Source organism: Akebia trifoliata, chromosome 8, assembly GCF_017979445.1.
Source record: "Akebia trifoliata isolate Shusen 1 chromosome 8, ASM1797944v1, whole genome shotgun sequence".
NCBI lineage: Eukaryota > Viridiplantae > Streptophyta > Magnoliopsida > Ranunculales > Lardizabalaceae > Akebia > Akebia trifoliata.
The window spans coordinates 988104-1131071 of NC_141382.1; the positions used below are offsets into that span (position 1 = coordinate 988104).

A 142968-nucleotide genomic window follows, 5' to 3' on the forward strand; every position below is an offset into this window, starting at 1 on the left:
TTTCTTAATGGTTTATATTATATGTAAGGCATCTGGTATTGCTTTGTCACTTATTTCTAAATTTTGGTTTTTTTAACTTCTCCAGTGGGATACTCTTAAAGAAGCTTGATAAGAAATTAGAGAGGACACTTTTGCATTCCTATCGTAAGGTAAGCCTGCTTCCGTGTTTTAAAGTCTGGAAACTAGAAGATGCAAAAATAATCTTGAGTATAAAATCCCAACATCTATCCCCATACACGCAAATACACACTATTCTATCCATTAAGGAAGCTGAGTATTTTCCTGTTTTCAGGATGATAAATAAATAAATAAATGTGGAGCGATACATTTTATGGTTTGTAATTATTCAATTTGATATCAGGATTTGACAGCTCAAATTTCTGCTGAAACTGATCCAGTTGCACTTCTTCCAAAAGTTGTTTCTCTACTATATTTGCAGGTCAGTTAATGAACATTGCTTTGTTTTCATTTTTATCAACATAAGTTTCCCTATGTAAAAGGAATTTTTATGTTCTTACGGATGTCCCGTTCTCCAGGTGCACAGCAGAGCTCTTCAAGCCCCTGGAAGGGCCATTTCTGTTGCTGTTTCTCGGTTAAAGGTAAGTAATGTATAAAAATAATATCCACTCTATCTAGGTAGGAATGACATGAACGTGTGGGTCATTGCCCAATAGATCAGGTGTTTGACACAGCTCCTTGACAAGACCAAAATGCAAACACGTCTGTGCACCTTTGTCTAGGTATAATATTTTGGTTATTTTTAATCAGGTTCTTTTCCAAATAAAAATAAGGAAATGAATATGTAAAAATTGAAAAAAAAAAAAAAAAAACATTTTCATTCACAATAAGAAAATCACATTAAGGAAAATATCAGACTTTGTATTGTTTAGCAACTTAATGTGTGGAGTATGGTACACCCCAGCTCTCTTTTGGAAATTGTATTTTGAGAAAAAAAAAATAATTGCAATACAGGTTGATACTGCCTTACGTGTCAGAATTTTTTGGGATTTGTTGACAGATGTCAACATGGGAAAGAATGAACAATTATCAGTCTCCTTGTTACATAGCTTTCCGCAAAGCAATTCTTTCTCGACTATTGCTCTCTTGGCATCTTGTTTGCTAACCTCAATAAGATGTTAATATTTTACTTATAAAAAAAATGTTAATATTTAGGTCATACCCCTGATTTCCTTAAGGTACAAATAATGTCAAAGAACTTCTCTTTTCCTGGAGATCAAACCAAAGGCATCACTAGAATCACTATCGGCATGGCCCATGGCATTGTGAAGACTTCAGGCTGGCCTTATTGGTGTTGTATTTTTCAAAAGAACCATAATAAACATGCTTTTCTTCTTCTTCCTCTCCTAAATATATAACTTAAGATGTCATGATACTCAATAATATGTACGTAATTCTTGTTTTCATCTGTTTTTATGGGATTTTTTATCTGAGAAAACCTGTATATCAATTTGTCAGGATAAATTGGAAGATTCAGCACACAAGATCTTAATGGATTACCATGCTGCAACAGTTAGCCTCTTAGCTCTATTATCAGCTGCAACAGATGATGTAAACATCTATATATATATATATATATATATATATATTTATTTATTTATTTTTCTCTTTTTCTCTAGTTAGATTCTACACTTAGTAAATTAAAATTACTCTGTACATGTCTTTTCTCCATGCTCAACTTCATAGTACCATTCTCTTTTTCTCAACTTCGTAGTACATGTCTTTTCACATTATGAATTTAGAAAATGGACAATATTACTGATTCCAACTCCCCAAGTTAGCTGTCTGACTTGTATATTTCACCTGGTATCCCCAATTCAAGTTCATAAAACTGTGATGTAGTATGCTATATTGATCAAACTGTTACTTGGTTATCAAATGAATGAAAATACCATGGATTTGTTTACACTTTTTCTTTTTGGATCATCAGATGAACAAACACCTGAAATGTTTCTTAGTTCCCATTTGTGATTTTAGAAAATGAACAATACCAACGAACCCAACTCTATGAGTTAGCTGTCTAGCTTGTATATTTCACCTGGTAAATCCCCAATTCAAGCTCATAGATTTATGATGATATACTAAATTGATCAACTCGTACTAATCATCAAATGAATGAAGACAACATGGATGTGTTTACTGTTTTATTTTCCTGCTAATGGAGAGATGTCATGTACATTTTCTACAGGAAGGAGACTGTTCATCTGATAGAATTCTAAGCAAAAAGGAGTTTTTGGAGGGCCTTATTCCAAAACTGAAAGGACTGGTGCTGAACCCCACTCAATCTTGACTCAGTGGATCCAAAACTATCCAAAAGCAATCATCATCAATTAAAAGAGCTTTACATCATTCAGAGCTTACCTGGTAACAAACACCCTTTACATAATAATATACTGCCGTGTGTAAATCTCCTTGCTAAAGACCAATTTAGAAAGAGATCTTTTTCTTGGTCTACACCTGTAGCACATCTTTCGAAATATAGAGAGAAATTTCAAAAAAAAAAAAAACTCATGGAACCATGTTTCAAAGTTTTGTTCTGCTTCCGAATGCTTTTGCGGAATATTCCAATTTCATTTCAGCAGAGACCAGAACGAAACATTGAATGTTCAGAAAATATTTCTCAGAATGAATGAAACCCCCCCCCCCCCCAAGACAAAATTTTAAACCTTTCATGGAACCAAGCCTTGTCGATATATATATATTTTGGGGGGGGGGGGGGCTGACATTGACAGTATTTGCATATATCATGGAAACAATGAAACATCTTTGGTGCTGTACGCAATACTGATCCACGTACAAATTGATCCAAACTGTTATAAAGCTGGGAAACGTCTCATGTAAGCTGTACGATTGTGCATTTTCTCTGGAATTCATTTTTCCTGTCCAAAGTATTTTCCACATCAGGAGAGGATGTTTGCTGTATGATTGTGCATTTTCTCTGGAATTCATTTTTCCTGTTCAAAGTATTTTCCACATTGGGAGAGGATGTTTTTCCACCCCTATCACTGGGAAAATGATTTTTCTACCTCTTAATGATACTGAGAGTTTCTCCTACCCAGCTCTTTTGAGCATGATATCAAAGAAAAATTCACAAATCCTAATTCTAATTGGTCTCCGTACTTTCACACACACACACATGCACACTCTCTCTCTCTACCATTTATTTCTCATTGGGTCTAGCTAAAGAGCTAAAGAAAATGGGATGGTGTAATGAAAATTAAATAAACCATCCCCACATTGATTTTAAGATTGGTGTTCTATTATAAAAGGTCAGATGCAAGGTAAGATTTGTATGTTTGTTTTTGAATTGAGGTATCTAGGCCTCTTATATATCCAACTTGTTCATGCCCATGGGCCTAACTAATCCTTGAAAACCGGCTTGCAAGAAGAGGGTTGTCCCGCGGTATACATTGCACTTCCCAATGGTACTCTGGCAATGTTGGACTATTCTAACACAACTAATTCTCGGGACACGTACAATCCCTTCCCCCTCTCTAGGCAATTTATGGGATAAATCCATGAGGGTGACCCGTAAGGAGGGATTCGAGCTCAAAACCTTTGCTTCCCAAGAAGTGTCATTGGCCATCTCACCAACCCTTGGGAGCTGATTTGGACTATTAATTTACCACACCATTGTAATATGGATGAATCATGTAATCATCCATATTGTAATTTAACTTTCTTTTTTTGTAGCTCTTTGTGAGGCCTCCTCGGCCTCTTTGTATTTTCCCCTTCATTAATATATTATACTTATCAAAAAAAAAAAAATATATGGATGAATCATGTAACTAATTTTGAAATAAAACCTCACCATATAAAATTAGATTGTCATTGTATCAATTGTTAAAATTTTTTGGCTTGTCATGGGTATCCTCACCCTTCGGGTGAGACTAACCCCATGGTCACATGCACCACCCCCCCCAGAAATTCCTGCGTGCAACGGTTAAGGGTTTTGAGCACTTGACCTACCTTCTTGAGGAGCTTATCAAGGCTTGATTTACCAATAGGCCAAACCCTTGGGTTTATTGTTGTACCAACCATTCACTTTATGTAAAAGTTAGGATACCAATAATATCTCTCCTTTTTTTGTGTTAAAGATTTTATATGAGCATAATCCTAATTGTAAACAACTACTGAAATTGTTTGAATGAGTCTTCTAATGTTGACCAGTAACTTGAGTCAAATCATTGTAATGTTTGAATAGTGTGTTTTAATATGTAATGGGAATGATAAATAATTTAAGAAATTAGGGTGTAATAAGTAAAAAATGGGATGCCACTAGTAGCTCTCTTTAAAAAAAAAGAACATTTATAGGGGTTTGTTTATTCACATTATAATGGGTGTGGTAATGTCGGGGTCCATTTATTTATATGAGCTCTACTAATAGATAGTTCTCTGTACAGTTAGGTGTAGTGTAATCTGGCTTCCCCTTCCCCATAAAGTGTCTCCAAGCCGGTCACATAACCAGTGACAGTCCCTTCTTGCCTATCAATAGATGGGCGTGGTAATATCACGGTCCATTTATTTATATGAGCACCTGAACTTTTACTTATTACACCCTAATTTTTTAAATCATTTTTGACACCCCAATTAAAAAAAAAAACACACCATTCAAAAATTAGACAGGGTTGTCGCAAAATATTATCACAACATTATAATAATTGTAGTAGTTGTTTACCGTTATGATTAGGCTCATATAAAATCTTAAACCCAAAAACTAGAAATCTAGGTGAAGGAGAGAACATTCACGAAATAGAACGGCAAATACTTCCATTATTACAATGCTATTTTTTGTCGTTACAAATAAATTGCAGCGGATAAGCGATGGAAACAATATTTGTTTGTACTGCCCTGTTGCTAAAATAGGGGGGTGGGGGCAATATCTTATGTCTCACGAAGTATTACATATAGTGATAGATGTAAAATCGGTTGCATTAAGTATATATATATTTAAAAAAAAAAAGGTATAATACCTATAGCGATGGATATTCAGTCTCTATAATGTATTTTTTTATTTTTAACATAATTTTTTGTAACAGTAGATACTTTTATCTGCTGCAACAAGTATTAGGCGAATTGGTCACGCTGAGTAAATTTTTGTAGGAAAAAAATATAATAACTATCGTGGGGTCTGCCGCTACAAATGTATTTTTATTTAATTTTTTTTTGGTACCGGCAAATATTTTATCCGCCGCTACAAGTGCTACCTACAGCGACAAGAGTAAATTTTTTTATTTTTTTTAACAAAGATACAATACCTATTGCAAGCAGATATTACCCCACTATAAATGTATTTCTATTTCAAAATAATTTAAGTAAATTTTTTCTGTAATGGCATATATTTTTATCTGACGCCACAAGTATCACCTATAACAACGGACGTAAAATCGATGATTGTATATTTGTATTACGTTATTTTTGAAAATATACACCTATTGCGGCAGATATTTCCATCACTACTGATGTATCTTTTATTTAAAATTTTAAGTTCTTATTTTTTTTTTGTTTTGTTGCAGCAGATGTTTGAATCCGCCTTTGTAATACTTTCAAAAATATAATACCTATTGCGGCGGATAATTCCACCACTATAGATGTATTTTTTATTTAAAATATTTAGACATAATTTTATTTTATTTTATTATTTATTTATTTATTTATTTTTGTAGTGGGAGATCGTTTTTTTTCTTAGCAAAAATATATAAGGCCTATTGCGGCAGATGGTTCCGCCGCTACAAATGCATTATTGTGGTGGAATTATCCGGAGCTATAGATGTATTTTATTTTTATAACAAAAAATATGCAAATATAAAAAACAAAATTACTTGTTGTGGCATATATTTTTACCGCCACTAATGTAAATATAAGTACACATAGATACTATACAATTGAGAAACATCTACTACAATGAGAAAAATTACAACCATCAGATCTAATAATTGAGCAGGGATATTTAACCTGTTAAAAGATTTGTGAAACCAATCTTTTACTTATTCTCAATCATTTTCTTTTTTGAGATTTTTCCCAAAACGTGCATAACTTTAGAAAAAATTTCAATTCCGGCACAATGTCCATTTTAATTCCCAAAACATGTTTTCAAACGAGTTCCCTATTAGGTATTCTAATTTAAAGTGATGATGTCATTGTTAAATTTAGAAAACAAGTATCATTGATTTTAAAAGTGATGTCATGGCTAATAAAAAGTGCGTTTATAAATTTAAAGATAAATATCTTTATTTTTTAAACGAGATTGTTGGTAATTATCAGGAAGTTCGTCACTTTTTATTTTTAAAATGAAGTTACTAGTCAACATTAGAAGACTAATCTTTGAACAAAGTTATTGGACTCATAATTTCATCATATTTAGCAGAAGAAATGGTAATTTGCCCTACTTATTTTCTTTATTTTTAATTGGAATGTAAAAAAGTAAAAAAATTGAGGTGCTAATAGCAATTCTCTTTATTTATTTATATTATAATCAAAGGCAATAGAGTCTCGTTAATGCCCATTAGCGATTAGCTGAGATAGTAAAGGCGACTAGGTATGCTTCACAAGTTACACCTTTGAAACTCTACATGCCCCTCCACTTAAAAGTAGGGCTGCAACTTGGTTTGGTTCAAGCCGAGAATCAAATTAAATTGATAGTTTTGGGATGGTTTGATTCGGTTCGGAATAAGTTGCGGTTCGGTTTCGGATTATGAAAATGGAGAACCGATCAATTTGGTTTGATTCTCGAATTAAACTTGTATAGAATCGAATCAAATCGAGAATCGAACCCCTATGCAATAAATAAATATAAATATATATATTATTCTGAATTATTTTAGAAAGTAAGAGATAGTTTAGTGATCTGTTATGAATAAACTAATGACTTTTTATGGATATATTTGATTTATTGTATGAAATTTTATGTTTATATTTTTTCATTAAAAAATATTATTTACAATTTATAAAATATTGACAATCCATATAATCGAACCGAACCAAATTGATTTTAATTCGGTTTGGGTTGATTTGATTCCAATGGAATTTGGTTCGATTTTGGTTCTTATTTAGTGGTGATAAAACAACAGAAACAAGAACTGATTCTCTGAAAATAAAGTTTGTATTTCTTCCCTCAATGATATTTGATACATGAGCACTATTTATAGACTTTTGAGATAGAATATTCTTTTGGTTACAGACTTTATTACTACAAATGAAAATAGGACACGTATATAACAAACTAACAAACTATTCTGTATTTCCAGATGAGGTGTCCTTGGAGGAATGATCTGATGTAATGTCCTTGGAGGAATGAGCTGATGTGATGATGCTGATATGGTTGATACGCCCCTGCGAGCCAAGCTTGTCTGGAAGCACAGTGAGGCTCGATCGAAGTGTTGCAAATCTTGAAATGGATAAGGGCTTAGTAAAGATGTCAGCAATCTGGTCCTTGCTAGATAGAAAAGAGACTTGAAGGGCCTTGGCTTGAATTCTGTCTCTGACAAAATGATAATCAATATCTACGTGTTTTGTCCGAGAATGCATGATTGGGTTCATGGACAGGTATGTTGCTCCCAAATTGTCACAGAAAAGAGTGGGAGGTGTGGATAAGAATATACCCAATTCAGTCATAAGTGACTGTAGCCAGAGCAACTCACAAGTGGCATGAGCAAGGGCCTTATACTCAGCCTCAGTACTTGATCTAGCTATTGTATTTTGCTTCTTGGAGCTCCAGGACACCAGATTCTTTCCATAAAATATACAATAGCCGCCGGTGGACTTCCGATCATCTGGGCACCCTGCCCAATCAGCATCAGTGTATGCAGCCAGAGAAGGAGTGGTAGAAGGTTGAAGAAAAAGACCAAAATCCATTGTTTGTTTCAAATAACGTAAGATGCGTTTGACACTCTGCCAATGAGACACACATGGAGCATGCATATATTGACACACCCGATTTACTGAGAATGCAAGATCCGGTCTAGTGAATAGCAAGTATTGTAGGCTGCCTACAACACTTCTATATAAAGTAGGGTCTTCAAATGAGGTGGAATCAAAGGCAGACAGTTTGGTGGAAGGAGACATGGGGCTGCCAACAGGCTTACACTGCAACATATTGGTCTTCTTAAGTAAGTCAATGATATATTTTCTTTGAGATATCTTGAGACCAGAAGAATCACGTCGACATTCAAGGCCCAAAAAATAATGCAAATCCCCTAATTGTTTGAGAGGAAAATCATTACTTAGAATGGAAACTAATTCAGCCATAATCTTCGAATCGGAACCAGTGAACACAATGTCGTCCACATAAACCAAAAAATATAAGACCACAGATTGATGCCGATAAATGAATAAAGAAGTGTCCGATTTGGAAACCACAAAACCCAATTCTAATAGCCGAGAACTGAGGCGCGCATACCATGCACGTGGAGCTTGTTTGAGACCATACAACGCTCGATTGAGTTTGCAGACATAGTTAGGAAAGTCAGGGTGAACAAATCCAGGTGGCTGTGTCATAAATACATGTTCATCGAGATGTCCATGTAAAAAAGCATTCTGGACATCCAATTGTTGAATTGACCAACCCAACGAAATTGCAATAGATAGGACTAACCTGATAGTGGTTGGTTTAATTACAGGACTAAATGTCTCCTTGTAATCAAGTCCTTCAAGCTGACTGTAGCCTTTGGCTACTAATCGTGCCTTCCGTCGTTCAATAGAGCCATCGGACAAATGCTTGGTTTTAAAAATCCAGCGACACCCAACAATGTTCTGATGTGATGCTGGTGGAACCAAGGACCATGTATTTGTAGACATGAGGGCATCAAACTCACGTTGCATTGCAAGCCGCCATTCCGAAAACTTCGAAGCTTGAGAAAAAGAGGTGGGTTCCTCTGGGACATTAGAAGTGGTAATATAGGCACGAGGTGGTGGCCAAGAAACAGTGCCATCAGTTCGAAGTTTGGGGCAAGTTGTGTGAGTTTTGGATCTGGTTTGCATAGGATGGCCATGGGTGGATGTGGGAGTAGATAGTGAAGAAGAAGAGGGAGAGGAAGATTCGAGAAGGTGTTCGGGAAGAGGTGCCAAAGGTAAGGAATGGGATGGGCTTGCAGGGGAAGTGGGCTCAGGAATATTGGATGATGGTGAACTTGTCGGTGTGTTGGTGGGAATGGATATATGAGTGGGCCGAGATGGGGATTGGTTATTATTAGAAGGAAGCCTGGAGTGTGGGGTGAGATGGAATGGTAAACTAGCAAATGGATTGGGTTGTGAGTTAGAATTAGAAGAAGGGAAAGTAGAATCAGAAAATGGGAAGCAATGTTCATCAAATAAAACGTCCCGGGAGATGTACATCCGTGCCGTAGGTACATGAAAACACATATAGCCATGATGAGAAGGACTATATCCAAGGAACACACAAGGAAGAGACCGAAAATGCATTTTATTTTTATTATAGGGCCTGAGATTAGGCCAGCATTGGCAACCGAAAGTTTTTAAAAATAAGTAATCGGGTTTGTGATGAAACAACAATTCAAATGGTGATTTATAATGCAATGTAGGTGATGGTAAACGATTGATTAGGAATACAGCAGTAAGAAAAGCGTCGGACCAGTAGGAATATGGTAGGGAGGAATGTGCGAGAAGAGCAAGACCCGTTTCTACTACATGTCTATGTTTACGTTCAACAGATCCATTTTGTGAATGTGCGTATGGACAAGATAAGCGATGGGAAATACCAAATGATTGAAGAATAGTATTAAGAGACCTGAATTCTCCACCCCAATCAGATTGTATGGCACGAATTTTTGTATTAAAAAGAGTTTCTACATGGCGTTTGAAGGATAAAAAGACTTTAACTACATCAGACTTACATTTCAATGGAAAAATCCATGTAAACCGACTATAGTCATCAACTAAAGAAAAATAAAACTAAAACCTCCTCTAGAAAGCAGTGGGGCAGGACCCCATACATCGATGAAGAGGAGTTGGAGAGGTGCTGGTGACCTATGAGTGGAACGGCCATATGGTAGTTGATGTAGTTTAGCCTTGCAGCATGATGAACACAAACCCGAAGAGTTGGACTGCGTGATAGGAAGAGACATTTGGGAGATTATTTTGTGCACTAGTTGCATGGATGGATGTCCGAGTCGAAGATGCCATTGGGATGGAGTGACTCTTTCATGAACATGAGCTTGAGGAGAAGAGGATGGAAACACATACATGCCATCCTTAGTAGGGCCTTGGAGTAGAATTTTCTGCGTTTGGGAATCCTTCACACAAAAGAATGAAGAGTGAAATTCAAAGTAAGCACAATTATCTTCACAAAATTGTCGAACCGAAACTAAATTCTTTGAAATAGATGGAACATGATAAAGTTTTGAGAGTAGAAAATTGCCATGGGAGGATGCAATAGAGGAGCTGCCGACATGATGTATTGGGAGAGCATTACCATCACCTATACGCACTTGTTCATCACCTTTGTATTCAGATGGATTGAGTGTAAGATTAGAAAAATCATGAGTAAAATGATGTGTTGCAGCGGAATCCGGGTACCAATTAGAATCGGCAAGGGTAGGAGATGGTGGTGGATATTGAGGTCCGGAGGTGAAGTTAGCCGAGAGAGAAGGAGGAGGTGGTGGTTGGTAATTAAAATCAAACCGATAATAGCAGGTGGTAGCCGTGTGTCCTTGTTTGTGACACACTTGGCAAGTGGGTCGAGTAGGTGCAAAGAAGGGAGTATGGGGGTTAAAACTACGGCCACCATTCTTGCCACGACCACCACGCCCTCTGAAACCTCCCCTGCCCCTAGAAAAACCACGGCCTCGAGCGTTATTGTTGGATTGTTTGTAAGTGGTATTTGCAGAGAACTCAGGAGCAGCTGTTAGACTAGTATTCTGATGGGTCAATCGAGACTCATGTGTAAGAAGATAACTGTAGACTTGAGAGGGAGTAAGCGGATCAACTCGAGTAGTAATGGAAGTGACTACTGAGTCGTAATCTGTGCCTAGGCCAGCCAAAAGGAAAGGGATAAACTCGGAAGATGGTAGAATTTTACCAGCCAAGGCCAATGTATCTACGAGCAGCTTAGCACGTCTATAATATTCAGCAATGGAATCGGACCCTTTTTTAAGGGTAGTGAGTTGAAGGAAGACTTGCATTATTCGAGCTTGAGATGTTGCAGCAAATAGTTCTTCGAGAACAATCCAAATTTCACGAGAAGTGGATGCCTCTAGAACATGTGCAATAAGGGTCTCAGATAAGGACGAAATTAACAAGCTCATGACAGCTTGATCTTGTTGCTGCCAAGCAAGAAAAGCAGGGGTTACTTGAGACATTTCGTCGAACATTTGGGGAGGAACCATAGTCCCATCAACATAACCATATAGGTTGTGTCCTCTAAGGTAAGGCATGATCTGTGCCTTCCACAGAAGATAGTTCTCATTTGTTAATTTGACTGTAATCAAATTAGAAGGAGATGATAGGGGAACATTCAGTGATGGAAAAGAAAGGGGAGGAGGAGTTGATTTCTCAGTAATTTCAGCCATGGAAGCTTACAAGATGTCGACTGAAAACTGAGAGAATGGACGTGAGTCCTAGAAGGCTCTGGATACCATGATAAAACAACAGAAACAAGAACTGATTCTCTGAAAATAAAGTTTGTATTTCTTCCCTCAATGATATTTGATACATGAGCACTATTTATAGACTTTTGAGATAGAATATTCTTTTGGTTACAGACTTTATTACTACAAATGAAAATAGGACACGTATATAACAAACTAACAAACTATTCTGTATTTCCAGATGAGGTGTCCTTGGAGGAATGATCTGATGTAATGTCCTTGGAGGAATGAGCTGATGTGATGATGCTGATATGGTTGATAAGTGGAATCGACCTATTTCGATTTGGTTCCAATTTGACCTCAAATTGAAATAAATCAAATCGAGTTGCACTCTTACTTAAAAGTGACTATATTTAACTGCTAACACTTGTTAGGGTGGTTGGTATGTGGCCGGCCAAAACAAAAAACATAAGAGTCTCGTTACCATTACGCCCGTATGCTCCAACATCTTTGAATTGAAACTTAAAAATGGCGCGAAGGCATTTATAGTAATTTGGTAATTCTTCACATTGCAAAAACAATTTGCATCAAAACTTAGATTCTCGAAAACAGGAATTTTTGAGATTCTCTAATTTGGATGATAGATCTATCTTTGGTGGATAGGGCTTCAATCCACCTTGATCTAGGGTTTCACCTTATAATTTCTCAGAAAATTTTGTTTCCATGCAAATTGTCCAATTGAATTGAGGTGAGATGTACTATCTGAATTCTGACTAGTAGGGCAAAGACCTCGGTCAAAGTCAGTAGTAAAAAAAGCAAGGAGAATCGAATTCTGATTTCGGAAGCAGAAGTTGCGGAAATTAATGGTGCAGATTCAAGTATAAAGAAAAGGTGGGGACGAAAAGCAAATTCTGTACGAATGCGAGTGCACCAGCTTTATTTTTGGTTAATTTAGATTCACTCCAGGTTTTCGTGAATATTTGAGATACACCTGTGTTTTCAAACTGATGCAATACCCCTTGACCTCGGACTTCAATAAGAGTGCAATGTGTAATGACCTAAATGGCCTAGTCTTCAACTTTTCCCAAAAAATTTCTGACTCTCTATGTTCTAGGGTAAATTTTCTTAACTTATTCAAATTCGTCTTTGACCTCTTGCTGAAAACCCTTGATTTTAATGAAAAATTGATGGTGTTGAAGTTTAACTCCCCCAAAAAATTGATATTTTTCAAGCTTTGAAGGGACATAATCTTTTTTTTTTTAGAGGACGAGAATGAAAAGTTTTATCCTAGAGATTGAAGACAATGAGTTTTGAGGAAGAGAATCAACGGTTTTCTATTCTTCATAAGGTTGTAGATGATGGCATTTAAGCCATTTCATTTAGCCTCTTAGAGAAGACTGCAGTCTAGGGGTACGCCATTAGTTTCAAAACATAGGGAGTATCTATCTCAAATGTTCTCTAAATCATCCTTTGTATGGGCAATATTTGAAACATCTCCTACATTGTTTGTGTAACCTACACTTACCTACGATGGGCACTGGCTTGCTTATCCATATATTCTAAATGGTTACGGGTCGACCACAACCTGCTCCAGTTAGTTTCCCTTTTTTTTATAAAATCTTTTGTCACTCCAACAGGATGGTTACGGACTTATGGGTCGACCGTAACCCATTAGTTAAACCAGCCAAAGAACATGGCCCCTCACTTGGTTCCAACAAATTGAATTGGCTTGAAGAATTACTCACTTACACATGTAGGTTGATTAGTTGATGCATATCGTCGTGCATTTCTTTCTGTATGACCGAATGACATTATGTAATTTGCATTGGGATATGTTTATGAATTTATCCTTTTCGATAAGTGTATCTCAATGTAACATAGGAAACGGCATGTGTGACAAGCGATGGGGCACCGATAAAAAAACGTGACTCGCATTGACGCATCCGTACAATTTAATGATTTAATCTGTATGTCGACTTAAGGCTTAATCCTCGCTTTCTGAAACATTAGATCAATCTTCTAACATCACAAATTCAAGTTGATTGATCCTACTTATTTGTGTTAAATAATATGTATTTCTAAGGGGGGCTTATGCAATGGCAGCAAGTATTTAAGGGGCTTTAGCTCTCACTCTTACAAATGTTGTATTTTTTATGGTTTCATGTTGTTTTATCCCATCAAATAATATTTATTGCCACAATTTATTAATAAGATAATTTCTTATACTTCACTGAATGAAAAGCCCATATTGAACTAAAACAAGAAAAGTTATCTCCTGTTTTCCTTAAGTGAAAATTGTTATTCGTCAAATATATATATGGAATGATCCATATCAATAATTAACTCCCACGTCACGTCTTCTTTTGCAGATTTTACTAAAATTGCAGTCACCTGGCTCGAACTCAAAGATAATTTTCTTTGTTTCATTGGAAACTTTCAAATTTTCCATTGAGTGTTCTATGTTTTGTACATTATTGGCAGCATATGAGTGCTCCTTTATGCCTAGTTTCTTATAGATTCAAATATCTGACTGATTTAAATTGCTTTTTCCCCCATTTGGTCTTCCAATCCAAGTCATCAAGAGAGAAATTCCACCAACCGAAGGCAGACATGAACATGTATGAAACAAAAGAGAAAAGAGTGGTGATAATATGACTCCCCCACGAGGCATACTCAATCGACTCCCTGATGTGGGGTGTGCCAGAACCATAGACTTTATGCATCGGGATACACAACCTCACGTTAGCCATATACACAACTGCACAGGTTTATGGGCTCCATCCACTATCACATGTCTTTGTAACATATGTATGTTTGTTTCATTCCATACGTCTTTTATCTTCTTTTCTTTGTCTTTTCTTCCATCAGTTGTACAACACCTACAAGGGTGAGAAGACGCAATATAAAACAGATGATGAGTGACACCAAGGTTCCTAGATTGTGTTATACTACCATATAGATTGCGTAGTTATGTTTATGATGGATTTGGGCTTGTTTGATTCAAGATTTGTAAAATTTAAAAAGAAAACTCCAAATCTCTTGGCTGTTATTTGAGGAAACTTGTTATAGGTCTATGTGGGTGCCCCTTAATTTTAATTATTACAGTTCTGACTTCTGAGGATATATGTAAGTGTAATGATTTTCTAACGCCCCCCTATGCCCCCCCCCCCACACACAGAACCGTAGATCATTTGCCTCATGATACACATAACCATAAATCTTTTTCTTGTGTATCCCGAGGCAAATGATCTACAGTTCTGTGATGGGGGTGTGTGTCAGAGAGTTGTGTCATATTATCACGACTCTATATATATAAATACAACTTATACTTGTGGAGTGAATTAGAACAGTTGGGAAGGTGAATATGGGGAAATAGATATGTTTGCTGACTTGTCTCTCATTTCACATGCCTAAAATGTGTCCATTCTACTAAAGTGTGAGACGATAAGAAAATCCTTATAGGAAAAAGTTTGGTAGTCAAAAAATATCTCCAAGAATATAATAAGGACACTCCTGACATCACCCCCATGTTCCCCCCATTGTTTGGTTCAAGCAGTTTCACAAATATCTATTTTGGTTTATTATGGGAAGAAACATTCTCTTCCGAAAGCTCAGCTTCTTCATTTTCAGGTATTTATATCTATTTATGTATCATAATTTAACTTTTAAGTAATTATAAAGAAATAATGCTTCAAATATATATATTTGGGTCTCTCATACCATCTATTATGTATGTTTCTGAGAATGATAATCCTAGTAAGAGCTAATTTCATACATTCTATGTATATGGAGCCACGTTACTAGAAAGAATATGCAAGTTGAAGTTCTATAAGAATGAGAGGAAGAACCAAAATAACGTGGATTGAGGTAGTGAAAGCAGATACGAACACACTTCTAATAACAGAAGATGTTTCTGTAGAAGAATTTAATGGAACCCCAAACCTTTGGGATAAGGCTTTAACGACGATGGTGTTGAACCACTTAATCCCCAAACACTTCAAAATGGATGGCATACCCACGTCTGACACGTCATTTTAAGCGAGAATGACCTGGCCACGACTACGTACTGTTGGGTCAGGGTGGTATTCTAGGTGGACCAATGCATTATGACTTGCTGTTAAACAGAGGTAACTTTTTTGAAATTATTATGTCAGAACTCTATCAAACTCTGTATCCATGCAAACCCCATGAGCTCTTTGTACTATTTACTGGCTAAGCTTCATAAAACATATGGTAGACACCCAAGTACATGAACTATATCCCATGCAATCAAGTGTGAAAGTTAATAAGTGAAGGTAGTTTGTAAATGATCAGGTGTCCTTCCCTAACTTTTTACACAATTTTTTTTTTCAGGGCCAGCTTGGAAATCTGAATAACAAAGGACAAGTTCTTAACAAAAGTAATAAAAAATGAAAAAAGAAAAAGAAAGGAAAAGCTGATATTAGAAAAGAGATTATAAAGTTTTGAACTTTTGATTAGATAGATGATGCCAGCATTTCTGTCTTTCTCCTTCTTCTAAACTCATATAAGTTAGGTAAGGAAAAAGGATGTTTGTTGTATGCTTACCAACACTTTCAAGTGCTCAACTTCAAATGTGTCTGTTTGCTACTGTCTTTGGCTCTAATCTTGTCAAATTTATGGCTAACATGTTCACTTAATTTAAGGTTTGATACCCCCACTTTTCAAAATCAAAAGAGAGAAAATAAGGAACCTGAAAGGCTGTTTGTCCTTACATGAGGGTTTCTTATATTCTTTATTATATTAATAATCAATCTTTTTAAGTAGGTTCTATCAACATGATTAATGTGACCAGGTGTCTTCAGTTGCTCTTAAGAAGCAGACAAACATCTTTTTCTAATCACTGTCTTTATCAATGTTTATTATTCATTAATATAACCACTTCAATAAAAGACTTATCTTTGCAGAAGTAAATTTTGTTTCTCAAATGTTATGGAGGTTCCTTAACCATGCTTGTTTGTAGCATCAAATTTATGGTTGAGACTTGTTATAACCATAGTCACAAATTGGAGTACAGGTTTAAATCGACAAGGGAAAACTTCAGAAAAAATGATAAAAATAAAACATAAAAAAATGTATTAAAATTATGAAATATATATATATATATATATATATATATATATATATATATATATATATAATGAAAATTCATAAAATCAAGTTATTATCATCAAATCCCATATTTTTTACATTTATGAATCACCAAATTCTATTATGTATCAAATCCCACATTGAAAAAATAAGAAAGTGTTTAATTTTATTTTTTTCTTGGGAAAAAAACAGGAATAAAATGGCATTTTTTTTTTTCACAAATGAAAAAATCTCATTTTTTTAATCGTTTTAATCGTCAAAGATGCAAGATGCAATTTTCCTTTTCCTTAAAAAAATCGCCGTTTTTTGTTACGATGGATATAACTGTTCATGGTTGTTTATATGAATAAGATTAGTAGTAAATCTATCCCTCTCCCCTTTGGTTTAACTCCTAGTTGCATAAATCACAACCAAGTGTACGCGGGTTCTAGAATGTGGGATCAGGGAAGTTGTTGCAAATTATTTTTAATTGAATTATTTCAGGAAGCAAGAATGGGAAAGATTTTGCTTCTTTTTTTGTCAAAAAAGAAAAAAAGGTAAAAAAGGATTATATTCCTCATTTTTTTTTACATGAGAATACATCCCTACAGAACTTCGTTAAAAATGGGTAAAGCTTGAGTTACCCTCATAGGAAAAAAATAAAACTACTAGTTTTCACAGTATCCATCAAACTAGGAAATATGATGGTAAGTCCCTGGAAAAGGTTGGAATCATTCAAGAGTGAGTGACAGTTCTAACTTCTTTTCTCCAAGTTACTGTCTTTTTTCTTTAAACTTTGGTGTGTCAGTAAACAACAACCAATTTCTTAAAAGCTTTCCATTATGAAAGTTTTAACTTTGTTCTCTGGTTTGAAGCACTGTGAAAGAGGTTGGTGTGTGTGGAAAAGATCTGATAGAAAAAGATTAAACCTGTTAAAAAAAAAAAAAAAAAACAGAAATTCAAAATTTTGTAGAAACTCAAAGACAATATGTAAAACAATAGAAACGACATTGATTGGAAAGCCCAGTGTTTTCTTTAACATATAGAAACTTAAGTGGGTAATTTTCACAGAGAGAGAACTCAAGAGCACAAGACATCCATGTAAAAATCTCAACTTTGCACTAAATCAAAACATACTCAAATATAAAAAATAAATACAAGTATTTGTACTCTTAAGTCTTCTTTCTTCGTTCTTCTAATGGGATCTTTGTTTTTTCTCCTTTATAGTCATCCCCTACAAAGTCCTGGCCTTTCTTCATCCTCACAAGCTGCAATCCTTGAAGCAGATAATGAACAAAACCCAACTTCATTTACATTCTTTCTCGATCGAAATAACTGCTGAGACTCTTTACAATGAGCAATGGCTCCCTCAATTGAACTCTCAATCTCTGAATTTGCACTCCCACTCCTCTTCAACAAGTGCAAGTCATAAAAACCATTAGAATTAGCACTCGAGAACGAAGAAAACGAAGAGACGGACGAAGACGAAGACGACGAAGACTTTGTTGCCGAATGTCGTTTAATGGCCCCTGAGAACGACTTTCTATGGCCACCACTATTGTCCTCAATCATCTTCTCTTTCTCTGTACCCTTCACTGTAGTAGTAGTAGTAGTTGCAACTTGGTATCTCTCTCTCTGAATTTGCCCAAATGGGTTTTTCTTTGCAACCTTAATGTACTTATTTAAGCACTCTTTGGCTTTTGAAACAGACCCTTCAGTTCCATGCCTTGTTGCCTCTGCACAAGACTCATCAGAACACCCAGACTTACTAAACAAGGACTTAAGATAAGCCCTTGAAGCCTTCAACTTCATACCCAATGAGGATTGCTTGATCAATTTAAGCTTCTTGGACCATGACTTCTTTCGATGATCACCGTCGATAATGAACCCACTAAAGTCATTTGGGCACTCGAAGAAATACTCATCAGGGTTCAATTCTCTACTGACTCTGCAAGATTCAGAAGGTGAGATGTTACAGGATTCAAATGGAGTATTGGAAGTAGTGGTGGTGGTGAAAGTGAAGGGTAGAGTGTAGTTTTCTTCAAAGGGATCTTCTTTGTTCTCATAAGTAGTGTTGGAGTTTTGTAGGAGTTTTTGAACCATTTGTAGTCTTGGAGGGAGATGAAGTGGGAGGAGTTTGCCTTTATAGAAGAGTTCATCAGCTGGAGAAGTAGTGGGTTCTTTCTCAAGAGTGGTTGAAGACATTTGGAACTCAAATTCTCTTGAATGTGGAGGAGAAGAGATTGAGTAACAGAAAAAAGTGGAGGAACTAACTTCCATATCTATGTAGTCTTCATCAGCATTGTCACATGAAGTGATGTTTCTTGCCATCAAATATGACTAACTCTGCTGTTAAAGAGATGTGTCTCTCTTTCTCACTCACTTCTACTCCTCTTGAGATGCTTATGGGGAGGTGAGCTTTGTGAAGGGAGAGGAAGGGCAGAGCATCCTTTAAAGTAGGGATGGTGCCAAATTAGAAAAAAAGAAAAAAAAAATTGCTCTTTGGAATTGTCAGATTTTTGGAAATTTGAATGCTTCCAAATATTAAAATTCAGAAAATTATGGAGTGTGGGGTATGTCTGACCCCCTTTTTTTTTTTTTCAAAAATAAATAAATAAATAAAACTGTTTTTTTGAATCAAATTGTGGTCTCTCTCTCTCTCTCACTCTCATGAAGAATACAATAAGTTCTTTTAAAATGTGGCTCATACAGTAAGTCTTAGTTGCCAAGTTGGTATATGGTGGTGACATGAGCATAACCTACACAAATGGTCCATCATCTAACAATCAATGAGGACCATTCATTTAGTGGAATATGTTAAAAAAAAATGATTGATCGATCAATCTTTTTCTTATAATATAGGCATGAAATCAAATTAAATTTGAATATTTTGGGGGAAAACATATAACAAAATTTTGAACTATTGTTAAAAAAAAAACTTGATTGAGAATTATAATAGAAATGGAGAGAAATTTTGATATGGATGACAGTGTATCTACATGAGAATCCTCACAGGGATAGAGCTCCCCACCTCTTTTCTGTCTGTATGTATAGTTATATACTTTGTCCCTATTTTAATGAGATAAATAAAGTTATATATCACAAAATTAAATGAAACAGTTCTGATTTTTTTTTTTTTATCTGCACAACCCACCACTCCTCTGCAAGTAAATTTCAAATTTGAACCCAACCCATATCTCAAAACCTGGTTTTCTGCACTCCCACACTTATAATAATCCATAAAATGCAGAGAGAGAGATTAATAACCCGTTTTTTTTTTTTAAAATTTTTTATACTCTTTTTCCAATGACTATTTTGACTTACTTCTCTAGTTAGAATGACTCAATTGACTTCTATCTTTGACTAGCCTAATTAAAAGACAAAACTGGCCATCTTTTTTTATGTTTTTTATCTTGTACCCATGCAGCATGAGAAACAGTGGTGGGTTTGAAATGATGAAAATAGGTAAATCTCTCTAGTTAGGTCTTAGGGGAGGTCAAAGATCAAGGGACCAAATCTAATATGCTTATTTAATGAAGGTGGTATGTCCAATAAAAGCCCTTTATCACTTGATATTATGTTATATATACTATATAGTATAATAAAGTGTAGAGGAGCAAAAAGCCTTTATATGCTTTATTACTTTTACTGGATTCCTGGGCTTAAATTTTATTTATTTTTCCTACTTTTCTAGTTTTAAAGATGTTTGAGATAAAGCATCAAACTAATAGATTGGTAGTATTGCATTGAGAATATTTAGAAATGTTTTTTTATCTCAGCCCTACGTTAGATGAGGTTATTATTTTCCTCTTTTTCTTTAAAACAGCTTAATGAATGATCTTGCCTTCTCTAAATATTCCAAAAATCTTTTTTAATGTTTAAAAATAAATAGAAATATTTACCTTTTGTTCTCTACGAAAGTATTATATATACTGTCAATTAGCTCAATCTAGTTCGTAACCCAACTCAGTAATTTCTGAGCTAACTTGACCAACTTCACAAGTTAATTTGGTGAGTTGGTTCCATCCAATTTTGGAGTTCACCTCAAAACCTTGAGAGGTGGGTTCAATGGCAATTTCAGATCCAATAAGCGGTGAGAGTCCGTAGGTTGTGAGTTCGATATCCAATATGAGCAGTATTTCCTCGGAGTCACCTGCGAGGGAGTTACTTACCCGGTGTGTGTGATGTCAGGTGTTGCACATACCCAGGACCCATAGCATTGGCTCCGGCCTTGGCTCTTTGGTCCCCTTAGTCGGACACCCTTCGACATAAATAAAAAAAGTCAAGTCAGTTCAAAATTTAATTGAGTTGAGTCAATTGATTTTTGAGTCAACTCAACAAATTATAAAACTATTGGATGGATAGATGGATATTTTCATTGGTATCTTTTGTTTTGCTTTTTAATAAATGAAAACTTTCACTGTAGATTGTTGACCTTTCACTAAGGAGAAGAGATTATTCATCCGACATTAGGTGGTGTGGGGTTTACTTCACATTGATAATTGATTGAAGGCATGAGAAGCTCGAGGATTTGTTTTGTCTTTCCTTTTTAACACTCCCAAGGTCCCTCTTACCTTTTTCAAATAGTTCGTTATAGTTATAGTTGTTACTTGTTACACCTACATCAACACGCGCACAACCACTCGTGCTTCTCACTTAGTCTTTTCATGCATCATTATCATCATCATGGAACCTAATACACTCTACTAACCAGACTATGATGTTTATATACCTTTATTGATTATAAATTGAAACAATCTTAGACCATTCGATCATCAATCATTGAGTCACTCCTCTGATTTTCTTTATTTAGATCTTTATAGGGCAGAATTCGGATTTAATCCCGACCATACACTTATAGAAGGGCTTGTTAATTGAATAGGGCATTTTTCTTGTAACCTAATCTTGTGGTATCTCATATTTTAGGAAGCTTGCTCGGCTTAGTAGCTAAGTAGAGGTAAGCGGCCTCTCTGCTTAGCTTAAAAATAGTATACCAAGGCAGAATCCGAGGACAAACTCTCCCCTCCCCTAAGTAGGGAAAGGGAGAGCATCCTGGGAATCCAATCACTCCCTTTCCCGAATGGATAACTTTCAAATTAGGGTTTCTTTCCATTAATCCCACCTACCTGAGATTTTGGGGAGGATGATTCCCAATCCCTCTAAATAAGGAATGGGGTTATGTGACAAATAAGAAGAATTTAATGAAAGAAAAATTACCTATAAAAAGTGGAGTCAATTAAGAAAAAGACCATTGGATGGTTAGAGAATTTAAGGACTCTTGTAAACTGTATCTTTTCTTGAGAGATTATCATTTGGGCGTCGAAGAGTGTTTGGCAGGTACCACATCAACGCCCTAATTCGATGAAGGACTCACTATTGGAGCAACAATTCAAGATGTAAAGGGGAAGCTCGGATTTTACCCCTAGAAATCTAGATCCCAATAATTTAGTTATGTGCAACACAAATAGTGAAAGGAACATACATGTTAGAGTTCCTAAAAGAGCGAGAAGAGGACTAATAAGAGAGTGTTGATTGAGATAGTAAGAGCTTACATGAACACACTTAACATAATAGAAGACATGGCTTTAGAAATAATTGAGCGGAAGCACGGGATTTAGTATTGTTGAGAGTAAGATTTCAATGATTATGATGTACTATGATTGATACAACCTACTGTTCAGTTCTCAAGAGATGAGTTTCTCCACTGAGGCATGCATGATTTTTCCATCCCTTTATAGAATCATCCAACATTTACCCCCAACACCTAAAACTAAATATCCAACACTTTTTGACATTTTTCAAGGTGCAATCGAACACTAGAATCATTGTTCCTTGAAAATGTTCTCTGCAATCGTACAATACCCTATCAGGCGCACTGGGAAATGGTTCTATGTTGCAGGAGAGAGCGACGTTGAAGACTAAAATTAAAACATTTTATGATTAGAAGCAAAAGACAAGTTGGATAAAAGATTCCTACAACAAAGATTTTTTTATACTAAAGATGGAAACATAAAGAAGTAAGATCTCCATCCCAACTGACCCACCAAACAGAGAAAAACAAGAGCGTAGGGACTCGCGCGGGTTGTTTGAATGGATGACAAGCAAAACCTCTTACAACTCTCCAACAGGTGGGGATCTAATGCCGGATATCCCAGCATTCATTCAATTCAAGTGGGCAAAGCCATTACAGTGAAACCAACACATCTAAGGTCTATCATTATGGGAACTACCTTTCGAGGAGATTTGGGTTGGAGGGCTTAACCCACTAACACTTGTACCCTTGTTTTGAAAGCATGGTGAGCCCTGCACAATGATGGTGCTTGCCCTTAGATATGGGGAAAAAATCCCAGCTTCCATGACATAAACCTTTTCAAGCTTTCTTCTTGGTTCATCAATACCTTTGTAAGGGAAGCATAAGGGGTCCCCTTCAACAGTAAATGGTCCTCCCCACTATCAACCAAAAAAATCCACTACTCTCAAAACTAAGTAAAAGCATAACAAGGGTATATACAAACAATCCACATCAAGCTTTCAAGATTTACAGCTCAAAAGATTGATTTGAGTTCATCTAGTTTCATATAGTAAAATAAAAAAATCTTATTATAAGGTTAAGAATTACATACTGATACAGCTTACATCTTGTGTGTACAAAAGTGTCAGAGAAGCAAACCAGTTTGGTCTATTTGGTTGCTCTTGAGTCGCCAGATCCAAACTCCTTTTCGAGTTCATCGAACTCCCAACCACCAATCTCTTCTGTAGAGTAATCTCTGCTAACCTTCCCAAATTCTGATTCCAGCTTTGCCAGTTCTGCTTCGGCGTCCAAGGATTGTTCTACCTTGACTGAGGTTGACTCTGGAGGTTCATCTTTCTTGGGTGGCAATGTATCAATGGTCAATGCAACAGGTTGAGATGGGCTCTTTTCTAATCTCTCGCCAGATGGCGTCTCCCCCCTTTTGGGTGGAATCTCCATTTCTAGAGTTGGTCTCTCAATGGATTCAAACTCCTCTCTTATCTTTTCGATAGAATCAAATAGTTCTTTGACCCTTGGATCATCTTTCCTGCACCATCAAGGGATGTGTTTGTATTTTTCAGGAAATTGGATGCGTGCTTGAGAGTATCTTTACGAATTAATGTATAAGAGAATAAGTAGAAAACTAATGGGATGATCATACCCGGAAACTTTTCCCTGTAGGGCGTAAAACTGCTCTTTCATGTTGTCCACAACACTGAAGGTGGTTATAATCTGTGAATAAACAACAAAAACATAGCATGAAGAGGCAAGTCGATATATGTATCAATGAATGGCACTGGACCTTTTGATGACTCGTGTCAATCATGAAAAAAAAATCCCCTCTAGGTTTTCCCTAATAATATGAACCATGGGATCTTTTCTGTCTGAAATGGGATCTTTTCAATCTGATGGAAGAGGAGAATCTATGATGAAAAACTTTCCATAACTTAATCCTAACATTAGAACTGAAGAGAATTCCAAAGCAGTTTACATGCACACCTTTGCTTCATATGCAAGATATTCCTCTTCAAGATTTTTCCGTGGGTTTAATACTTCTGAATTCTCACTATCTACACCAGATTCCATCTCTGATCTGCTATATTACATGAAAAAAGACATTAGATGTAGTGTTAAACCTATCACACCGGTATAATAACCTTTCTGATACAACAAAACCATATTACCCTCCATTTAAATTATTCAAGTTCTCCACATATTTCCTGATGCTGATGATAGAAGGCCCCAACTCTTCCTATGAGAGAGAGAAAGAGAAATAGTGTACGTAAATACGAATAGATAGCATCCATCGTATTGCATGATGATGGGGAGGGCAATATGGCAAAGAAAAATATATAGCTCCCAACATTTGAATTGATGATACCTTGTAAGCAGAGAGGTGATGCATGACCAAGCTCACAAAATAGTCCCCATATTTCCCTAATTCATCACTTGAATGTGCAAAGAAGCAAATAGCAACCACAAAATGGTCAGAATAAACTAATGCCGGGATGAACGATTCATTTGAATGCAAGGATAAGATACAAAGGAAAAGAATCATGGGTAAGTGGCCCTAAAACACTACATGCATACTATTTAGTTGTCCATAAGAAAACATAACACAGAAGTAAGTACTTGGCTTGCTTATCCTTCATCTCTGTGTATGAGGACTGGAGAACCCAGGTATCTTCCAGGAAATTGATCCATGTACCGACAACATCAGCTTCTACTCTACATGAAGCGATGGACCTTGACAGCTCATCTTCCTACATGAATGATGAGAAGTATACAATGAAATATAACTTCCAAGCAGTTTTATTGATTGGTAGTTAAAAAGAAAAAAAGAAAATATCAGACCTTTGTTTTCAAGTGTGCCACAATTTTATTGTTTGCTTCATCAAATTGCTCTCTCTCTTCCCTGGTATTGTGAAGTCGAGCCTGAGCAGCCGCCAAGGAAATATTGACCTATAATGACGCCCATTGTAAAATACCATCCAATCTCTAAAGCAGTAACACTGCGGTCAATTTGCCTTCCAAAAGAGGAAACTTACCATGTGCAATGACAAGATACTTTCATTTTATCTTTGAAGTGCACACTTTACCATTCACATGGCTTCCCAGAAAAAGAATATGATGTGTAGAAAATACAACTTCAACCAAATGTACCCTTTATGCCAAACTACTAAATCAGAGAGCACCACTATTATGGTAATACATGAGCAGTTTCCTTCATAAAGATGATCATGAAAACCATTATTTTGAGCACAATAAGGCATAAACCAAGTGTCTATAAACTAGCCACAGAAACCCATAAAATAGAAGGCTTTAAAGAAGATAGCTGAGTTACTGATCTCTGTGAAATGCATCAGACACCCTTTCTTCAGGAATCCATGTGGAAGTTCTCAAGAAAGTTCTCTGTTTTATGGTGTAATACTGAATAGCAGGTTAACCATGCAGAAGTTCAGTGATGAATCACAGGATTGAAGAGAACACTCTTGGCATTGTTAGACACCTTGGGTGTTCCTCATAATCTGGAACTGTGGTTAGGGTAATAATCGTGTCATAAGTTAAATATGTTCCAACATCAGATTACTGGGTAACTTTGAGGATAAGAGGTACTAGAGTCATCATCATGGAATCCTTATCCCAAAGATTTGGGGTTGCCTAAACAAATCATGTTCCTCCACTGTTTAGGCCCTTATATTATGTCATTGAGTGTCTGTTCACACCCACTTTCATTACCTCAACCCCCATTCTTTTGGTGTCCCTCTTTGAGAACCCAAAACTTGCACATCCTTCTAAAAAAGGGTCAGCCCAGACCATCAATTTTTACTGGGCATTCCTCTACATGGGCATCGATACTAAATTTACACATCGTATACTAATTTTTTTTCCTACTTATTCTAAAGCCCTTGGACTCAACATCAATTTTCATAACTCTAGTTTTGTATTGATTTCCTCTTTAGTCTCATCAACTAATACCATTTCTGCAAATAACAAATACCAAGGTACATTCTCCTAAGTAGATAACACATATACTAGGCAAAAAAATAAAAATAAAAACATAAATAACACATATTAGGGTCAAATTTAAAATAAGATGTGGCACCAATTACAGCTGCTGATGCAAATGGGCAAGAGAAATTTGGTATATAGAGAGAGAGAGTATCCAAGAAATGTGTATCAAGAAATTGTAGTTCTCAAAAAAGAATAACAACAGTAAACTAGTACCTTTTTCAATTCAGCTTCAAGTTCATCCCTTTGCTTCTCAAGTACTGAAATCTCACTGGCCAATTCCTGTAAAAGGGTGATGAAAATAAAGACTTACCTACATTTTCCTTGAGGCCACAAAAACACACAAATGAAGCATACCCAGAAGTCAGAACTAAATAGTTGTTTTTTTTTTTATAAGTATAAATCAGAACTAAATAGTTGTTCTGTCATAGATGTAAAGCTAAGAGACATCTTGAACTGGAGTGTGTACGAATGAATAAATACACATAATTAGATAGTAAACTTTCCCGATTTATATATCCAAACAAATAGAAGCACAAAAAGGACCAAAGTTCTCTTTGCATGGCACACGTTTCTGCCTGTGAGCCACCAACACTATGAAGAAATTATTCAACTTCCCAATTGGACGTAGAAATTATTCAGAAGATCTTTTTATCCAGTGTGCTTAGTTTTTTTTCTCTTTAAACGTAAAAAGAGGCAAGAGGAAGGCCGATATGACATGAATGATGATAGTACGATATGAAGAAACATGACTTGACAGAGTAAAATGGCAAAAACAGGATTCATAGTTGGGACAAGGTGTAGATGATGATCATGAAAGATACAAATGGAACCAAATGAAACTTTCTGCACAAATCAACGAACTAGAGTCATGCTGGAGCTTTTCAGGATCTAGATATGCAGATATAATGCACATGATGAGCAGTGTGTTTGATGCTTTGCCAAACTGTGCTAATCCTCAAATATAGCAGACACCGCGATCGAGATGAGAAGTTCAAATCCAACATTAAAAAAAATAATAATAAACAGAAGACAGAATAGAATGAAAAGTGTTACAGTACAAGTTTTAGTGGAAAGAAAGTTGGGAGGTACTTGGTATAAACAAATGTGACAATATATTTCAAGTGTTGTACCAAGAATGAGACTCTACTACCCTGAAGCCATCAAAAGGAAGTCAGAGTGCCACATAAACTTCCACACAATATGAGTGTTTGTCATGAAAATGATAAATCCAAGCTTTCTTAGAAGATAACTTATGGTACACAAAATCAAGCATTCCAATCTGAGCTTGTAAATATTTTAATTATTTGTTTTCAAACAGTCATTCTGTAATACCCACCCACCCACACCACCACCACAAATAATGATAATACCAATTAAAAAAAGAGATGGCGTAATTTTCTTTAGAAGCAATGTACCTTCTCAATTTCACTAACTTCACCAGCTTTTGCCACACGAAACTTAAGTGCCTCTTCTTTCTGATGTCTGCTTAGAAAATGAGAAAAAAAGTATTGAAAATACCTTAGATATAAGGTCAGTCCAGGAGATAGAAGATAGATCCCCATTTCAAAAGAGCAATAATATATTGGATGGAAACTCCAAACAATTTATTATATTCAGAAGGGAAAGCCTTGCATTTATCTTTAACATTTCCCATTTTAATTAATCAAACACATAAACCAACCAATCAATCCCGTAATGCCAGAAAACATAATACAACTTAATCGAAAAGTAGCAGGACGTGGAGTCGCAACTAGAACAAGGAACAGAAATTAGTGACCTCTTGTCAGATAGAGGATCAAATAATTGGCCCAAAATTTGAATGGAATCTTCTTTGAAAAGGCAAGCTCCCAAATTTATCTTCAAAAGATAAGGCTCCGCAGCTGATGCATGCCATGTCATGCAGATAATTTATTAATGAGAAGTCGTTTACAAAATAATTAGATGAAATAAATCTAGATTTGAAATGATTTTTCTAATGTGTAAAACGCATTATAAGGAAAAAGAGAGGACTGTAGTCACAAATTCGGAGTACATGTTTAAAACGGCAAGGGAAACCTTTGGAAAAACTGATAAAAACATAAAAGAAAAATTATGAATATATATAATACACTAGACATCTATTCTAAGTTTTCAATATATTTTAGAGCAAGAAAACTCATTATTGAATACCTACGCACGAGTACATGTTCACATGCCAATTAAAAAAAACATGTTTTTACAATAATTATGCATGTTATGATGCTAAAAAAGTTTAATAATCAATATATCTTTTGAGTAAAATAACACTACCGAAAAAATAAAAAGATACAACATCAAGCTATTATCATCAAATCCCATGTTAAACCATCTTTATGGATCACCAAATTGTATATTATGTATCAAATCCTACATTAAACAACATTTATGAACTAGATCACAAACAACCAGAAGGCCACAAAAATTTACCATAAGCCCCCAAAAAAGTATATATATTTTTATCATTGAAAAACATGAAAAAAGTTTTTTTTTTTAAAGCGTTTTAAATGCTACTTTGGAAAAAATGTTGTTCTTTGTGACTATGTTAATGATGCTAGAACACATTATCCATCTTTTTTTGATAGGCAAACAGACAATTTATTAAAAAGAGAAAGAACGTACAGAAGGGAGGACGAGATATCCAACCTGAAAGAAGACAAGAAAACAGCCCAAAACAACAACCAAAAACAAAAGAAAACTCCTCCTCCAGCTTTGTTTATGAGCACACCATAAGCTCACCTATGAAATCAGTTTTGCTGCAATTGTAATGCATTTCATAATTTATATGCAGAGATTTCCAATGAGATCCTTTTCTTCAATTTAGATTCCAGATCTATTCCCTCACTGCTACCAATTTTTAAAAGAAAGAAATATGTGCATTTTCTATGATCAACCAATAATTAAAGGAATTCAAGGTATTAAATTTTGACATATTTCCTCAAAATATAGTGCAATAATTCCGTTCCACGAAGACAAAAAAAGAGAACATTATAGGAATATTACCAATAATATATTTTTATTTTTCGTGTTTAAAGAAGGCATCAAATACGTCGAATTCTTTACATAAAAAGCCCAAAAAAAAAGGGTTTTTAGTGACAAAAGTTAAGGGCAAGGGCTTTAACGATATTGTGAAATGGCATTTTTGCAAATAACTTTATGAGATTGATAATTGTGAAAAAGCCATTGCACAATGACAATAAAACCAATGCTTGCATTGGACATTAGCATTCCCCACAACATATTAGTAGCTAGGACACATAATAGGGAACCATTATATAGAATTTTAATAGCTAGTGTAGGGGCAGCTCATAGTTGGTTCATTTGGTTCTTTGAGTTGTATCTGATTCTGATCCTTTATAGGCAGGTTTCCCCAACTTCCTAGTTTGGCTTCTTCGCTTTAAAATAATTTACAACTAAAATATATATATATATATTACATGCGACTCTGGACAGAACAAAATGAAGGATATTATTTTTGACCTGTGATCTGAAATGCGCTTTTCCGCTTTTGAGGTGGAGCTTGAAAGAGACGCTGATAAGATTTTCAACTTGTCAATCTGCATTGTATTTAAACAGATGAAATTAAAATTTTAACCAACTCAAATGAAACAATTGAACGTAAGTTATATAGTAATGATTATTAAAAATCGAGAACTAATTTTAAGAAGTTACTTTGTATACCAAAACAAATTGTGCTTAGTTGTAGAAACTAACAACTATTGTTTAGGAGGATATGTAGACGGACAAGAACTCTTTAACTAAATTTGAAGTAATGTTGGAAGGGGAAAAAAAGAACACAAACTCATGTTTTCCCCTACAAGACAAGAAGCAACAAACAGAGAGTTTTAGTGAAGAAAAAAGTTTGCAGCTTATTTTGGACTCCTCATCTCTTTTTCAAATATTGCAACATAGTATTCAGAATATAAGTAGATTATTTTGATAATTGATGTGTGGTTGTTATTCACTTTTCACTTTCTTCTAATAAACTAGTCATTACTTCTTAAAAAATGGCCAATCACCACACGTCACTTACTGCTGTATTACTTTGGTAATTGATGTGCGGTGGTTTTTCACTTTTCACTATCCTAATAAATTAATCATTACTTCTTAAAAAATGGACAAGGATCAGGATTAAAAGACTAATGAGCCAACTACCATACTTCCACTTACTGCAGTATACTTTTTTTCTTTCCTGTACACATTTCAAGTTAGTAGACCTCCCTTTCACATGAGAGGGACGCACTTATACGTGTATGATTGTCTTATGTAATAGCTGATGTTTGAATAAGGATCAGACAATGGGGATTGACCTTGGGGTAGATTAGGATTAGACCTCCTTCCACATACACTCACGCACACACAAAGAATTTGAAGATAAGAAGAGAGCATGCCTTTTGAGAATGGATCTCAAGTGAGTCCCCATTGTTGATAGATTTCTTCTTTAGTAAAAGCATTTCCAATCTGGAACAAAGTCTAACTTCGGCCAGTGCTTCTTTTAGAACCTACAAATGCAAGCACAGAGAGTTACTGTATTAGTCATGCATGGTAGGAAGCATAGTCAATGTATATAATAAATTGAGCTCAGCAAGAACCACAATAATGTACTATATGGACTAAATACAATAGAAAGAAGGTGTAGAGGATTTGAATCCTGGCATTTCTGGATGTGTAGGAAGATTCTTGGAAACTTAAACTAAAACCTCAGTAAATAGTCTAGTTCATGAATGAGAAAGTTTACAAACATGACACTGAAATTGCATAACATCTACTTTTAACTTCTTTAATTCAGTTTTCCATGGTTTCAAGTTTCAACAGATTGATGCAGACATCTCAAGCTCAGAAATAGGTGTAGACATGGCTCTAAATATCAAATATAGATGCAGTATCAGCCACAGCGTGGCATGGATATCGATATAATTGAATTTAGAAGGAAAATCTCAAGAGCCTTTTGAGAACTAATAATAGCCATAAGACAATCAAGTAGGGAGGAGAAGAATATTAATTTTAAGAAAACTGGGTTTCCAATTTTTTTGGACAGTTACAGAGAATTGCATGGTTCATGTCCACGGGAAAGTTTAGGCAATCCAAAGGGTGCGTGTCTTTGTAGTTGTACACCCACACTACCATGCAACGAATTAAATAAATGGAACTGAATTCATGATGTAAGATATCTTGAATATAACAGAACTATCCTCCTTTAATATCAATTGAGATTAATATGATGTAAGATATCTTGAATATAACAGAACTATCCTCCTTTCATATCAATTGAGATTAGTGTACTGGTTGATCTAATGGCTAGAGAAGATTTAGCAAGACATTCATTAACAATAGGTAACTTCATCACACTTCCTAAGTCTAAACCCAAACCCTCAGCTTTTGAACCATTTCATTAAAAGCTGATCTTTCTTCATGCTCAATAATAAAAAGTGAAAGTTACATAATGTGAAAGATTGATTCCATTTTTGTATACACATATCAACATTCTAAAGTCTAAGCGCTTCAATTGGAAACAGAACCTTACAAGTCCCGGACAAGTCTTAGAAGAAGAAATTCAATTCAATTGATCTAAGAGAATACAAATGGTGCAGTATGTTCCAGCCAAATCACGAACAGCATACAAATACCCATTTTTCTTGTATGACAAGTAATTAGACAAACAGAAAAAGCAAGTACAGTAGACTATATTTAATATTCAGATAAGTATTACATCTCACATAATTATTGACTTTTATGATCCATAATATTTATATGAATAATGAAAAACTGACATCCCCCCTCTGACATACACCCCAAACATGGCATGTGTTAGAACCATAGATTTTTTTCCTCAAGACACACAACTGCACATATTTATGGGGATGTGTAGCTGTGTATCTCGAGGAAAAAATCTATGGTTCTGACATGTGCAACATCAGGGGTGTATGTCAGAGGGGGGGAGTCAGAAAATCACAACTCTATGTATAACAATGACCAAGAAACCGTATAACCATGCAAGAACATTTCCTCACACCCGTGTTGGAAAGTGTAATGGAATCTAACCAGTTATCAAATATCATAAAACGATGTCATATTGACCGCAAAAATTTATGCGAATGTTAGAATCAAGCTCACCTCTATTGACAAAGTAGTTTTTTTCTCTGATGTTTCTTCTTTACCTTCACTTGATGGAGCCCAGGATGCTTTCATCTCATGAAGCTTTTGCTGTAGAGTTGAAGCTTCAGCATCTATTCTGTGACCAGAAAACACATCACAGGTGCAAAGAGAAGAAGAAACAATCAACATTGATAATCCCAGTTCTTCCATTACACAGAAAATAACCTAAACAACTATTGTATATCTATTTTTTTATCTTCTACATTTTTTTCCTTTTTTGGGTGTGTAGGTATTTTTATTTCTATATTTTCTTTTTAAGGGAAGAGTAGCATGTGGCTGGAAAGCACAAAAATCTGGGTTTAAAATAGGATGGACACTTTCTGTAAAGAAAAACCAAGACCCATAAATAAAAGCTAAATCATACAAAACCTCTAAAAAAAAACTAAGCCTTCTTAACCACCTTGCAAGATCAGCATTATTTTTCAACCCTGAAATTGCACCTTGTGCGAATTGGAGCAATTCTTCCCGCTTTACCTGAAAAGGAACCCAAGTGTGAATAAACTCAAAAGACTTCATTTTCCATGTGATTCTTTATAGAATTATTAGTCTTGAGAAAGAAATATTGCATACACACATATAAGACTAAAGAGAGTTTAAAAAGCTTTTTAAGTGTTTGTAGCTGTTGTTTAATCCTGGTCGTTAACCACATTTTAAACCTTCCTTGTAAAAACAAAACTTAAAAAGAAGGAAACCTTTTTTATAAATCAAACAAAGTAGGAAATCTGTGATTGACCATTCAATTACTACTTCGGAGGAGCTTCCCCTAGTTAAACTTTTTCAAAGACCTTCAAAAATAATAATTCACAACTTTTTAAAAAGCCCCAGCCAATAACCATCAAAACAACAAAGCACAATATACATGCATAAAAATCATTTTTTATCTGTTAAATAAACAAAAAATACTAAAAAATCCCTAAAAATAAAATGAACATAAAAATAAAAATTCTAAGTAGCGAATATCAATCCAAAAGGATAGAGGACCTGGCTTTGATTTGTGTAACCCCCTTTTTCACATTCTATTTATTTCCCCACAAACCATATGTCGGTATGTTGCATTAATATCCAGTTCTCTCTATCTCAAGGAGAAAGGAATGATTTGCAAATAAACCGAGGAAAAGAAAGCATTAGGGCTAACCCAAAAGAAGAACTCAGATTTTGAGTAACCCTTAGGGAACATACCTGTATGCATGTACCCAAAAGACAAATTGCACAAATAACCCAAAAAATGAAAAAGAAAAAGAAAGAAAGGAACAAAGCCCTAGAGAAAAACCGGGATATCTAGAAGCATAGCCAACCAAATGTTAGAAAAAGAACTGAGGCATTTCATAAGAAAGAGTGGCACAAGTAAGATCAGTAAAATCTAAAGCAGGAATTTGAATTTAATAATGTTGGAAATTGGAAGAGGAAATGGGCCAAAAACTAGTGAGAATAATGGTTGTTATTTAAAATAAGGTGTTTTGAGACTTTTGTCTCTTCTAAATGAAGCAGGAAAAGTGTCCACGTTGCACACATGAGAGAGCAAGAGAGCTAATTTTCTTGTTTAATTTAGCAAAGATGTACAGTCACACAAATAACCTTGAGCTAATACATGCAGGGTGGTAGCATATTACCGTTCCAGTTCCAATAAAATGATAATTAATCATCAGTAAGAACCACAGGTTTGAAGAATTACTGATGAAATCCTATGATGAGTCATGTGTTCTTTACCAATACTTCATCTTGGTAGCTTGAGAATGATTTAGCTAAATCTTGAATGCTGCTCACAATAGCATTATGAACTTCCCTCCCTCCTCTAAGACATAGTCTGCAAAAAGTAGTTCAAACAGAGAAGAGGTTCAAATTGATCTTCATTGACGTATCGAATGTTCTCCAGTCCAACAAACTGAAAGACACTTAAAGCTATTAAGGACTGAGGACTTTCCTATAACATGATTAGGTATCCAAACTCCATAAATACTTAGATAATTCAAGCAAAAGAATATGTTCACTGAGCACAAAAAAAAAGTAAAAGAATATGTTTGCAATTCTGATGATATTCTTCTCGAGCCACAAACTAATAATGGATTTTGGTGTTCAAAGCAGAAGGTGGTTTCTTAAGTGTGTTTCTTCAGCTTCATTTTCTATCTTGGTTTGAGGGGCTCTTTCTCATTTTCATTCATTGTGGCTGTAAAGGCATAGTGAAGAATGGTTTCTAAATTTGTGGATGGTGAGCTTTGGAGCAGGTACAATTTGCCCATTGATATCCACTTGCAGTTTCTGGATAATAACCCCCCCCCCCCCCCCTATTTCTTTTGGGGAAGGGGGAGGGGGAATCCTACTCTCAACTTAGACTCATGAGGCTCTCCTTCGTTGTTTTAAGGTTAATATGGGATAAGCATAAATCTCATATACTATTTGGCAAAATAGTAAAAAAGAATCATCATCTGTCCTTTATTCCAAATATTGGGGTTGGCAACATGAATCTTATTTCTTCATTCAACCCTATTCTAATAAACCATATACAAGTGGATAGGTAAAGGCTGGAACAAAATATTCAAATAAAAATATACGCTTATACAAACTCACCCAAATATCTCCAAAAGTAAAGAAACTTCTTCCTCATTCGGTGCTTCAAGAATCTGAGTCATAGAAAAGAGTTAATCTATGATTAACCTCCATGATTAGACATAATAACACTAGGAATCATGCATAAAATCAACAATATCATTCATTCTTGAAAATGAAATGTTTTTTACATCATTAATCGTGGACTCTCAAAATAATTATGTAGCAGAGGATGTAGCATAATGCCATCTTTCTTGTTCAAACCTAATTCAAGCATCCAGATACTGGAGAAAGTGGTGCCATATAAAATATGAATTCTTAAGGGTTGAAGGATTGTCAATAGTTTCTTGGAGGCTTACTCATGCTCGGTAAAGACTCTTCAAAAAATATTGATTGCGCTTCAAGTGTTGCTTTGGGCCTTGAATGAAGCTAGCTAATATTATTGATAAGAGTTGCGATCAATGGATCTCCTTGCTAAAGCAAGTGCTCATAGACAACCCTAGTATATTGAAAATGTTTTTCCTGAATTATTTCCCCTCTTTTTGTCTTTTTCCTTAAAATGTCCTTCATATTGATTAAAAAGAAAACATATTAGATAGGTTACTCAAAATTATTGAAGAGTGCAGAGGTACTTGTCACTTTGGGATTCCATGAATGGATGCATATGGGAAAAATAATGTTTAACTTAATCAATTGGTTTTTCAAGAGGTTCCGTGGCAAGGTCATTATAGCACAACAGAAACAAAGGGAGAAAGGAATTTAATGTGGCACACCATCATTTAGTGTTGTTTTTTATTAATGTTGTAAGGCCTTGAACACTTAAAATGGCCATGATTTGGACACATTGAATTGATTGATATATTTTAATGTTTCAATATATTAGACAGCACTTTTGCTTCTAATTACATGTTGAGTGATTCCACCTCAGGCATTAAGCGACTCCACCTTGTTGATTTTGGTGATTGAGTGATTCATCACCTTGCAAAAAGTAATGTATCAAAGGGTCATTTAAGCGACTGTGCTTGTGACTTGGTAAGGGTTGCCCAACTTGCCTATATCAGCAACATATAGCCAAAATGTATCAATATGTAAGTTGATCATCAGTTAATATGAATCTTTTATTGTTGTTGAAAGCTCTAAGCAACACATATGAACATATAAACAAGGCCCATGGTCATTTTGTGCTTTATATAAGCCAATAAACAAAAAAATGAAGAAATAATAAAAGCTAGAGAGAGAGAGGGTGGAAGAAAAAAAATATAGAGGGAAAGATATAATAGAAAGATAGGGTCATTTCTGGATATCATTGGTGAAACCCCTAAATAGAAATCTGACAGAGAGAGGATTGTTTCTTTGTTGCACAAACATGGTCTCTCACCTCTCCAGAAAAATAAAAAAGTGAAGCAAAATAATCTTATAAAAAAAAGGAATTTTCAGTGTTACAGGAGGGGGGGTGGGGGTGGTGTTGGTGGAGGGAGAAGGATTATTTCTAAGTTTCACTTACAACCCTCTCCTAAAAACAAAGAAGAGAGTGATGTAAAGGGTTGTTTCTGTGTTGCACAGTATCCTCTTAAAAAAAGAAGAAGAAAATTAACTTAGCTAGGGCTCCAAGACATGGATGAAGGGAAATAGGTTGAAAATAATTATCAAAAAAGGTTGCAAATAATATATCGGAACCATTTATATTTCACGTTAAAAGAGATTTTCTTTTGTGTAGAAGAACACTATATTCAGTAGCACGCAATGCCCAGGCCAACTCTTTAATGCTAGGCAACCATCTGGTGATTAGTGCCTGCTTAGGTGCTAGAGGTCCCAGCTAGGCCAGGTAGTCACCTAGGAAAAGTTTTTAACTACAATGGCACAAACTATAGTATATTGTCATAGGCTGATGGCTAGTCATCTCATAGGCCAAAAGAGGGTGGCAATAACATAAATCTATTTTTGACATTTACAGAATTGTATACAAAAGAATGTCCATTTGGATAATTTGCATTCATCTACTCACCATAGACAGTGTTAAGCCTTCAAGAGCTTGACTGTGAAGAAACACATCACGAAAGTTCATTGGATCACCCCCCAAATCAGAATCATAATAAAGAACCTGTTAATTGAAAGAAGAAAAAAAAAAAACAGATCAGAAATTTAAACAACATAGTAAGAAATGTGTTTAATTACAGAGACCAGACAACCAACAAGCAAAAAGAATTGAACATATCAAACACGTGTTACAGATGTATTAATCAGAACTACAATACCAGTTCTCTAACCTGAGATCTCCATGACAGGGAAGGCATAATGCATCATTATCCAAAAAATGGCATGTTATTAAATCAAAGGATGAAACTTCAACTTAATGAAAAAATTTAACATAAAAATTAAAAAAATAAAATAGTGCAAATATTTGTAGCATATGGTGTGAAATCATAATGATGCTGCACTCACTCTGCATTGCCCAGGTCTATCTGCTCTCAAATTTTCTTTAAAAACAAGTGAGAGTTGCAACACAATCCCATTAACAAAAAAAATGAACTTAGGATCCAAAGAGAAGTCATTCAACATCCAGAAAACAATGTCATAAAAAATTTAATAGCTCACAAAAGGCGATAAGCTTCTAAGGAGACAAAAACAGAATGTCTCATTCCTAGAGTTTATGAATACCCTAAACATCAAATGAAATGTGATACCTAACCACACACAGACATGAGTACACCAAACTAAACCATAACTATAACGTTTATAAACCTGTTAGCTCTCCATTGTTCACTGGAGTCCTTGGGAAAACTATGAAACAGTTAGCTAGACCTGTGTGAGATGCATGTTGAACGTGATAACTATGAGCTCAATGACTCACTTATTTTGATCATTCTGCAGAATCAAGTAACATCTCCATATTTCAACATCTTAGGAAGACATGGCTTAGTTTCAGACTGTAAGAAGGCATTATCAGCACAAACAATGGAATCGCGAGCGGAAAAAATAACAATTGTGTTTACTCACAAGAGATCTTTTTGGAGAATCCTTGGAGTCGTTAGAAGCCTGAGGATGTTCAGGTAACTTCTCCTTATCTCCAGGAGAACTTGCAGATAATCTTTCAATTTCCTTCAATGCAACCAACCATCTTCTCAACAATTGAATTCTTTCTAGTCCCCGACAAGAAACAGCAACTTCTTCCAATCTCTTCACAGTATGCTTAAAGCTTTTAAAATTACGAGCTCCCTGCAATATCATGTAAATCATATACGAAAACCAAAATGTTGAATAAAATACTTAAGAGATAAACTGAAAAGGCTTGTAATACACAATAGAACAAACATCTAAAACGTAAAACCATGTTCAGTATAAAAAATATATATATTCATGTCCAAAGATACATTCGTCCATTTTTGTCTAACCCATATCTTTGGTTAATTCAAGATTTTAATATATATATATGCTCTCACTACCTCAATCCACGTCCCTAGTAATCCATTTGTCACACTTTGTAGAACCTTCAACTTACATGTTCCTTCAAACTTAGGTTGTTAAGTCTTCTGGGTACATGACCAAATCATCTCCATGACTTTCCCTTAGTGTATAACCTATTGGTGTTATTCCTACATTTTCATGAATGTGTTCATTGTTTAATTTTAATCTTAGTTTTCATCAAATCCATCTCAACATCCTCATATGCCACAGTCTATCAATGAGCATGTTGTTTGTTAATTGCCTAGCATTCAGCTTTGTAAAGTATATTCGATTGTATTATAACTCTATAATATAAATATAAATTAAAAAATAAAACAAAGGGGAGATTCAAAATGGTGATGGTTTTTGTGCTAGATGATGAAAATATGATTCCTTTCACAGAGAAAAGTGGTAAGAAATACATCCTAATAACAACTTATGGTGTAGACCCTTATATAAAGCAGGGGATCTTTTCATACAATAAACAACTAAATTTGGACTATTTATCTCAATAATAGTGCAGCCCTCCATATACATTTGCAAATTATACGCACAAATAACTCAACAATTACAAGTATTTAATCAAAATAGCCCTATTATTTGAGCCCTTTTTAGATTGTGGGTTCAAATCCAGCTAAAAAGAAAGAAGGGAATTTAATAGCGCCAGTAGTTTAAAAAAAATTATAGATGAGAAAATCATTAACTAAAAATCACGAAAAAATAAACCCTAAAAGAAAAAAAATTGAAGAATTCCAGCTGAAATGCACATGCACTAGAATCAAACAATCATAAACAATGTAAATTACAAATAAATCTCACAAATGCAGGATTTCAAGATCTAATTCAACAATATCAAGTGGTTTAAATCATTGATTCCTCAATCTTCATAAAATCAAAGAAATTTAAAATAAAAAGGTAAATTTAAATTACAATGCGATCTTGTAAAAGCTTGGCGCCCTCAGAGACAGCTTGGCCTGCATGATGGACGACTGAATCTGCATAGTTTCGGACTGTGCGAGTGAGATTGTTCTTGCCGCCTACCTCTACAGCTTTGTTTACTGCGGATCTCAACCACGACATCTCCAACCTCTTATTAGAGCAAATCGAAATAATAATAAAAAAACCTCAGAGAGAGAGAGAGAGAGAGAGTTTTGTGTTGTTGTTGATGTTCAAAATACAAGTGATGAGGATTGTGGGGTAGATGACAGAGAATGGGAGAGAGGACACATTTTTTGCTAGTGAAATGGTGAAGAAGAACAAGTCACCGCGTTTCGTGAACAATTTTTTTGGGTAATTTAGGCATGTAACCCTCCAAGTTTTCAGTAAATATTGAGATACCCCATATTTTCAAACTGATGATATAATCCTTGACCGTTTGTCTTCAATGAGTGACTTATAAAATGACCAAAATGGCGTCGTCTTCAATCTCTTGCCTAAAATCATTGAGACCCTTCAAAATCCTCATATGATTGCAAGGAATTTGTTTTCAAGGGATATGAATTTCGTTAGTTTTTAGTCTTGTGGGTTGGGGTGGTTTTGACCCTGAGCATGGTTTTAAATCTCTTCCAAGATGAGTAGATTAGTCATCTCAAAGACAAGATTTGTTTTAATTCTAAGGCATTTTTTTTTAAATTTCGTATGAGACGACTCAGTCTTGTGCATGGATAGTACAAGACGTCAAAACGAATTTTAAAGCCATGGTTGTGAGTGAAAAAAAGTTGGAGATGGGAAAACATTTTCCCATCCAATGTGAAAATTAGTTTTGAGAGGAAAATTTGACTCCAATGAAAATATGCAAACATATATTCGAAATTGTATTTTTTTGGTGAAATCATTTTCCCACCCAATAACCATAGAGATTTGTGATCTTTTTTGGCAAATCTTTAGTTTGTGCCACAAACCCGTTATCTTCAATTCTTTTTATTTGCAAAAGTTGTCTAAAATAAGGATATTATTTATTTTATTCTCCTTGATTTAGAAGATAAAAGAATAGATGATAAAATTAATAATTAGTCAAATCATGAAAAATATAAAATAAAATAATAAGGGGCAATCTTGCCAATATATCTAAAAGGTTTATTAGGAAGAAATTTTGAAATAAATAAATGTAAATATCATTTGGTGAGAGGATGAGGATGAGGGTATTTTAGTCATTTTCTCCAGTCTCTCATAGAATTCCATAATCAAGGGTATCTCACCGGTTTGAACTTCAGGTGTCTTTGCCAAGTGTTTCGGACTTACAACATTATCTCTCCTTGTTCTAACACCGGACATGTGTACTATTTGTCCACCGCATCCATCCATCCATATCCGATTTGATTTTCCTCGAGATTGTTAGAACATTCTACATGCATGATCCTTTAAACTGATATTGCCATTGATCACCATCACATGTTACTAAATTGCATAAATCAAATTTCATTAATTTTGAGGTTGCTCTTATATTTTTCATGAAATATGATCACTTAATTGTAATTTTCCAAATTTGATCTTAATCTTTCGGCTAATCCATCCGAACATATGACCTTGCTCTACACACTTAATTGTTTGTGTCACTTAATTACTTCGATGATTTTATTCACTACTGATCTCGACCACGACATCATCATGCATAGGTCGATTGATAAACTTGAGCTCATCATCTCACTTGACATCAATTTTTTAAATCAAACATCTTCACATATATTTGTGCTCACTACTTCAATTGACGCCGGTTTTGATTTTTCTTATGTTTTCAAATTGATCACGTGCCCCCTCTCATGGTTTCAAAACTCGATTGAGGCGTATCGTCGTAGCCGTCTCAGTATCAAGTATGAGACGGATAAACAAGTCAATTTTTCAAATGAGATTTAATACCTCACATTTATTTTTCAAAATTTTTGGACGAGACGTCTCAAACATATTAGAAATCTCGTCCGACATGACTCTGTATATGACATGAACAAGACGACACGTGAAACCGAGTTTTAACACCATGGCCGCTCTCAATCTTCTATTGAAGACTAATATAAAAAAAAAATGACCTCACCATCACCCTTATTTTTGTCATCATTGTACACAAGAAGATGACAGGTTTCACAAGGAAAAATCAAAGGTTTTTACGCCATTTTTTTTTCTTTTTTGATTTGTTGATAAGAGAAAATCGAGGTCAAGCGACATGTATCTCAAATATTCAAAATGTGAGAAGGGGCTACATGTCATGTATATAGGAGGGTTTCTCCAAAATTTTGAATCAAGATTACCGATTCAATGTTTTCCCCCCTTCGATGGACCAAAGCAATAAAATAAATAATTAATTAAGATATTTTTATTAATGATTTCTAATCATTGAGTCGGTTTATTTAAGAATCACTACTCAAAACACGTACATAAATAAAAATTTAGTAAATTACACTTGGTTGACAAATTGTAATCTTGAGTTACATGAAGATGGATGGACAAACAAGGTTCGAAGAAAATAAGATGAGAGAGGTACAACATAGAGAGATCAAGGATCCTCGCCATTGTTGCTTTGGTCCTGCTGGTTCGATGAATTGAAAACATTGGATGCGACATTTTGTGCGATATCCACCATTATTTCATTAACCTTGGTTGGTCGTCCACCGCCACCTCCTTGTCCTAGAGATGTAAACAAATATAACTTGTTAGATGCAAGGCTTATATGTTAGAGTTGTGTTGGAGTGACCTTAAGATTGGACCTCATATCACACCTCTTGACATGAAAGTGGATAGGAATCATAGATGCTTTTTCACTCATGTTTCGTGGAAAAGCATTTATGGTTCAATATTTAGTCAAGGTGCGTTATGTGAGATCCAATCTTGAGGTCACTTCAGCATTATTCCATTTGTTATTACCAAGGTCTAACTGATTACTACAATCTTGTCTCTCTATTTAATTTTGTCTCATGTTATTGAAAGTGAGTTCATATCGGGGTTGGTTTTTTTTTTTCAATCTATATTTTTCACTATTTTATGATCTTCAACTTGTCTATTCCTTTTAATTAAAATTGTAATCTGCCTTTGTTGAAATGTTTCTAAATCATTTCAATTGACTTTATGTTAATTTATCATTTATTGGAGTTATTCCTAAATTTTCTCAAATGTACTTTTTTTTTTCTTACTTTCTTTTCTTCTAGTTTTTCCACTCACCTATCTCAACATGATGCCTCTCAATTAATTGCGTGTGTAGCGTTTCCTTTTATACATTGTCAATCCCAAGCCCAAGTTGGAAACATGATTTTAATATAAATAATGATTTTTTGACGTCCTCCTAACATAGCATGTGTTAGAATCATATATTCTTTTTCTCGGGATACACAACTACACATATTTATGGGGATGTACAGTTGTGTATCCCGAGGGAAAAATCAATTGTTTTAACCCATGCCACGTTAGGGGGCATGTGTCAAAGGGGGTGTTAGAAAATCACGACTCTTTTAATCTACACTAATCCTAAATAAAAAAAATTATTATAGGTCTTGCATGATGTCCATTGCAATGACATGATACGGTGTACCTCATGCACTGTCATACAATGCATTTTATTCTCTATAGAAAAAAAAATACTTACGGTCCATAAATTCCTCTATACTTTCTCCATATTTCCAATTTTTGGAGCTTACATGTATATCATGTTTGATTATCCAATAAAATATGGATTTGTTTATATTGGAAATCAATTTATCTCGACATTCCTAATCTTACAAAAATTTAAAGTTCGGCTTAAAATTAAAAATACAAATTAAACTATTAATTAATATCAACTTTTCATAAGATTAATGGCCTTGAAATGGATTTTTGAGAGAAATCTATTATAAAATTTGTGTGTGCGTGTGTGGTGGATCATAAAACATGATATTCATGTGTCCCCGATATAAATAAAAGTAACCATAAACTAGAACATTTTACCCGACTTTGTGAGCGAGAAACCAAAATTATTGTGTCATACCAAGTGACATCTTTATTTGGTAATGGAAGTTTTTGATCAAATCAGTAAGTAAAGTTAAAAGTAATAACTAACCTGCACCAACGTTAGCTATGGCTGCTGTTTTTCTTTTGTGATGAAATATAGCTGCAACTCCAAACACAATCCAAAACACAACAAAAGCTGGAATTGTGGTTCCAAGTATTACAGGTAGCTTTGAGCTTTTCTTTCCACCCTCTGAAGTAGAGGTTGTTGATGTCCCAGATGATGAAGTTCCAGTCGAAGAAGTACCCGAAGTATCGCAAGACTTGCCCGAAACACATAAATCCGGATTACCCGAAACCCTATATGCATGCATAAGATATAAAATGAAATGGTTGATAGTGTTAATGATGAGGGTAATTTGGGCTTAATTACCCTCCAAATTTTTGGAGAATATGTTCAAATTGATAACATACCCTCTTGACTATAGTCACACATCAGAGATGAGCACAAAATGAACGAAATATCGGTCCCCGTCCTCTTGCCAAAAATTTCTTGAATTTTTTTTTCAGAATCCGGATCGTATGCACCCAAGGCGGAGGATTGAAACCCTCCTCCTACACCTCAACACATACCACGTAAGCCACAATCCAAGGATTTAATGCCTAAAATCTCTCGATTTCTACATGTCCTTGGATTGTAGCTTATGTGGCATGTGTTGAGATGTGAGAGGAGGGTTTCAATCCTCTACCTTGGGTGCATACGATCAGGACTCCTTATTTATTATAAAAAACCCTTCCCTTCGTCTTCAACTTTGAATTTTGGTGACAAGATTGTTACTTGTTTTCCACAAATCAAGGGTTGAAGACCATGGGTTTTTGGTGAAAAATCAATAATGTTTAAGGAAATGAACTCGAGGATTATTTCAATCATTTTAATCATTCTACCACGGATAAAGTGTATGTCATTATTTTTGAAAACACATGGGGATATCTCAAATATTCACCAAAACTTGGAGGGATATGTCCAAGTGTACCCTAGTGACAATTTGTAGTTCCAATAGTAGTTGAAAGTGGGATCTGAACGTACTTACAATAGTTTTAGCTTGTTGTTCTTGGATAGTGAGGAGGGTATAGATCCACTGAACTTATTATCAGCCAAGTTTCTACAATAACGAAAGAAATATGAGTTAGTTTCAAAGAATATTAATTAATTTCAATTTTTAAAATCAAATTGAACCCGTAGTCCAAACTTTGGTTCAAATAGAACACTAAGACGTTTAGAAGTATGGTCGGTTTTACATGAACCGAGGTTCAACCATCGATCTGACTTGAAGAACCAGTTTTTTGTGAACCATTCCAATATAGAAAATATGGACTGAAGGATCATGAATTCAATCCATGAACTTGAATCAAAGTCTTCAATTAAGCCATGTGAATTGTCATGCCAGCAAATAACACTTCAGCCACTAACATTAGGTTTAAGGGGAAAAAAAGGATAGAATTTTTTTTTTTCTTGATCAAAGACTTCAAAAATGATAGTTACTAAACTCCCAAATCTACAATGTGTTGATCAACACTATAAAATAATAAAAAACTTCATTTTTTATATTTTTGTTTAGAGTTCTTAGAATTTTGTGATCTACATCAATGTGGCACTCTGATGATGTTTTCAGGTGCCACGTGAACGTACTTTTTATATAGATAGGTGATTCTTCAACCTAATATATATATATATATATATATATATATATATAATGTTATAAGCAGAGTGACCAAATATCTCACAGTTGTTTCAAGTTGGTGAAGGTGCCTAAGAAATCAGGAATTTCTCCAATTAGGCCGTTCTTCTGCAAATCTCTACAATTCATGAAAAAAAAAATAGATCAACAAAATTTAATTTAGGATTTTTAATTACATCCCTTGTCACTCAACTAATTTGAAATGCCACTATGAATATTTAGATCTAGCTCCCCTTACAACTGACTTTGACCAAAATTAGTATAAAATTGAAAACTAACCTTCAGTAGTAATATGGGCAGTTAAAGTTATCTTGGTCAAAGTCAAAGGTAGAAAGGTGGCAAGTCTAATATTTTTAAATATAGGGATGCAAGTCAAATTTGTCTTAATAGTGAGGGAGAAAAATTGAAACCTCTTAACTTAATTGAAAATGTTAATCTCACATGGTTTGAAGAGCATCCATCGCACTGAAATCCGGAATTAACATAGAAAGGCCACTGAGAAGGCCACTAAGATACCTGAAAATTTAAAAAAGAAAAAATAATAAAGAGTAATCCTTTTAAAAGGTAATTTGGACATACCCATCAAATTTTGGTGAATATTTGGGGCACCGTGGTCTTCTTTTTTAAACTAACCAAAATGATCAAAATACCCTCATCTTTGCCAAACACCCTTGATTTTTCCCAAAAAAATCATTCATCTTCAACCTTAGGTTTTTGTGACAATATCTCTAGTATTTTGATAAGAAAATCAATAATAATTAAAAAAAGATTGCCCCGGCCCTTTATGTTTTTGCCAAATAAATCAAAGGCTTCAAGATGTTTTTGAGGGAGAAAATTAAATAAATTGAACTTTTTTTTTATCATAAAGACTAAAGAAGTTGAAGATGTTTTTTTTTTTTTTTTTTCTCTAAGGGGGGGGGGGGGGGGGACTTCAGGATTTTCATTATTATCTCGTCGATGGCCATGGTCAAGGGGTATGTCAGCAGTTTGAAAATGCAGGGGGTATCTCAGATAATCCCAAAGCCTAGATAAGTTACTTAAACAGACATCATGCTCAAAAAATTTAGGAGAAAAATTACAATGCTGTTATTCGAGGCGTCGCTTCTGAACTACAAGCCACCCATTCCCATGTAAATGAGGCAGGAAGGCAAGGATCACCCTTCCATTCGGCCAGCTTAGGGAAACTGCTTTGTAACAAAGCTAATGCTTCCACTGATTTTAATCACAATAAGAGAATGTAGAAACAAATTAGTCTAAAAAAAATAATTAAGAAAGTAGATGCAAGTTAGTTCACATCCCTATATTTAGTGATATAAGCTATGAAAAAACAAATTAAGAAATTATAAGGTTTACGATGATTTGACTAAGCTTAAGTCCATGGATGAGAGAGGAGAATTTCACTAATTGGTGAATGATTATAATAATCCTAATTTGTAAACGTAGGTTTTTCAATTTGAAATAAACTCTCTCCAAATCTAGAGTACTATATTTGACCTTATAAGATTGGGTATTTGATGAACAGTGCCCATGGGACCTTAATTCAAGACATCTAACCCAACATTAAGGATATCGAGAAAGAACAAAGAAAAATACTTAATTAAATTCGAAATACTGTAGAGAAATACTTACTAAGATTTATGACTGAAAGATTGAAGCGGGCCTAAAGGTAATTCTCTTCAGAGATTGATGAATTTAGAATAGAATTATCATGATTTCATAAGCTTACTACATAAGTGAATTTATTTTTAAATAATGAAAAACATACATACGTTTACAAGATCAAAAGGGAATTACCTTCAATAAAATTAAATATGGTGTTTGGTGTGCTTAAAACCATTCCATTCCTTTTACCATTGCACCTCTTTCCATTTTTTCTTCTTTGAATATAGTTTTCGAAATGGATTTCTCTTTTTTACTTAGCTGGGAAAAGCTCTTGGAATTTATGAGATAGCTCCATTCCTTCTTATTCTTCTTTCCTCCATTTTTTTGTTTGTTTGTTGCAAAATAAATCCTATATTCTATTTGATGAGTTATATATAACTTCATAAATTAGTGTGTTATAAGCAAAATTTGGTGTGGAACTATAAATCCTAAACAAATTTGTACAAACAACTATATTAAAAATAAAAAGAGTGCCGATAATACGAAGAACTTTTGGTGTACGGACTTGATGCATGCTAATGTGGAAGCATATAATTTAATTAAAAAAAAAAAAAAAGACAAAGAGTTTCTCTCTCCCACCCATAATGAAAAAAAAAAAAAAAAACTTTCAAATCTAATCACCTTGTGACATTCAAAATCATGATCCAATGAAATAGGGCTGTAAAGGATAAAATTATATGAACTTTAGAATAATAATAAAAAAAATCAATTATTTTTCACCGTTGAATTTTATTTTTAAATGTGGGTACTCGGTAGCCATCCATTTTATATACCATGGATCAAGTTCGAAAAATAATTTTTTTTTAATATGAATATTTTCATGAAATCTAGATGTCTATGTTGTTGGATTGCCAATGTGGGCCAATCAATACTTTCTAAGATTTAAAAATTAAAAAAGTAAATATGTGGGTAGAGAATGGGCATGGGAGAGAAATTTTTTCTTTTTCTCTTTTAATAAGTTATATACTTCCATGTCAGCGTGCGCCAAGTCTGTTCACCAAAAGTCTATCATATTATCAGCACTCTGAAAAAAAATCAACATAAAGTATTCTAAATGAAAACCCACCATCGTCGTTGTTCGATCCGACAGATTCCGGTTTCGGGTTGGCGCTCCTTGCCGAAAATGGCAAACAACGGGACGCTCCGTATCGAAACGACCGTTCCCGTCGGAAGCTCGGAATTTCTGACCTTCTTTCAGACGCCCGCTGTTGGTTCCATCAGTTAATACACCACTAACTTGAAAGACCTCCATGGCATTGATCAATGGAGGAAGTGTCGAGTCCGAGGTGGGTTGAAGCGAGATCGAAGTGCTACCCGACGCTGTTATATTTGTAGTATACATCTCCAAAGCAGTATTGTAAGACGGAATTATGGCCTCGGAATCTTCCTTATTGTCGATAAAAACCTTAAACGAGCGCAAATCAGTCGAGCCCAACTCAACCAATTCTGCAAAATAATATGTTATATAGATGGGAACTAATTTGGATGATGGAAGACCAGTGCTCAAGACTATGGAGTGAGACAAATCTTTTGGTGTAACTGCATTTTGTAATGCAGCAGCAGGAGGTTCATCTGCAACACTTGTATCGATTAATGATCCGTCGCTTGTAAGCTGAGTTAATCCATCCGATACTACTCCTGGGACCCAAATTCGATCGTAAACATCGTTGGCGTACCTGTATCACCATCACCAATCAACAGTTTGATCAGTTTTGGTTTCTTAGTAATTAGTCTCTCTTTTTAAGAGGTGGCACATAATTATTAAATAACAGAGCTTCTATTAACACACCAATCGAATCTAAACAAAATTCCAAAAGGATTGGGGTGTTATAAGGAAAAAATGTATATCATAATTTATATAAGTGATTAATTTCTCATATTTTATAGGATTAGGATTTGGGACACGGTTAATCTAAAATCGATCTGGTAGATTAGCAAACCGGATCTTTATCTGAGCCCAAATTCTCGATCCAAATCCAAAGTTATTAGATTAGAATGGTTCGGACTTAGAGTATCTAATCCGATCCATTGACAGCTCTACTTTAGAATCTGATTATAAAAAAGTAATTAAATCAAAGGCTTAGAATTCAAAATCAATTTGACTTTTGATTTATAGGTTGCCATGTGAAATGTACGGAAATGGAAACTATCTAATTCAAAGTCAAATGTTAATCAATCTAAGGCTGTCAATGGATCGGGTCAGATCCATATGGTAAGGATCGGATTTGACCCATTACCAATTCAATGAATCAGATCAGATCCTTGTGGGATAGAACCATTTTATGAAAAAAAAATCTCAATATTAGGATCCAAATCTAATCAATAACAATCAAATCAGGTTTGGATTGGATTGGATAAAATGCAAATTGATATATAAAATATAGATTAGCTTTATATATTTAAACAAAGTATCATGTAATTAACATATCAACTAACATTTTATCCAACCGGGACATGCATGTTTTATCAAAAACCGAACCAACAGGTTATGATCAAATCGGATACTTATTATTGAAACCCAAATCTTTGATCCAGATCCGAATTTATCAGAACTGATTGGATTTTGATTCTAATCCAGCCATCTATTGACAGCCCTATATATCAAATTAATTAGAAACAAAAAAAATAATAGAAGAGATAATCTGATATATGTACCTCACAGTGTCTTTTGCACCAAAAGCAACTCTACTGCTCAAGAACAAAGCATTACTAGCATCAAAATGACCATACATATTATATTTCAGTACTCGAACTTCAAGTGCCGATATGAATGGTAGCAGATTTGGATTAGTTTGAGCCACACAAACACTTAGTGCATCCATCTTTGTGACATGTATTGCTTCGTAATAAACTACTTTGTCGTTTGATGTCACCACATTAGCCCAAAGGTTTCCATCAAAATGAAGATCAAAAGTTGGAGGAGACGATTTCTTGTCGTAGTTTCCATAGTAAAAACTCGCACGAATTAGTACTTGTTCCCCCTTATTGACATCCATCGAATAACAATTCTTCTTTCGAGTGGAGAAGACTCTAAGAGTGCTCATAACATGAGGGACTGAATTTGATGAAGATTGAACAACTTGGCTTTTGCCATTTTGAATGTAGAGATCGTCACCAACCCATGGAATGTTGTTCTCGTCGACGTAAATTTGTGATGATCCACAATCTATGCTTATCATGTCTATAAGATTGATAACATGGAAACATAAACCACTAATAAATAAATAAAAATACAATAAGAATAGAGTAATTTTGATATACCCCACTGGGTTTTGAAGGAAATTAGAGATCCCCTTGGGTTTTCAAACTAATGACATATCCCTTGATCTCGGTCTTTCCTGATATTCTAACAAAAAATAACCAATATGACCTTCTCTCCAACCTATTGGCAAAAACATTAATTTGATTTTTTATTTTTTTCCTTCTCTCAAAGCCCATTATCAAACTCTTGAACCTTTTGAAAATTATATTATCTTGTCTTGATTAAACCTTCCTCTTGCCAAAAATATATTATCTTAAACTTTCTAAAAAAACCTATGAGATAGACTTTTTGTGGTTGAAGACAAGGGGAAGAACATTCTCCTAGAGCCTGAAGATCATGGGATTTTAGTAAGAGGATAAAAGGAGGCCATTATGGTCATTTTTGTTGGTCTCTTACAAAAAACCAAAGTCAAGGAATATATGCCTAATAAGTTTGAAAACATGTTGGAAATCTCTAGTTTTCAAAAAAAAAAAACCTAATGGATACCTCAAAATTATTCTAAAATATTTAAAATAATAAATCAAAAAAGATTAAATGGGGATGGTTAGAAAAATAAGATAGGAACACTAACCAGGTCCAGACTTTGATACATCAAGGGAGGCAAGAACAATTAATGATAGAAGAAGGGGAAGAAGCTTAGCCATGGAGGGTTGAGAGATTGAGAGATGAAGACAGGACGAGAGCTTAGAATTCCATTTATGGGAGATTGAGTTTGACTATTTTACGAGTTAGTAGTGATGACAGGTGTGTGTCACGCATATGGGTCAGTGGGTGGTGTATACTTCGTTTTTTTTTTTTTTTGGTGGACTTTGACTTTTTGTGAGCAAGTCGTATGTGCAGTAGAGACTTGACTTTGATAATATATATTTTAAAAAACCTTGGTGCTGCGTTGATTTGTCACCAATGATGATGGGATTTGTTTATGTGAAAATTCATAAAATAGTTTTTCGAATTACCACCCTCATTATTGTAGTTTATTATAATTGCCTCCAAAGATTCAAATTATTCAGATTCCATTCTCCATTTTTGTTTTTTAAATCAACCTTTATTTATATATATCCAATTTAGGGACTATTGCTTCTTCACATGATTTTAAAAATCGTTCAAGATCGTGACTCAGGTGGATCCTCTCAATATCAAAAGCAACCAAATGAGATCGTCAATGTAAATCATCCGTTACATTCAGGGGTGGAGCCAGGATTTTGTCCTCGTATGGGGCAATAAGGACAAAAAAAAAGAAGAAAAAGTATAAAGACAATCAAGAGCAAAATAAATTTTGTGGGGATGATAACTCACAAATTCTAATAGAATTTGAAATTTCCCTGGGGGGGGGGGGGGGGGGGCGATCACTGTAAATCCACCCATGTTTATGTTGATTTGTCTAAAAATCGACACAATTCATTTGATATTTTGAAAACATCGATTAGGTTAATAAAAGCTCAACCCAGTCAATCAGATTTTGTGTGTTTTACATAGAAAATAATTAATGTTTTATTTACTCTATGAGAAATAAGATTTTGCGATTGAATAATTACTTATCTTATACTAAGAAAATTACAATTATTTAAATAATAATAATTTTAAATCCATTTAAATTATTTGATTCATCTTAAATTTGATGACACCACGAATCAACTTAGGTGGTTGAGTGGCGAGACAAGGTACCTGATTTTAAAACAATTCTTCTTTATGACCAAAATTATATGGAGTCAAAAGTTAAGGGAGGCAACTCTAAATTTTATGAAGTCTGTGAGGCATATCCAAATTAATAAATTATTAAGGGAGGTAAATATAAAAATCCAAAGGGCAAAACATATATTAGTTGTTTATAAGTGATCGTGCCAAGTGTCTTTTGTTAATTCAATTTCTATCTTGAAACAAACTGCTGGATTATGACTAAATCTTAATTAGTTTGCTGTCGAATCAAGAAAAGCTTATGATGTATTTATGTCAAAATTTCGAAAACGTTGCAATTTTGATTTTCGATAATCATAGTAGGGTCCAGCTATTGATGGGCCTAATTGATGGTGTGAAGGGATGTCAATGGCCATCCTAGGCCCATTGTAAGTTAAGCCTCAAAACTTTAGTCCAAGAATGGCCCATCTAATGGCCATGCCGAGCTACAGTCAAGACTGGCCCGGCCAGCAAGTATTCGGGTCGATTATGGGTTAGACTAGGAGACCCACATAATTTTCTTATATATTATAAATAAAATTATGATATAAGTTATTGGATTGGACCGCCGATTGGCCTAGCTCCCAACCCCGAGCATGACCTAAACATGAATTGGGTCTTAAACCAATCTGATTACGAAACGAACCTAATAACACTATTCAAACCTAGTCCAGGATAGGCCAGGCCCAAGCTGGCCCATTGACAACCCTAAAAGTATGATTTAGAAATTAGGCAAAAAGGGGTGATTTAGACAATCTCTTTTTGTTTTGGTTTGTATTTGAGATAATCGTGTGTTTTGTACTAATTACATGTCCCTTGGCCCCAGTCTTCTCTTATAATCTCTTCTCTCTATAACTTGAAGTTATGTTCTTCTCTATGTTTCTTCTTAAAAATAAAAAATAAAAATTTTCAGTCTTCTTGGTATCATGTTCTGTTCCTTCTCTTGCTATCCTCCTTCGGTAATTTTGAGTTTGAAGGAGAAGAAATGCATGTATACTACTAAATTAATACTTTAATCTTGTAATTGGTGTGTCATAATGAAATATTAGAATAAAAATAGAAGTCTCATCATCCCACGAGTAACAATGACAATCATCAAATAACAAACAGGAATGAGAGATCAAACCCACGCGTGATGATGGTAAGGTTGACCTGATGATGGTGATTTATTAGTTGATAATTACATAAATATGGGCTTCTAGGTCCATTTCCATGTTAAAAACATTCGCAAAAAATGTCCCTTTCCTTTCAAGTTTAAACTGAAACTTTAGAAGATTTATAGATTTTCCCACAAATGCCCTCTCTTGTTTAACTAAGAAAGAAGCAACAACAAAAGGACCCAGAAGGGGCAACTTGGACATACCACTCCAGGTTTCCGTGATATTTGAGATACTCCCGTGGTCTTCGATGATAGATAATTGACAACAAACAATGACGATGTTAGCAGGCCCACATCTCTTAGGTACTCTTGGGATGTGCAATGTATAAAGTGGGGGCAACTCTCTCCTTCCAAGCTAGTTTTTAAGGATGTGTTAGGCTTATGGACTTTAACTTGGTATCATAGCAGGTGTACCTAAGGATGGGTTAGGTTAGTATCTCCAACCCTGCATGGAGAGGGAGAGTCGGGTGTCTTCAGCCCTAGTGCTAGGGGGGAGTGTTAGCTTAGTCCCACATCTCCTACATACTTTTGGGATGTGCAATGTAAAAAGCGGGGGTAACTCTCTCTTTGCAAGCCGGTTTTCAAGGATGAGTTAGGCTCATGGGCTTTAACAGACGAAAATGCCCCCATTTTCAATCCCTCCCAAAAACAAGTCAATTTTTCGCAAAAATCCTTCATCATTTCGGTGACAAGATAACCATTTGTTATCCACATGATTTATTTAATTACTCAATTTTTTAATATTTAATTCATCTTTCATATTTATAAAAGAAAAATAAATATTTTTTTTTTACCGTGTATGATTTTGCCAAATAGAAAGTAACTTTTTAACTAATCATAAAGATTGAAGAGTTTGAGACAATGGATTTCAGCAAGATGTTGAAGGTGAGGGTATTTCGATCATTTTGTTTGAATATCTCAAATATTCACCAAAGCTCAGAGGGATCTTTCTAAATCATCCAAATAAAACAAGAAAATTTATCAAAAACACTTTTTTTTTCTTTGATGGAGGAGTTGGGGATTAAGACTAATGGGTAAAAAAAAGTTTTTTTTTTTTTTTTTTGTTGGCGGGGGGATGTGAAAACTGTTGCAATTGAGGGTATTTTGATAATTTTATTTCATTCTCTCATCAAAGACCACTGTCAAGGTGTATTCACAAATATTATTCACCAAAACTCGTAGGGATATTTCTAAATTACAGAAATAAAACAAGAAAAAAAATTACTAGCAACACTCACAAAATCTTTCTTAATGATCCACCACGTCTACACTGGCAGTGCAGGATAAAAGCCTGTGGAAGATCGAGTACAACGCCACCATCACTCTACCCTTCTTTCTACCATCACCATCAACATCACCACTACCAGTTCTCTTCCTTCTATGAACCACCTTATCTTTCACTCTACCAAAACACTTGGTAGTCTTCTCAGGCACACTTTCCTTCTTTGAAAACGTGTAACTCCTCAAGTATATTTGTCTACATGAAATACTATCCACCACTCTAGGGTGGTTGTTCCCCCTCTGCGCACCATTGCGCAAGTTAGCACTACTCATGGATTTTACGAACTCCGCGTCAGATTCTGGCCACTTGTACAGGTTCCTGTAAGTCGCTCTCACGGGGACGCGGGTGTCATTGACACAGCTGGATATGCAAACTGAACTCATTTTTCCGGTGAGTGGGTCAGATCTTTGAAATGGGCTTGTCACTTCTTATAGTAGAAGCAAAGCTTAGATTGCAAGAAAAGATAATCTCTGAGAGAGAGAGAGACTTGATAGTTTTTTCTGAGTGGGTTTGTGTGCTTTGGTTTGGAATCATTTAGCATCATTAGTAATGATCAGTACGTAAATAATCTCATTTCAAAATTAACGAATCCCTAGGAAATTAGTACTATCCATATGTCATGATGATTTGGTGTATTGTAGTGCACTTTATTACAATGCATCCATATATATGAGCCTCATTAATCTTCCCTTCTACTCATGACGATCAATGATCGAATATGAGTTTGAAGAAATTAAAAAAAAAAAAAAAACAAACCTTTATCAATTTCTTTTGCCTTGTAAGATCAATTGCCCTTGAAGAATATGATTGATGATCAAGACTCATTGATTACAAGATGCTTGTTGCCGAAGAAAGAAAATATCTTGATGATAATAATAATAGAGAGCTGTTATTGCCACACCAACTTTTACTAATGCAACACCAATTCTTATGTAAATCACCAAGAAATTATATGCAGTTGGTGTGGTGTTAGTAAAAATTGGTGTGCCAATAGCAACTCACTAATAATATGGCCTGGAACAAATCAACTAGAATATAATGGGTATGTAATCCTTTAAAGGAATTGGCATTGGATGGCCTCTTTTAGATCTTAAAATAAGCTAAATGTAGGCTTCATCATGGATTTGATCATCATTGATACCAATATTGTGGCTTTTGTGTTGTGGATTATCTTAATGCTACCATGCGTGGTGGAGTATATTATACATTGCATTGTGATACCACAAATCATCTTCTATGAAGGTTTTTATGAAAATTGGATCAGTTCTCTTGATTACATTACATTACTTTTTTAACAATCTTAAATAGAAAAGAACCTTATGTAAATAATTATAATATAATATAATCTAGTTATATTCTATCATGATCTTTAGAGAAGATAATTTGATATATCAATGATTTTAAATCTCGTCTGACACTGAGATGACTCGTCCAAGTTATCTCGATCTCGTTAAGCAACGATACAGATTTGCACGGTGTCTCAACATTCATATGATCTTGCGAGATAAACAAGATATCTCATATGATATCTTGAAAACCTCGATTGAGTCAATAAAACTTGGCTGAGTCAACCAGGATTTTTTATTAAAATAATTAAAAAAAATACATTTTTATATATTTATTACTTAAATAAACACATGATTTTAGGACTAAACATTTTTCTAATCTATGTTATTTTATTACAAAATTATAATTATTTTAATTTAAATATATGTAAATCAATCAATGTAAACCAAGTTTAAAAAATTGTCTTGTACGAGACAACTCGGTCTCATCCATGGACGAGACGAGATGTCAAACCGAGTTTTGAAACCATAAATATATCACAATACCTCTTATTCTAGTGCATTTTATAGTATTCTTCTTTTTATTTATCATTATGATCCATCGTTAACTAAATTACACAATATGTAAAAAAAAGAAAAATTGTTATGTAGACATACACTTTCACAGTTTGGTAAATATTTGTCACTCCCCTTGTGTTTCAAACTACAATAATGATAAATTGACCCACCCTTTACTCTCTTGACAAGGCATGTGCATAGAACCATGGAATTTTTTTTGGTTATGCATTGTGCATCCCAGGGAAAAAAATATATGGTTTTATGCACATGCCACATCAGAAGAGTAGAGGGGGAGTCAGAACTCTTCAAACTAATGATATCTCCCTTTACTCTTAGAGACTAAGAAAAGAGGACTCACAGATGCAGATGCCAACTAGCTTAGGTTGTAAAGTCTTTTGGTGATGATATCAAAGACCTGGGTTCAAATCCACTCAGCATTGAACTATCAAACTCATTAAAAAAAAATGCTTACTGATACACAAGTTTTCATTTTCAACCTCTAGCCAAAAACCCTTATTTTTCTTCAAGAAACCCGTCATCTTCAACGACTTGAGATACCCTCATAAAATTTCATCTTCCCAAGATAAGATCATTGGGAAAGTAAAAGACAGTGGAATTTCAATAGGAAAAAAATCTAGAGATTTCTCTCCAGACAAGTGGAATTAATATGCTAAAAATAATTTACCTAAAAATTTAGAGGTTGAAGGTATCTTATTTTTTAGAGAAATGTGGGGCATTTGATTCGAGCATTTCTTCCATCACATGAGAAATGCTCAAATTGAAAGATTAAAAATGACCAACCCTTGTGATTTTTGGTTTATAGATGGATCGAATATGATGGGTTTAAATGGCCCAATAAGCCCTAAACAGGGCAACCCATTGCACAAAATGGAGGCCTGTTGTAAGATATCCACCCAACTCTTTCGCGCAAGGTTACCAAATTTGTTATAAAGGTACCAAACCACCAACTGATTCGAACTGAACAGGTAGAATAATATCTGTTTATAACCTCATTCATCTGACCCGAGTTATTCGGGTGTGGATACATTTTTAATCCAATTAAGAATTCGGGTAAAATTACCCATAATTATTTTATCTGAAATGTTTTAAATTCACATACGGATATGCATCATATCCGATCGTAATATCCATTTATCTGAGTTTAAAACAGTAACATATGCATATAATCCAAAATTGGGATTTCTCCATCCTCCTCACAATGAGGTTTATATATCTTATTTGGATATCCACTTGAGATTTGGGTACGAGTCGGTTGCCTTCATACCGAGCTTTGTCAACTAAATGTTGTATTTTTTTTATATATATAAATAAATTAATAAACAGTAATTTGAATATTTATTATCTATGTAAGATTTTGTACTAAACATCCACCCTTACACCTTATAGTAATAAAAATTATAATTATTTAATTATATTAATAAATAATGCACTATCAATTGGGAGAAGAGTAGGGTTGTCAAATTGACTTACTAACTTGCTCAAATCCATCTGAAAGAATTATGTTTAGAGCCTGCAAAGGTAGGGTTGGGCTCAAATTCTCAACTCCTTGTTTTTTGACTAGGTTAGGGCTTAACAGTGCATAATTTGATTTAATATACTACTATATTGTATATATTTATATTATATATGGTTAGATTTATGATTCTGAACACTTTATGAAATAATAAATTCACACATATCTCCAAACTTTGTAAATTACAAGGGAGATTCATGACTTCGAAAGATGCGTGAAATAGATTAATTATTTTTTAAAATTTTTAAAATTCAATTTGAACATGTGAAAGCCTGTCAAAGTTGGGTTTGGGCTTTGTCGATGTAGGCCCAATGGGATTTAGGGCCTCTAGTTATCGCTTGTCTCTTGAAAGTTAGGTTAGGGTTCATCGTAGCCCGACTTGAACAAAACCATTTATGGCCCCAGGTTAGACAAAACACAAGGTTTTACAATCATTTTCAAAAGAAATAAATTTTACTAATTTTTAAAACCATTTTCGAAAGAAATCAACTTTTCTTAAAAATGTAAGTTGAATAGAGTATGACAATGACAAAGACAGGGAACAAACTTACTCTTCTCTGATACGTTCAACAACTATGACCAAAATAGACTTGGAACATGAGTCGTGGCCTAATTGGTGTCTGTACATGTTCATCTTTCGTCTCAACTTTAGTTTGACCAAAAAGGAACTGTTGAGAGATGTGGGTGTTAGCTTGTAAGTCGGTAAGTGTTGGCAGAGCTAAAATAACTACTTACCTACCCCTAAGTCCAATAAACTAGACCTCTTTTTCTATTGGTTAACTTTTCATTAATGATTACGTACGAAAGAAAGAATTGTAAGCAGGCACCGTTTACGTGATTACTTATACGTAGGCCAAGGATTTTAATAGCTACCCAATTTCCAAATGTGTCCCGAATATATTAGGCTTTTAGGCAAATATCATCGGCCCATCATTTTAGTTCTGAGGGCACTTAATTCCATCGAATACACCTCATACCATAAAATCAGTCGTCAAAAACATAAATACTATTGGAAAACAATTTCATTTTTTTTTTTTTTGGAAAAAGATGAAAATTCTTAAAATTAACTTTTTTTTTTTTTTTTTTGTGGGTTGAGGTTGTTCATCTCATCTCAAATGTGTTTACATGTTCCAAACAAATGGTATGACACCATGGACTATAAAAAAAAAATTTCATGTCAATTTGACCTTGTCAACATGCTTAGAACCATGTCGACAGTGTGTGGTTGACATGGCTTTAAGCATGTCAACACGTTCCATCCCACGTATAATTGAGTCAATGGAGTTGTCGGAATCAACTGAGTTGCCAAACTTTATATTAGAGTACTCGAAGTCGATAGAATTGTAGGAAAGGATGAGAAGTCTCGAACGCTATAAGTATTAGAACTTAAAAAACAACGTGAGCTTTCAGGAGTACCCTTTAACATGGAGTGCCCAAAATATTTTCCCAAAAATTTAAAGGTGCCCTCAATAATGAGAGCCCTAAGTAATTTTTAGGCATGCCAATAGAATTTGTCCTATGATACCAGAGGTTGCAAACACCCAATGCAAAAGCCTTCACACATATGCGCTTGTAATATTTTTCATGTTACGTGAGAATTCAAACAATATTGAAGCGCAAACATCATGAATAAAAGTTTCAATGATGCCCATAATTAATCTTCTATATCCTTTTCACAACGTTGTTAGAGTGTTATCAAGACCCTTATATAATCAATTTAAATGTGACACATGTGCTTTGGATTACCTCACGATAATAGACACGGTCAGTAATGTGTTTGTATCTATATGATACAAAATAATTAAATTAGTAATGACAATGAAACCAAGAAATAATTCAAGTGTGAAATTATAAAAGAAGTCCTTCAATGATCAAGCAATTCGACCAAGAATCAGTAGACTCTTTTCAACCCAAAATGGAAATACATTGCGGTTAACCCCAAGGGGTTGGCCCAATGGCAAGCCAAGCCTTGATAAGCTCGTTAGGAAGGGTAGGTCAAGTGTTTGAAATCACACAAAGCTATGAATTTCTTGGGGCCAGGACACCCTCCAGGCCCCGATTGATCCACAACTCAACCAATTGCACGTAGGACTTTTTGAGAGGGTGGTGCGTGTGACCGTGGGATTAGTTGAACCCTAAGGATGGGGATACTCTCAATAAGCAATAAAAGAAAAGTACAGCGGTTATCAACGCATTATTTGAAGATTGAGTCAATTCCATGAATACATTTATGTGTTTTTATTAATACACTATTAATGAAAATACATCTTTTTTTTTTTTACTCTTATATATAAAATATAAATGGTTTTAAAAAATATTTATAAAAACTCTTAATTTTGGAGATTGGACATTAGATTTTCCATATGATTAGGTAGGGATAAATGTAAAATATAGAACTTATTTCATTTATATTTTTATTTCTACATGTTAATTTATGTTAGAAGTTGATCTTCCCTTTCCTAGGCACATACATATAAGTGTTAAGATAACAATGGAGGTGAATTCCAAGCTTCGGGAGGTTGGCTCAACAAAAAAAACTTGTGAGATTTATGCATTTGATATCTTTGATCGTGTGTTTGGCATTGGGTGGCCTCATGAATCATTATTTTGATGTTAAGAAGTTTTTGTGGGTTCGAAGAGTGCGACAGTATAGGGCAAGTAGTCCCATCCCGAAAAGGGCGTGGAGAAACCTTGCACTATCTTTATTATTATAATGAGAGAAGGTGGAGTAGAAGTGGAACCAAAATTTCGATTTCAAAAATGACTCCACCTTAACAATTAAACTTAATATAATCAAGGTCATTTTGATAATAAAGAAAAAAAAAAAAACCAAGAATATTATAATCCCATGCCCCTAAAATCAAGTTGGTTACTTTTCAAAATTATGAAAATATCATTTTTACTATGTAATCTTCAAACCACCCTTTAATAAAGTGTGAATTAGCATTTGGTGATCAACTTTTGATGAATTTACAATTCGACTCACTGTTCATTTTAATTACCAAAATATGAATGATAACGAATTCAGAGGTTTTAAAGTGACTATTTTAGAGGCTTGAAGTGACTGTCCTGCTAAAAATGGTAAAACCTATGAGATAGTCACTTTACACCAGCGAAATTGCCACTTTAAGCCTGCGAAATAATTATTTTAAAACCTCCGGATTTATTACCATTCACGTTCTAGTAATTAAAATGAGCAGTGAGCCAAAATCGTAATTCATCAAAAGTTTATCACGTTTTAGTAAATATTCCTTTAATAAATATTTTAAATTATAAATAAGTTTTTAAATACATGTGTGTTTGCACATGCCACCTTCAAATCAAAAATAAAAATGGTGTCGAATCCTCATTGACAACCAAACAATGAAGCTTTATGAACTCTTACTCCCAAGTCTCGAGAGTTACAATTCTCTTTCAATTAGCAACTCTTGTGATCTAAGCAAACCTAACATATTAGATATTAATGTTCAAATTAAAAACATGTTCATCCAATTATTTCTTTTTTTAGAAAAAAAAAAAAAAAACACAATCATTAACCTACAAAACACATTTTATTGGGAAAATCATTTAGCCTCCAATTTTCCATTATACAAACCAAGGAGAACATTCATTCCTGAAGTAGTAATTGTCAGATCAATTATTATTTATTTTATTGCAAAATGATTTAAAACATTTTTTTTATTATATAAAAATTAGTTAGTTTGTCATATATAACTGCTGGACTGCCAATGGATCGGTCGGATTGGATTGGTATCAACCCGATAAGAGATTCATTGGACCCAATACAATCCAGACCCGATTGGAGTCCCATCCCAATCTGGTCCAAAATATCAATATTTTTTTTACGACATAATTCAATTGATTCAATTCTAAATGGAGTTGTGATCCAGAAAGATGTCCCCAATATCAACAAATGGTGCCTATGTGACACATTTTAATTAGTTGGAACTTTAAACACTTAAGATTGGGTGGGGTATAAAATGGCTTTTTTAAGAGTTCGGTGTGTTTAAAAATAATCAAAACTTGTCACATAAACACCATTTTCTATTCTATAGGAAAGAGACACGGTTCTGGATCCTTAACTCTTTTAAATATAGTGTATCTCTCAACCGTTATAATGAGAGAAGGCAATAAATACCTCCACTTTTATATTTAAATTTGATATAATCACGTTCATAAAAAAAAATAATAATAATAATAATAAAATTAAGAACATTGCAATCCATGCTTCATGTTGCTTAATTTTCAAAATTATAAAAGTTTCATTTTGTTATTATATAATCTTCAAAAATCCTTTAATTAATATTTTAAATTACAAATAAATTCTTTTGTTGCACATACCATCTTTTGGTAAAAATAATATAATAGATAATTTTACATTATTTATATATTAAACAAATTATCGGACTGGATTGATTAGGCCTATAATTATTGAATCAGAATAGATCGAATTTTGGGTTTGATCCGATTCAGTTGTCGGCCTAATTGACATACTTAATAATTTAAATTAGGTATATTTAGTAGTGCCAAACTTACTTAATTTGAGTGTTTTTTACTGTAACACTTGTCTACAATAGATAAACACCCACACCTAATTCATTCTATAAACCCTAAATGACGAAATCCTATTGGTCCTCTTGTCATGATCCAACGAATTATAATCCGCCACGTAAAAATAAGGATTTAGTGAAGGAAAACAAAGGCGTGTTGGGAAGAAATTAGGAGGCGTTGGTCACCATTCTTAAGAAAAAATTAAAAAAATAAAAAAAACACGAAACACGACACGCATAGAGATAGTAGTTCTTATTTGGCTATAAATAGATATATCGGTGGAAATGAAATTAAAGAGGTTTCTACTCTCTCTCACGATATAGTAGTCGGTCCACAACCTCTCACCTAGAACCAGAACTGTATGAGTCACATATAGATGACACTAACGGCGTTACATTTACCGTTAATCAAACTATACTAATGCTGGAAGTTGCAAACGGTGAAGTCCTTCCGCTATCGTAAACCATTTCTGTATATTTTGTTGTTCTATAAAGCTTGGTCCTAGAGAGAATATTTTCTTAAATGTCTCGTATTGGAACGAAGGACGATTTTCCTTCGAGATTAGGGTTTTCAGATCGGAAAAGATCAATGGAGGTTCAACATCACCGCAGGAGTTCAACTTCTGGAGTTTCTCCAACGTTAGGTGAGCTCTTGAAGCGCGTCGAAGACACGCGCAACGATTCCAGAGATGAGACTCCTGAGCATCAAGTCCTCGAGATGAGAGACATGAGTCCTGATCCTAGATCTCTTCCGTTTGTTCTCTCGTTCAATAATCTGACGTATAGCGTCAAGATTCGCCGTAAAATGACATTTCCGACGTGTTTTGGTCGGAGCAAAAAGCTCGGAACTGAGGCGGCGGCGGATCAGGTAGGAAACCAGAGTAAGTTTTCGAATACGAAGACTTTGTTGAACGATATCTCTGGTGAAGCAAGAGATGGAGAGATCCTAGCCGTTCTCGGTGCAAGTGGATCGGGAAAATCCACTCTGATTGACGCGCTTGCGAATAGGATGGCGAAAGGAAGCTTGAAAGGATCTGTAACTCTCAATGGCGAAGCTTTAGAATCTCGACTTCTGAAGGTGATTTCGGCTTACGTGATGCAAGACGATCTTCTCTTTCCGATGCTTACAGTGGAAGAAACACTCATGTTCTCAGCCGAGTTCAGATTGCCTCGCTCGCTTTCGAAATCGAAGAAGAAAGCGAGAGTTCAAGCTCTGATCGATCAACTAGGATTAAGAGCCGCAGCCAAGACTGTGATCGGAGACGAAGGCCACAGAGGAGTTTCAGGTGGTGAGCGCCGCCGTGTTTCCATTGGAATCGACATAATTCACGATCCGATCGTATTGTTTCTCGACGAGCCGACGTCGGGACTCGACTCGACGAGTGCGTTCATGGTGGTTAAAGTCTTGCAACGGATCGCTCAGAGTGGAAGCATAGTGATCATGTCGATCCATCAACCTAGTTACAGAATTCTAGGAATTCTCGACCGTTTGATCTTCCTCTCACGTGGAAGAACAGTGTACAGTGGCTCACCAGTGAGTCTCCCTCGTTTCTTTTCTGAGTTCGGCCATCCGATTCCAGAAAACGAGAATCGGACTGAGTTCGCACTGGATTTGATTCGTGAACTTGAAGGTTCTCCAGGTGGAACCAAAAGTCTAGCCGAATTCAACAAATCATGGCAGACAATGAAGCATCCACGAAATTCAGATCCAGATCGATTAGGTTTATCTCTCAAAGACGCAATCAGCGCAAGTATTTCGAGAGGGAAATTAGTTTCCGGAGCATCTAACGATGCAAATCCAACTTCGACAGTCTCAACTTTCGCGAATCCGTTCTGGATAGAAATCGCTGTTTTATCGAAAAGATCGATCCTAAACTCAAAACGAATGCCTGAACTATTCGGAATCCGATTGGGAGCAGTTCTTGTCACTGGATTCATCTTAGCCACAATGTTCTATAAGCTAGATAATTCACCGAGAGGCGTGCAAGAAAGATTAGGGTTCTTCGCCTTCGCAATGTCCACTACTTTCTACACATGTGCCGACGCTCTCCCAGTTTTCCTCCAAGAACGATACATCTTTATGCGCGAAACAGCTTACAACGCTTATCGTAGATCCTCATACGTTCTATCTCACTCTCTCATCGTCATTCCTTCTCTAATTATTCTCGCAATCGCATTCGCATCGACAACATTCTGGGCTGTCGGTCTCGGGGGAGGCCTCCATGGATTCTTGTTCTTCTTCTTTACGATTCTCGCTTCGTTCTGGGCTGGAAGTTCTTTCGTTACTTTTCTCTCTGGAGTTGTCACTCATGTAATGTTGGGTTACACTGTCGTAGTAGCAATTCTAGCTTACTTTCTTCTCTTCAGTGGATTCTTCATCAATAGGGATCGAATTCCCCCTTATTGGATTTGGTTCCATTACATCTCACTAGTGAAGTATCCATTCGAAGGAGTTTTGCAGAACGAATTCGATGATCCAACAAAATGCTTCGTTAGAGGTGCTCAGATGTTCGATAATACGCCACTAAAGATCGTTCCCACAGCAATGAAACTAAATCTGTTGAAGACTTTGAGTCGTTCTTTGGGGATGAACATTACAAGCACTACATGCGTGACTACAGGAACAGATATATTGAAAGAGCAAGGTATCACTGATTTAAACAAATGGAGTTGTTTATGGATTACTATTGCTTGGGGTTTTTTCTTTAGGATTCTATTTTATTTCTCTTTGTTGTTGGGGAGCAAGAACAAGAGAAGGTAAATATAATCATAGATTATAAATGGGGGTTACAATTATTACTGAATCTTAACTGTTTGGGTATTTGGCGGGAAAGAAGGGTTTTGTCGTTTTTTTTTTTTTTTTTTTTTCTTTTTTGAATTTTGAATTGGGATTCGACCGTTGGGTGGTGGGTGAAACGTGGGTTGAGTTGGGTGTAATTCTCTTTCTGTCTTCTTGTTACACTATAATTAAAAAATTCTCAAGTGTTATTGTTACATTATCCTTTAATTAATTATTAATTGTAGAATGACTCGATTGACTTTTACTATTGATTTAGGTTAATTAAATCTTTTTTAAATTAATTTTTGTTGTTTCTTAAGTCAGCACTCATTTGTTGTCCTCTTTAAACATATATAGAGAGCAATCATCTTTTAACGTCTAGTTTCTAAATTTTATCTTAATTTCCCAACTATAAGTAAAAGAAGCTTTCAAGTTTCAATAAAAAATGAATAGTTTTCTCTTTACCTCCATACAGTATATCACATTATTTACGCCTCCCTGAATATTCAATATATGGAATCCCCCCCACCCCCTCAACAGAATCTGATCGAATATTTCCAAATTTAAGGACTTGATCTAGAACCTAAATTTAGTCCAAATTTCATTTTGCTTTACCTACTTTACAAGACTACGAATATAGCCCTAAAAGGTAAAATAACAAAATTCTATCCCGAAGATTTGGAGTCGACCAAATAAATCTAATTCCTCCATTCCATTTTTGAAAAACTCGATAGCAAAAATGACACAATCACAATAATACACACAATGATTTACGTAGTTCACTAGTGTGCCTACATCTACGGAATAAAATAGAAACAATCACTATTTTCTCATTAGTTTTATAATCCTAGAGATCTCTATTATAATACTGAGAGTTATCAAAATATGTAAAACTCTCCAAAACAAAAAAACTCCAAAAATAGAAAATCCTTAAAAAAAATGTTACACAATTACACCCCCCTCAACTCTGCGTGGCGCTACAGAATACAAGACATTTACACAACACTTTGTCCATAAAAAATATAATAAGCATGTTTTAATTGAGATTAATAACCCAGCGTTGGTGGGATTTGAATCTGGGTTTACAACATTATCAGTTCATACTGTTTTCATCATCTTCTTTTTTGCACTTTATTTGGATCTCTAACCTCAATATTTCTTGTAGTTGGAATAATAATCAATCGTTGGTGAATATGTCAAGGACATTTCAATCCACTTTTTTGTAATTTATCATCTATTGGAGTTTTTCTTACATTATCTCCAATGTATTTGTTTATGGTAATATTTTATATTCCAGTATTTCAACTCATCAATCTTGAGATCTTCATCCCTACCACGTATATTTTCAATTTATTAACATGATGATTCTTAACACTTCTAACATATGCTAATAAAACCTCATCTCATAGATTTAAAATCAACTAAACAAATCATGTTCTTTCATTCCACGCTATCCAAAGCCAACACTACTTATATATGTTCTCTTTACATTGTATTGCCAACTTCGAACTTAGATAAAAGAGGAGGATTGCCTAACTTCGACAATTGGAATTAAGAAATCTTGTTACCCATTAATCTCGGAAATGCATGTATTCTGATGAGACAATTTAATTTAAAAATTGGTCAAATTAATCAAGTTAATACTTTCATTTCAGACTCCCTTTTGTGTACGCTCCCTTCATAGAATCATAGAACCATAGATATTTTTCTTCGGGATACACAAGTAAAAAAGATTTATGATTCTGTGAACTGTCAGGTTAGGGAGCGTACAAAAAAGGGTGTTAGAGATTATCATTAGTCTTTATCGAAATAGACCAATGATTTTTGAACTCAACCTGATAGTCGGACTCAAAAATTCATTGACGTGTCATGCACAAAGAATCGAAAATTCTTACGCTCGGGATACACAACTGTAAATGGCAGGTCGGTTGTGTATCCCAAGAGATAGAACCTACGATTTTTTCCCATGCCACGTAGATGAGTTTTTGAGTCCCCTGGTCAGGTTGAGTTAAAAAATCAGCACTCATCAAAATATTATGAATCAAGGAAGGCATTTACAATATTCTAGGTTAACAAGGGAGTTAAATGAAAAACCAAAGGAGCCCCCACGGATGACGGATACATGAAGCGTGAGACCCACATGTCTGATTTAGAAGATTAGTCAAAATGATGTGGACAGTCGATCTATGAGTAGCCTTTTTTGATGTTACGTTTCTCGTCACAATCACAATCACAATCACAATCGACAATGGACAGTTTCTTTTCGTTTTCTAGTGTTTCTCTCTTTATTTCACAAAAATATCGTGGAGTGAGGAAACGTGAAAGTCTCTATTGCAGAAGTTTTGGAGCACGAAATCGTCGCTTCGTCTGTATTGCGTAAACAGGAAACGCCCTCCACATCAAACGCATGTTTCTATATGAGTCCGACTAGCGTTACTAAGATAGTGAGGAAAAGAGACCTTACTAAGGCTCATCCACAATAAAAAAAATGACTGGAAGTCTTGTTTTACGTATCTTGAGGCCCTTTTGACAGTGGATGAGATTTAGTAAGACCTTTTTTTTCTCGCTATCTTAGTAAGGCAAGGGTTTCTCTTTCTATATTCATCACATGAATGCAATTACACAATGATACTGTCAAATGGATCGGGTCCATCTTGATTTTCCATTTCGACTCTCCATGTTTGTTTTATTGAGTTTAATAAGTGGTCGAATCACCAATAAATCCATATGAGTCAAATTGATCGACTTGTATTTATTAATGTAATAACTTAAAATTTTAATAGATATAATAACCAGCCCGTCTAGCTCAGTTGGTAGAGCGCAAGGCTCTTAACCTTGTGGTCGTGGGTTCGAGCCCCACGGTGGGCGCTTATCTTTTTTCAAACTTTATTGATATCATGCTTAATTTATATAGCTCTAAAGTTTTACCTATGGTATCCAACCATATGACCTTTTTTTTTATGATGCTAAGTTTTAGTTTGGATCCATTGGCTAAGATTCTTTCTAACCATCCGATCCTTCTATATCAAAATTAATGTGATGGGCCCCAATTGGGGATCAGAGTCAAACAAGGTAAATCACAACCGTCAAATTTAGTAAATTTTTTGAATGGATACTTTATCCAAATCAAATAGCTATAAAAAAATACATATTTTTTTTTTGCGATCTTTGCTATTTCATCTCTTACACTAACTTGTGTATAATTTTCTCAACTTCGTTAGTGTCAACATATGGTATTAATCATTACATACTCGATACTTGGCTTCACTTATGACTCTTTGCTTATTAAAATTTTAACTTACATTTATATTTTTCCAAGTTCTCTTCAAAAATAAATTTTGGCAACAACTTTTAATAGATCATTTTTCTCAGATCTCTTGAACATAAACACTCCCACCACCATCAAATTTTCTTATGTATATATATATATTTTTTTCATGAACTCCCTACAAGACTCCTTCGCTTCACTCTTTAACGCCTTGAACTACTTCATCTTACATCACCATCGTATCCCTACTTTCAAGATTCACATTTCTTAGATTAATAAAAAAGAAAATTTGCAAAAGCCAGCATCCTTTCTACTATTAAAATGATGGGATCTTACTTAATGGTTACTTACACATTAGAATACTGGGCAATGGGAATGGAATGAATTAGTCAGTGAAGATATAACAAGAGCTAACTTGTTTTTTTATGTTTTTTTTATAACAATTAAGATCAAAGAACAAGACAGCAACAATTACTGAGACCTGCTTCACCCTGAACAAGGGGACTGGGACTAATGTTTTATTAGGCTTTTTTCTTTTCCCCCATTTCAAACATTCATCAAAACTTACCAAGTAATATTGGGAGCAAAATAATTCCCCCTTCCCATCCATCCACAAATCATCGAAGATATCATAAGTTCCTACTCCATTTTTCAATACACTAAAGTTACAAATCAAATGTGACCTTTCAGGACGTCCGAGTCAGAAAATCGTTAACTGCGAGATTTGTATCCCCATGGGCCACAGCATCCTCTGGTTCTGGCATGTAAAGACTCGAAGAAGAAGCCTGCGCATCGGATTTTCCCCATTAAGTTGAGAAAAGAAGGAAAAAAATAAAATAGAATGGATTTTAGACCTAAAAAAACTCCCTGAAAACATTTTTTTTGGAATTCCCCAACACTCCTGAGGCGTGTAAAATACGAGTATGTTTTATATTTGAAAATCCCAAAAGGAGAATTAATCAACTGAGAGAAGTTTGGCATGCCCAAAGAAATTAAGCTTGCAAAATTCTATATACCTTTGTGTCAAGCTGCATCTCTCCACTATTGTCTATAATGAGAGATGCACCATGTGCTCTCAACCATTCTTCGCACTCGTCCAAGCCATATGTGTCTTTCTCATCACTTCCCTCAATTGTTGGTGAGGAGCTTGTAAAGCCTAGAACCTGAGCGATGAATACCAGCGGGACTGTTGGCCGATATGAACGAGACATGCATTTCACAGCCTCGAAACGCATCTTCTCAACATAAAGATCTACACATACAGTAATTACTCTGGAGTGATTTAACTGCATAAAATATTCCAATAGTTGAGCTAGAAGAGTAAACATCTATATTCTGCATACCCATAAGACAGGTGCTCAATTTAGGAGCTGTCTTGTAAAGTCTGAAGAACGAGACATAGTTTCCGGACGTAACAGCTGCACGAACTGCAAGAGCGTGCTTTACAGCCTCATCCTTTTTTGCTTCATCCGATAATCTGGCAACATAAATTCAGTGCAAGGAAAGAAGACAATATGATTATACATTTGAGCATTCCCCCAGTAGGATGAAATTTGATTATGCAAGAGCACACCATCACATATCTGACCCACTAAGGCTACTACGCTGTGGTGTGCTTCCCAGCTGCTTGGTTAATTGCTACTTGTAACATGTCCAAGGGAAATATATTTTTCAGGAAAAAAAACAAAAATGGTGTACCATATGGTTTTCTCCTGTTGAGTGAATTTGTTTTCAACCAAAAGGAAGGTTTTAAGATTACATTGTTCTAAGCATTACAAGCACAATATTCAAGAATATGAAGTTGGGGACTTGAGCCAGGTTCATGAACCAAGACAGTGTTTAACGGCCCAATCATTCGAGTTTTCAAGAACTAAACATGCCACGGATGGATCAAGTTTATCCGAACAGCAAGTTGGTTTGTCTTTCAGTAAAAACTAAGTCAAAGCCAAAACCATTTTCTCATCATATGAATTTTGCAAGTTTTTTAAGGATTTGGTTAGGTTAGATTCAAGCCTTGCTTAAATTAAAAAGGATCAGAAGAAGCCATCAGAATGGGAGCTCAAAATCATTAATTGGAAGCTATTCAAGAGGTTTGATGATGCAGGATGATGAGGGAAGAAGATGAAAAATTTAGAAGGTTAGGGAATTTGGTTACAATAGGGTAAACCTAAAAGGATTTGGGCATCAATAAGAAAAGGGTTTGGTAATAGAGTATAAGGTAGATTTGGAAAAGAGATCAATGAAATAAGGGTTGAAGACAATAGGGTGAAATAAAATAAGTTTCAAGAATTGAGAATAGAGAATCAAGAACCAAGAAATCAAGAAATCAAGATTTCAAGAAAAAAAAAAAATCAAGAATTCTTTTTAAAAAAAAATTCAAGAAAACAAATTTTATGGGTGGTTTCTTGAAAGGAGTAATAAAGGGTTCTTGATGGTTTCTTGATCTCTCAAAAAATAAACAAAAAAATAATGTAGAAAGTTGGATAGGAGAAGAAGATAGAAGATAAGAAAAAGACAAAAGAAAGAAAAAAAAAATGATATTTACCACATTGAATGCACCAAAAGAAAACAGAGACTTCTATAATTTTGTTTATTCCATTCATTCTCTATTAATAAACCCTAATACAATCTATAAGAAAAGAAAATCAAAGAAGAGTCCTAATAAAACTAAAATACTAAATAAAATAACTTAATTTTCGTAAATTTCTCTCTCCTAATTTTTCAACCCTAATAAAGTTAAATAAACGATAAACTAAAGTTACTAAACTGCCCCTAAATATTATATTAAGACTATGAGCCAATAAAACATTAAAATTAGCCCAAAAAACATAAAAATAAAGTCGTAAAACAACTCAAAACTAAAAAAAAAAAATTAATCTAAAATAATCTCGAACGATAAAATGATAAATCTAAACCTAAATAAGTACAAAAAATTTGTCGGAACCCTTGATTGTTGACCTGATTTGTGTTCCACATTATTTGACATCTATGGGCGCTCCAAACAGACTATGTTGCCAAAAAACAGACTCTCTTTAGAGCATAGCTTGGTAAGATAGTATGGTGCATTGCTATGGGACATAGTTTTTTGTCTCCTTTTCCTTCAATTTTTCAAAAGGAAATAATAAGTAATACCATGAATGTAAATGCATTCATCTTCCATTCAACAAACAAGGATAAAGCTAAATGTATGTCCTACCAAGTTCCAATCCAGTAAATTAGTAGTCTTAACAGAAATCTCCATATCCAAATATTTATATTAGGTGAGAAAATTTATAGCAAACACCCTTGCAGGTGAAAATTTGCAAGTAGGCACAGTATTTTATAGATGTTTCACAACAATGTAGGTGCATAGCACAAAATCATTGTATCCTAAAAAACATCTATGTAGGTGTATCTTTCTCCCTTTACGTTGTAATTTTCTTCTAATATTACCCAAAATAGAAAAATTCTACAGAAACATATCATTCACCTTGCCATCGATGATAAGAGATCTCTATTGTTGTTGGAGTGCAAGATAACACAAAGTAAGTTGTAAGCATAAAATTCCATATGGCATCCCTCAATTCCTTCCGCATAAAGGCTTTTTAGTTGTGACTGGCACTGAAGGCAAAACACATTTGAATCAATCTATATTCAAATAAATCCAAAATGTAAATAACTGAAAACAATTTGTTATCTATTTGTCAAAACTAGCAATAATTTTGGTCTTTGACAGACACAACTAAACAATAAGTTGGTCTTGGACAGCAAATTTTCCATAACATCCGACCATCAAAGCAACTGTAATTCCAAAGAAAAATGCATTCTAGAGAAAAATCCCAATACAATATTTTTATCATGCATTATTATTAGGCTGACAAAAAGCATCCCAAGATATTTAAACATATTCAAGAACCTAGACAGTACATTCCTACCATCCACATTATTTGTACAAATACTTCACACCATCCCAATGAAACAGATATCAATATTACAAGACAGATACATTAAGGAGGGAGGTGGGGGGCAGCTGCTTTGCCAGTACAATAGGAAATTTACACCTCCAGTGGTCCCCACAGTAGACAGAAGGAAGTCAGTCACTTAGGCTGAAGTTGAATAAACAAACACCAACCCTAATCCTCTTTTGCAGCAATACATAAAAATGGGTCTTCAATCCAGATGCAATTAAGGTGTGACGAGCTAACATTCCATAAATCGAGCCAACAGGTTCACACTAGGTGAAGTAATGCATCAGAAAGAGAGAGAGGAAAGGAAAGTAGAGCAAAGTGTCGATCATTTATCTAAAAATCATGGAATTTCAGGCAATTCCTGGGATTGTCTTATGTCAGCCATGAGGGGGAGATAAGATCGTTATCAGCAATCAATAGGAATCAACTGATACACCACCAAGAGATAGGGGATTGAATCAGAAGTCAGGGAAAGGAAAGGGAGAAAGATGGATTCCGTATGGCTCTTAGAGTGCATATAGCAGGACGGTTCAACCATTCAATCTTAAGATGCCTTAGAACTTAGAAGGGAAGCTAAGAAAATCCAGAAATAATAAAAAAACGGAACTGTCAAATCAACTTGAAGATAATTACCGGGAGAAGAGGGGGAGAACTAAAACTGCTCCCAATGAATTTATAAATAGTGTATTGGATTGTGATGCAGTCAAAAATCGAGATCTCACGTGAAGATCAAAGATCAATAGTTGTCTGCAGTCCCAACGAACACAATGCTGGGAAAAGTGGTCTAGATTGTCAAATTCCGCCAGGCTTGGATATCATTAATTTCTAATGAATATAACTTTCTACTCAAATATCTATTGGGACATTGGAAAGCCATCAGATGTGTTGGAAAGCTCATTAATTGATCTACCTTTACAGCTTCAAAACAGATTCTTTGGAGCCTTCTTCCGTTTGCCATTTGCTAGGGCATTTGGAAAGAGAGGAACACGTACACTTTTGAGGGAAAGGAGCTTCCTATGCATGATCTCATTCTGTCCATTCTGGGGTTATTGTTTTTTGGGGGGAAAGGCTTCAAAGAGTTCAAAGGAATTTTGTTTCAGGATTTTTTTGTTAGGTAGGATTTGGCTTGTAACTTAGAGGCGGACTAATGGGCTCCTTCTGCTTCTTTTTGATAAGTTTGTATTTTGGGTTTATCTCATCCCCCATTATTTTTTCTCAAAAAAAATTTAACTTACTAAAAAAAAATGATCAACAACAATTATTTCACAACTTTTGGGCAGATTATGATGGTCTGGATGCCAAAATTACATTAAAAATTTTGGTACACTAAAACTGACGAAAATTAAGGGTATTTTAGATATTAATTTATGTTATTTTAGATGAATGGTTAGGATTGGTTTCTTAGGTCTTAATTTAGGTTTTAACGTTGTCTTTTCCAGTAAATAGATCGTTATGAGAAAAAGGACACTTTGATTGATTAATAATATTTTGAAGCTTTGCTAACATTGGTTAACCTTGGTGTTCCTTAGAGTTCACTTGCAAAGAGATGTTAGAGGGCTATCTCTTGATTCAACCACCTTATACGCCAATTTTCAATCTTGTTATAAGTTTTTCTGGTTTTATATCAAAATCAGCCTATTCTCTTAGTGGAAATCATTTTCTCCTGCATCAGATTGTGAGGGGGGATTGGGAAATAAGGAAAGGAAGTCAGTAACAGGATGCCGAATAAAAAAATCTGAAGGCATTTATATTGGGTCCACAAGAAACTAATTTGGATACATGGAGCTCTCAATAGTAGAGAAGATTTGAGAAATAAAGATTTTGAGTGGCTCTCTCCACTCTACTACTTAAAATTATGGCATTACTATTCCATTGGAGTTCTGCCCTAAAGGGCTTCAAGAGGCTCTGATTATAATTAGAGAATTGATCACACCTTGAGAGTGGACGTAGTTGTATCGGTGTTCACTACTCACTGCACCGTTGTTTTCCCTTTGTACTTGTAAATATCTTTCTTTAATAAAATACTTATCATATTATAAGAATGAGACAATATTCTCTATTTTTAAATTTTTCACACGATAATATACTTATTTGTTCATGACATTCCACAAACGATAAGAACACAATTATGCAACCAAGATAAGTCTAGAGATAAAACAAATTAAAAGTTCTCTCTAGCTTAAGTAGCATGGATTTTTGTTTTTTAAAATTTATTATTTTCTATTGCTTGAATTCCTAATTACAACTGATTTACATCACAGATCGGCTTTAAGTTCATTTTTGTTTGCTCTAGTCAAAGATGAAGTAATTGTTCATTCAAGAGTTAGTCCTTGGGCTTACACTATTTGCAGATGATGTAGTGTCAGTGAGGAAACTTCTTTTTTTGGGAAGTGTAGTATCCTCTAGCTGACATACTGAAACACAAGCATTCTTGAAAATGAAAGAGTAGCCCCAATATATGATAAACTAAAGGAAATTAGATTGAGATAGTTTGCTGATGTGTGACTAAGACCGATAACAGCCCCAAATATAAGGAAGTGCAAGTTCAAGGTTCTAAAAAGAGAACGAGGAAAGATAAATTACACACAAAAAAATGGATTTAGGAAGTGAGAGCAGATATGAACGCACTTGAATAAGCATAAGACATGCCTTTAAATAGAATAGAATAGAAAAAAAAAATTCATGCAGCAGACTACAAATTTTTGGGATAAGGATTTGATGATTATGCTGGCAGAAAACAGAATTATGCTCAATTGCTCGTTTTACATTTCAAGGTTTCTGTATATTTGAAAGGCTCAATCCTACCGAGTCCGTGGCGAATATGAATTTTTCCATATCCACCCCCCCCCCCCCTTTTTCTTTTTTGTTTTGAGACTAGGATCTAATTGGGATGCTATCCCCTTCTCTCATTTAGGCTGGAACCATTGCAATCCATTTTCTTAGCCTTCATCACTTTTTGATTTGTGTGATGAATACTTATGTCCTGTACAGTTTAGCCCCATGTAGGTAGGTGTTTGGATTTCTAAGTATGATACTTAAGAAATTTAATACAGCTTGAATCCCACAAAGGGGAGAGTGAGGTTGGCCTCTTCAATTTCAGTCCAGCTTTTTGACCAGGTGGAGGAAGCAACAGTTAGCTCAATCCCAACCAACAGACTATTCTATTGTTCTATTTGGCTAAGGAAATTGTAGAATCTGTCGTACAATGATGTTTCTATGTCAAGTCATATAATTAGGGAGACTTCTCCCTAGAGAGGGACTCATGTGACAAACCTCTATTTGCTTTTCTTCCTTATTTAGTGATTTCATTAGTGTCTCAAGCAATATCTAGAGATCTTCAAGCTCAATCGATTTTTATTTTAATTTGGTACACAAGTGCAGTTAGTGGTCGAGACAGGTTTCAAACTCATGCCTGCGTTATCAGCAGAATTTACCAACTTTACAAGCTAGCATACTAAATCTCATTTGATATAAACCTAAACATCCCCAATAAATATAAACACTAAGCTAGCATAATACGTATAATAAAATGTTAACAGACATGACTGAGAAGCATATAACCTGTAAAAACCACGAGACAAAATCATGGGAAATAGTACTTAGCGCTATCTTTATTAGAACCGAGAAACAGGCTCATCAAAATGGAATAACTAAAAGATCAAACAACAGTTCCTAAGCAATCAACCTGATTATATTCTGGCAAGTCCCCAGCTTCTAGAGCTAATCGAGCATGAGTTTCATACACCTGAAAAAGAAAATTATAAAAGGGGTTATGACTGATCCCAAGGGAAATATTTCTCAAGGCAATGGAAACTGGAAAGGATGTTCGATAAAACAGGTGATGTGGTCTACACTGACAGATAACAAAAATGCTGTCATAATATGATAGTAAAAGCAAAAGAAAGTACTTGGAAATTTAAAGTTTCATAAGGAATATTCATATTAAACTGCAGAGTAGGTAACAAAAAATACCTTAACTGTTAACTCATTGCGGATCCTTTGTACAGTCAGATCTTGACGAATGGATTTCAACTGATCGCACTTGTAAAGATAGTTCTTTTGTGAATTTTGAACCATTACTAGAGCCTTTTCTAACACTTCCTCCGGTCTCACCTGTTAGCAATTCAATCTTGTCAATTCAATAGGCAGGTTAGGAATAATCAGCATGGAAACAACAAGAGGATTGGAAGCATTTATTATCCTCACTAAAAATAATTTAAACCCAGAAGGTCTGATGGTACAAGATCTAGAGAGAGAGGTTCAGGATATTGTATTGTGTTGGAGATCTTAGCTTTGCTGGTTTTCTGGTGTAAACATTTTAAGGAACTTAAGAGGTTTTTTTAAGGATTTCCTTGTTAGGTGGGATGGGGTTTGTAATTTAGTTATGGATTAGTTGGTTCAACATGGGGTTTTCTTTCTGCTTTTTCGATGGGCTGTTTCTATCTTTCATTCCTTTTCGGTTGGTCATTTCGACCTCCGTTTTTCTAATGAAATTATCTTTAACTATTAAAAATAAAAATAAAAAGGATCTGGAGAAGTTAAAGTGAGGTAGGAGGTCATTACAGTGGCAGGGTCAGGTGCAGACGTAAGGCGCAAGTATCGTTTCTCTGTTTCCTGGCAAGTTCCCTTAACAGTAAGGGAATCCCAATCAATATCTTCGACAGCTCTGCTGCCACTATCTTCATAATTTTTGCTAAGCACCAGAGCACTGGCTCTTCTAGTGTATATATTGACACCTCCAACAGATTTCGGTCTAAAGTGCTTAATTTCTGATCGTTGTCCATGGCCTTTCTCAAAACGCTTAAAACGGCTTTCACGCCTTTTCCTTTCCTCAGGTGAATTTGCAAGTGCTATTGCACCAGAGTAATATGCTGTTAAACCCTGTTCCTTGTCACTATCACTAGAAGCATCACCATTTTCAGCTGCACTAAAACTATCACCAAGCCGTGGCTTCTTTACAGGCCTCTGGGAACTTTTACTTAGAGTCTGCTGTTGGGATTGAGGGAATTTGGCATTATTCCAACTCTCCTCCTTGTTCTCATATTTTCCAATTGAAACCTGCAAGCAATTTGAGAGGGACACATTCAATACTTTTCCCTAATCCAATTAAAATCACATTCAAATAAATAAAAAAAGAAAGAGTAAATAAGTATTGCTGAGGGAATGACTTGGCACAATTGACTGAATAAATGATTGTTGTGAAATAAACATTAGGCTGTTCCTTAAATATGGAGAACTCCAGATTTCTAACACATGATCACCGAAAGAAACTGAAAGATTACCGTGCCGTCCCTCTCTTTAGCGTTGTGCCAAGTAGATTCTTTTATTGAAATATGATTGACAGGTGCCAGCTTCTCAACCAACTTCTCCTCCGGTAAAGGTTCCCACCTACTTTTGGCACGCCTACTTGGACTTCGTTTGTACTTTGACAATGAAGAAACAATACTAGAGCTTTGCAAACTTCTGCAAACCAGCATGCCACTTAAGGATCAAACACTGTATTGGCAAATAAATTTTTTTGACAAGACAATGGATCATGGCTATCAAGCTCAGGGAGCATTCTCAATGATTAACAACAAATAAGATACATAGGTCAAAAAGGACAACAATTTTATCCCAGCACTCCAAGTTCAATACTTCTAATAATTAGATAAGGTTTATATGTAATGCTACCTAACTCAAATTAAAGGCACTTTTAAACTTTGAAGGACCTGTTTGAGCAAATCCTTTCCCTTCCAACTATGGCAGATGTAATCAAAATTACTCACAACTATCTACACATCTTTAGGATATATTTAAAGAGGACAAGAGGTAACCAGCTTGTTGATCTTGATTTATCAATCGGTGGAACCTGGGGTTTCCTTGCAGGTCACCAACGCAGATGACTGCTTCAACCAATCTCAAGTAACAAAGTCTACCATTTGAAAAACCACTTCACGTCATGCCCTGCGAACCTACCCCCAAGATGCCATGTGTCTCCCTTTAGTGTGAGTGTGACATTTGAACCTGACATGGACTGCGAACTGTCATGCTCTTTGAGCCTACTCAGAGCGCATGTATCCCCACGTGCCATGGCATTAAAACATGGTGTGGACCACTAGTTAAACACACGGTAACAACTGGTGCAACAGTTAAGCACCATCCACAATATTTAGATGGGGAAACTCTGTAAATGAGGGTTAGTGAATATTTTGTATTTTCGTGGCCCTAGTCCTTCGTAGGTCACCTTGGCCTCCTAGGACTTCTAGTATTTTATCTTAGGATTTGAAACTTGATTATAATCTTTTTACCTGAACTAGTATAAATTTTCATGTGCAAGGGCATATGGAGACTCAACTTTCAGGTTTGCTTTATCCCGCTACACCTAAACATTCTTCTTAAAGGTAATTAAAGAGTCTAATGAAATACCAAATTAAAGCAAAAGCAAGACTCTAGCTTTCTCAAAGACCGTCGTTTGGTGGTAAACACCTATTAGATAGAAAAAGTGAATGAAATGAATATACCCAAAATTTCAACAATCAGAATATCCAATAAGAGAGTAGACATACTCCTTATTGACAGCAACCGTGGCTGGTAATGGGAAAAGTGGCTCGATATCCCAGTCTCGAGTGAATAGTGTACCATCAGCAGATGCCCTAGTAATCATCTGAAATTAAGATAAAGACAATTGAGATGAGCACAACAAAATCACACCTAGAATTTTTATGAAGTAAAATATTAGAAACCCCATCAATACCACATCATTGCAATTCTTTTCCTGACTGCTGGTCACATGTATAGGACCAACTGCGGCATTGGTCATAGCCTGAAAGATATTTTAGAGGCTCATAAAGGTCCATTCATAAAAACTAGAAACCTCATCAATACCACATTAATGACATTTGACAAAGAAATTGTGCAACAACCGAATTTTCTGTAACTTGTGACAACCAATCAAATGAAGATCACTAGAGAGAGACGGACCACTATCACTGTGGGGAATCAAAAGACAATGCCCATGTTTTGAGCTTAATTAACATGTTGGAAAGACATGCCTCCTGTGACAGCTTCTTCAATCAATATACCAGACCATCAGCTTTAGATTCCAAGGCACTAATGAAAAAGCTCCAGGTCCCAATGTTTCTAACAAAGGGGGAAATCCAACTAGTTGGCAAAATGTACTCAACCAATGATCAAGTTACTACAACTAATCTGATTGGTAAACACAACGTCGTCAACCAACGAAGCAAGTTACTGCTACAAATGCGATTTAGTTGGAAAACTGTAATCAACCAACAACTTAAGTTACTAAAAAGGTGATCCCCTGATACAGTAGTCAAAGCTAGCTTGAAGATGCAGGTGATAGTGAGTGCAGAGGTCTGTTTTTTTATTGTAAGTGTAATAAAAGCATTTTTCTAACACACATAAAAAGAGTTTCTTCTAAATGAGGCAGAGAGATCACACTCTCACATTACAAATTAGCCATCCCAATGGAATGCACATATTATCAAAACATATGCAGACAACTATATTCCCCAAAAGAAAAACCTGTTTTTACTGTAGATGTTGGGCAATCAGGGATGTCGCATTGAAATTTGAGCTTCCCAAACATTCATCAACTTATTCCAGTGGTTCTTGCAAACTCAGTTTCCTTGACTCAACACCAACATCAAAATCAAATTCCCTCTTGGACAATTGGACAGCAACTTTTCCCAACAGAGAACTCAATATAGAACCATTGTCCAGCTTAATCAATTGATATACATATGATACATTATTACATTTAAGTGTGAAACAGAGTTCTAATCCCAGCCTTGGTAGTTGGTAGTACCGCACACAAACTTTACCACCTTATCAAGCTGGCACCTTCTAATCAACTCAAAACAACATTCCAAGCATGCACAAATATCCATGGTGAAAGGTAGATGACGGATACTAAGAACCATAAGAATCAGATGTACAAGGGCCTAAAGGTCTTCCTTGGTTCAACATTTCCTTTTCTATTTGTTTCTTTTGATTTTGTGGCTTATTTTATTCTGTTTTTTTCTAAATTCCACTCTTCCCTCTTCAGAACTTTGTCAACAAATACTTTCATCCAAGGCTTTGATCTGTTTTTTCACTTCTAAGTTCTAAAACTATAATGGCAATAGATGCAATCCCATTGCAAATGATATTCTTAAAGAGAGAACCTCCGCATATATGCTAGAAAACTTGATCCAGATACTTTAATCAAATGCCATTAAATGTAAATGTGAAAACTTAAGCTTTACCTCCTTCATTATATTCTGACAAGCTGCCTTTTCTGAATCATTTTTACAACGGGCCAAAGCCCTTTCCACATAAGCACGTAGTGATGGAGGAAACATTCCAGGCTGTAACCAACATAAAAAGCCAATAGAAATTCAATTTCCATAAGGAAACTTAAAGGTGAGACACTATGTATATGTACATGTATACGTAGATATATGAGATGGGGTTACATGGACCAAAGGATCTATATGGACATGTGGCACCCAAAAACACAATCGGGTGCCACATGACTAAAGAGCATAAAATTCTAAGAATTAAAAAAAAAAAAAAAAGACTTGTTTTCACCATTGGATTTTGAAATTTAAATTTGGGAGTTTAGTAGCTGTCCATTTTCAAAGTATTAGATCTGACAAAAAAATATTTTTTATGGAACTTTTTTTCAAACCGATCAAAAAAAATGAGGGCCTCTGTCCATGCAACCTTTTTTCTATATATATATATATATATATATATATATATATATATATATATATATATATATATATGTGCATATAAAGAGCAAAATCATACCTACCAGAATCTTCATCAGTGAGTAGTTCACTAAATGCAAATATCCAGTAGGAGAAAAAGATTAAGCAATAAATGGCACGTAAAATCTCTGAAAACACTTGGAAGTAGGACCTAAACAAGATCCATAACCACCATATACAAGTAAACTTATCCACCTAATTTTATCAGGGTGACTAGTATTGCAATCAGAGATGATATAAGGAGTCGGCTCTCTGACTTGAAAATCAAAATATTCAAAAATGATAACTGTAATGTTCTAGATAAGAGGAAACCAAAGGTTGATGATATGGAGCAAGAGAAGTTTGGGAAGCAAAAGCATGATGCCAGATTATAAAGGATGAAACCAAAACTCTGGTAAAAGGTCTAGACAAATACTTACAAAAATTAAAAATATCTGGACAATTCATAATCATATGGTGTCAGATCAACAAATCTAGTTCCTCCATTATATTCATCTAAAGCTATATGCCTATATCTAATGTCAATTGAAGTGTCCGCAAACCTGCTCTCACAATCTCAATCCACATCTTTATAGCTCTTCTTATCTCCCTTTTAGAACCTTCAACTTAATTGTTCCTGCTATAAAAGGACTTTTATTGGTTTTTGTAGCACGACATTTGTTTCATAAGTCGGTTAGGATCCCATTGTCAATAGGCGTAGTAGCATTTGTTGTACGTTTCTTTGTTTTATTCCTTTGTAAATCTTCTTGACGTTATAAGATGTTTTACACCTCACTTTCTTCTCCCTAATCAAATCTTTGCTTATCAAAATATTTTTTTTAAAGAGGTCTGCCACATATAATGTAACACACATGGAACTTGTGTTCATCAATTACAGAACCTGTCAGACATTAATAATAGTCCAATTGATGGACTTCTCTAGAACTGTTCACCTACTTTATATTACATTATTACCAGTCCAGGTTGTAGCCATGAGAATAAATTATTGTCTAATCAGTGCTATTTTTATGATATGGCCTATTGAAAGACTTGCCCAACGTTTGGATGTTCCAGATTGATAGTCGTGTATGTTACAAAACATGACATTTCGAGGGTACACAAGGTTTCTTCGAAACATAATAATTACAATATCTTGTGTAAAAATAATGAAAACATAAAATATAGAAAACTGGAGCAAAGACTATGAACGGGTATTTTTTGAGGATTTTTTCTTCAAGTGGGAGTCACTTTGTTGTGTTTAGCTAGGTTGGGGTTGGGTGTTTTTAGTGGTCAGTATCTTCCCTTTTTGTATATTCTTGTCTTGCTTTCCTTGTAAAGGGGCTATCTCGTCCCCATGCTTTTCTTGATTGATAAATTTTTATACTTATCAAATATATATAGAAAACTGTATCTTATTTCTTAGAATAGGCGAACTAAATAAAGCATATAATCAATAATAATAATAAAAGAAGTTGGGAAAAAAGGAAGAAAAAGAACTCCAGTATTTGTATTGAAGTGTTCCTCCCATGCATAACAAATACAGCAATTTCAAAAGAACTGAGTGCATTGTCATGTGGATGTTTGTCTGTTTACCACTCTGATTCCTGTAAGTTGTTCTCAACCACTAATTGATCACATATGGAACAATGCTAAAAAATGTGGACGTAAGTCCAAAAAAGGACTTCTTTACATAACTATATTGGACAACCCAAGAGAGTGCAGTTGATCAGGTGGTTAAGATCATCTAATCAATTTATTTTTTTAGATACTTTTGATTCTCCAAATAACTAAAAAAATTGATCGGTACATGCACCTGGAGGTGAGTTGAGAGTATTTACAACAAGAAAATACTGTGACAAGTAGATGCATCTTACCTTGTATATCAGTATATGAAAGGAATGCCTAAAATGGTTATTCAAAATATGAAGATGCCAAGATGAATACATCAATAAGGAAACAGAAAAGAGAAGGGCAGATAGGGGTTGCTAGTTTATAAAATCCAAGACACATACGCTGGTAGTGGTACACCCACCTAACAGGCCAGTACCAGTACAACACTATCAGTTTTATGTTTATAGGCACAGTGTCATTCTCCAGTCCTTTAGTATGCAGAATTTTGTAACTTCTAAACTTGCTAAGTCTTACAAAATGCTAGGACATGCCACTTTAATGTATAGAGGACGAAACAAATATATAGAAATGATTAGAAATCCAGAGACTAATCAATACTATGATAACATGTGGTTGAACAGTATTCTACAAGTATACATGTGGTACCCAATACCAGTATCAGTATAGTGAAACCAACTACTCCAAAAGACCGATCTTTTGGAGAGAGGGAGAACTATGACTACAAGAGGATCACGGGACTTACCTGGGGTACGACACTCCTGAGATTGGAGGAAAATATACACTCCCCCCCCACCCCCCACCCAAAAGGGTGGAAAGAATCAAACCCATGACCTATACGAACCTAGTGCTCTGATACTATGTGAAACAGCCAACTACTCCTAAAGACCGATCTTGTGGAGAGAGGGAGAACTATGAATATAAGAGGGTCACAAGACTTAACTGGGGTATGACACCCGAGATTGAAGGAAAATATACACTCAACAACTATCAAACCAGTAAGCTGAGCACAAAAAAGTAAATGGGATCATCCTATAAACAGTAACTTATAGAAATAACCCAATTAAATGAACACAAAACTCTAATATAGTAGAAATTCACATGCAGAAACTTCAGGAACGATCAACAAGATGGTTTCCCTGCATTTTGAAAAGCAATGACCGAAGTGGAAGTTCTACCTTAAGCATGGAATCAGCAGCTTCATGCGAGGGCACTTTGTTATTAGAATTTGGCATTGAAACACTGATATAAGCTGGCTTTGTTGCCATCTCAGTTGTAGAACCATCCTTATCAGTTTTTGGCAAGCCCAGAGCCAAATTTGAAGCGATTCTAGGGTTTGTTGGAATCTGAAGTTTGCTTACCCGGCATGTATCAAATGATGGAACAGTTTGCAAGGGTGACTGGTAATTCTGAGGAACCTGGTGGGTAGCAGGAAACTGTAAATTGTGTCCTTGAGGGCATGCACTCATTCGTGGATCCTGAGAATTGTCGTATGAAACTGGATTTGAATCTAAAGGTTTTTGGAAGTATGATGGTGTCTGATTGACATGGTGAGTTTGGAGTCCAGGAGCCCCATGTCTCCAATAATCATCATGAGTAGCACCTGTTACAACACCTGCCTGCCATAAAGACCCAGAAAGAAGCAAAAAAGTTTAGTTCAGCACATATGGATGATGTACAAGGATATGGACAATGTCCAGGACACTTATGATATTGATCATACAATCGATCAACTCATAAGATATGTTTTGTTGTGTAAACAGTTCCTCTCATGAACTTAACTAGCAAATGAGAACAAGTCAGCGTAGTTTGTGGTGAAAATTATGTGCTACACAATCGTTATATATTTGGCCTTCCACCAAATATTTATCATCCACTGGAAACCCATGAAATATAGAAGATAATTATGTGTATGAATTAACTAAAGCAATAAGACATCTGTCATAGGGAACATATGGAACTAAAATTACAAATAACTTGACCCCCTCAAGCCATCCTAGTCATTATGCATAACCTGGATAATACTACAGACATATACGCATATACAAGCAAAAGTAGCAAAGCATGAGGTGTTGGTTCCATACTACAGCACATTGTCTAAATCTATACGTGAAGCGATGGAATTATTGATCAAGAATGTCCACATGTTGGATCATAGGTATAGCCCAAAAACTAATATCATTTGATAAGATCATAGCCATCCAATATTATTATTCATTTTGGACGATCAAAGAGTAGTTGTCAAAGCATCATCATAGTCACCAAAGTCGCCTTCTTCTTCAAAAAATCATGTTTAAATCGTGATTTTAAAGACTGACGATTAAATCATGACTTCTTGAAAAAGTCATGATTTAAACACAAATAATGAGTTTTTTTTTTTTTTCTGAGCAAGCTATTTTAAAAGAGTTTTTTCAAAGACCATTTATTCTTAAGTTTAAAATATGATTTGATGATATAAATGATAACACCACTTAGTAGAAAATATATATATCGTCTTCACTCATTCGATTTTTTCCTGATTTTTTCTTCTTTTTTTTTAATTTTTCCCTTGTCGACTTATTCCCGAACCCCGACTTGGTGACTATGGTCATCATTACATATCATTAGAGCATTAGGCCATTATTCTGATTGAACATGACTCTAAAGTAGTGTGTCCCCACAATTCAGTCCAATCAAGAGCCTTCTTTTGGATTCTCAAAAAGTATAAGGCAATGGAAAAAAAATGTGGCAAATCATTATTTGCACGGTTAGGACTTAGAATCATTCAAGCCACAATTTCAGGCCATGTAGAACCATCCACGAGACATCTGCATCACTACCAATGGAACAAGGACTAACAAGAGAGAGTTCAAAAGCAATGAAAGAAAACAAGTTTCTCGATGTGTTGCACGAGAAGTGTAACTTCTCACCAAAAAGCAACATAAAAGAAACCTCAAACCTGCAAAGAAGGCAATTCAGATGAACTGGATTCTGGTCTCCAAGATGTGGTACCAGGTGGTGGTGGTTGGCTGTCTGAAATAGGATATCCGCCACTAACACCAGGAATATGAGAATCCAGAGTGGGTGCACTGGTAACAGATACATTTTCTGTCCCAGGTGCACAGCTAACATCAGGTGCAGTTTGACTGTAATAATCTGCCCATTGCTTATATTGTTGCTCATAAGAAAGTGGGGTTGAAGCTACAGTACTAGAACTGTGACCACCATTGGAATCTGAGGACATATAGTTTGAATACGTATGAGAGGGATAACTTGTATAGTTCCCATCATTCCAAGAGTTGTTCTGATTACTATAGCCGCTGCTCGAGTAACCTCCAGTTGTCTGATAATCACCAGTATTGTAGTAAGTGCTTGAATAACTTGTAGACCCCGCATAAGAGCCTGAATTCTGAAATGAGGTAAGAGGCTGATAAGGAGCACCTGAGTTTTGATACGCTCCTACTTGTTGAGGGTACGAATTGTTAGTTTGCTGCTGATATCCATAATTGTAACCCTGATATCCAGTATTGCCATAACTGTAAGGATCAGTAGAACTTGAGTATGATGCATAGCTCGTATATTCTTGCGGTCCATTTGATGCTCCCAAGCTAGATGAGACAACGGCATGTGATGCAGCGTTAGGGACATCTTGAAGATCCCTTGAAAGTGGCTCTATCCGTTGATCATGATAATAGCTGTTATCTGTCCTTTGCATGCTCCATGATACAGCCTTAGACCCGGTTGTTGATGGCAGAGTGGGATGTGAAAGAGTTAGAGACGAATATACAGATGAACGGCCTTGGCCTGCATCCGCGAGCTGATGGTTCTGGTCAAGAAACAAATAGAACAAGTCTTACGTTAAATTTTTATTAGCGAAGAAACATGAATTTTAAATTGACTAACACTACGACTGAATAATACATAAATCCGCAGGTGGTCATAGTAATAGCCCAACCCCGGATATAACAGATCACAAGAATAAAACAAAAAAAGAGGGAAAGGGAAGGAAACATTCTACAGTGTATCCTATGATGGCAAATTGTTAATGTTGATGATAAAAAACGGAGAAAAGAAAGTTCCTTGGTATTTATGGGTCCTTGATTCTAATGATTTTGGATGTTGAGGTGTAAGGTGATGCGCTTGGCTCAGCTGGCCAACGCCCCAAGGCGTAAGCCTTAAAAAATGGAAGTTTAATTGAATAATATAACATATATAAATAATTGACATTAATTATTATTTTTAAATAGGGTAACCATTACATATTTTCAAGTTTCAAATCCACAACCAAATTCCAAGTTTTAACCCGTACAAAACAATAAGGAAACATTCCATATATAAATAATTATTCTAATTTATTTTAAAAATATTATTAGATGTTGTTGTTCAATAACTTTCCAGAAGTGCCAACTTAGACAAGTTGGTATGATGTGTGGAGTGTTGTTCCCACGGCCGAGGCTCAAAACCCCATGAACCCAACTTCACTCACTTTACCTATCCAAGAAATAAATAAATGGCTTTCCAAGCATAATACTTAATACGACAAAAAAATTATCTATGAATAAAATCAAAACAATAATTTTCTTCGCCTATGTTAAAGAATAGAAAATTAAAAAAAAAAAAAAAGGAAGAGACGAAGAAGAAATAGGGAGACAATAAAATCTACAATTAATGTGATTTTAAGATAACAAAAAATAGAAAAAATTAATGTGCGAGGCATACGCCTCACACTAAGGTGTACACCTTTTGGACATCTCTTGGTCTGATTAATCATTTGGGATCCAAATTAAGACACACTTAAGAGAATATAGAGGTTCACATTTGGTAAGACTACACTCATCCACTTAGCTTGCATATGTACTAATTAACATCTTATAAATTAATTAGCACCGTGGACTAGTTAATACTAGGGAAGGGTCGAAACAAAACGTGGCTAGTTGTTTAGTGATGCATCCCTCTTCTGTAGAGCAGTTATGAGGTGGACACTGTGTAAGGGTAGCATGTCGTCCATTAGCAAGGAGACTACTTATAGCACAGACATGGTTGCTCAAGGGGTTTGCTTCGCAGGTGGGAGGGTTCACAAAATAAGAGCAAGTATACACCTCGACATCAGAAAAAGTAAAACAGTCATAGATTCAAACCCTTTTTGCAACAAAAGACAGTATGAGTTTCCCTATTAGCCAAAATCCAGACATGATGCATTAATTAAAATTGTAGTTACAACAACAAGACTATTCCACTGTAACAACTCTATTTTGTATTTGATTCCTCTTGAACAATAAAGTGATCAAACCACCAACTTGTCATAGTTTAGATACCAAAGTGGAGCTAATAAATCCACCAAACGATAATCTTTTGTACTTAACCCACCATCGTCTATGCATGGGATAAAAACCATATCGAATACAAAGCACCAATAATGCATTTATCGATGCTTGTTCGTATAGTTAACGCATATCTTGAGGCATTGATTGGCATAATTTGAATTAGATCTTAGCTTGATATGAATGGAATCTTATCCTAAAATAGAAAGTCTACTAATTGATTGGGGAGTTTTTCTACATGAATAATAATTGACTCGGTATTGAGAATTCCTTAATTTGGGGGAAGAGATTGATTTCTTCCTTTTCATGTTTGTTTTTTTAAATCTTTATGTATTTAAAGGGAGGGCTACCATATGACATGTGAAGGAAAAAGGTGGTAATAATTGTATAATATAACAATGGAATGATGATGAATTGACTTTGGAGTCCGGGGATGTAGTCAGGATGAAAAAAAAATTTGCTCACAAAAAAGTCAATCCAGAATTTCACATAATCCCAAGTCAACCAATCACATGAACCTGCATGTATTAAGGGCATCCCAATTTACACAACTACCCTCATTAATCACACGGGATTCTGTGAAATCCCGAATTGACTTTCCTATGAGCAAAAAAGTCTCTCTTAGTCTGGATTCACAATAAACCCCATCGATAAATTGCATGTATTTGTCTCTCTTTTCTTCCATTTTTTTTTTTTTTTTTTATAAGTGTAATATATTAATGAGAAAAGGAAAATCAAAGTACAAAGAGGCCGAGGAAGCCTCTCAAAGAGCCACAAGGCAAAGAAAAACTAAAAACATCAATGATTACAAAAATGATTCCATCTAAAAATAAAGTCTTCAAAAGTAATCCTCGCAAACTCCAAGTTTTGTTTTGACCACAGGTACAAAAAGCCCAAGATCTCCAAGAACCCGTCGTGAGAACTTCTTATCTTACTATTGAACACCCTATTCCCCTTTGCATGAAGGATGGTGAATCCTTAGATCATTTACTAATTCATTGTTCTTTTTCTCATATTATGTGGTCAAAATTCCTTTGTCTATTCCGTGTTCAATGGTCTTTCCTAGTAAGTTCTCCTCTTTATGATCTCTATATAGATGTGATCTTGTGTGTGCATTGAGGAAAGTGAAGTTACTTGTTGGGGGGAAATCACGAGGAATCGACAACGTCTTGGATATCACCCCCACTGTCTATAACAAATTACAATCTACTGTACTAAAACCACTATACTCCAAATGTCAATTCATCATAATCCAATTTTAAATTGAATAACAGAAAAAGTAGACAAAATCTCAATGAAAGTAAGTATCAAGTAGAGAATTAATTACCTCAAGCGAATTGTGGTTCAATTGAGCTATGTTATGGGTATTGCTTCCTCCTTGATTCATCATTTCTTTAACATTCTAATTCATCACATAAAAAAAACATTCAATAAATAAAGAAGACTTTAAAATTTTATTTTTCATCTAATCTAATCAAATCCGACAAAATTAGAAAGGAATGAACCCTAGAACTCACGGTTTACCTTCCAAAAAGGTATATTTTTGCCGCCAATTTAACAGATCGGAGGGACGGACAGATTGAACAAAACTAACTTGCGATCAAGAACGAAACAAGAGAAGAAAAAAATTCAAAAAATAAAAATAAAATAATTTCAGAGAACTTAAGGGAGATTAAGGGAAGAAAAAACAAGATCAATGATACGAACAAAGATCCACAAATAAATCGCAAACATAAACGAGAGAGATTTAATCGATATTTTGAATTTAGTTAGAGAAAAGAGAGTATTTGATTGAAATCGCGTCTTTGATAAGTCGTCTTTCGGTTTGGGGTTTTGCCCTTGGAAAGCTTGTGACGATGGCGGTAGAGAGACGAAGATAATTGGGATTTCAGACACAATGACGAGAATATCCTTTACAAACTATGAAATTACCGAATTGTACAGTCCCTTCTCTCTTTCACTTCTGTTTCTATGCCTGTATTGAAACCCACTAGGGCTGTCAATGGGCCGGATTGTCGGCCTGGCTTGCGAGAAGGACTAGTCTGGTCCATTTATCTAACCCAACCCAAGAAATGTCGTGAGGCTCAATCCCTAAAGTGGTAGGTACTAGGTAGGGTATTAATGGGCCAGACTAGATTAGGGCCTCAAATAAGCTTTGGACTTAACAAAAAAACAGAAAAGCCCAGTTGATGGTTTGGATTCGGACATATTTGTAGGTTTGGTGGCTCAGTTTGACACGCTCATACGCACACACAGATATCTAGATTGACGTATAATGCTTCATTGGTAAGTTAAAAAGGAAAAGATATTTGATAATAAATATTTGTATTTATTTCATAAATATTTATTATTTAACTTTCTGAAATAAATTCCTTACCTATTTAATAAAATAAAAGTATTTAGGTTCAAAATAATATTTTTCTTTTTTACTAGAAGGCAAAATAATTAAAAGAGAATTGAAGTGTGAGAATTGAGATTAGTTTGATACTTTGATTGATCTAAACGCTAAATTCAATGATGGCCCTCTAGTTTAATGGGCCTAACCTAACCGAATCCAAAATAAATCGAGCTTATTTACCTAATCTAAGCTCAATTCATTGTCTATATCGCATTGCCTACGTATCCATGTGGTACCATATTTTGAGATAGTAAAGTTTCATTAATGAATTACACAATTTTGTGATCATTCAAAGTTGCATCTTAGGGTCTAGTGAATGAATCTTGTTCTTCCATTTAATTAGATCTAGAATCATCTATTTTTCTCATTTTGTGATTATCGATACCTCGACTAGAGTTCAAAACCTACCTTCACCTACTAATTATTGACCATTGATGTCGATTGCATAGAAAAAAAAAAAAAAAAAAAAAAAGTTAGGGTTGCCACATACATATTTCTCCATATAGCCCATATTCTCGGCATCTAACTCTTTCAATTTCAGTAAATATTCTCCTTATAAGTGGTTCTCACCTTGTCATTGATATTTAAAAGGTGAATAATGATTATTCTTATGCCCCATCACAAAACCGTAGATCATTTGCATCAAGATATGCATAACCATAACTTTTTCTTGTGTATCCCAAGGCAAATGATCTATGGTTCTGTAATGGGGGTGTATGTCAGAGGGAGGTGTCAGATTATCACGACTCTAAAAAGATACAAATATTTCGTATCTACAACTGATTGAGTCACTCCTTTTGACCTTTTATCGGATAGGAAGGCGTATCGGATAGAAGATGACCCAAACCTCTCATCTTCCATCTATAGAGGAAAAAAAACCCTTGATTTTCCTCTAAAAAACCAACCATCTTCAAGTTCTTTGGCTTTGGGGTTAAAGTAAGAGTTGTGTTGGAGTGACCTCAAGATTGAACCTCATATCATACATCTTGACGTGAAAGTGGATAGGAACCATATATGCATTTTGACTTGTATCTCGAGGAAAGCATCTATGGTTCCCCTACACTTTCACGGCAGGATGTGTGATGTGAGGTCCAATCTTGAGGTCACTTCAGCATTATTCTTAAAGTAAGCGTATTCAACCACACCTTCAATCCATCATTTTCAATCTCCAGTAGAAAATTCTAGATTTTCCAATGACATTATGTTAAATCTACGATTATCATCAAAGGTTATGAAATTAGATGAGAATATCAAATTTTAAAAAGAAAAAAAAAATAGAATTTATTAATCCAATTTATCAAAAACCTAGGTAAAAAATCGTCATTTGTAACGCTTATAGCTCAAGTTAACTCATCTAAATTGTCGAGTTGACAAATTAGTTCCTTTTGAGTTTAGGGGCTGAGTCATCTTGAAATCCAATCGAGTCAATTCGAACACCACAATTCTTAAAACTATGATTAGAACTACACAAATATGAATTAATCATTGGAACCAAAGAAACTAAAAGCGATATAAAATGGAGAAACCTTAAACCGAAAAAAACAATGAATCGGATTCAAATGCTAAAAATCCTTCTCTATATTTGTTTTTTCATTGATAAAATAAGAAATCATGGGCACTATTATCTATGCAAATCACTAAACATCCTTATGTAATCAAGTATTTAGTAAATATTTAAATCTATCAAATTGGATTTTTAATAGAGAATAATCCAAGTGAAGAGAAAAATGGATAAGATCAACTCTTTGTAGGTCGGAATAACACCCATGCCATACAATATCCAAATTGATTAAAAAAAAAAGGAAAAAGAGGGTACTTAGCGTGCAAATAAAGCGTATTTGTATGTTTTGAAGATAACTGACATTGTGGCTTAGATCAATAGCTTTCACCATGGTATTAAAACTCTCCTTGAGCGACTTTTTCAATACATTTGAGTCATCTCGTTCAACAATGAGGACAACGAACACTGATTTTAAATCTCATCCAATATGTTTGACTTATCTATCGTCTTGTTGGTGGATGAGTCGGACCATTCATCATTCATCTCAATCTCGAACAAGATATAAAACAACTTTTGAGGTCGTGGGATCAAGTCCAATTAAATGCCATGGTAAAAGCCTCTGAAAATAAAGTTTCTCCTTTTTACCCTTTTGTTTTTCTTGATAATGAAATTATTACTCTCATTTGATTGTCAACTAATCACATAGATGCCTAGACAATGTAGGTCATCCCGTAATTTTCTCAATAAAGATGGATGTCTTCAGTGGAATAAAGGTAACGTCGCAGCCACTCAATCTTTGAAATTGATTTTCGAATTTGAATTCTTTAAATTTGGACGTTTGACTAGAACGACTTGGCAAAAATTAACTAATAAATTCAATCAACGCGGATGATACACCAGTCGCCCAAGGAGTTTATATATTACGGTGATACCTCCCATGGAGACTTAGAATTGAAATGGTCAATATAGATTTCATTGGCTACATACTGGCCCACCACTGGATCATGCTATGCAATGCTACGCAGCCATTGAATTTTCAGCTTTGGAAGAATAAAAAAACATAAAATAATATGCGTCGTTTTGCACATGCACGTCGCTGTTTCATGCTTACTACCCAAATGGTTTTAAGACGTATAATTTTATTTTATTTAATTAAAAAATAAAAAACTGGAAGAAATATCTCGCTTAACATATCTGCAAGTCAAGCTAATCACCAGAAAACAGAATACCATTTGTACTCCTCCTTTGCAAAGTAGCCATATTTATCCATCATCATATAATTCTTCATTTTTTTTGTGGTGGTTGTTGGTAAAGGTCAACCAATTCGAATGAACTCCAGCAGTTACAGAGCAAGATCACTGGGCAACTTCCCAGTAGACTGACTACCTGTTCATTCAGTTTTAGGTTCCCATGACAGGACACACCAAATCAAAGGATCGCTCTGGTCCATCCTTTGTCAACCATTTCCTTCTCAACCCCTCGAGACAGAAATCCCAGAAATCGAACCTCCCCAAGTGCAACATATTCCCATGGGACCCTGCCTGCCACTCACCTTTCATTTAGTCATCCGACCAACCATCATAAACACGGCTCGAAACAAAGTGCAACCCAATCAAAACCTATACCTCAAGCAGATCCTTCAGAGGTAATAATCATAAACACAGAACATGCAAAAGTTCAACCAGTTACTTAAGCCATATTGTGCATGAAAAATTAAAAAAAAGATGATTTTTTTCCATTACCCTGCCCCCCTGTCATTTCATTTCATTTCATTTAGTCCCACAGTCGTAAAGCACGGCTTGCAAATAGAACCATACAACAAGTGCAGCAACCAAATTGAAACCTGTATGTAGCGGATCCTTCAGAGGTAATCGTCATATAGATACAAATCAGTTAATATAGCATATTGTGCATAGAAAAAAGGACCTTTTTTTCATTGTTCCTGCATCCCAGCAGAACCATAGAACCAGCCAACCTTTACAACACCATCCAAGAACTTGTACAACTCCCTTGGGCAGAACAAGTCCTTAAATATAAGGAAGTAGAAGAAACTTATATATTATAAGAAAGTAAAGAACTTGTTAACAGAAGTCCTCTGATATGCCGCAGCTTGAAGACCACATGATTGGGTAGTAGTAGTAGTAGTAGTAAAGAAAAGGAACTCACGATATATGTTTCTCAAAAGAAATAACAACCATGGTATCAGAGAGAACTACACTATACTGTGCAGACCAGCCATAGCACCATCTAAGGATTAATAATGGAAAGGCAGGGCAAACAGGTTTTCACCACAAAGGACACCTTCCTCAGTACGTCACTTTGTGCATTATTAGATCCGCCCTGTGCTCACGAGTTGACCCTAAAAAGTATGTATTTGCAATCATTCTTTTGTTGTGCCAGATCTACACCTCCATTTGAATTCTTATTCTTAAAAACACTAGAAACAAAAACAACTCCACTTGAACACCAGTCCACATACCAAATAGATGATACAACTCCACTTGAACGTCAGTCCACATAGCATTTCGATACTAGAAAAATCTTTCATCCACCATGCCTATAATTTTCCCCGTGCTCTTCTTCGCTCCTTGCCCTCTCTTGACATAATTTTCCTGGAAGATCAATGGGTATCCATTATTGTGTCATCCCCACTCCAACTCTATAATCCTGGGGGGCTTATAACATTTTAGGATAATTGTTAAAATCTTCTCCTCTTCACTCGGGATACATCCTCCAAACCACCATCATGCCATCCTTGCTCACCACCAAGTCTGTAATTTTCTTCTTGCTCTTCAATGCTTCTTGTCCTTCTCAGTGGGGGATTCCCCGGTCGATTTTTAATCCGTCTCTCAAATTCTCTTTCCCTCAAATTGCCTCTCTCATGAAAATCTGCATCAGCTTCTGGGCATAATCTGTAAGTTCTGGGACCATCTTCTACATGAAAACGGAAACTCTCAACATCAGCATCGTTATAAGGAGGTCTAAATGAACGGATAGGCCCACGTCTCTCACCACCTATCCTTGCACCTCCATCGCCTCCAACCTCGTGAAATCGGCCAGAGTGCATAGGCCCACCAAAGAACTCATCACTTTCCGTCCTTTCTCGACGGTCTATCACATTGAACCTGCGGGTGCCTCTTTGTAAAATCCTGCCAGATGGGCTCCTATTGGGGGGCATAAATGGCCTAGGACGATCATGCTCTCTAGTGGAAACCATCTCACCCATGTCATTGGATAGTCGAGGAATAAAAGGAGGAGAACCATGCCTTCTGCCCACCAAGTCATCTGCAAAACAAGGACGTTGATGAGGAGATCTCATCCTCTCCATTCTGTAAAACGGCGGAGATCTGCGATGAGTCAGCTCCGAATGTCCAAACCCATCGGGAGATCTTCTAGGTGATGACCATGGGCCAGGAGAGCGTGCTCTGGTTCCAGGAGATTTTGACCGAATTCGAGGTATATTTATTGGAACCCTCCTTGGAATTGGTGAAAAGCTCCTGTCTCTCCGAGTAAAAGAATCATCCACTCGATGATATTGAGGTTGGGGGCGTGAAAACACAGGAGGATCCATCATGTCCTCTGGCAAACTCCTTATGAACTTCTCTTCGTGCCTCAATCCAATCAAATCAGGGCCACCTCCCCCAATGCATCTACCCGGGCTAATATCTCTTCGTGGTCTACGGACCACTTGCACACCATGTGACACAGGGCCCTCTCTCCCTCCTCCGGGTGGTGATCGCACCCTAGACGGTCGATGACCGAAATTTGGTAACTCATCATTCAAGGGCTTCCTCCCTCCTCTACCAGCACCTACAATCGTACCAACCCGAGCAACAATAAAGCCACTACATTCCGCCTTGGCAGCGGAAACTAAACCAGTATTTTTGGATCCAGCGAACCGAAAACCAGTTGGACCATTACAACTTTCTGGAGCAAATTCACGATCAGATTCCCAATCAACACGTGGAGAATCTAGCCGCTTGTCAACCCTTCCTCTGCCATGGATAAAATCTGATCCAGTACTTCCAACAGGCAGATCTTGATTTCTTTGTCTTTCAAATTTGTGTCCCCCATCTATGGAACTGTCATTATTACTAAACAAAGAAGAACAAAAAAAATCAAATACCTGTACATCTTTAAAATAAAATATAAGTTAAAGAAAAGGTTGGAAAGTCAATAAGAAATGTTACCGATTCCCTCGAGGATGTAATTTATCTCCACTGAGTACATCATTATATCTCTCTCTCTCAATTCGTGAAGGTAGTGGCCTGCTTGGAATAGATCTCACTCTATTCGATGGTGATCCATTAAAAGGTCGAGCCAAATTAATAATCCGGCTTCGATTACCTCTACTATTGGTGTCTTTAATTGCTTCAGTAACATTTACAGGTGCTTCCGTTTTGGATGAAATTGGACTTTTTGTTTCCACTGTAGTAGTTCCTTTGACATTGTCCTGTTGGCTTCCCGTGTCACCCTGATCACCCCCTCCTGTTGAGGTTCCTTGGCTTGCACTAGGAGCTCCATCGCTCACCAATTCCATCTCCTGACCCTTCAGGCCATCTTCCCTTGCAATGTGGTCTAGCAGTTTTCTTTGAGCTGCCTCAATGGGTTTCTTTTTTTCAGTTCCGGTGGCTGTCACTTCAACCGTCACAGATTCCTGCATACATGTCACTGGACTAATACACTGATCATGCTTTTCATTAGGCATAATGTTATCAAATTCTCCACTTACACGAGTATCCTTAGTTTCATCAGGACCTTCTGTTTTAGTGTTTCCATCCTCGGTATGTGTAGTGCCACGTTCATCACTAGGAAAACCCAAAACATTGATTTCCCTATCATTAAATTCACTGTGATCAGCACATTCTGCTTCCCCTTTTGCGTGTACATAATTGGTATCATTATGCATCAATGGTTCTCGGACCTCACCATCTTCGTAATCGTCATCCTCACCGCCATGATGGCCATCCTTTGAATCCATAACATCTCCTACGACATGATTACCATCTGACTCATTGTCAGTATCACAATAATCCTCATCCTCCTGCATATCAGCTGATAAGTTGATCCTTTCTTCATCACTTCCAGCTAGATCATTGTTCACATGTGATTCTACGTTAACTTCAACCGTCAATTTTAATCTGGCTGATTCAGGATTAGCGTCATCAACCTTCAATTCTTCACCAACTGTTTCACTTGCTTCTTGGGTTTGAACCCCACTAGAAGGCATCCCCTTGGTACAAGCAAAAAACTCAGACAGGCTTGCTACTTCCACACTATTTGAAATTTCCACAGTAGAAGGAAAAGTCGAAGGGCTAGATAGCCCTAAAGTACTAGGACCTGCCGCTGTACAAGTAGTAACATCTGAAAGATGCAAGGCCTCCCCATCTATAGGCCTTTCTGCAATAAATGTGTAACATTCTGAAGGCCTTGATGTTCCTTCTACTGTCTTGAGAGTTTCATGACTATCTCCAAAACCTAATTCAGATTTTACAGCTCCATGATCCAAGGACCTCAAAATGCTCACATTCGAAGATTTATGAGATTCTTGAGGCAACCTCTCAAATGGTTCAGACTTTACTGCTCTAAAATCTACTGATGTTAAACGCCTGTCTATATCAAAGTCTTGTTTATTACTCTCATCAGATGGTTCAGATTTTACTGTCCTAGAACCAACTGGTTTCAAATTACTGGATTGTGGTACCCGTTTTCCAGAAAAACTTGGACTAGATAGCACACTTCGTGAATCAAACTTTGTTGATGAAGGGGAAGGTCCTAGACTGCAGACTGGACCAGAAGATGTACTAAGACTTAGATGTAGGAGATCCCCAACTTTAAGTTGTTGGTCAGGAGAAGACAAGCCAGACAACTTGGGGCTATGCTCACTCTTCTCAAGGATCTGTTTTTCTGAAGTAACAGAGGTGCCTTCGGATTCATTAAGAACCTTCTTGGTTGAGTATATCAAAGGCTTCATATCACATTTTCCAGCTACATCCAACCCATCTAAACCATTTGCAACATGAACCACAGTAGAATCATTTGTAGAGCCATCCCATGTGTCCATCATAGTGTTCAAATCCCAGTTCGATCTCTGGGTACGTGGAGGAGTGCGATTGATCTTTGTTTCACCATCATTACTATTGTTCCCCTCATTCAACCCTAAATTCCACGAACAGGGATCCACTTTTTCGTCATCCCTGCGGATCCTTTGACTATTATGAGCTGCCAAAGCCATTTCCTTAGGTGCTAACAGCAATTCAGTATTTACAGGCATTTTTGAAATATTATATTTATCATCCTTCACAAATTTCCCTTCATTTTTCATCTCTTTTTGCAGCACAAGAGTTTCTTTTGGCTCTAATTGCAGCTCGGTATTTCCCGCAATATTCTGGAATGCAAATTCATCACCCATTTTGTTGCCTACGTCAGATACAGAACCAAATGCTATGGTAAGGGTCGGTTCCTGAAGATTGTCTCCAGGGGGATTAATGCCTTGGATCAAGTTAGAATGTTCACTTTTTTCCTCCTCGGAAGAATTCTTGCTTGTAGCAGCAAACTCAGAAACCGCTATAGGACCAACGGCATTTGACGAAGATGACTCTAGCTTTGAGTTTGATTGTTCTTTCTGTTGTAGATCTGACTCTACTGGCAATGACGGTGTTTGAGATGGAGGTGAAGGAGGCCGAACCAAAGGGAACCTCCTTTTCTTGATGGGAATACCTGCTATAGAATCACTAGACTGCCGAGAAAGTGAATTACCTGCATTAACTCCAGGCTGCCAATAAATAAAAAATTGACAAATCAATATTCAAGGAAGCAGAAATTATTTATAGTTCATTAATGCAAATTATCAATGTTTTAGAAAGGAAACAAACACCTGTTCATTTCCCGCCATGTCTTCAAACTTGTCTAGGGTCGGACCAGAGAAAATAAAATCCTATTATCTTATTTCAAAATAGTTTGATGTCAAAACCTAGTGGAATATTATAAAATTGACTCTCTTTCAAGTTGAAGTTTTGAAGTTGCTTTATCCCTTTCAAAAATCAAGTCAAGATCCTTTGCTGCCAAATAAACTGTTGATAATATATAAAATATATTTTCTTGAAAAGTCTCCCTTTTGACGATCCCCAAACCCTGTATGAAATGGAAGATGGTCCCTGAACGTCCTGCAAAACAAAGAGAGCAATCTGTATATCAATATTTGGTTTGATGAGAACAATTGTCGCCCTTGAAAACATATTCTTTCCTTTTCAAGATCATTGCCAAAGAGTTTGGTTGACATCCCTGATAGGCTGAAACCATAGTAGTGGGTAGTGAGCAAGAAACATAACATGACAGAAAATTTTCTGATTGTCGAATTGCAACTGATGTTATGTGCATGCAGATTAACTTCTATAATTCATTTTTTTTTATATTCCATATAAAATTTCCAGGTTTTCTAACAGCTCAATTAGAGAACAATTTATGGGGGAAATCAGGCGTTCAAGTAAGGGGGAGAATAATTAAGCTCCCAATTCCTGTCTATCTAATCTGATCGGCTAATACAGAATTCAATAATAAAATATAAATTGGGCTTTGATTGGAGTCTTACTCCTTTCGCAGTTTGTTAGAGGTCCAGAAGGATAGATATGGCTCTCTCTTTGAAGGAAAAAAAAACATCTGCAAGAGAATGTTATCTCTATTTTGGGTTTTTCGTTCTATTGGTGTAAGATCTTTAAGGAATTTAAAGGATTCTTCTTTGAGGACTTCATAGGTAGATGGGATTGTATCTACTTATTTCTTGTAAGTAGTCCCGGTGTGTAGTCAGCTTGTTGTTTAATCAGTCATCTCGACTGGTCTTGTGATCTCTAATAGACTCTGAACCACCCTTCACATAAAGGGGGCATATTTACAATATAACTTCCTAACAAGCTTATCGAATCACTTCTCAACGTTAAAGTTCAACTCCCTACTTTAATTTGCAACTAAATTTACATCCATAAAATTACTTTGTCCAAAACCATTAAAGATGTTCAACGAGAAAATATCATAGAAAAATAGATAATGAAAACAGCAGATCAGGCAAATAAAATTGACAAACTTGCTGAACCACAACTAAATCTTTAAGAGTGAGATCCATATTAATAGATCCATTCTATATGAAATTTTTAGAACTTTATAGATAAGTTTATGGGGAAGTCAGGCACTCAAATTAGGGGCAGAAATTAAATTCCGGATTAGATGATAAATTTTAGAAAGAAGATCTTTTGTCTCATGGTTATGACTTGGACCTTTTCGGATAATCTGATCAGAGTAGATCTATGATAAAAGCATCTTCACATAGATCTAATCTGATCAGATTATCAGAAAATTATTGAATCACTTGTTGACTTTTTAAAGTTCAACCTCCTCACTTTTATTTGTAATTAAATTTATAGATCCAAATATTAGTTCACCCAGAACATTAAAGATGTTCAAGGAGAAAATAAAAAATAACAAAAAAGCAGATCGGGCAAATAAAATCTACAAATCTGCAGAAACACATCTAAACCCTTAATGAGTAGAATCAATCTTTATTGATCCATTCTCTACCGAAATTTTTAAGAGCTTAAGCGGAAAGCTTATGGGGAAATCAGGGACTAAAGTTAGGTCTCACATAGACCTAATCTGATCATCTTATGCCGAAATCTTAGATAAAGTATACAATGGACTTCAAACTACTTTCTTTACTGCGCATGCGAAACTAAAACCAGAGATTGGATCACTTGTTGACTTTAAATTTCAAACTCTTCACTTTATAATTAAATTTACAAATCTAAATATTACTCCATCCAGAACCATTAAATATGTTCTAGGAGAAAATATCCTTAACAAAAGATAACAAAAACAGCAGATCAGGCAAATAAAATCAAAGTAACTTCCGAAACACAAAAAATCCTGAAAGAGTTTCAGAACTTCAATCAACAAAAAAAAAAAGGGAAAAATCAAAGCTGAAGATGAAACCGATCGTTTTAAAGAACCGCTAGATTGACAAAATTTTATGGATAAAATCAAAGAATTAATGAAATCCAGAGGCAAATTAAAGCTCCAATTCGCAGAAACCACAAAGAAAATACATCTTGAAAGAGGAAACAACACAGAAACAACCGAGTAGCTGAATCAAAAATTTAAAAAAATATGAAAAAAAATATAAAAGCGGCGGAAGGATAAAAGTTACCTGATCAGATAAACCCTAGAATGGAAAAAAAGAAATCTTCTTCGAAGAAACCTATTAGAAAACAGAGGATGAAGACGAGAAGAAACAGAGAGGAACCCAACGAAAAGATCTTTCGTTCCTTAGGGTTTCCGCAACTCTCATCGCGTTTCACGCGGTTTTAAAGCCCACGTGTCACGGATATCATCTCACTCGATTGCTCGAACAGATTAACACGTGTCCATCAAATGTTGAAAAAGAATATGGCGGTGGGCCCACTACCATCATATAGCTTTACTTTTTCCGCAATCAACGACAAGGTATCACCGTCACCAAAGATGCCACTATCTTCAACTTGCTTCTTTTCACAAAAAGATAAAAAAAGGGAAATGTTAGTGTTCAACGTCGTTGGATATTCGATATCCAACGAAAATTGAACTGGACAATATCCTCTCGTGATTCCCACGAAAAGTTGATCTTAATAAACCTTTTTTAATCCTAGAGATCAGTGATCCCATCCAATTGGGACCAATAGCCCGCTAACCTTACTTGGTCCACCCAAAAAAAAAAAAAAAGAGTAGGTGCTTTATATTTTGCCCACAAAAATGTAGGTTGGACCCAAAATTTTCAAGCCCATGAATTTTGCCCTAGCCCATGTTAGGATAATTTTTTATTGATCCAGATCCCATCCAATAAGACATTGGATCGAAACCTTATCAGAATGCAAAACATCGATCCAAACCTGAAGTTATCGAAATGGATAAGATTTTGGGTCTGATCTGATCCATTTGACAAAGCTACCTAGGAGTCCAAAGAAGAAATACAACTATTAAGGATTCCTACTTATTTCTTGCAGATCCAAAATTCTTTTTACTTATTATTTATATTTCTTCCTACACAATGAAAGATTTTTCTATGATCCAACGACGATGGACACTAGAAATCCAACCAAAATCTCCATCTCAACCGTCAAGGGCACAATGCCTATAATATGTTGGATAATAAAATTTCTCTCAAAAGAAAGGTTATGGCAAGTCTATTAACTCGCTATATTAAAACTAAGTAGGGATTGACTAGTTGCACTCCATATATGTATGCATTCTAAGAGGGGGGGGGATTGCACTCCTTTTCCTCTTCTTCTTCGTTAACCATGGCCACAAAAAAAGTTATTGTTCATTCTGATAGGTTTCTATTAACGAAAATCATTTTCTGAGGACTTACTAGAATAATACTTTCATTTTAGATGCAAAGACGACGTGTGAAAAACTTTAATAATCATGGATTCATGTTATGTTCATTTTCATTACAAGTGAGAAGGGGAATAATGGGTAGAGTGCAACCCACATGACCTTATGGGCCAACTATATTTAAAGTTGGGATCCAAACATAGACTCTTATCAATTTCTAAATAAAATGTTTGGAAAATCAATATCTAGTAATTGTTGCCAAAGAGAAGTGAGCAAAATTGAGAAGATGAACAAACAGATTATCAGAAGAGCAACTCCACCTGATCTCTATATCTCTAAATTTAGAGGTAAAGATCTACAAACCTAGCTCCAACCGATCTCTAAATCTTTAACAGTACCTCTATTTCACTATTCATGTCTCTAAATCCATAGACGTTGAGAATTTTTAAAGATAATCTCTATTTTATTATTTAACACTGGTAAATACCTGTTTTATCCCCATTTTTTTTTACATAAATATTATTTTGACTTCCATTTTTTTTTATAAAACATGTTTTAAATATAGTTTTTATCTCATATTTATTTTCAATGACTAGACGGTAATATTGGTAGGTTGGGAGTTGTCTAGTAGATATTGGATATTCAGACTGACCGCTTCTGCGTTTTGCTTTCGGCGCCTTTGCTTACCGGCTTGAGCCGGAGGCTTGGGCTCAGAACAGGGGCCTTTGGGCATGGAGAAACTTTGGGGTGACCTGTTGGAGTTCCAATTGGTTCGTAGGAGAGCATTTTCTCCAAATTCAAAGAAGAGGTCAATTTGAAGCTAAATTTTAAAGACGTGGATCGTGAGTTAGAATTGCTCTAATGAAGCGCAACGTGTCTATTAAGAGAGATTAAAATAATAGGAGCACATACAAATCTCGAGGAACTTTCTAGTGTGAAATGAGTCAATGGTAATATATGGTTTCATTGACAGATTACCTCCTGAAAAAAAATTCCTTATTTTATTTTTTGGGTTTTGTTAACATGTCTTTAAATATTAGTAGGAAATTTAATTTCCTACCAAAAATGGCCTAAAATTTTTTCTTACCAAAAATACCCTCAAATACTTATTTTCAATGTCTATTTAATGCACTTAAATACTCTCTAATGTGTACCATATGTTAACAAATTTCTTTGTTTTTTTTTTAAATTATTTTCTTCAATGAAAATTTGGGAGGACAGCTCACCATCAATTATTTCAAGAGTCGTGAACCCAATAATGCAAGATTCGAAATCCAAAAGATATGATATGGCATAGTTAATTAATAATCAATATAAACCGGTCCACCAATCAACAAATAAATAAAATATGGTTAGTAGGGCCATGGTTCACTCACCCAAAAAACTACTATTGCCACACCAACATTTTTCTGTAACATTTTAATTATTATGAGATCCCAATTAAGGATAAAGACACCCATATGTTCTTCTAGGGTTTCTTATATCATCATCAAACAGCCCAAAATCACAAGTGTTCTTGTCTCAAACAACCCCTAGATCAGTTGTCTTCTTTGAGTAAAAATCCTTAAAGCCCCTTGATGACCTCTTTTCTTTGAATCTCCTCTCATTCTTGGCAGTGTGTTTCTTTTGTTCTTCTCGGTTCATGACTACAATAAATTCTTTATTGGTTTCATTTAAATTGCTCGAAGGTATGACGTCTAGTATCCCAACAAACTATTACTCGAAACCCATATCAATCATCTAATCAGTCTCATCGAGAGAAACATGTTGGCATTGTTTCAATATCAACATACCATTTCTCCAAGCAATCACTAAGATGCCTAGGCATCACAATCGCCGCTTTGCAATGATGTTTTATCTTATTTATAACATTGCTCTTTAATTGAATCTCCACCAACAATTGAGATCACATTGAAACAAACTCAACTATAATGTGTCGATTCCTTTTATTGTGTGTTGCGGAACGAATGCCTATTCAGATCACTTGGACACATTCAGATAATATCACCATCTCTAACCTCAAATGACATCAAACATCTGACTTAGATAGGAGGAAAAACATAGATTTCGTAGGAATCGATGCAAAATTAGTAGGGAATCATTTTGACATCAATCGATTCTATATCTCAAACATTACTCGAGGTGATCATTTTTCCAACTTTTCTAGCCTCAACCAAGGTTTGAGAGTGAGACAGCATAAAACGTGGACTGGTATGTGTTAACAAAATTGGTTTCCTCGGGATTAATACATTTTCGGGAATTATTTTTTATTTGAAGCTTCAATTTGAGATGTTCTATTTCCACACCAATTTTACTAAGAGCACCCCAATTCATGTGATCTCAAAGAAAAATGGGTGAATCTCCATTCATGTGTTGAATATAACAAAATTTTGAGTTTGATACATTGTTCATTTTTATTTCCAAGACATGTTTTCTAGCGAATTCGTCATTTTTATAATTGTCAATTCCCAATTTGTTGTTATATACACGGAGGATAAGGTCTTTGAGCACGTCACGTATCAAGTAGCACTTATGGTAGTCCCACCACTGTCTACAACCATGTTTCAAGCCTGTTTAATGTTGGTATTACGCCATTTTTTTATTGTCTCCGTAGTATTGGCCTATGACACCTTGGTTAAAACTTGAATGTAGCGTAGTAAATACTAAAAAGGGGAAGAGAGAGAGTACAATATGAAGATTTGTTCATAGGATTCGTCCAAAATCCAGATTACGTCTCTAGGTTTCGAAGAGTTGCTCACTATCCTTGAAACTATTACAAGATTGTTGATGATTAAAAAAGAAAAATCTACAAGACAGATAAGATCTTTGATAAATCAAATGTGTCATATATAGTAGCCCCCTACTATTGCCTAAATCATTCTAGTAATCGTTCAACAATGGTTTTATGCTCCAAAATTCTAGGTACATTATCATCAAGTAGAGTCCGTATCAAGAGCTTATGATCATGAAGTCCAGGAATCGAAGTTGTCATCCCTTTTGAGGAGAATGTTGTGCAAAAAAAAAAATAAAGACCTTCATTATTTCCTTCCCCTATTTATAGGATCTTCTCTAGCCCTTAAAAGGAAACCCAACCATTGCCACTTGTCCCTCCTTTATTGGTCATTGTTTTTTACATGGGTGTCAACTCATTGCCTAGTCATTAGGTTCAAAACCCATCATCCACTATAATCAGTGAACTCATTAATAAATTACCAACGACATGGTAGGTAATTTTAAAGTGAATTAACATTACCTACGATCTTGCTGATAATTTTTCCTTGATTATAAAAGTCACTTTAAAATTACCTATGATCTCGTTGGCAATTTATCAACAAGTTCGTTGACCATAAAAGTGACGAACTTGTTGGAAAACATTTTTGTGAATAAAAATGAACAGTGTATTGGATCTGCAATTCAAACATAAGTTACGCACATATTGAGAAATATCTCAAGAAAAAATTCGTACATCTTGAAGAACTCTGAGTAAAAATTGGTGTGGCAATAGAAACTTGCTTTAATTTTCTTTGCCACAATACACCATTCTATTTGGAGAACTTTCTTAGGTCCATGCAAGTTGAACGAGTGTCTGAGATGAACGACTGAGATGGGAAGAGATCTTCTATACATTCAAAGTGAAATACATCTTCCATAGAGATCAGTTTAGAGAAATATTTTTCTTACTAACTTAATAATGATTTAAATCTTATCACGAGTCGTTCTACTCAAATTGATTACCACATCAACAATCCAACACCACATCCCTCTAAGTTTCTTCAAAAAACACAGATCCAAAAAAACAATTTTTTTAGCTTGATCAAAGGTTTTGAAAATGGATGGCTACCAAATTTTCATAACTCCAAATTTAAAATTTAAATTCAATGGTGAAAAATAACTTTTTATCGAGATATATATATATGGGTAGCGTTCAAGGGCAAACTTTTTGGCAAAACATTTTTCAAAACATGGGTTAGAGGTTTTGGAATGGGCTGATTTTTGGTGAGGATGATCTCTACGGTGAGGAGATCATTCTCACCAAAAATCAGCCCATTCCAAAACTTCTAACCCCATCAAAAACAGTTTACAAAAAATGGACGGTCTACGATGTTTCAGCTTGTAAACATGGGTTAGAAGTTTTGGAATGGGCTGATTTTTGGTGATGATGATCTCCTCACCATAGAGATCATCCTCACCAAAAATCAGCCCAATCCAAAACCTCTAACTCATGTTTTGAAAAATGTTTTGCCAAAAAGTTGGCCATTGAACGCCCCCTATATATATATATATATATATATATATATATATATATATAGATATATATATATATAGATATATATATATATATATTATATATATATATATATATATATATATAGATATATTTTTGTCAGCCAAAGTTCATAGAATTTTGTCCTCTACAACCCTCAAGCATCGGATCATGTTTATATATATATATATATATATATATAGATATATTTTTGTCAGCCAAAGTTCATAGAATTTTGTCCTCTACAACCCTCAAGCATCGGATCATGTTTATATATATATATATATATATATATATAGATATATTTTTGTCAGCCAAAGTTCATAGAATTTTGTCCTCTACAACCCTCAAGCATCGGATCATGTTTTTGGATGCCACAAGGTGAGTCCAAGTAGGGGTGGATTTACACAGGGGCTATGGGGGTACTTACCCCTACAAAAAATTTCAAAGTCTATGAATTAGTGAGCTATTGCAACAGACTTTAGTGGTGGATAAAAAAAATCTGCTACTATTACTCTCACAAAAAAAAAAAATTTAATAATAATAAATGCCACGCTTAGTTGTCCCCCACAAATTTTTTTTTTTTCACTCTTGTGTCCCCCACAAAAATATTTCTACTCTTGGTTGTCCCCACATCGGCAAAATCGTGGCTTCGCCACTGAGTCCAAGGACCCTTAGTGAGGGTGAAATCCTTACTTAGTAAGCCTAGTCAGAAGTTTTAACTAAGTAAACCTAGTCAGAAGTTTATATAGAGAATATTTTCTTATCTCATCGTTTGTGTCAATAGAATTTTCCTTGAAGGATTGAATGGAACTCACGTGCTCAACGTAGCGTCCTCACCCCTCCCACGGAGATCTCGTGGTCCACATAATAATAAGAAATACAAATAGGAGTTTTGGGAGCTAAAACCTAACATCTAACCCAACAAAAAAGACAGTTTAGAGTGAGAGTGTGAGAGAGAAGATGAGTTTCACAGAGAAACAAGAAACTTTGGTGAAGGAATCATGGGAGATCATGAAGCAAAACATACCAGAACTAAGCCTTCGTTTCTTTACAACGTATGTAACCCTTCTTATCTTACTACCTACTTATATATATACATCAACATTTATATTATAAAAAAGATCAAAAGCTTTTATGTGAGACGGTTTTGTTTATTAATCTATGTATCATTAATTTGTGATGAAATTAGGATATTTGACATAGCTCCTGCTGCAAAGGGAATGTTCTCTTTTATGAAGGACTCAGATGAGATCCCTCAAAATAATCCTAGACTCAAGGCTCATGCTGTCAAGGTCTTCAAGATGGTGAGTGATTTGCCTTGGAAATTAAATTTATTAAGAGAGAGAGAGATCAAATGACCTAAAGAAGTGTTTAAAAACCGGATCGAACCCCAAAACCCATGACCTGACTGGTTCGACCAGATTTTATCATAAAATTGGCTCGATCAATGAACCATCAGTTTTGAATTTAAGAAAAAATATGAGTCATGATTTTTTGACACCCCCTCTAAGACTCGCCCCTGATGTGGCATGACCTAAAACCATAAAATTTCCCTTGGGATACACAATTGTACATCTTCATAAATATATGCAGTTGTGTATCCCGATGAAAATCATATATGATTCTAGCACATGCCATGTCAAGGGGCGTGTGTCAGAGGGGCTTCAGAAAATCATTATTCAAAATATATATATACTTTAAACATAGACAACTGATATAAATTGATCAAATCAAATTGAACCATGATTCAACCACCACGGTAAGAAATCTTCAGATTGGTTTTTAAACATTGCCTAAAGCTTATCCCATTGTTTATCCATCCATCCATACTTTTGTCTGTTACTTTATCCACTCAACCATTTCCATCCATCCACTCTTTTGTCATTTTGCCTACCCATTTATCCTCTCTTTGTCCAAGAAGATTGAGATTGATTACAAAAATACATTCTAATAAAATTTACTTAGAAATTAAAAGGATATACCGATCTAAATCCATGGTCACTTAGGTCACGAACCATAAGCAAGATTATTTCGAAGTAAACAGTTGCCTGTCCATTACGAGAGTAGATAGATTAAATAAAAGAGAAGAACATTTTTCAAGTTAAGCTTTGATTGAGGCACGTGTAAGCACGTTGTCCTTTTTGTGATTTCCACCTCTACTAAGGCGTTGTCTTTTTGTACTTAATTAAATTTTATCTTAGTCTTGATTGAATCTAATCCTATATAAATTTTCATAAATATAATATTATGTAATATAATACACCTTATTACATTACTTCACATCTAATCCTTTAACATTTCAATCTATGACTTGACACATATAAGAGAAGTTGGAGTTTGCTTTGACGAAAAAAGTTTTCTACGATCACATTATGACTTTTGAATCTCAATCTATCTCTTGAGACTAATATTAAATATGTCTGCTAATGAGTGCCCACTATATTTTGAAAAGGAGATACATTCAATCTATTTCTTGGGACTATGTTTTTCAATGTGATTTTCACTGCATTGAAGTGATAGCGATAGATTGTTTTCTCTAGATACAAGTAAAACACATCTACGGTTAGGTGCGCACTTCCATATTAGAAATGTGAAAATCTCAGTAAATCCTAATGTCACCAGCAGCATTAATCAATAATTTAGAAGATCGTTTAATATATAAAATAATGTTGGTGGGTTGGTCGGCTGTCATGATCTCCCTTAGTCACTATAAGCGGGACCCGTGATTTAATTTTACAAAAAAAAATCTAATTTTTATAGAGAGATTCTATTGCCACACCAATTTTTACTAAGCATCTCAATTATATGTATATCACCAAAGAATTAACACAATCTTGGAGAGATAGAAGCCCTCTTTTAAAATCAAAAATCACATTAAAATATTATATTAACACACCATCTTTTTATAACACACCAATCAATAAAATCAAATACAATGCTCAGTGTAAATGATCATTCTACATTTTTGGTGACTGCACTTCCTTTTTTCTTCTTCCTAGAAGTTCTTCAATGCTTCTACTCAGGTGTGAAAAAGATGCTTCCATATAGATAGTAGATATTTTATTTAATTTGGCATTTGGTTTGTATGATTTTGAGTTAAGTTATTTCTTGTGTTCTATATTTCGCTCTCCATCAATTATGTTCTTTGAGACTTATTTATTAATATGGTCTTGTTTGGAGAAAAAGTAGAAAGTGAACAAAATAATGATAAAAGAAAGTAATTTTTATAAAGTAGAAAGTAGAAAGTAATTTTTTTTTTAATTTAAAAAAATATATATATATTTTAAGTGTATCCGATTGGACTCTATATATTTTATTTACTAAAAAGTCCAAATTTTCCTAATTTGTGTGTATACATCTTTATATGTTTTGTACTTGAATATAATTTTATAAATTTGTGCTTTAAAATAAGAAAAATTTGTAGAAGGGTTATCTTTTCTTTCTATTATGTAAAACTGATTAATTAATAATAATATTCATGAATGTGATTGATAAAGACTTGTGAGGCCGCGGTGGAGCTCAGAGAGAAAGGTGAGGTGGTGGTGGCTGAAAACACACTAAAGAACCTGGGGTCTGTTCATGTTAAGAAGGGCGTTATCGATCCCCATTTTGAGGTATGAGTAGTGTGAATCCCGAGGATCATCTATTAGTTTCCTATGGATATTTAAGTCAATTTATTCTATTCTACCCTTTCAGGTTGTGAAGGAAGCTTTGCTGAGGACAATTAAAGAAGGATTAGGAGAAAAGTGGAGTGAAGAAATGGGTGGGGCCTGGGGTGAAGCCTATGATCAGTTGGCTGCAGCCATTAAGGCTCAGATGAAAGTAGAAGCAGCAGAGACTTCCAAGGCTTGATGGAGATGATCCCTTGAATTTTCAATCATCATAGATTTGATGATTAAACTTGTTGGGTTTCTAATAAGGTTATTGAGATAGAGAGAATCTAATGTTTGTGATCTTCAATCTCTTGAAAGACTTGCATTTGTGATGTTTGTTATCATGCTTTATGGGCAGACTTAATAGTATATCCTCACCGTTATAATGTGAGAAGGATGATATTTGATGTATATTCACAAAAATTAATATTTTTAAATTACAAAAAATATCTTTAATTAATTTCATTAATGCATTAAAAATTATTTATTTATAATAAATTAAATAAAAAATTGAGATCCATTGATTGATGAAAAATGATTCCGAAAAAAAAGAAAATAGAATCCCCCTATCGTTACAAAATGAAAGTAGTGGTTAAGATTTATCTTAAGGATATGTGATGTATCATTGAGACACATGCTTTACCCTATTTATTAGATACCATGTTTTCGGATCCCACAATTTTGAGGAGTCTTTAACCTAAAAACAATTGCATAAAATGCGTCTCGTCTCGTCTCTAGTTTTGTAAAATGCACTGTAACATGTTATTTACAACAATTTCAAGAAGGGCGAGATTTTAAGTTCAAGCCCCCACGTTGGCCATCCACAAGGATTATCTTGGCATACCTGGTATATAGGTGTGGTTCGTGGAGTATTGCATGTACTTGAGGGATCTGGGTGAGAAATGATGCTCTAAGAGATTAGTTGCCTCACCCTTGTTAATCAAGCATATGGGTCTGGACATCCCCATCATCAGAAAAGAGAAAGAAAATATTTACGACAAATCAAATGCTCACAAATATTAGAATACAGATATGATTAGTTAGGGTTTACCTCCAACTAGTAGTGTTACTTTATATCATTCTCTATATAATTTTAATTCTTTTACTTTAAATATTTTTCTTCTTCTAACGTTTACTTTCATGAAGTGCCAAATTGCTAACAATGGCAGCAATTATTTCTTAGAATGTTCTATTTTTAGCTATTATTACAAGTAATTAAGGTTCTAGGTTGATTAGAAATTTATAAATTTGGAGTCATGTATTTATTTAGATAAATCCACTTAGGATTTCTTGATTTTTTTGTACGATCGAGAAGCAATTTCACTTGATCATTGTCAGATAAACTGTAATATATATTTTAATGTTGAGTTTCTTCAATAGGGTCTCTTAATTCTTAATTGATTAGCGATTTCAGATCTGGATACGAGATTTCACATCTTATTTCAAAATGTAACATTGATGAATCTGAAATATTAAACAATTAATCACTTTGTCACAAAATATTTTGATCGAGATAATTTTAATTTTTCTCCTAATTTAAGCATCGCATCAACTGATCCTCGATATTTGTTTAGAGGGAATCCAAATGACCATCAGGACCTTGAGCTTGACCCACCAACACAAAAGTATATTTATTTCACAAAATAATTTAAGACAAGTAAAAAAAAAAAAAAGGCTGAAAGCTTTATATTACAAGCTCAACCCTTGATCAAACAACCACACCACCAAAAAAAGAATAATTAAAAAAATTCCCCAAATTGAAAGTTTCACACATTAATCATATCAACCCAAAGCATAGAAGCGAAAAGAACAAACAATCGTCACTAAGTTCTAAACAACCAAATAAATCAAGCATAGTGATGTTTCTTAAATATCAACTTTGCACTGGGTCCTTTTGAAGGCCCTAGCGGATTCCAAATGCACCTCGACCGAGGAACATAAGACCCTTAATTTGTAATGCCACGACTTCCATGACCCGACCTTGAAACGTATCCTTGCCTTCAATCGAATTGTCAATTCGATGTCTCCTGATGATTTCTCAAGCTTAAGATCGTTAAAATTTGGTCCAGATAGTGACGTATAATTTGCTGTGGGCTTCATCTCGATCCTAGTCACATTACGACGTGGTTGAAAGAAGGGTTCAACATGACCAAACGCAAGTGTCTCATGATCATAAGATACAGACACCTCAATTGAGTCGTAATACAACGCCGCCTTATGGTTGGGGTTACGTGCATTCAAGACGAAGTAGAAGCTGGCATTCAGGTGGTTGTCGTGTAGGTCGAACCCATGGATTTTTCCATCCTCGACGGTGTAGATTAGTTTTTTTGGTCTGATTACTAACCAAGTGATGAACACGACTATACCAAAAAGGACCATTAGGGCTAGTATGGTAATGATGATGCTTCGAAGTAGGTTTCCACGTTGGGCTGTTTGCCTTGACCCGGGCAGCGGAGGAGCCATGGTACCGATGAATGCTACTATTTTGAGTCTGTGATGGGCAAATTTGCTGATGTTTTTATAGGGAAAAAGTTGGGAGAATGTTTGATATGTGAAGGTTCTTTTACTCCTATTAGAAGAATTCTTTATAGTCACTTTTGTGCATCTAATAAGGTTATTAGAATTAGAGAAATGTGCTGGGTTTGTTCCTTTATTTCTCTTTTCTTGAACTCTTACAACACTTTTCACTTTTTGATTTCTTCTCTGAAACTCAAACTATATGAGGGGTGTCTGCTGGTTGGGTCAAAAACTGATTACTAAATTGGATCATAAAATCGACCCAGACCCAATCAAATCATGTTGGGTCTTTTTGGAGGGAGAAAATTTGTAGACAATAGTGTCTTGCACTGACCCAATTACTGATATGGTCTGAACCACAGTCCCATATGTTGATTAATTGGACACCCATTGATATTAGAGCTATCAATGCATAGGATTCATATCAGGCCATCTTATCAAATTTGATGAACACCTAGCATAAGTTCTATTGTGTAAATGTCTTGTATTCTCTTGGGGGTACATTTAGCTATGGGATGCAGGGGAACAGAGCTCTCAAATCAAATTTTTAGGGTTTTGCAAGGGTACTTATGTAATATCTTCTTAAAGATTTTTTATTTTATTTTAGGGTGTTTCTATATTTTTGAGGAGATATAGACATGTCTTCTTGTGTTGGGGGTACACTAAGCTACGTGGGATGCAGGGGGGGCAACGGATCCCCAAATCAAATTTTTACAATTTTGCAAAAGGCAATTATGTAATATTTTCTTAAAGGTTTTCTATTTCTACTAGAGATCTTTATCACTGTAAAACTCGAAAGAAAATAGTGATTTGATTTTTTTATCATATTTGTGTACATAGGCACATTGCTGAACCATGTAAATCCTTGTGTTTTATGAGCGATTTTCAATTCTCTTTGTTGTTTCATTTTTTCACATATCCAAGACTTCAACTGGACATTAGTTATCTCTAAAATCATGTGTTTCTTTTATATATCCTTCAAAAATCCTTCAACGGGAAGGATTTTACTGTTACTGGGAAATTGTATTGTTGTAAATAATTTTCTTAGATTAGTATTTTTTATAATAAACCTAATCTAAACCATGAATCCTAGATGTTTGATATGTTATTAGAACAAACATTAGAGTCCATATAACTAAAATGAGAACCTCGGTCCAAGCTTTTCCAACAGATTATTATGATTGCACGGTTATTGGAGCGGGTATTTTATTATTGGATACCAAAACCTTGATCCAAAACTCTCTTTTGCATGTTTGTAAACAATTTCAGGAATCATGACTTTACTCTTCCTCCAATTAATTAAGGTTCAAGCAATCCATTCTTGTGGACTTTTTGATATATTTTTTTTCTCTCAAATATTTCTTGCCTTGTTCCCAAGTTATTCTATTTGTAGGTTGTGGGCACAAATATGTTTATAGCTTTTCAAAGAGGGACAAACCATGAAGACCTACCTATGTGAGTGATGTTCTGATGGTTCTCAGATCCATCATTCAATTCCATGATCCTCGTCGTTGATGGTAACTTTTGATCTCAACCGTCCAATATGTAGCCTCCTTTTGGATGTAGCTATTGCGAATCGAACCAAAAATTATTAGATTCATTAAATTCTTTCTATTATTGTTTTAGAGTTATTCTAAAATGACTGCGCAGGACACTGCGTTACACACTGAGCTGATGTAGAGGTGTTCACATTAACAATAGATGCTTTTCACTTGTATCTCATGAAAAAGCATCTATGACTCTGTGCACACCTCCATGTCTGCGTCTCTTGCACAATCACTTTAGCATTTTTTCAAACATGTCTAAACTTTATTAGGATTCTTATAATTAGAATCTAATTAACAATCAAAGAATAATTTCTTTATCATGGCAACAAAGCTATTGTTGGCTCCAATCTTTCAATCATGCCACTGTCATGCCCTCGATCCTATTCCAATAGCTTTTGCTACTCATATTCCACAATCTTATTTATCACTTTCTCTCAATCTTTTTTTTCTTGGCAAACGAGCTATGGTCAACTTCGATCCAACGATCAGGCCAATCATGCTCCTACTCCCTATTCCCACAATTTTGTTACCCATTTTCCACGATCTTATTTATTACTCTCTTCTCAATTTGTTTTTTCTCAACCGACATCAATCGTTCAATTAATGAGATCAAGATTAATAATAAATGTAATCAATAATACATTTTTAATTTAAAGGAATTGCACTTCTAGGAGTTAATAAAATATATGATGTATTGTAATTAGGTGTATAAAGACCACGATAAGGATTAGAGAAGATTCTTTAGAATTTACTTCTACTTAGAATATTTTCCATTATTCTCTATATTAATCCTATTAGGTTTCTTGTGATTTGGGATTTACTAATCAAAATTTTAATTCTTTTTCACCTTACACCCAAATTACCCCCATGTCATAAGTTTTCTTATCGAGTCGTGACAATATGATACCCACCTCTAACAAACACTCCTATCACATAACTGTAGATCATTTGTCTCAGGACACGCAAGAAAGAGGCTCATGGTTATGCTTATCCCAAGGCAAATGATTTACGATTCTGTGATGGGGACATGTGTCAAAGGGGGCATTAGAAAATCATTACACTTTCTCATTCCCACCTTACCCAATAATTTGATTTTCAAATTTAGATTTAAATATATTTTTTTGTAAATGTATATTTATAGTAAAAATAATTTTAAAAAAAAATTATATACTACAATTGAGTCAAAAGATCTCAATAATAAAATATTAGAGCATGTGTGGATTGATTTTTCTAAGTGCTTCTGACTCTTGCTTTAAGGGTGCTTGGATAAATAACTCCTGACGAAAACTATTTTACTTTGGAGTTATTTTGGTACTTTTTCACAAAATATCAATGGTGCTATTTCTCAAAACTACTCTTGCGCAGACCCACATAACACCATCAAAATGATTGGATTATGACAAATATACCCCTCATAAATTTTGAAAATTACAAGCCTGCCCTCAAAAATGCAATTGCAATAATATTATATTATTATCCACTAATATGGTGGTAGCCTTTTGATATAGCATTTGGGACAAGTATACCCCTCATAAATTTTGAAAATTACAAGTATACCCTAAAAAATGCAATTGAATAATATTATATTACTATTCATTGATGTGGTGGTAGCCTTTTGGTGTAGCATTTGGGACAAATATACCCTAAAAAATGCAATTGAATAATATTATATTATTATCCATTGATGTAGTGGTTGTCTTTTAGTATAATATTTGAATTTGGATTTGAATTTCTAGCTCTCTCAATTGTTCACTTAATGATTTATCTTTGAGGGTTCCTACCATGGTTGAAAATTTTGCTGTGAACAATAACTATCCATTGATGTGGTGAAAACTTTTTCGTATTTTTAGTGGTTGTATATATTTGCTCATAATATCTTTCATTTGTTTATAAGTGTTGGGTGTTTTTATAAGTTTTTATGAATAAAAACAATAATTACTTTTATTTCTTGTGGATCATAATTTGTTGATTTATAATATTAAAAATAGTAATTGATTCTTATAAGGGCATTTTATTCATTTTAACAGAATCCAGAATAGTTCCTAAACACAAAACTCTATTAAAAGTACTTTTGATAGTATTTCTCAGAACTTACATCCAAACATACAACAGTTATCTACCTACTCTAGATAGTACTTCAAAAAGTGCTTATGAGAGTACTTATGTTCTAAGTACTTCTGGCTCCCATATCTACACGGCCCCTTATTTTATATAGATATAAACCACAAATATTTGTTAAAACATGATTATTATATTAGGAAAACATCCAAAATCAATTGAGTTTTTATAAGCTTGACGAATCAATGTAATGAGCTATTCACACGACTTTCTCGATCAATCATGTTTCAATCTAATTGGGATGATATAATATAAATTATATTATATCTAGATATAAATAATGTATGATAATAGTTTATATTTTTTCAAATTGGATTTGATCCGATCCTGTTGGCTATTAACGAATTGGTTCGACATTGACACGATCCGATCGAATCGGATCCGTTGGCAGTCCTCCCACACGTCACCTAAATCTATGGTAAGTAAAGGTTTTTACCGTTAACTCCCATTGTTTAAAGTTCAAACAAGTTCTAAATTTTGAAAGTTAGAATACATGATACCTTTTGATGTTATACTTTTTAATTCAATCAAACTATGTCACGTGTGATCAAAAAACGATTTCTTCGTACGTGGCATCTCACACAGCCGCAGCTAGACGATCCCTGTCCGGCTTATCTGGACCAATGATAATAATAGTTAACTAGTTAAAAGTTGGATCAAATTAAAAAAAAAACCATTTTTTATCAAAGATATTAGCCTTCGTACTTTCTCATCCTCTGTAATTTCTCCTCTTTTTTAATCTTTCAAGATCAAGAATCGTTAGTGTTTAGGGTTTAAAGGGTTATGTCAATTAGTACTAATTCCCTTTCTTTCTGGGAACAAATTCACAAAAAAATCGATCAAACCCAATTGTTTATTTCTTGTTTACGATTGAAGTTGAATTCGGTGCAAGTGAAAATAGATGGGTCAGATCCAGTACTAGTCGGAGAAGTACTTCAATGACACTTACGAAAACAAGTAAAAGAAATCTCTTTCTCAGATCATCAAGAATTGTGAATTTGCAGGAACCCTTTCGAATAAAGTTTCTATTTTTTTTTCCAGGGACGTCATGCTTCCTCTTGAAGTGGCGAAACGTCTCCCAAAGAATTGACTTTCTATCAGAGGTAGAAAAAGAAACTCAGATAAATTCTCGCATTATTTGGGTTTAAACTTTAAAATTGACTTTTTTCCTTTATTACTTATTGGGATATCAATTGTTTTGTAGTCCACCGCACTAAGTAAGGGTAGAGCCAGGATTTTGTCCACATGGGGGCAATCAAGAGTAGAAATTTTTGTGTGGGAACAAATAAAATAAAAAATAGTTGTTGGGGCACTAAGAGTGAAAAAGAAATTTGTGAGGGCAATAGTAGCAGATTTTTTTTATCCACCACTAAACTTTGTTGCAATAACTCACTAATCCATATACTTTAAAAATTCTTGTGAGGGTAAGTGCCCCACTGTAAATCCGCCCATGGTCCTAAGCCACACATCATGCTCTCCAGAAGACCTCCTCTGAACTATCAACAGCAACAGGAGAACCATATCCTCCAAGTGCTCGACAAATGAAATCTCTCTCTCTCTAATATTGCAATATTTTTAGTTTCATGTATAGAAAATGAAGAAATATGATTTCGTGTTGCCTTTGCAACTCTTCTCTTGTGGATTGTGAAAATGATGAATTGATTGTTATTATTTTTTAGTGGTGCTGTTTCTTAATTTCAAGATTAGGGTTTTATGCCTTTTTTTATTCTTTTTTTTGTTAATTTTATTTGCTATGATGCTTTTATTATTTGTAAGTGATTAGTTGCATGTCAAAAGTTGCTAGTTGCAACTCATCTTAAATAAGGGAAATGTTCGGCACCAAACATTTTGGCAAAACATTTTTCAAAACATGGGTTAGAAGTTTTGGAATTGGCTGATTTTTGGTGAGGATGATCTCCGAGATCATCCTCACCAAAAATCAGCCAATTCCAAAACTTCTAACCCATGTAGGACAAAAATGGTTGGCTAAAATGTTGGCCAAAATGTTTGGTGCTGAATGAGACCCCTTAAATAATACTAATTTTCAACTGGTTGCATCTCTGTCCCACAGAAGCTCTCTTTTCTACTAGCTTTGTTTTTTTTTTTTTTTTTTTTGTTGAAGGAATGGAAAATAGAAGAAGATGAAATGCAACTTATTTTTTTCTTTTGGAGTGCAATCATACTAATGGAAAGTAAGGGAGTGCAATCAAGTTAATTTGTAACTACTCACTACCTATTATTATAAGTCGAAATATACCACAAATTGAAATGAAATATTGTCTTGGATTATCTTTAGATGCTTTAGAATATCTTGAAATATTTTTATTTTTTATTCGAGGTCATCTGAAGGTGTCAGTTAGCTTAGCCGGTAAAGTTTTTGGATGATGATATCATAGATATGAGTTCAAATCCTACTAACACAAACTCATTAATTGTATTTTTAGTTGAGAATTATTGCTTGACTTAAAACCAAGCCCACAACCAAGTGAAAGTAATTGTGCAACTTATTTTGTAATGTTGGTTAGTGTGTTTGGTAACACTTCTGAAATCTGAATGGAGGTGGTCCACCTTTAAAATTCCGACTTTAGAAGTTTTATTTCCGTTTGTTTTGGTTCAGATTCCAGATTTTAGAATCAAAATTCAGAAGTTTTGAACCACTGATGGAGGGATGACTGGATGAAACTTCTGAAATCTAATTTTTTTTTTTAATTCTTAAAATACCCTCTTCTAAACTTTAATTTCTATTACTTATCATTTCTCTATACGAACCTTAAAACCCGTATTTTTAACTTTTCTACCTCTCCTTCCTCTACAATTGTGTTATCAAGGTTTCTCTCATTTCTCTCGTTTCGTGTTTGAAAACCCTATATTTTTATACGAACCTTAAAATCTTATATTTTTCAACTAGAAAATAAATGATTATTTATTGTTTGAGTATTATCTTGTTGGAATATAATTTTTCAAGTATGAATTCGAATTAAAAATAATATTTTTGGAGTGTTTGATTATTAGAAATTGAAATTAAACGTGTAGATAATTTCATTATGTATAACATGTTATGTTTTTCGGTTAACAATTTATTAGAATTACAAAAGGGTAATATTGTCAAAATGACCATTATGTTTTAAAATTTCATTTGTAACAAAAAACTTTTAAAAATGATAAACAAACAATTTTTCCAAAATAAAATTTTAGATTCCAGAAAATAGACTTCAGACTTTAGAAGTGTTACCAAACATACCCTTAGTCCACATTCTATGATAATCTACCCAAATTATAGAAAAAACTTACTAAGCTTATGAAACCTTATTGTTAGACTTTATTTTTTTTTTATAGAATAATTAATTTTACTAATTCTTTTTTGTGATTGAAATCTTCTATGATTTATAATATAATCTATTAGCCCAACGAATCTAATTCTTTCATTCAACTCAATCCAGTAAAAAAGTTAATGAGAGTGAATCCACATGTGCTTTCACCATCTCTATCTTCATTCTGTGGGTCTCCCTCTTGTTCTTTTAGGACTATCAACTTTTTTTGTAAGATTGAAATTGATCTATCTTCATTAACTACGCTCAATTTTTATTTATTTTCGATAAATAGAAGATTTTATTGAATGCAGCATGGTCGAGGTGACTAAGTTAACTATGCTCAAATTATCTCAGTTATTGTCTAGAGCTACTTCTACATTTTCTCGAAGATGCGTTGAAATTGAACATCACAATGCCTAGTCCAATACAATAATTCAGCTCATCTGAAACTTTCAAACAAATTGACAAGAAATTAAACCAGACCTTACACATAAAACTTAAAATTCCTCCAGAATGACTGACCAGAAACCACTTAATTGATAGAAATCTGGAGCAGTAAAACCACTGTCTACATGGGTTTAGACTCTAGATATTGAAATAATGTAATTCACTGTTAGAATTGTAGGTAGTGCCATTGAGGAGGGGGGGGGGGGGGGGGGGGTTTGAAAGATCTAGTTGAAATGCTCCCATTAGATGTTGCATACTCACAGCACAACGAAATTTTGGCTCATCAGGACTAGGATTTAATACGATAAGGCCAACAGATACAACATACAACAAGGGATGCATAAAGGTCACTTACCTTGCACCAATATGGAAAGCCCCACAGTACTTAACTGCTAAATACTCCAAAACCTATTCCTGGATCGCTTACTCAAGGGGTACTTAATCTTACTCAAGGGGTACTTGATCGCTGCTAAACCCTAACCCATTCCATGGATCTTGGCTTATGCAACAGAAGGGCAACTAGTGCCCTCAAAAAGAAAAATCAAGTTGACATGCTTCCTTGCTTTTGCCTGTATAGCTAATAAGATTTAGCTCATATGAACAGGGATCTCCATGAATGAAGCCATCTGCAAAAGCATTAAAAAAAGGTTTATCGAATTTGCATTTCTTTTCTTTTTTTGGCTAGCCAAGAAACGGCTAATGTTGTCAGATGAAGGCAAGTTCAACTGGTTTTGAACCTAGGTCGTGGTAACAACACTCCACAAGCCTTAGCAACTAAGCTAAGTTGACACCTCAATTATTGAAGTTGTGCATCTTGCACCAGGACACTTAACCAAAGAACTATACACACAGCAACTCATTAAATTGGACAAACAACGCTGAAAAACCTACCCCTGCTCCTCAACTCAGATCACTTGATTAGCATAATGAGGAAATGGTCCTATCAATTGAATTTACAAGTCTTACTCTTATGGTTGTATTTCAATTGAAGTTGGAGAAGCCATGGAAGGGTTTGGCTAAACATTTAGAGCCATTCGCAACACAAGTAAATAAATATTTACCAAGAAGTAGGCCTTTGATTACTTGGTAAAAAAGCTGACTTGGTAGCTCATCCATTTACAACAATAATGATTGTAAAGGATCCCAAGTTCCAAACAAAGTTAAGCAAAACTGAAGCTCACGGTCACATACATGTCAACGAGAAAATAGCAATAGTAGATGGCTAAGTTGAAGATCCAGAAGGTTGGGGAGGAGTTGTTTGCCTACAAGGCTTGACTGTGAAATATAGAACTAAGATTTTAAAGCTCATCTTTGACTACTTGACAAATGATGGAGTACCTGACACTTCTCCAAATCAATATTCAAAGTCTCCCTTATACCATGAGAGGAAGCTGTAGAACAATTTGTTTGAGGTGTTAATGGATTTCCGAAGACCATTCCTATTTTTTGGGGACCTTTTGTGTGTGAACGAACATATCAGGAACCATAGTCACAAAATTTTCAAAAAATAATTCTACTTTTTTCTAAAAATTCATAAAATTTGCCAAATGAGGGACCAATCGATTAAATCAGTGAAATGATGACCATCTTTTTCATTGATCGCTGAATATGGTGGTCAAATTTTTACCCTTGAACCTCAAAATGTAATCTTCTTCCACTTCAAATCTCAAGAACAAGATAGGATTTCAAGGGAGGTTTTAAAGATGTAAGTATTTTGGAAGAAACTCAAAAGCATCAATTGAAAATCCCCAAATTTTTCCTGAACTAGCCCAAATTAACTGAACTGAAACCCCGCTGAACAATTGCCGAATCCAAACTTTGTTACTATGCCAAGAACTTACACCATTTCCTGAGCAAGCCTTTATAGCAGGAATGGTTGCCCCCTCTCAAACCCTAATCTACTTTGCTTAAATGAATTTTCTTTAAGAATGGTTGTTTGAAACAACTCTAATTTCATGTTCTAATATGTCGACTTACATTGTTGAAGAACACATGGAAGCTCATCTCCATCAAAATTTCAGATTTGCAAGCACGAGTCATAAAAAAAAGACTGTTATCTGATATTAAGGAGCCCTAAATCCATCAGACATTAAGGAGCCCTAAAATTTCAAAAGATCATCTTTTCAGAGAGAAATTACTAACCGCAGAAGCAAATTCTCAATCATCGCGTGGATCGCCTAAGGCTTCTGAAATCAACTTCTTATGCTCTTTCATCAACTCGATCCGCTCGAGATGAATCTCCGCTTCCCTAATCTTCTGCAATCGCCATTCATCGTTCAATCGCTTCAACTCCAACACATTCAGACACCTCAATCCTTCCCCAATAATTTCATTACCTACCAATCGAAACACTTTTTCCATCATAATCGAAGAAACCTCCTCAAAATTAAACCCAACATTCGGAAGTTTCGCAGTAGTTACAGTTTTTGAATCATCTAGGGTTTGCAACTTCTTCTTCTTGACAACTCTTCTTCGTGGAGGTTTAGAACCATTTGAAGGTTTCTGCAACGAGTTTTCACTCCAGATCTGGTGAGAGATCTCGAAAACATGGCGATCATGAGGAGTACTAATCAAGGACCGATTGAGGGTTTGTTTGCGGTATTTATGGCGCAGATCAAGAATCTTTGCAATCAATTGTGTGTGATCGATCTCACCATTAAGAGATTTTTCGATTCGATCGAAGAGAGAAGCAGCAGCGATGGTTGGAGATGAAGACTCTTTGGTGATCTCAAGGAACGTGTTGAGAAGATGTATCTCGTCTTCTTCTGAGAAAACAAGCTCTGGTTTATGGACTTTCACCTGCTTCTCGTCGGACGAGTGTTGCTTCCGCTTCGATGAAGATGACAACGAAACACGCTCTGGTTTAGGAATTTTTCGCTGCTTTTCGTCGGACGAACGTTGTTGCTTCCGCTTAGATGAAGAGGAAGCTTGGGTTTCCCTTAACATGATTTTTGTTCGAGAGAGAGCAAAGACTTTAGTGCAGTCGGAAAGGGTTTATAGAGAAAGCTCTGCGCAGTGTAGGATTAGGGATTGTGATATTACCGCACCATTATGTTATAACTATACACCAAATGTAATGAACATTTATCCTTTAAAGCACAACTACCACACCGTTTATTTAGGGTGTTTGTAAACATGTGCCCTAAGGGGAAGATGCATTACATACACCTTGAAAATAAGCATTTGAGGGTATTTTTGTCAAGAAAAAAATTATAAGAGCATTTTTTCTAAGAAAATAAATTTTGAAGGTGTATTTATTGCATTTTAATGTGTGACCTTAGGGCAAAGAGTCGGAGTAAACTCAAGATTGTACCTCATATCTCACTTTCAAGATGATGAAAAACATATATGGTTCTTACACACTTCCACGTCAGAAAAGTGAGATATGAGGTGCAATTTTGAGGTCACTTCAGCATTATTCTAAGGCAAATGTTAACAAAATCCTATTTAAAGAGCTTCCTTGTTCATGCTAGACTTAAATAAGAAATATCATACGAATTTGGTAAAACCATGTGTTATGTCTTGAATCATAGTCAATCTTGATTTTCAATAAGAAAGCTCAAAGGGTTTGAGGTTGATGAAGTTGAAAAGATTATATGAGTTTTAACCAAACAAGAGGGGCCAATGCATACCCACACTTAAAAATCTCTCTTCCACACTATTGGTAGTATTATTATACTCCTCTTTAAGAGCATCTACAATGGTCTCTCAAATTGGGATGGCAATTCCAAATTTTGAAATAGCCTATCATAAGTACGTTCCCAATGCACATCTCAAATGATCTCTCAAATATAACATATACTAAAATCGATGTTGTATTCGATATTGATTTTAGCATATCACATAATTTGTTAAAATGACTTTTAGGCTATGTTTGGATTGAGAGAAGTGGAAAGAAGAGAAACTCATTAAGAGAAGAGAAGAGAAATTCAATTTCTCTCCACAATGTTTGGATTGACTGGAGAGAACTTGAGACAACTTTGAAATAATAAAAAAATATGTTAAAAGAGTTCTAAGGGCAGAGTTGGAATTATAAAACTTTTTAAAAGGATTTCTCTTTTCTTCTCTCCATTAATTTCTCTCAATCCAAAAATAGTGTTAGATTATAGAATGTGTCTTTTAAATTTTTTTGACAAAATAGCCATCTAAATAAATAAAAAAGTACATTTTGAGTTATATATATATTTTTATACCAAATTGACATCTAAAGTATGTCAAATGTTTTTTTTTAGATAAAGCATTAAAGAGGTATTATGTGTCAAATATGACATTTTTACATTTTATTATCTCAAAAAATAGAATTACTAAAGTCAAGTTTAACATTAGCATTTAAGATACTCTAAGAAAGAAGATAGAAAGCCCATTCCTTTATAATCGTCATCTTCTTCTAATTTCCTTCAACAAAGAGAATTTCTCGATCTTCTTCGTTTAACAACAACAAGCAAATATACTCTAAGACATGGTTTTAAATCTCGTTTTGATGTCTCATCTCGTCCCATTCATGAACGAGATTAAGTCATCTCAGAAGAGTATTTCAATATGTTTAAGTCATCTCATTTAACAATGAGACAAATGAACCATAATTTTAAATTCAGTCCTTGACTTGTCTACCCGTCTTGTAAATGGACGATACCGAGACATGTTTAAAATCATGTTATGAGATATAACTATTAAGAATTTAGATATACTTAAACAACAATGATTTTTTTTTTTAATATTGACCCTCAAAAAATTTACCATCCAAAAAAAAATAGAAAAAGAAAAATCAAAATAACTGTCAAGCTCTATGGTTGTAGTCAAGTGGAAAATCTAGGTGGTTCCAACTTCCAAAGGATTACTAGCCGTAGACGCAAACACAATGTGTGTCTCTAACACTCAACAGAGCTTTAAAATCATGTAAAGCTGTGTGTTTTTCTGCAAAACACTAATCAGAGACGATAATGGCGTTAATTCTCTCCACTACTACAACAATTCCCGCAAAAAATCTCCAAAACACTCTTTTCTCTCCTTCTAACACTCTTCCCATCAAACCCCTTGACCTCCTCACAAGCAGAAGCAGAAGAAAAAGCAGAAATCTTTCTACAATTTTACATGTCGCAGCTCCACCAACACAAACACCATCAACAACCTCTGAAGAAGAAAATCAAGAACAAGAAGATGAAGAGAGCTCATCTTCCAAGTTTTCATGGAGAGATCACTGGTATCCTGTCTCCCTAATCGAAGATTTAGATCCTAATCTCCCAACCCCATTTCAGCTCCTTAATCGTGAGATCGTTCTCTGGAAAGACAGATCTACAGGAGATTGGATCGCTTTCGATGACAAATGCCCTCACCGCCTCGCCCCCCTCTCTGTAATTTCTCTTCCTTCAAGAAAAAGCTAGGGTTTAGTTAGGGTTCGTAATTTGATAATTTTTTTTGTTTCTGATTGTCAATTTATAGGAAGGACGGATCGATGAGGATGGTTGCTTGCAGTGTTCTTACCATGGATGGTCTTTCGATCGATCTGGATCCTGCGTTCGAATCCCTCAAGCTTCACCTGAGAGTCCAGAGGCTCGTGCTCTAAAATCTCCGAGAGCGTGTGTAACGAAACTTCCTACTCTGGTCTCTCAGGGTTTGCTCTTTGTTTGGCCAGACGAGAATGGATGGGAGAGAGCTTCTGCTACAAAACCTCCAATGTAATTCAAACCCAAGAACCACTTTGCAAATTTACTACTTTTTTATGGATGTTTGTAGAATCGATCGTTATTTGTTTGTTATTTAATTAACTATAGTTATTATGGGATTTGGTTAGGCTGCCTGATGACTTTAATAATCCCGAATTCTCAAGTGTGACGATACAGCGTGATCTCTTCTATGGTTATGATACGCTCATGGAGAACGTCTCGGATCCATCCCACATTGATTTTGCCCATCACAAGGTGTGTTTTTGGATTACAAGCCTTCTAATTTGTTAGACCTGAAATTTGATAGATAGCTGGACCCATTGTTCAATTTAGAATTTTTTGTTGTGTGGGTTTCTCACCTTTTGGTGTATAGGGTTGCTTTGTTTATTAATTAGAATTGTTTGATCAGTTTTTAGTGACAGGTCACAGAATACTAGAATAATATTTTTGTATCTTGAAAGTTGTGTACACAAGAATAAAATCTTGATTAAATTATTTATCAATCCAACTGTAGCACAATTATATGGTAAGTGATGTGCTATATTTGGTTTTAAATTCCATGGAAGGATGATTTGTTCAACTAGAATAAGTTAATAACCTGTGCTGGAATCTTATACAATCCCTGCTAGTAGGGTTGTGCTGGAGTGACCTCACGATTGGACCTCATATCACACATCATGGCGTGAAAGTGGATAGGAACCATAGATACTTTTCACTCGTATCTCGATGAAAACATCTATGGTTCCCATACACTGTCACGTCAAGGTGTGTGATGTGAGGTTCATCTTGAGGTCACTGCAGCATTATTCCTGCTACTAACCTGCATCTTGGGACACAATGGTGCATATTTTGAAAGAAACGAGGTCCTACAAACAAGATATTCGGTAAGTTTCTAATGTCGAATCTCTCCACGTATGGGGAGTAAAAAACAATAGAAAGAAACAAGCAGCTAATGAAAGATTTATTGCAAGACAGAAGAAGACCATCCTTGAGATACGAGTTTAATAATAATGGATGATGTAAGATGCTAGAATAGCTTGCATAAATTGAAAAGTAGTTTTTCTTTATTCATTTGACCACAACATATATATATAGAATGGCAAGCTCCAGTCCAAACAATGTGTTGCTGCATGGGTAATCTGACTTTAATGTTGACTACGAGATACTTTCTATTATTTAATTGTTTAGGATTTATTGACACCATGATCTTTTTTTTTTTTTTTTTTTTGATAACTCGGTCGATTCTGGGGACATGAGTTCAAAATCGACGTTCACCTACTAATTACTAAACACTCATTTGCTCTAATAAAGGGAATAGTTTCCTTTCAAGAAAGGAGGAATCACTTATTTGTTACATCAAAAGGGCATATTGCTTCTGTCTTTCTCTTTTTTGTTATATATTTAAAAGATCGGATGTATGAGTTTGCTTATCAAGGGAAATTACTCACTCCACAGGTTACAGGGAGAAGGGATAGAGCCAAGCCTTTGCCATTTAAGTTGGAGTCCAGTGGTGTTTGGGGCTTCGCTGGATCCAATGATGGGAACCCTCGAATAACTGCCGAATTTGTTGCACCTTGTTATTATATCAACAAGTGAGTCCATGATCTGTGCATTTTGTATCTATGTGTGATGTTACTTCTTTTTTTTCTCTGTTTGCAATACTTGCACAGATGTGTGACTTCATTTTCTACCAAACTCCCATGAAAATAGAAGAGAGGCGGGTCTCTTTAACATTCTTTTCTAATAAAAAATAAGTATGTCTCATTTGTCCATATTTGAAGAGCTATTGTGCTGTGATTTGCCAAATGAAGGGGAGACCGAGTGATAAAGCACATGAACTCATAGGGTTGCCACTTTAGCTGCCATGTGTTAGAAAACCTCAACCGCTGAGAATTCTTCTCTCCTTTGTCCGTGTACAAAGTGTATATAGTCCCAATGTAATTTTTTTCCTTTTTTTTCTCAGAATAGAGATAGATACAAAGCTCCCGATATTTGGTGAACAAAAATGGAAAATATGGATTTGTTCCTTCAATATACCAATGGCACCTGGAAAGACTCGATCAATTGTTTGTAGTGCACGGAACTTTTTCCAATTAACGATGCCAGGGCCTTCCTGGTGGCAGGTATGAACTTTATGGTTAGATTCTATTTTCCTTTTTATCTAGTTATAACTCCACATTGAAGCAATAACTTAGATGTACCTTTTAGTTGATCGTCACTATTCTATTTTGTGTCATCAATCATCATGATCCATTATTTTGCTTTCTTCTCAAACTAATCATCAATCATCTCCTTAAAACTTCATTTTCTATTGTTTTCAATTATATAAATCTCTCTGAACTCTCTTTCAATTCTTGTCCCGCCAGGTGGTGCCTAGATGGCATGAGCACTGGACTTCAAACAAGGTCTATGATGGTGACATGATTGTTCTTCAAGGTCAAGAAAAGATCTTTCTCTCAAAATCATTGGAGTCTTCCGATGATATTAACAAGCAGTACACAAAGCTTACATTTACACCCACGCAAGCAGATCGTTTTGTTTTGGCCTTTCGGAATTGGCTAAGGCGACATGGAAACAGTCAGCCTGATTGGTTTGGATCCACCAAACAACTACAATCTTTACCATCCACAACCTTATCCAAACGTCAGGTGCGGAAGCTAACACATAAAGTTTATTAGGCCACATTTTTTTTTAACTGCTTGGTTTAGTACTTAAAACTTCTTTACTTTGTCTTCCAGATGTTAGATAGATTTGAGCAGCACACACTGAAGTGCTCATCGTGCAGAGAAGCTTATTCTGCATTCCAGACATTACAGAAAGTAGTGATGGGTGCATTTGTCATCTTCTGTGCAACAGCGGGAATTCCTTCGGAGATGCAGTTTCGCATCATCTTGGGTGTACTTGCACTAGCAAGTGCTGGCTTGGCTTATGCTTTGCATGAGCTCCAAAAGAATTTTGTCTTTGTTGATTATGTGCACGCAGAGATTGATTAATCACAAAAGGGGAAAAGAAAGAAAGAAAAAAAGTCATATGGCCGTCTACCATGAGATCTACTGTTGGTTTGGCTGCAGCTGTAGTACCAATATAGGCAGGGTGGTCTAATGTATATTTGGAATTTTGTTCTTATTGAAAGTAGAACACAAGGGTTTTAGAATTTTATTAGCTTTTGTATGTATACAATGAAATGTACAATATTTGTTTGATAAAGGAATATAGTTGAAAATGAAAGCAGATACATTTGCATGTTATTGAGATTTGTTTTTGAATTGCCATGTTTGGTATCATCGACATATTTATCAGGCAAAAATATGCAACCCCGTCACAAGGAGTGAGACAAATAAAAAATAGTGTAGATATTAGGATTATTGCATAAATATTTATCAGATGAGATTTAAAATCACGGTTCATTTTTCTCATTAATGAACGAGACAATTCTAACATATCAAAAAACTCATTCAAGATGATTTGGTCTTGTCCATTGACAAGTTGTCAAAAACAAGTTTTAAAACCATGCATTAAATTGATGAAAATAGTCTTTCTATTTAATCACAATTTCCTAATGGGATTTTTTATGCATTCAAGCACAATTTTATCATACCAAGTGAAAATTTTCACTTCTCTTGTATTCAAACAAACTGTTAAATTTTCCTCATAGAACTCTCATCAACATGACCACAATCAGAGCTCTGCCAATTTTAAGTATCATATTATTGTTTCCCTAAATCTTACACCAAGAACTTTCACAAGTAGAAGCCATGAAACAAGTAAAACAACATAACAAATCACCAAAGAAAAATAAAAAAAAAAAGAACCTTGCAAATGAAGAAGCCATTGGAAACCCTAGCACAATATAAGATTGAAAATTGTAACAAATGGGGAATTTTGCTCCAAAACCCAATATTCCAAGAAATCATAAATCACACAATACCCACACACGTAAAAACAAAAAGAAGAGGAAACCCTGAGACAGATTCTCTCCTTATAACCTAAAAACCAGATAACAAAACTCTCTTTCACATACAATTTGAAAGATTGAAAATTGTAACAATGAGGAATTCTGCTAAAAGAAATTTCACAATCTAAGATATCCAGAAATTTTACAATGCTCCAAAAAAATAGAGAATTAACACCACTAAGAAGAACAACTCATTACTGCAAGAATATTAAAAACGAAATTTAGATTAAAAAACCATTCTTTACATGGGAAACGAGAATTCATTGGGACAGATTCCCTCTCAAAAACCCAAATCTTCAAATAGAAAACTACATTAAAAAGCCATAATCTTTGAAACCCTAAGAACTAGTAAACTTAGTAACAGCCTTCGTCCCTTCAGACACCGCATGCTTCGCAAGCTCTCCAGGAAGAACAAGACGAACAGCAGTCTGGATCTCTCGTGACGTAATTGTGGGCTTCTTGTTGTACCTCGCAAGCTTCGAAGACTCTTGAGCGAGTTTTTCGAAGATATCGTTGATGAAGCTGTTCATGATCCCCATGGCTTTGCTTGAGATACCAATATCAGGATGAACTTGTTTCAAGACCTTAAAGATATAGATCTTGTAAGTCTCAACATTCTTCTTCGATCGCTTCTTCTTCTTGTCTGACGAAGCTGCTTCTTTGGGAAGTTTCTTCTCCGCTTTGGGTTTCTTCTCTGCAATTGGAGCTTTCTCGGCCTTCTTCTCCTCTGCAGTAGAAGCTGGTTTCTTCTCTGCGGGCTTCTTCTCTGCCTTGGGCGCCATTAGAGACCTTAAGAAAAACGAGAGAAGAAAAGATCGAGATTCGAGAGCGATACCGATGACCTCGACTTGAATTTGTGAGTTTTTGAAGGGAGATGTGGTTTTTATTTATAGGTATTGGGAAGTGAAGTTTGATTGGTTGGTTTAATTTGACACAGATCGATGGGAATGACCGTTGATTTTTGGAAGAGAAATTGGACGGTGGAGATGAGTGTTAGTGGGATCAATGAGAAGAGACTAAAGCGGACTTCCTGGTAAGAGTTTTAAAAAGGAAAAATGCTGGAATGACACATGGCATTTACTGCGATTATCACAGTCCTGACGTGGAGATGCATACATAACCGTAGATTTGTTTCCTCGCGATACGATTAAAAATCATCTACGGTTATGTATGCATCTCCACGTCAAAATTGTGAGAATCGCAGTAAATGCCCTGTGTCATTCCAGTATTTTCCTTTTTAAAAATCGAATCTCGTTTCGTTTCTTTATTTTTAGTAATTTTAGAAGAATATTTCGCGTTGTTAACTAAGTGGGTCCGGGTTAACGTGAGATGGATGCAAGTCTGCAACCCATGTAAGACCCTGAACCTGGTTTTAGCCCACGGTTAAACCCAGGTTTGTGTGATTATGGGCTATATATGGACACGGAAAAGGTTGGGCCCGGTCTCAAATGGGCTTGTTTTAATTAGACATGAAAGATAAGTCTAAGCCTGACTCTTTTAATTACCAGGTCGAGTCGGGCTGGTTATTAGAAATTGTAGGTCCAAATCCAACGTAACCCGTATGGTTTGGCTTATTAGATTCTACTTCCAGATTTCACTTTTCGATTGACAAAATTAAGGGGAATTTGAAAAAAAAAATGATAATTCATTTAAATAATTAATATATGTTTTTTTTTTTTTTTAATTATTGAAACAAAGTATTTTTTTCAATGATAATGATTGTCCTATTGCTATTAATTTGATCCATACTCCATAGTTTTGAGCGATCTTAACATAGTTGAGCGTAGTGTCCAACGAAATCAATTTAAAACGCCTCTTTTTGTAAATTGGAGATGCTCACTGTAGAGATAAAATCTCGATATTGTCAATGCCTTGAGATTTACCCCTAACAATCAATCTACATTGTTATTGATGCACACAAATGATCAAAATCGTAAAAAAAAGAGGAGAAAAGAGATGAGACAAAACACGAGATTCGTCCCAAAATTAGATTATGTCCCTGTATTTTGAAGAGTCACTCCACTAGTCTTGAAGTCTTCCTTGATTTATTAAAAAAAGGGAAAAAAAGATGAGACAAAATACATGATTTGTTTCCAAGATTCGTCCAAAAATTGAATTACGTCCCCTGACTTCAATGAGTCAATCCACTATTCTTGAAGTCTTCCTTGATTTATAAGAAAACCTCTCCCTGTTCGTATAGAAAAAGATAAAACTAAATTCTAATGGAATGAATCAATCCCCCCCTCTCTGAATTCACATTTCGTATAGGTGAAGATGAGCACACAACCATAGATGTTTTTCACTTGTATCTCAATGACCAGCGTCTTTGGTTCCGTACACACCTCCACATCAGCAAAGTGTGAATTGAGGTCAATCCAGCATTATTCAAAAAAAAAATCCTCCTTGTACACCCAATTTTGCAGCATATTAGCTTGAGCCATACTGGGGGACTTTGTTTTTCGCTGCGTTTCACGCTACACTGACGAGAGTGGGTGCACACATAACCCTAATGCTTTTCACTCGTATCTCAAGGAAACGCATCTATGGCCACCACCAGTGTGAAACAAAGTCCGTCTACGATTTTCCTATTAGCTTATCTCCATTCAAGGCGGACGTCAGATATCTTTTTCTAACACTTCTTTTTTATTTCTCTCTCCCACCCAACTCTCCACTAGTAACATGTGAAATGAAATTTCATGTTCTTTTCTTTTTATGATTCTAACCAACAATGTGTCGTAACGTGTTATTATCACTTCGATTTTCTTAATATAGAGGCCATCTTCAACGGTTGAAAACTTTGATATTTTAAATTCTTAAAACTCTCAAGTCTATCAGCTGTGTTTTTAAATTATATATTTGCTTTCAAACCAAGCTTGATTCTTGGTCTTCGACTTACACAGAGAAGTTTCTGGTCTCCTCACCTTGACCTTATGCATGAAACTTACTCCTCAAGTTAGTTTAACAAACTGTGATGAAATCTTGAAATATTAGCCTTCATGTCTTATTACTGTAAATCAAAGTTTTGGAGTTGAAACAATGGAAAAACTAAAAAACTATGTTCTTGGTCTTGTACTTATGTTTTTCTGTCTTCCGAGTGAAAAACATGTGATGGGTTGTTTGGAATCCGATCGAAAAGCTCTTTTCTACTTCAAAAATGGTCTTGAAGACCCTGAAAATCGGCTTGGATCATGGCGAGGGGATGATTGCTGTCGATGGAGAGGTGTGCGGTGCGACAACGTTACTCGAGCTGTTATTGCAATTGATCTCCACAACCCTTATCCAAATAGTTTTAATTCTGATGTTTCTATAAGGTATGGTTTCTGGAACTTAAGTGGGAAGATTGATCCTGCTTTATTAAGACTCAAGTCCTTGAGATATTTGGATTTGAGCCTTAATACATTTCAAGGCATCCCAATTCCCAAATTCTTCGGTTCTTTATCGGAATTACAATATCTAAACCTGTCGAAAGCTGGGTTTGGTGGTATGATCCCTCACTGCTTAGGAAATATTTCGAACTTGCGTTATCTCGATGTTTCCTCTGAATTCCCCTCATTAAAAGTTGATAATCTTCAATGGGTGTCCAGTCTTAGTTCTCTGAGACACCTCGGGATGAACAATGTGGACCTTTCGATGGTGAATTCAAATTTAGTTCAAGTACTAAATAAGTTGCCATTCTTGACGGAATTACATTTGTCGGGCTGCGGCCTATCTGGCCTCATTCCATCTCTTCGGTTGAATAATTTGACTTCCCTTGCTGTTATTGATCTCAGTTTCAATAGCTTCGATTCAAAATTCCCCAATTGGGTTGTCAACATGAGCACCCTTCTTTCCTTGGACATAAGCAACAGTTGTTTGCATGGCTCCATTCCTCTTAGTGTCTCCGAACTTCCGAATTTGGGTTACTTGAATCTTGCAGGAAACAATAATCTTACGGCGGATTGTTCAAAACTGTTAAAGGGAAGTTGGAGACGAATTGAGGTTCTCGGTTTAGCTTCAAATAACATGTATGGAAAGCTTCCTACTTCCATTGGGAACATGACATTGCTCGTTGATCTCGATTTGTCCGACAATAACGTTGAAGGCGAGATTCCTAACTCCATTGGTAACCTCTGCTATTTAAAAAATTTGAACTTGGGTAGTAATAATTTGAGTGGAGAATTACCAAAATTTCTTTATGGGATCAAAAGCTGCTTTTCTGTGAATCTTTTGTCTAGTCTGATGTACTTGAGATTGTCTAATAACCACTTAGTTGGAAATTTACCAGATTGGCTTGGTCAACTAGAGAATCTAGAAGAACTTGGTCTAGACTACAACTTGCTTCAAGGCCCAATCCCTTCTTCTTTGGGGAAGTTATCACTCTTGAAAGATTTAGGTCTTGGAGGGAATGATCTAAATGGGACTATACCAGATAGTTTAGGTCAGCTTTCCAATTTGGTTGTTTTTGACGTAAGTTCAAATTACTTGTCTGGCACTGTCTCCGAGTTGCATTTTTCAAAGCTAAAGAACTTGAAGATCTTACACATGTCTTCCAATTCCTTGGTTTTTAATGTGAGTTCCAATTGGTTCCCTCCTTTTCAGGTTAGAAATCTTGATATGGGTTCGTGCAATTTGGGTCCTTCATTTCCCACTTGGCTCGAATCTCAAAAGGAAGTAAGGTACTTGGATTTCTCAAATGCTAGCATTTCAGGTCCCATACCAAGTTGGTTTTGGGATATCTCTTCTAATCTTTCTCTTTTAAACGTTTCTTTGAATCGGTTACAAGGCCAGTTACCGAACCCATTTAACATTGCTCCCTTTGCCGATGTAGATTTCAGCTTCAACCTTTTGCAAGGACCCATACCTCTTCCATTGTTCGAGGTCGAATTACTCGATCTTTCCGACAACAAATTCTCTGGTCCTATCCCTCTAAACATTGGTAACATATTGCCAAATTTGATATTTTTCTCTCTTTCTCGTAATCATATAACGGGAGGAATCCCAACCTCTATTGGAGAGATGATCCTTCTTGAAGTCCTTGATCTTTCAGAAAACAATCTAACGGCCGAAATCCCATCAAGCTTAGATAAATGTTCTCTTCTAAAGGTTATCGACTTCAATGAAAACATTCTATCTGGGGTGATCCCTTGGTCATTCAGTCAGTTAAAACAGTTACAAACATTACGCCTAAGCAACAATAGGCTATCAGGGGAGCTCCCATCATCTTTGCAGAATTGCTCGAGTTTGGAGACTCTAGATGTTGGAAACAATAAATTTTCAGGTAACATTCCACTTTGGATCGGACAAAGTCTCACTTCTCTTCGAATTCTTCGCTTGCGATCAAATACGTTTTCAGGAATACTTCCCCCTCAAATCACAAATCTCAGTTTACTACAAGTCTTGGATCTTGCAGAGAACAATTTGGTTGGCAATATTCCCGACAGTTTAAGGAATCTTGAGGCCATCGCACACGTGCAAAATGTAATTAAGTATCGGTTCTACGGGAAGTACAGAGGTGTCTACTATGAAGAGAGCTTAGTCGTGTTTACGAAAGGCCAGCCTCTTAAATACACTAAGCTTCTTTCCCTTGTAACCTCCATAGACTTGTCTGGGAATAACTTTGATGGAAACTTCCCCGAAGCAATAACAAGTTTACGTGGTTTAGTCGTGCTGAACTTGTCGAGAAACCATCTCGCTGGACACATCCCTGAGGAAATTTCTGATTTGCATGAATTAGTATCTCTCGATGTGTCATCGAATAAACTTTCGGGACCCATTCCTTCTACCATGTCTTCAATGTCATCCATGGAGTATCTCAACTTATCGAACAATAACTTGTCCGGTATGATCCCATTTACAGGCCAGTTAACGACATTTGATGAGTCTTCGTACTTAGGAAACCCGGGTCTTTGTGGAACTCCAATTCCTTCAAAATGTCAAGAAGGCGGGTCCGATAAGGGAGGTGCTACCGAGGGTGACACTAACAATGAATTTGAGGATAAATGGTTTTACTTGAGTATTGGGCTTGGATTTGCAGCGGGCCTTTTGGTACCTTTCGCTATTTTGGCCATCAGAAGACCATGGAGTTATGCGTACTTTGGCTTTGTGGATAAAATTGTCGAAAGAACATTGCAGATGAGAAGCAACAATGCCCAATCCCACATAAACTGACACCATTAAATAAGTTTCCAAACTGTTTCTTTGTAGTAAATATGTATAAGAACCGTTTCCAGGGATTTATTTGCATGTTCTTTGGTCTATTTTACCATGCATTGTTCTTAGGCCTCGAGGAGATGAATGTCATGTCTATTGGTTTGTTTTCCAATTCAAGGATAACTCTGTTCTGGATAGACTAAAACCAGGAAAAGAGATATCGACCACTTAGTTTGAAGGTTTGATCGGGGATGCAGAATTTGCTAATCCTTGAACAGAACCCATCTCTTACGCTCTTGAGATCTAGCAGATTACTTGGAATAGCCCCTAATGGACTTTCATCGTGATGAATGCGCACGGTTGGGTACGCGGCTGACATGGCAAGGGCACAAAACCATTGATCTTTTTTCATCGGGATACACAGGAAAGAGATGATTACTTAGTGATCTATGCGCTGCTTGTTTGCATCGCAAACCACTGCCAAAGCAAAATTTTGTGCTTGCTTGGTCATTTTGATGACACACACACACACACAAAAAAAGGCAATTTATGTTTTCTTTGAAAAACCCTATTTTTGTTATAAAATTTAATTTAAAATTTAAAGGAATTGACATTTGACTCCATTATTTTTAAACAAATTGAAAAACTACAAACCAATATTCATTTACATAAAGGATTAACATTTGAAAGATCTTTCAATTTGAACTAACCAAAAAACTAAATTAATAAATAAAATAAATCTCAAACCTACCATTGTCATTAGTAGAAACCAAATACAAACACACTTTTAACATGAGCAAATGAGCCTATATTTTAACATAATGTGTCAACTAACTAAGTTTTTTTTTTTTTTTTTTTGACTAAGCAAGCAAGAGATTATTGGTTAATGGGGATTTAAACCTTAAGTCATGGGATCAACTCTCTTCAAACCTTACCACTTAGCTAAGTAGCACCTTCATTGTCAACTAATTAAACTATTTATATAGGGTGAATCATACCATCAGGGGTTAGTTGAGATGGTAAGGGCGATTGGGTATGCTCCCAGGTCACACTTTTGAATCTTTATAAGCCCCTCCACTTAAAAAGTAGCTATATTTAACTGCTAACACGTGTTAGACCCACCAAAGCAAAACAAAAAATATGGGGTGAATTACTATTTTATGAGTTGAAAATGAGTTATTGACGATTTCAGCCGCTTTTCATTTTAATTACTAAAACGTGAACAATCATGTTGGGGAATGAAAGAGATAGAAGGGTGAAGAGAGAGAGAGAGAGGTGAGCTTGGATTTTTCTTAGATCGTGTAGAGAATAGGAAGATAAAACAGTAAAATTTTGTGGAGGTTTTTGACACCACAAAATTTTACGGTGTTTTTGTATGATTTTTTATGAAATGTCATGATTATTTATTGTGGGGCCCACAAAAATGTTTACATCCAAACAACCGCATTTGACAAATCATTGTAAAAGTTTCTGTTTACTGCTTTTTGCAAGGCAAACAAGTAGGGCATGTGTATTTTATTTCATTGGTTGGCCATACTTTAAGGAATTCAAATGAATCATGAATTGGGATGTATAAATTAATGATATCAATTCTGATATTAGTTTTTATTTATTATATATATATATATTACGACGTTGTACCCTCTACCCAGTAGTTCAACACCAAATTTTGGATCACTCAAATGCCCCCACTTTTACATTTAACCTTAATATCATCAAGGCTATTTTTGTAAAAAATCAAGAAAAATGCAGTTTCACATCCTTAAGACCACGTTAATTAGTTTTTGAAATTACAAAATTATCTTTTTTTATTATATAATCTTCAAAATTACCCTTTAAATTATAAATAAGTCCTTCAGATACATGTGTGTTTGCACATACCACCTTTATTTTTATTTTTATAAAAGACATTTTAAAGAGATATATAGGGGAAGAGGTTGCATCGACCGATGGAACATGTAGAGAATGGACCAAGGCCCACACCTCATCCCTCTTGACTTGTGGTATAGATTGGGTTTGAAAAAAATATCTTGAAAATAAATATTTTGTTTGACCAGATCATGAGTTTGAAAATTGACGGCCACTCAACTCCCAGATTTAAATTTTAAATCTAACGGTGAAAAAATCTTTTTTATTCTTTTTCTCAAATATTTTATTTTTTATTTATTTTATTAAGTTTATAAAATTTCATGCTCTATATACATGTGATACATAATAGTGGCTTTGGACGTCAAATTGACATGTGATCCATAGAGATAAATGGTCCTTTGGTCCATATAACACCATCTCCAAACAACAAAACATTATCCCAATAATTTGAGATTGGCTAAACGTGAAACATATTCCTTCAAGTCAAATCACATCTTAGCACGATAATGAAATGAAATATATGTTCTGGACTCATGCTAGATCTTTCGCCCACAAGATTTTCCTAGAGGGTTGTGTTGTATCCTTAGGGATGACACGGCTAGAAAAGCCTATGTAAGATTATAATTTTTGTTGTTTTTATAGGGTAAATTACGATTTTGTGCGTTGTATACGGGAATTTTTTTTTTCGGTATACTAATCATTTTAATTTTCAAAACATGTTTTCTAACAAGTTTGTCACTTTTATTATCAGTGATCTTGCTAATAAATTACCATCAATATCACCGATCTCATTGGTAATTTATGAGCGAGGTCTTTGATTGTAAAAGTGTTGATCTCGCTGGAAAACATGTTTTGGGATTTAAAATGAATAGTATATTGGAATCAAAATTTCTATATTAGTTCTGTAGGTTTATAAAAATTTCTCAAGAAAATAAGTGAATTTCTGAGAATAAGTAATTTACCTTATTAATAAAGTCGGTTGGGGTTCTGCTTAAACCACTGATTACCTTCCCCAAAAAAAATTCATTACAAAATCGGAGGTTTTTTCAAATACGTCGATTATCTTGAACCTAACCTAATTTATTACAAATTCCGATTGGACTTCGTTGGATCCTTGGTTTAGTTTGATTATTAAACACTAATGTTATTGACAACATGGTAAATAATCGCATTCAAACAGTCTTGTTGGAGTTGAGTAATCTCTACATAATAAATACACGTCTTTGGGTGATGATACCAGAGACCTAAGTTCAAATCCTGTCAAGACTGAGTTACTGAACTCATTAAAAATTAGGGGTGCAATTTGGTCCGGTTCAAACCGAGAACCAAACCAAACTGATAGTTTTGGAGTGGTTTGGTTCGGTTTGTAATAAGTTGCGATTCGGTTCCGAGTTACAAAAATGGATAACCAATCAATTTGATTCAATTCTTGTATACAACTGAACCAAAGTGAGAATCGAACCCCTATGAAATAAATAAATCTATATGTATATAATAATTATTATGAATTATTTTAGGAATTGGGACATACATTAGTAATTTTTATGGATAAATAAATGATTTTTTATGGATAAATTAGTGATTATTATATAAAATTTTATGTTTATTATATGTTTGTATTTTCATTAAAAAATATTCCTTACAATTTATAGAATATTGAAAATCCGTATAACCAAACCAAATCAAACCGACTTTAGTTCAGTTTGCTTCCAATGAAATTTGATTCAGTTTTGATTCTTATTCAGTGAAATCAACCTACGTCGGTTCAGTTCCAATTTGACTTCAAACTGAACCAAGTTGCACCCTTATTAAAAACAGGTTTACCGATAAAAATAAATAAAGAGTTGTGATTTTCTCACTCGAAGATTTGCACTCGATTTGCAACAGGGCCGACGTGGCAAAGGCACAGAATCATAGATTTTTTCTTCGGGATACACAAAGAAAAGATAAACTGTTCTGTACCCTTGCCACATCAGCCGAGTGCAAACGGAGCGAAAAAAATTTTGAGTCAGAAAATCATTAACGATAAATAAATCATATGCCCCTCCACAAGATTAAACTACAGACACAACGAATCTATAACTTGTTTTTTTCACATCCAAACACAGTGAATTTGCAAGTTGAAACAAACACAATAGACAGAGAAACCAAAGGCGGTGGAGTAGAGAAGGGTCGGTTGCCGGCTCGAAGACAAAAAATAGTCTAGTGGGTGGCAACAAAAGGATTTCGAAAATGACAAGATGATGCTATTTTGGTGTGATTGATAATTGATCCCACCTCTCGTTTCTTCATCGAAAGGTCAATTATCTCTGTCACGTAACAGGGTGTCAATGGAACGGCTTCTCTATATAATTAATAGAATTTGAATTTATAACAATTGACTGGATTACACAATTTTGACTTTGTAAACACAAAATGTTATGATTTATCCTCGAGATAAGTATTATTAAGATTTATATTTTTGAGTTGTATTCACAAGGTTGAAATCATGTGTTATTTCTTAATTCAATGAAACTATAATCTTGTATAATATTATATAATTTTGAGAAAATTCTCAAAACGTGATCAACTTTTGACAAAATTCCGATTCATTGTGGTCTATTGTTCACTTTAATTCTCAAAACATGTAGTGCGAGATTGAAAGTTTTTCAAGAGATGACCCCAGAGGTTAAAGTGACAATCTCGTAAAGTCTCTAGTTTTACCGGGATTGTTACTATGTGAACAAATGAGATTGTTACTTTAAATCTGCGAGTTCATCACTTGGAAAACTTGTGATCTCACACTTCATGTTTTGGGAATTAAATGAACAATTGTCTAAAATCGAAATTTCTTCATGTTCAACTCACAAAACGATAATTTACCTTATAATTTTCACTATTATAAGGAGCGTAAGGCATAGCAAGAGTGGGTTGTCATGAAAATTTGAAAGACCGAAAATGCAATCACATTTACAGGGTATTTTTGTTAAAATGATTAAAATTATAATCCTTCATTCCTTATCACCACGATAATTAGTTTTACTAACTTACAAAAATACCCTTTTATCATTATAAAATATCTTTACAATATATTAAATGATGAAATGTGATATAATATCAGATTATATAATTTGTTTTTTTAAATAATACCGAAATTTTTTAATATTATATAACACTAATTTTTTGTCAAACATGTGTGTTTGCACATGCCACCCACTAGTATTAATAACAAGAGAAAGGTGAGCATGTTGATGCAGATCCAATTTAACCGATATTTTTAAATTATAAATTCCGAGGGATTGTTTCAATGGCAATTTCAGACCGATAAGCAGTTAATGCCTGTATTTCATGGGTTCGATACCCAGTATGAGCATTAATTCCTTGGGGGCCACCTGCAAGAGCACACCCTCACTTGCTTGATGCATGCGATGTGCAAATGTTGCTTGTGCCTCACGCTAGTTCCTGGACAAAACCATGATCTATGACTAGGCAAAGCCCATATGCAAGCCCGATCCACTATCTACATAGATACCCAATTATCAATATATATATTTTTTAAATTATAAAAAAAATTTGGTAGAGCTAATGTGTTTCTACGCTACTATGCAATTATAATTTATAATGAAAGAAAAGTAAGTATTTTATCACTTAAAAGCTAAATTCATGTTAAATAATTTCTTTTAAATTACAAAATTTACAATCGACAAAATATAACAAGATTAAACAATTTTGATGATATAAAAAAATTACAAAGTAGGCTTAGCCTGATTAACTTAGTAAGGAAAAAAGACCTTACTAAGACTCATCTACTGTCAAAACAAAACTCAGAGATTTATAATAAATCTCGAGACTTTGTTTTGACGACAGACGAGCCTAGTAAGACATTTTTTCCTAACTAAATTAGTCAGGAAAGTGTTTTTGAAAATTATACACTTAAGTTCAATTTTGTTTTTTGTTGTCCAACTTCCTCGACGTGATGATCGAGGCTATTATCCTAATGACTATCTTAGGAACTTATTGACCAGATCACAATCTTTTTCTAGACCACGTGAGAGAATATACGCTTATTCCTTAAAACCCTATCTCTAGATTGAAGTTGAGTAGATGCCACGAGGAGTTGCAGTTCATAGTAGAACTTCAATTGCCAATATCTTCATCATCCAGAGAAAGTTGTTATTTTCTGTGATCACGTTCAGGCTTTTCAACATATGAAAAATGTAATTTTAGCTAAAAAAATGAATCCTACATCATTTATGAATTTTATCATAGAATCCAATGATAAGTGAGAATCAAATTTTGGGATCCAAATCTAACTTCCCCGAACTTGACTTTCTAGTTATGTATATCAAATCTATGCTTTATATCTCAATCTAGCTTTAATATGGCATATTTATATAGAGAGAGCTCACCAACTCCACACGTCCATAGATAGATAGAGGCGGCCATGTAACGCTGCGACCTACAACAAACAATACAAAAATGACCTAACTTTGAAGTGGCCAACAAAAATCTATGAACATTGGTTCACTTATAAAAAGGTCAAGTTGGCCAATTAGTTTGGATATTCTAGTGGTGGGATTTTTTGGATTCAATGTCATAGAATAATTGGACGGTCTCGATCAATTCACGTGTAGTGCAGTGATCTCTTTCTTATATTATTTTTATGAGTTGTGATGAATGCACGCGGTCTGTATGTGGTTGACATGGTAAGGGCATAGAATCATAGATATTTTTCTTTGGAATACACAAGGAAAAGATCTACGATTCTATACTCTTGCCACATCAGTCGTGTACAGATCGCGTATGATTACTGCATGCATTCATTATTATTCTATTTTTATACAAAATTCTAATATTTTTTTTTATTATCTTTCTAATTATTATATCTTAATCGCTTGTATGGAATGGACCACAAAGATAAAAAATAAAACAATGCAAAATAGCTTAGTATATTTCTTATCGTGAATGCTATAGCAAGCAACATCATCCCCAAGGTCACATCATTGATGACTCTCTAGAGTTGAAAACACATATCTCGAGGATAGGACCTTGATACAAGATCGAACAAGGGAGGATGACATGATTTTCTATTATTAGAGCCACTAATTCATCAAGATCAATGTATATGGCCCACCTTAAAGATAACATATCAAAATGACAATCTAATCTTAGAGAGACAAATGCATACCAAAAAAATATATTTAAAAGTAGGTCTAATAGATGATAAATTTATCAATGTAGAAATGTAAAGGTAGCCCGTGATGAGATTGTTTAAAGACTAAAAATATATGCATTTTTGACGCCCTCCTCTAACATACGCCCCTACACCCCTATCACAAAATCGTAGATCATTTGTCTCGAGAAACACAAAATTATAAATCTTTTCCTTGTGTATCACAAGGCAAATGATCTACGATTCTATGATGAGGGGAGGGTGGTATTTCAGATGGAGGTGTCAGATTATCACGACTCTTGTTTAAATCAATGGTTAGAAATGATCAATCGGAATAATTTACTCTATAGATCCTCAAAGAGGGGAGGTAAACGTTTGTACGCTAATAGATCATTTTTATATCAATCGGTGATACAGCAAATATTTTTGGCTTTTTGATGAGGCATTAACCGACCATCCAGTTTATTAATATA

General features: G+C 35.1%; 15 protein-coding genes and 1 non-coding gene across 20 annotated transcripts in view; 6 read left to right on the top strand and 10 right to left on the bottom strand.

Moving 5' to 3' along the window:
• The window catches only part of LOC147395289 (E3 UFM1-protein ligase-like protein), a 9609-nt gene extending 6949 nt beyond the window's left edge, over positions 1-2660 (top strand). Inside the window, exons 16-20 of the mRNA XM_086449847.1 lie at positions 86-149; positions 362-439; positions 537-599; positions 1477-1569; positions 2207-2660. Of these exons, the coding sequence (XP_086305973.1) occupies positions 86-149; positions 362-439; positions 537-599; positions 1477-1569; positions 2207-2308 (400 nt within the window). The 3' untranslated portion in view covers positions 2309-2660. The remainder of the gene's footprint in view (positions 1-85; positions 150-361; positions 440-536; positions 600-1476; positions 1570-2206) is intronic.
• A 14810-nt stretch (positions 2661-17470) lies between these two features.
• Positions 17471-19104, bottom strand: LOC147395290 (putative membrane-associated kinase regulator 4). Its single transcript, XM_086450890.1, has one exon. It carries the CDS (start codon positions 18978-18980, stop codon positions 17877-17879), a length of 1104 nt encoding a protein of 367 aa, XP_086307016.1. The 5' UTR covers positions 18981-19104; the 3' UTR covers positions 17471-17876.
• Positions 19105-23132: 4028 nt separating this feature from the next.
• On the bottom strand, positions 23133-39607 carry LOC147395291 (structural maintenance of chromosomes protein). 2 transcript variants are annotated; one of them, XM_086449904.1, is made up of 18 exons: positions 39265-39607; positions 37888-38106; positions 36896-36991; positions 34912-34964; positions 34054-34150; positions 32747-32820; positions 32305-32422; positions 30582-30692; positions 29671-29747; positions 27591-27657; positions 26389-26454; positions 25015-25122; positions 24793-24923; positions 24542-24608; positions 24345-24412; positions 24160-24256; positions 23822-23892; positions 23133-23707 (listed from the first exon to the last, which is right to left on the bottom strand). In XM_086449904.1, the coding sequence occupies exons 1-18, from the start codon at positions 39412-39414 to the stop codon at positions 23329-23331; spliced, it is 2049 nt and encodes a 682-aa protein (XP_086306030.1). In that variant the 5' UTR covers positions 39415-39607; the 3' UTR covers positions 23133-23328. The 2 variants fall into 2 exon arrangements, with proteins under 2 accessions (XP_086306030.1, XP_086306031.1); XM_086449905.1 differs by having other exon boundaries at positions 24160-24253; positions 39265-39605.
• Positions 39608-41821: 2214 nt separating this feature from the next.
• Positions 41822-46850, bottom strand: LOC147395292 (putative leucine-rich repeat receptor-like serine/threonine-protein kinase At2g19230). The gene is made up of 7 exons (XM_086452348.1): positions 46841-46850; positions 46061-46193; positions 45423-45497; positions 45028-45099; positions 44334-44405; positions 43355-43602; positions 41822-41952 (listed from the first exon to the last, which is right to left on the bottom strand). Exons 1-7 carry the CDS (start codon positions 46848-46850, stop codon positions 41822-41824), a joined length of 741 nt encoding a protein of 246 aa, XP_086308474.1.
• Positions 46851-47637: 787 nt separating this feature from the next.
• Positions 47638-50010, bottom strand: LOC147395293 (uncharacterized protein At1g24485-like). Its single transcript, XM_086452351.1, has 3 exons — positions 49299-50010; positions 47710-48319; positions 47638-47667 (listed from the first exon to the last, which is right to left on the bottom strand). Exons 1-3 carry the CDS (start codon positions 49820-49822, stop codon positions 47638-47640), a joined length of 1164 nt encoding a protein of 387 aa, XP_086308477.1. The 5' UTR covers positions 49823-50010.
• A 3976-nt stretch (positions 50011-53986) lies between these two features.
• LOC147395294 (uncharacterized) lies at positions 53987-54403 on the bottom strand. Its single transcript, XM_086452364.1, has one exon. The coding sequence runs from the start codon at positions 54401-54403 to the stop codon at positions 53987-53989; it is 417 nt and encodes a 138-aa protein (XP_086308490.1).
• Positions 54404-62256: 7853 nt separating this feature from the next.
• Positions 62257-64942, top strand: ABCG6 (ABC-2 type transporter family protein). The gene has a single exon (XM_086452076.1). It carries the CDS (start codon positions 62472-62474, stop codon positions 64707-64709), a length of 2238 nt encoding a protein of 745 aa, XP_086308202.1. The 5' UTR covers positions 62257-62471; the 3' UTR covers positions 64710-64942.
• Positions 64943-67522: 2580 nt separating this feature from the next.
• Positions 67523-67595, top strand: TRNAK-CUU (transfer RNA lysine (anticodon CUU)). The gene has a single exon. It is a non-coding gene; the product is annotated as a tRNA-Lys (tRNA).
• Positions 67596-68380: 785 nt separating this feature from the next.
• Positions 68381-89472, bottom strand: SAC3A (SAC3/GANP/Nin1/mts3/eIF-3 p25 family). Of its 3 annotated transcripts, XM_086451655.1 has the most exons (15): positions 89134-89472; positions 88937-89011; positions 85248-86114; positions 83488-83928; positions 80192-80293; positions 78679-78747; positions 78491-78588; positions 77225-77405; positions 76506-77000; positions 75915-76055; positions 75628-75687; positions 71465-71595; positions 69339-69472; positions 69012-69247; positions 68381-68780 (listed from the first exon to the last, which is right to left on the bottom strand). In XM_086451655.1, exons 2-15 carry the CDS (start codon positions 88997-88999, stop codon positions 68682-68684), a joined length of 3117 nt encoding a protein of 1038 aa, XP_086307781.1. In that variant the 5' UTR covers positions 89000-89011; positions 89134-89472; the 3' UTR covers positions 68381-68681. The 3 variants fall into 3 exon arrangements, with proteins under 3 accessions (XP_086307781.1, XP_086307782.1, XP_086307783.1); XM_086451656.1 differs by lacking the exon at positions 78679-78747; XM_086451657.1 differs by lacking the exons at positions 78679-78747; positions 80192-80293.
• Positions 89473-92627: 3155 nt separating this feature from the next.
• LOC147395298 (uncharacterized) lies at positions 92628-100858 on the bottom strand. 2 transcript variants are annotated; one of them, XR_015180997.1, is made up of 5 exons: positions 100705-100858; positions 98386-98674; positions 95699-98283; positions 93435-95602; positions 92628-93351 (listed from the first exon to the last, which is right to left on the bottom strand). XR_015180997.1 is itself a non-coding variant. In XM_086451949.1 (4 exons), the coding sequence occupies exons 2-4, from the start codon at positions 98401-98403 to the stop codon at positions 94207-94209; spliced, it is 3999 nt and encodes a 1332-aa protein (XP_086308075.1). In that variant the 5' UTR covers positions 98404-98674; positions 100705-100858; the 3' UTR covers positions 93332-94206. The 2 variants fall into 2 exon arrangements, 1 of the variants encoding a protein (XP_086308075.1); XM_086451949.1 differs by having other exon boundaries at positions 93332-95602.
• Positions 100859-107031: 6173 nt separating this feature from the next.
• HB2 (hemoglobin 2) lies at positions 107032-110198 on the top strand. The gene is made up of 4 exons (XM_086451675.1): positions 107032-107189; positions 107324-107438; positions 109632-109748; positions 109831-110198. Exons 1-4 carry the CDS (start codon positions 107095-107097, stop codon positions 109984-109986), a joined length of 483 nt encoding a protein of 160 aa, XP_086307801.1. The 5' UTR covers positions 107032-107094; the 3' UTR covers positions 109987-110198.
• A 1203-nt stretch (positions 110199-111401) lies between these two features.
• On the bottom strand, positions 111402-112329 carry LOC147395300 (uncharacterized protein At1g08160-like). Its single transcript, XM_086451187.1, has one exon. The coding sequence runs from the start codon at positions 112248-112250 to the stop codon at positions 111654-111656; it is 597 nt and encodes a 198-aa protein (XP_086307313.1). The 5' UTR covers positions 112251-112329; the 3' UTR covers positions 111402-111653.
• A 7094-nt stretch (positions 112330-119423) lies between these two features.
• Positions 119424-122770, bottom strand: LOC147395301 (putative transcription factor At1g11510). The gene is made up of 2 exons (XM_086451190.1): positions 121870-122770; positions 119424-120353 (listed from the first exon to the last, which is right to left on the bottom strand). Exon 1 carries the CDS (start codon positions 122671-122673, stop codon positions 121885-121887), a length of 789 nt encoding a protein of 262 aa, XP_086307316.1. The 5' UTR covers positions 122674-122770; the 3' UTR covers positions 119424-120353; positions 121870-121884.
• A 1802-nt stretch (positions 122771-124572) lies between these two features.
• On the top strand, positions 124573-128638 carry ACD1 (Pheophorbide a oxygenase family protein with Rieske 2Fe-2S domain-containing protein). The gene is made up of 7 exons (XM_086450884.1): positions 124573-125078; positions 125167-125402; positions 125519-125645; positions 126846-126982; positions 127354-127513; positions 127757-128038; positions 128129-128638. Exons 1-7 carry the CDS (start codon positions 124668-124670, stop codon positions 128381-128383), a joined length of 1608 nt encoding a protein of 535 aa, XP_086307010.1. The 5' UTR covers positions 124573-124667; the 3' UTR covers positions 128384-128638.
• Positions 128639-129553: 915 nt separating this feature from the next.
• LOC147395303 (histone H2B.3-like) lies at positions 129554-130209 on the bottom strand. Its single transcript, XM_086451608.1, has one exon. The coding sequence runs from the start codon at positions 130125-130127 to the stop codon at positions 129684-129686; it is 444 nt and encodes a 147-aa protein (XP_086307734.1). The 5' UTR covers positions 130128-130209; the 3' UTR covers positions 129554-129683.
• A 1781-nt stretch (positions 130210-131990) lies between these two features.
• On the top strand, positions 131991-135708 carry LOC147395304 (receptor-like protein EIX2). The gene is made up of 2 exons (XM_086449672.1): positions 131991-133791; positions 133924-135708. The coding sequence occupies exons 1-2, from the start codon at positions 132382-132384 to the stop codon at positions 135490-135492; spliced, it is 2979 nt and encodes a 992-aa protein (XP_086305798.1). The 5' UTR covers positions 131991-132381; the 3' UTR covers positions 135493-135708.
• Positions 135709-142968: the final 7260 nt, after the last annotated feature.

What these genes read in the sequence shown, in the direction of transcription:
- LOC147395291 (XM_086449904.1), bottom strand. Translation starts at nt 39,414, where the DNA reads ATGTCGTGGTTGAGATCCGCAGTAAACAAAGCTGTAGAGGTAGGCGGC. An exon ending in AAGCGCATTTCAGATCACAG is followed by an intron (nt 27,658 to 29,670) that starts GTCAAAAATAAT and finishes TTTTCTAAGCAG; the next exon opens with ACATCAGAAAGAAGAGGCAC. An exon ending in TTGAAGCTGAATTGAAAAAG is followed by an intron (nt 25,123 to 26,388) that starts GTACTAGTTTAC and finishes GCGTCATTATAG; the next exon opens with GTCAATATTTCCTTGGCGGC.
- ACD1 (XM_086450884.1), top strand. Translation starts at nt 124,668, where the DNA reads ATGGCGTTAATTCTCTCCACTACTACAACAATTCCCGCAAAAAATCTC. An exon ending in ACCGCCTCGCCCCCCTCTCT is followed by an intron (nt 125,079 to 125,166) that starts GTAATTTCTCTT and finishes GTCAATTTATAG; the next exon opens with GAAGGACGGATCGATGAGGA. An exon ending in TTGATTTTGCCCATCACAAG is followed by an intron (nt 125,646 to 126,845) that starts GTGTGTTTTTGG and finishes CTCACTCCACAG; the next exon opens with GTTACAGGGAGAAGGGATAG.
- LOC147395303 (XM_086451608.1), bottom strand. Translation starts at nt 130,127, where the DNA reads ATGGCGCCCAAGGCAGAGAAGAAGCCCGCAGAGAAGAAACCAGCTTCT.
- LOC147395298 (XM_086451949.1), bottom strand. An exon ending in TTACATCCTCGAGGGAATCG is followed by an intron (nt 95,603 to 95,698) that starts GTAACATTTCTT and finishes TTCTTTGTTTAG; the next exon opens with TAATAATGACAGTTCCATAG.
- SAC3A (XM_086451655.1), bottom strand. Translation starts at nt 88,999, where the DNA reads ATGATGAATCAAGGAGGAAGCAATACCCATAACATAGCTCAATTGAAC. An exon ending in CTGCACCTGACCCTGCCACT is followed by an intron (nt 76,056 to 76,505) that starts GTAATGACCTCC and finishes AATTGCTAACAG; the next exon opens with GTGAGACCGGAGGAAGTGTT. An exon ending in AGATGCAGCTTGACACAAAG is followed by an intron (nt 68,781 to 69,011) that starts GTATATAGAATT and finishes TCCGATGCGCAG; the next exon opens with GCTTCTTCTTCGAGTCTTTA.
- LOC147395294 (XM_086452364.1), bottom strand. Translation starts at nt 54,403, where the DNA reads ATGAGTTCAGTTTGCATATCCAGCTGTGTCAATGACACCCGCGTCCCC.
- LOC147395290 (XM_086450890.1), bottom strand. Translation starts at nt 18,980, where the DNA reads ATGGCAAGAAACATCACTTCATGTGACAATGCTGATGAAGACTACATA.
- LOC147395301 (XM_086451190.1), bottom strand. Translation starts at nt 122,673, where the DNA reads ATGTTAAGGGAAACCCAAGCTTCCTCTTCATCTAAGCGGAAGCAACAA.
- HB2 (XM_086451675.1), top strand. Translation starts at nt 107,095, where the DNA reads ATGAGTTTCACAGAGAAACAAGAAACTTTGGTGAAGGAATCATGGGAG. An exon ending in AGCCTTCGTTTCTTTACAAC is followed by an intron (nt 107,190 to 107,323) that starts GTATGTAACCCT and finishes TGATGAAATTAG; the next exon opens with GATATTTGACATAGCTCCTG. An exon ending in TTATCGATCCCCATTTTGAG is followed by an intron (nt 109,749 to 109,830) that starts GTATGAGTAGTG and finishes CTACCCTTTCAG; the next exon opens with GTTGTGAAGGAAGCTTTGCT.
- LOC147395293 (XM_086452351.1), bottom strand. Translation starts at nt 49,822, where the DNA reads ATGATAAGCATAGATTGTGGATCATCACAAATTTACGTCGACGAGAAC. An exon ending in GGTGCAAAAGACACTGTGAG is followed by an intron (nt 48,320 to 49,298) that starts GTACATATATCA and finishes ATGGTGATACAG; the next exon opens with GTACGCCAACGATGTTTACG. An exon ending in CGGATCGAACAACGACGATG is followed by an intron (nt 47,668 to 47,709) that starts GTGGGTTTTCAT and finishes ATTTTTTTTCAG; the next exon opens with AGTGCTGATAATATGATAGA.
- LOC147395300 (XM_086451187.1), bottom strand. Translation starts at nt 112,250, where the DNA reads ATGGCTCCTCCGCTGCCCGGGTCAAGGCAAACAGCCCAACGTGGAAAC.
- LOC147395304 (XM_086449672.1), top strand. Translation starts at nt 132,382, where the DNA reads ATGGAAAAACTAAAAAACTATGTTCTTGGTCTTGTACTTATGTTTTTC. An exon ending in CCAATTTGGTTGTTTTTGAC is followed by an intron (nt 133,792 to 133,923) that starts GTAAGTTCAAAT and finishes CCTCCTTTTCAG; the next exon opens with GTTAGAAATCTTGATATGGG.
- ABCG6 (XM_086452076.1), top strand. Translation starts at nt 62,472, where the DNA reads ATGTCTCGTATTGGAACGAAGGACGATTTTCCTTCGAGATTAGGGTTT.
- LOC147395292 (XM_086452348.1), bottom strand. An exon ending in TTCACCAACTTGAAACAACT is followed by an intron (nt 44,406 to 45,027) that starts GTGAGATATTTG and finishes TCGTTATTGTAG; the next exon opens with AAACTTGGCTGATAATAAGT. An exon ending in CATAGCTAACGTTGGTGCAG is followed by an intron (nt 41,953 to 43,354) that starts GTTAGTTATTAC and finishes TTACATCTCTAG; the next exon opens with GACAAGGAGGTGGCGGTGGA.